Source organism: Danaus plexippus, chromosome 11 (genome assembly GCF_018135715.1).
Source record: "Danaus plexippus chromosome 11, MEX_DaPlex, whole genome shotgun sequence".
NCBI classification, from domain to species: domain Eukaryota; kingdom Metazoa; phylum Arthropoda; class Insecta; order Lepidoptera; family Nymphalidae; genus Danaus; species Danaus plexippus.
In genome coordinates this window covers 7,016,843-7,161,021 of record NC_083544.1, presented here as the reverse complement: position 1 = coordinate 7,161,021, position 144,179 = coordinate 7,016,843, and the positions used below count along the sequence as shown (strand labels likewise).

The 144,179-nt window shown below is 32.2% G+C and overlaps 9 protein-coding genes across 16 annotated transcripts; 3 read left to right on the top strand and 6 right to left on the bottom strand.

Annotated features, from left to right (window-relative positions):
* Nucleotides 1–16,259: 16,259 nt before the first annotated feature.
* Nucleotides 16,260–74,236, bottom strand: LOC116765699 (GATA-binding factor C-like). Of its 5 annotated transcripts, none has more exons than XM_032655281.2 (8): nucleotides 73,958–74,236; nucleotides 69,127–69,541; nucleotides 53,854–54,387; nucleotides 45,947–46,098; nucleotides 30,367–30,501; nucleotides 18,073–18,139; nucleotides 17,567–17,706; nucleotides 16,260–17,471 (listed from the first exon to the last, which is right to left on the bottom strand). In XM_032655281.2, the coding sequence occupies exons 2-8, from the start codon at nucleotides 69,377–69,379 to the stop codon at nucleotides 17,445–17,447; spliced, it is 1,308 nt and encodes a 435-aa protein (XP_032511172.1). In that variant the 5' UTR covers nucleotides 69,380–69,541; nucleotides 73,958–74,236; the 3' UTR covers nucleotides 16,260–17,444. The 5 variants fall into 5 exon arrangements, with proteins under 5 accessions (XP_032511172.1, XP_061378039.1, XP_032511171.1 ...); XM_061522055.1 differs by having other exon boundaries at nucleotides 17,926–18,139; nucleotides 30,367–30,492; nucleotides 45,953–46,098; nucleotides 73,958–74,235; XM_032655280.2 differs by having other exon boundaries at nucleotides 17,926–18,139; nucleotides 73,958–74,234.
* A 20,796-nt stretch (nucleotides 74,237–95,032) lies between these two features.
* LOC116765701 (protein FAM32A) lies at nucleotides 95,033–96,459 on the top strand. The gene is made up of 2 exons (XM_032655282.2): nucleotides 95,033–95,377; nucleotides 96,130–96,459. The coding sequence occupies exons 1-2, from the start codon at nucleotides 95,165–95,167 to the stop codon at nucleotides 96,250–96,252; spliced, it is 336 nt and encodes a 111-aa protein (XP_032511173.2). The 5' UTR covers nucleotides 95,033–95,164; the 3' UTR covers nucleotides 96,253–96,459.
* On the bottom strand, nucleotides 96,456–100,977 carry LOC116765696 (uncharacterized). Its single transcript, XM_032655277.2, is given in 10 exon segments — nucleotides 96,456–97,495; nucleotides 97,742–98,215; nucleotides 98,491–98,595; nucleotides 98,912–99,029; nucleotides 99,032–99,071; nucleotides 99,336–99,529; nucleotides 99,672–99,888; nucleotides 100,300–100,534; nucleotides 100,626–100,740; nucleotides 100,812–100,977. Coding segments are annotated over 10 exon segments (1,872 nt in total). The 5' UTR covers nucleotides 100,870–100,977; the 3' UTR covers nucleotides 96,456–97,179.
* A 492-nt stretch (nucleotides 100,978–101,469) lies between these two features.
* Nucleotides 101,470–110,267, top strand: LOC116765694 (vesicle-fusing ATPase 1-like). The gene is made up of 16 exons (XM_032655275.2): nucleotides 101,470–101,661; nucleotides 101,949–102,037; nucleotides 102,283–102,412; nucleotides 102,727–102,812; nucleotides 103,104–103,249; nucleotides 103,721–103,859; nucleotides 104,303–104,445; nucleotides 104,795–104,994; nucleotides 105,329–105,461; nucleotides 105,712–105,914; nucleotides 106,150–106,338; nucleotides 106,405–106,537; nucleotides 106,813–106,970; nucleotides 107,098–107,282; nucleotides 107,553–107,711; nucleotides 108,073–110,267. The coding sequence occupies exons 1-16, from the start codon at nucleotides 101,650–101,652 to the stop codon at nucleotides 108,206–108,208; spliced, it is 2,241 nt and encodes a 746-aa protein (XP_032511166.2). The 5' UTR covers nucleotides 101,470–101,649; the 3' UTR covers nucleotides 108,209–110,267.
* Nucleotides 110,268–110,570: 303 nt separating this feature from the next.
* On the bottom strand, nucleotides 110,571–111,176 carry LOC116765702 (transcription elongation factor 1 homolog). The gene is made up of 3 exons (XM_032655283.2): nucleotides 111,042–111,176; nucleotides 110,816–110,933; nucleotides 110,571–110,746 (listed from the first exon to the last, which is right to left on the bottom strand). The coding sequence occupies exons 2-3, from the start codon at nucleotides 110,929–110,931 to the stop codon at nucleotides 110,614–110,616; spliced, it is 249 nt and encodes an 82-aa protein (XP_032511174.1). The 5' UTR covers nucleotides 110,932–110,933; nucleotides 111,042–111,176; the 3' UTR covers nucleotides 110,571–110,613.
* Nucleotides 111,177–111,338: 162 nt separating this feature from the next.
* On the top strand, nucleotides 111,339–118,108 carry LOC116765695 (calcium homeostasis endoplasmic reticulum protein). Of its 4 annotated transcripts, none has more exons than XM_061522060.1 (14): nucleotides 111,339–111,564; nucleotides 111,639–111,809; nucleotides 111,898–112,166; nucleotides 112,527–112,689; nucleotides 112,827–112,974; nucleotides 113,338–113,414; nucleotides 113,575–113,773; nucleotides 113,897–114,446; nucleotides 115,401–115,534; nucleotides 115,873–116,040; nucleotides 116,150–116,259; nucleotides 116,657–116,786; nucleotides 117,039–117,205; nucleotides 117,902–118,108. In XM_061522060.1, the coding sequence occupies exons 1-14, from the start codon at nucleotides 111,540–111,542 to the stop codon at nucleotides 118,003–118,005; spliced, it is 2,415 nt and encodes an 804-aa protein (XP_061378044.1). In that variant the 5' UTR covers nucleotides 111,339–111,539; the 3' UTR covers nucleotides 118,006–118,108. The 4 variants fall into 4 exon arrangements, 2 of the variants coding, with proteins under 2 accessions (XP_061378044.1, XP_061378043.1); XM_061522059.1 differs by having other exon boundaries at nucleotides 111,340–111,564; nucleotides 117,036–117,205; XR_009752754.1 differs by lacking the exons at nucleotides 116,150–116,259; nucleotides 117,902–118,108 and having other exon boundaries at nucleotides 117,039–117,181.
* A 23-nt stretch (nucleotides 118,109–118,131) lies between these two features.
* On the bottom strand, nucleotides 118,132–120,188 carry LOC116765698 (protein misato). Its single transcript, XM_032655279.2, has 2 exons — nucleotides 119,575–120,188; nucleotides 118,132–119,363 (listed from the first exon to the last, which is right to left on the bottom strand). The coding sequence occupies exons 1-2, from the start codon at nucleotides 120,043–120,045 to the stop codon at nucleotides 118,203–118,205; spliced, it is 1,632 nt and encodes a 543-aa protein (XP_032511170.2). The 5' UTR covers nucleotides 120,046–120,188; the 3' UTR covers nucleotides 118,132–118,202.
* A 1,589-nt stretch (nucleotides 120,189–121,777) lies between these two features.
* On the bottom strand, nucleotides 121,778–134,322 carry LOC116765697 (uncharacterized). The gene is made up of 9 exons (XM_032655278.2): nucleotides 134,173–134,322; nucleotides 127,728–127,835; nucleotides 126,751–127,646; nucleotides 126,555–126,679; nucleotides 126,331–126,438; nucleotides 125,893–126,053; nucleotides 124,444–124,548; nucleotides 124,220–124,301; nucleotides 121,778–124,095 (listed from the first exon to the last, which is right to left on the bottom strand). The coding sequence occupies exons 1-9, from the start codon at nucleotides 134,230–134,232 to the stop codon at nucleotides 123,986–123,988; spliced, it is 1,755 nt and encodes a 584-aa protein (XP_032511169.1). The 5' UTR covers nucleotides 134,233–134,322; the 3' UTR covers nucleotides 121,778–123,985.
* Nucleotides 134,323–134,692: 370 nt separating this feature from the next.
* On the bottom strand, nucleotides 134,693–143,907 carry LOC116765802 (dentin sialophosphoprotein). Its single transcript, XM_061522052.1, has 22 exons — nucleotides 143,746–143,907; nucleotides 143,012–143,140; nucleotides 142,480–142,674; nucleotides 141,982–142,062; nucleotides 139,016–141,895; nucleotides 138,840–138,929; nucleotides 138,625–138,744; nucleotides 138,385–138,462; nucleotides 138,159–138,248; nucleotides 137,968–138,072; nucleotides 137,745–137,822; nucleotides 137,562–137,648; nucleotides 137,344–137,457; nucleotides 137,138–137,239; nucleotides 136,954–137,055; nucleotides 136,791–136,874; nucleotides 136,623–136,706; nucleotides 136,418–136,495; nucleotides 136,206–136,289; nucleotides 135,991–136,071; nucleotides 135,785–135,924; nucleotides 134,693–135,710 (listed from the first exon to the last, which is right to left on the bottom strand). The coding sequence occupies exons 1-22, from the start codon at nucleotides 143,768–143,770 to the stop codon at nucleotides 135,228–135,230; spliced, it is 5,310 nt and encodes a 1,769-aa protein (XP_061378036.1). The 5' UTR covers nucleotides 143,771–143,907; the 3' UTR covers nucleotides 134,693–135,227.
* Between the last annotated feature and the right edge of the window lie 272 nt (nucleotides 143,908–144,179).

The window sequence follows — 144,179 nt, the reverse complement described above, 5'->3', positions numbered from 1 at the left end:
TAGTTAGAGAGCCGCCTTCACGGGCTTACATTTGTACAAATCGATACAGCACTCGATCGGTACCGAGATTATGCTAAAGCGATGTTAGACGTGTCGAACGATATCTCGGATCGATATAAATCATCTTATTAACTATTGTTTCGGGAGGTGTGGTGTGAACGAGCCGATGTTATCGCCTCTGATGTGTTTTAAATTAACATAATAGGTTTTGTGAATGGATATCGTCTCACTGTTTGTTGATATGAAAGTAAGACGGCATGGGAATGTTGCTAATGTACTCTACTGGCCCACCGGTTAATGTTTGTCATCGCAGCTATTACAAAATTCGTCCAAATATTATTACCGATCCGTCTAAACTGGCGATTAAATAAAATACACACATACAAACTAAATATGTACATACGATTTTGTTACGTTATAGATACAAGGAATATTTTTTGTTAGATAATGAAATATAAAACTTTTATCATTATAATTAAATATTAACATTTGATACGACAAGATAACATAATACCTTAAATTTCTTCTAACAAAATACCGCAGACTATAAAATACACATAAAATGCGTCGTCTCTGAGAGTTTCTGTGATAAAGACCAAATTATAATAAAAATATTAAACTGTGAGATATTTAAAGATCAAATGCTCGCGATAATACCGCGAGCTGACTCATACGATTAATACTCTACAGTTAGTAATGAGATATTTCTGTTTTATGAAATATATTATGCGTAATTGTAATTTCAAAGGTTTTACGGATTAAATGAGGTAGTTATATGTAGGCGTTACTTTTAGATAAATGATAAAAGCACTTAATGTCGTGTTTACAAAAACTCAATTATATCTTAGTTCAATCAATAACTTAGAGAAGTGTAATGACTAAAAATCTAGTTCCCTTTTCTTTCATACTTTCTATAGTTGTATTTTATATCTTTCATCCAATATTGTACGTATCAATAATGTTTCTACGTCCAGAGATCAACAGGCAATGTCGCTGCAACTTAAATTCGACCAGTCCCAGTATTACGAAATTAACACCTCTGATAGATTAAATCAAATAAATATCAAAGTAAAATAAACAGTTCATACAAATTTGAAATCAATGTCTTACATAAAAGTCAAGCACACACTACTCTTTCTAGTTATAATTTGAAGGACCAATTATGTGGAAGGTTAACCTTTTATGTAGCGATAATAATGTAGTATTATTAGTATAAAATATTTAACTAATGCCCTTTCAAGGACATTTAAGTAATACAGAAATGTAACAAAGTTTCCATCCTTTAAGGTCACCTTCAAACGTACCGTCTTTTACGGAACATATACAAGTACTCAGGTAAAAGTTATAAGGATTTATAGAAGAGTATTTACACCGTATTTATGTCTAAAATATTTTTTTTATTTATTTTTTAAAAAAAATTCGAGAGCATTTCTAATAAAACAATGGAAATACGTATTAAAGTACAACTGGTAATTAATAAATATAGAAACAAATGCCTTACTGTTCCTATCCTATGTGAGATTACCTTTATTCATATTTTTTTATCCTCATTGTTAAGTGAGAACTATCGATATAACTAAACTGCTAGGTAATTGATTAAATACAGCTATTTTTCATATACCTGTACTATATTCATATTCATGTAACTTCTAGTTACATTAAAGTGTGTTTTTAAATTAATGAACTGCCAAACGGAAGCGGTTTGTCTGAATAAAGTATAAAACCATTGTGGCGATAAATAGACTCATAATAAAACTAAAAATTTATAAATTTTGTACTTTAGAACAACCTGTTCAATATTGCTTTTTATATTCATAATATAGCGGACGATTTTGTTGTGAATGCAGGGATTTTTTGTCGATTTTCTGTTCATGTAATGATTTGCCAATATAAACAGATAATAATATAATTAATATTTGCTTTCTTTCTAAGAGTAGAATTCAGGTTCTGGATAGTTTGGTAGATAGTGAAGAATAAAGCTATGAAGACAAACCCTACTATTCTTTATTACCCTTAAAATTAATTAAAATTTTAAATAGAAGCTCTGATATGTTCATACATCGTGTAGCGTAAATCCTCATAGGATAGATCGTAGAGTAAAGGGGAAAGCGTGAATCTAATACTGTAGTGTATATGTGTATAACTGTTATATAATCTTGTTAGTTCTCTTTTCTGTTTCATTCGACATATTAGTTCCAATTCATAAATTTAAATTTAATAAAACAACCAAACTATTTAATTTTTTATGGCGTACATTCACTTTGTTCTCGTTTTTGCCATTATTTCATTTCCTGTAACTGTGGAAAAGTAACCAAAACCAAATGTGATTATTATAAATATTACATAAGTAAATAACGTGATGAGTGGAACTAAGTGTATATTTTTTCTCATTTCTTATATGTCATTAAGTAAAGCAAGTTATGTGAAAAAAATACAATTATTTAACTTATTATGTTATCATTAAAATGTCATAAATGATTGCCATGTGCTAAACTTACCTTTATCGGTAACTTTAGTTAAACAACGATTTAAAACATCTTATTACAATCCGTTAAGTCATATAAGGACTATAAGACAATAATTATTTATTAGCTTAAAAAAATTGAATCATTAGGTGTATACAAAACAATGGTAGGTACAATTTTATTAAGTAGACAATCAAGTCGCGATATTGAAGCAGTAATAAGTGATAAAATTAAGTTATGGAGCGAAGTAAAAAGTTATCGTCGCTTATCGCATTAGAACTCATTTGATGATATGTGTCTATCAATGTTCCTCGCGCCGTTGTATTGATAAATATGAAATATAATGTTATAAATTGTACTACACTACTTATAAGTGTTTATATCAATTGCTTGTTGTCCTTCGTTTATTAATTTCTCATCACATTCATGCCACACTTAGGAGTAACTTAGATATAAGCCAATGGTAATGGTACTACCAAATGGTGCCTAATTTTTAAACATAATCGTTATGTTGGCAAGGAAGGAACTTTCCCATAAAAATTAACACACATTGCGGGAACACGTCAATAAATTCATCTTTAATCGAAATATTTTACGCGGAAACACCTCCGAGGCGATCGCGAAACAGGCTATGAATAATCCTGACTCGTGAAATAGACCCGCCATCCGATAACCACTCTCGTTAGCACTATCTGCGATGGGCGTGCGCCTGCGCATACATTTTACACACCGGCTAAGGTGCCAACTAAACTAGATTATGTATAAATTATGAAAACCCCTTTGAGATATGCTATATTGTTTAAATTAAAAATGATCGTAAATATGTAACGTGATAATGTTAACTATCTTAGACTTTATATTGCATTGCTATTGGATAAACAAGTTTTGTAAGGTGTTTAAAGCAAACATGAAAAATAGTGACAGCCTACTTTTTGGTAAGCTCTTGATAGATGTATTGCAATCATGATAATACCCGTATAGATTTAACCTTCTTTTATAAACTTATTATATTATGTATTTAGTTAACAGTTCCTTGTAATAAATATCAAATGCAATCATATTTTTTGCTTGATTTATTGTTAATACGTAACGGTTGTCTGACGTGATTAGTTCGAAGGTTGTTCAATAAATAATATCTCATTACAATAGCGGCTCGCAGCTCGGATCGCCTCTATATACTTCACGCACTCCACGGATTAAAACAGGGACGTAGCCAAAGTAATACATAAAAATAATATGCTTCTTACTAACTATGAGTATTTAATTTTTAATTGAACTTTTTGGTCAAGGAAGTTTTTGTGATAAAGGATTTTTCTCATTATTATAAGACATAAATACGACATCAGGGTAATAGAATTTCTAATACTTAAATCGAATTATTATAAAGTGAAAAACTAGGATACAGTTTCACACCTTGTTAAAAAAATGCTATACAACTAGTATAATTTTTTGGTCCAACATTTTTTTATTTGTTTCCTTAATATAGAAAAATTACGACACAAATAGTAAGAGTATGAGCAGTTACTGATAACCGTATCTCTGAGATCTAACAAGATAATTTTATGAAAGAAAAAAAAACGATTAGTAATGCCGTGCGATGCTTTGAATGTCCGTCTTGTCATGTTTTCGTCCAAAAAAAATATGTTAGCCGGTCTGCTATTTTGATTAGCCGCAATTCCAGCTATATGACTCCTACTTGTCAATAGTTTTGATATAATTGGATAGATAGATTTTATTTGTGAAATAATTGTGCTTGGAAAAAGAAACTCAACGAACTAACATTGCCTTTAGCGTAGTTATGTCAGTTTTGACGACGCTGTATATATTCTAATGATTTCTTATAAGTCATGGTATAATCTTAAAGCTGAACTCATTTTCAGAATCGTATAATAAGTGCTTGTCTGTTAACATAGTCAAAATATAACTTATTTTACGTCACCACCTCAGTATCCCTTCATTGGGTGGAAACGACATTTCTAAATGTCTTTTCTTATATTTGTACAAAGGTTTTTAGGACTTTAAACTTAGATTTTTTTAGATTATATTTTGATCGCTTTCACATCTTTCTGAATGTCATATAAATTATAAACACTTATTTTTGAATTGAAACATAAGTTCTTATGTTTGCACGTGATATCTGACTCCGTATTGATCAGAGCCGCGATATGTGTCGTTATTTTGTGTATTTCATGTTATTTATTTAATTATTCTTTATATTATTTGCAAGCCAGTCCGAGTCTGCCATGGGCGTGGTAGTCGCAGCCGCCGGCGCTCGATCGACTTTACACACCCCATAGCTTTGGAATTTTCACGTCTTAGACATAAATTATATTCCAAACCCAGGGTATATCATTAAAAAATATTTTTAATACACAGATACATACTATTTGCACTTATCTATTTAGTGGCGATAGTGTAATGATAGACTTTTAAAGGAAATTCATGTAAAACAAATTGTCTTACAAGTATTCGTCCCTCATTAGCGAACAAGTGAAACGGCCAGCAGTAAATAAACGAAAAAAAATTAAAATCATTTTAAACAAAGAACCATATATAACTATGTATGTAAAAAATATACGAGGATGGCGTTTCTAGTGTAAAATTACAAAGTAATTCATTTGTTGTTAGTTTTTTAATTCAAGAAATCTTTATAATAAGCTTATTTCAAACAAATTACCAAATAAAAGTTCAATAACAGCTCTCAAAATCGTAAGCGATTTAAAACAACTCGCTATTTCCATCCATGATACAAACCTGTACAAACATCATCGATTCAGTCATCATCTTAATCAGATATAGATTGACGTTTAGTAATCAAATTGACAATCACTCTCCCCATGCAATACAATATATTAATAGGTGTGATGGCTCCTCTGTATCCAGCTATCAATAGAAGTACGTCTGGTTTAATGAAGGGCGATAATTGAATGTTGTACTAGTTGTTCATATGTATAGTGGTAACGCCCCGCGGCGCCTTCCCGTGGATTAATGGCTTACATGACTTCCTTGAACCGTTTTGATTGTTATGACTCGGTTTAGTTTATTTTAAATATGGATTTATAACAACGCAGTTACAATATGACAGTATCAGTGCTAAATCACGACTACACACTCGTAATATGTAAGGTAATCCGTATTTAAAGAAAATAAAAAGCAGGTATTTCCAAAGGAAATTATACCTTAGTCCTTTATGATTAATAAAGTCGTACGCGCCGTTATAAAACTATTTGTAATATTTAAACCGTTTGTACAAGACCGTTTCACGAAAGAAACAATTTTGATATAGTTTACATTACAAAACACACTTAAATTCTTCGTAACTATACAGTTATCAGTGAAGAACTTATTGTTGTTTGAGGGAGGGACGATAAGTATTTGATAATACTAATGGCAAAATATACATTTAGGCAGGTTAAAAAGGCTTAAGCCTAACTCTCGCTCTCAATGGATGTGTAACATATTATTAATTGAAAATTTCAACGGTTTTCTCTGTACATATTGATAATAAATGAAGTAATAAGTTATGTAGCTTGAAGAGCTTAATGATATATTGAAAGTGTACATTAAAATGCTGTTAACGCTAAAATACAAATAAATTCAAATTCTTTCACCTAAAGGATCATATAGCTCAAGCATATTGCTAACAAATCACAAGCGAATGGGTCGTTTAGCCGCCATTTGTTGTCCTGACTGTAGGGGGATACCCCCTCTCTAGGGGGAGGGTAATTGTGTTTACTGTACCCTCTACCCACGGTCGTAGCTGACGCCGGGGTAACGCTTAGCGACTTCACCTCAAAGACGTATATTTGACAACTTCTAACCAATATCTTTTTATGCTTTCCTTAAGATTCTCATTATTAATATATATTTATTTATATCATTCTGATGACAATTTTTTCTTTTTAATTATTCATTATTATTTTAAGCATACTTCATGTATGGTAGTTAAACGTAGACATTTTAAACATAACATAAAAAATATATTAAACTCAAAGTCCTTTAGTCATTCTTAAAAGGTTACCGTAATCTATTTCGTATCAGAAATAAAAATGTAATGATTTTGAGTATATATTTTTACATTGGAATTCCATTAAACTGAAATAGAAAAGTATGTCACAACTGCGTTAACCTTTTAATAATTTTGAACTACAACAATATGTCGTAGTCTTAGAAAAACAATATTCAGCGGAGGATATAATAATTTTTCGAGGTAAAGGAAAGGCTCTAAATGAGCGCTCCGTACCGTTCTTAACGACCGCGCCTCACTCTCATGAAAATCCCATAAAAAATAATAAACAATTTACGTTCGCTGACACGCGCGTCCGCCTCATTACACTTTTGTATTAGCTATCCGAGATTTTTACACGAACTCGTGTAACAAAAATGTGAGGATCTATTCCGTGCCCAGAGCGTTATTAAGTAGGCTATATAATTATAAATATTCGACAACATCATTTGCATTCTATAAGACGAAGTTGTTATAGCATAGCTTAATACCTTCTTTATATCGTTCGAAAGCAGAATATTAATGCAATTAATTAATTTGCCATAAAATAATCAGAGCAATCAGCGACCGCGCCTAATGTGCATGCATTGAAAAAACAAAAGGCTAAGAGTATAATTCTTGGAATACCTAACAAATGTAAAGTTTTTTCCCTTGTCCCAGCTACATGGCCCAATTAAGGCCCTAACACGGCCAACTCCATACTCTCTCTTATAATTTATTCGCTAAGGATTTAGTTTTGTTGTTTTTTTTTTGTGTGATTGGAATCGGTTTCGTAAACACCTTGTTTAGTAGTCTGCGAGCTCTGTTCCTTGATAACGTTGATAACTGATACGATAATTTGAAGAGCCAACCAACCATAAGATTCTATAGATGGTAGTATTAATATACATAGTTTCTTTAAAGGAAGTATGTAATCAATGCTACAAGGTGTAATTAACACCTAGCGAACACTCGTCTTGTCTCAACACGTCGCCAGTCCATTCCATATAGGAGAGACGGCATCGCTGAAATATAAAAAAATATCGCTTTACTATGAAGAAAAATGTTGCAAGAATGAGTCTTTGTAATTCAATCGAATATTTTAACACATTTTATAGTTACGTGATTATTTTTATTGACATTTAAGAACGATTGAATCAGTGAGTTTGAACTTGAAGTAACTTTAGGAGGATTGTATTATATGGAATTGAGTATTCATTCGAAATAAACAAAATGCATATATATTTGAAATATTTCCGAAATTGATGTGAAGTAAAAAAAAAATGTTTTATTCGTTTATAAAAAAAAAAAAAAAACATAATCTTAAAAGACGAAATTCTCAGCCATTTATTTATACGTATTCCAAATGAAATAAGCCCGCAGTTAGCGGGTAAATGTCGTCATGCTAAAGTTATACGGCCACTCGAATAAACGTTTGCTTTAAATCACTTTGTAATGATATAATTATTTATGTTAATTTATGTGTTTAATTAAAAACAGGAACACCACAAATTTATGTGGCGAAATTTTGAAGCGCTACATAAATACGCATCAATGTATAGGTATAATATTTTTTTTTTAATTGAAATGATTTATAGGCTAGAAATGTACATATGTAAATTATATTTGTTATAGGATCATTCGAGACGCAATCGTAATGATAATAACAATGTATGGATCTGATGAGGCGAGGGTTAAATTTGGCTACTTCAAAGTTAAAATAAATAGATGATCTGTATAAGCCTCCATTTGATGCAGCAATAACGTGGTTAGTATATTACACTGAGCATCTCTGAGTTTAGCGCGGGCGCCTCGGTTCCCGGAACTCTTTAATTGCATCTACTGCGAAGATCGTACGCTTAAAATCGATTTTTTTATTCGATTTATCCGATGTGAGCCCGAGTTCGGAATCTTGTTTTTGTTTTGCGATAGTGAACGCTCTGTTTATGCAAATTTTACACGCATCTACTGAAACTTCTCAATTAATTAAAGGTAACGACAAACGCAGTTCAGTTCAAATGTTATCAAGAATTACTATATTGTTAACATAGAGTTCATTATAAAATTGTTACACTTAGATAATAATTACTTGTAAGTTATGAAGTAACATTTCTTGCTCGTTTCAAAAGCAAAAAGAATTTTTTTGTCACTTTGTAGTTAATTGCAAAATGACGAGCGCAGGAAATTGTTTTGATCAAATGTAGCTATTTTTATCAAACAAAAAGTGTAAGTTATAAAATGTCCAACTTAACTAACCCATTCTATATATGTTAGGAATTATTTTAATTGGAGACATAAAGGATAGTGGGCATTAGTCCAGTTCCAGTATTTCAATGAGCGAAATTGTCGCATTCACAACGACTGCCTGCGCGTGTCTTCACACCTTTGTGCAGCTGCTGTTTATACAATTTAATCTTTAAACACACTAGTATAGAATACTTTTTCGTTAGCAGGTTATATTCAAATCACCTCATTTATATAACAATCAATTCCAAACTTTCCTACGATATCCTTTAAGTATAAATTTGCAAATAAATAACGGCCAATGATACGGAAACTATTAAATTTCAGCCAAAGCTTTTTTACTCTTAAGTTATCGTGGATAGGGTTGAATTTCATTTGATGGTTCAGTATTAATATATCAGTTGTAGTTCCAAAGCTATTCGTGCACATAATGAGGTGAAACAACTCAAAATGCGAACGGCTTCAAATATGTAAAGTTTTTATTCATTACTAATGTGCATCTTCAAGCTATCCCGCCCGAAGGTATATAGTACAAAAAATAATATGACGTGATTAAGCAACACTTGATGCCAATGACTATAAATTCAAAAGATTTAACTGACTTCACGGTGCATTCGAAGAGAATAACTACATTTTTTATGCATTACGATCGTGTTTATCGAAATAATATCCACTTGAAAACTGCAAATCAAGAAATTCTCGAGGGGTGAAAGAGATGGGTCGTAAAGCAAAAGTGGATGGACAGAGACAGGTGTAAAGACAAGGTGCAGTAGTAGTTCAGGTGTGTTTGTTTAACAAGACGTTTTATAATAATATAATAAAGCATTGTATTTCGTTTAAAACGCTTTTATGTCTTAATTATGAATATGGATCAATCTAAATATATAATAAGTTAGATTATTCAGTTCTATATCTTGATATGTACTTTAAGACTTACTTTATAACATTTTTATTGTATTGGAGAGGTATTTAATAAAATGTATACACGATACCTATGGAACCTTATAAGTTGGATGCGACAAATATCGTACTGAGTAAATTTTATAAGAGAAATAGGTTCATTATAATTTTAATTTTAAAAAAGGTAGTATATACTTAGGATGTTGACTTTGCAGACAGATTTCTTCTCCTACATTATAAAAAAAGGAATAAAAAATAGCAAAGACTTAATAGAACAAACAATAGTAGTAAGGATATATATAGTAACTATTATATCAGACTCTGGTGTGATTATTTTATTTGTTTTATTAAAAGAATATGCATAAGAAGCTATAGCGAGTAAAAAAAAAATTATAGCCCATATTTAACAGAGCATATACGATGTAATAGTCTTAATTGATTCTGGAGAAAACAAAAAAATTTAATGTAACATAATAGGTATATGACATTAAGAGATAAAAAAATATTTAAAGGCTTTGCTTAACACAATCCATTCAATAATAGATTTTCTGCCAGCCACCCGTCGTTTAATACCTTACAGATACACTAATCAAGCGATTTTGTCAAATTCGTTCCAAAGACTATAAATATGGTACCAAAAAGACTTAACTTTTTAACCAATTCCTATAAGTATGTTATTATTTATAAAAACATATTGCTTTTGTCAAAACTATAACATGTCCTTAATTTGAATTTGAAACTTAAATTCTTGCTTCAATATTCTTTTTGGATTGTCTACTAATTTTTAAATTAGACTTTTTTTTAAAGTCGTTTATCAAATCCAAAAAAACCTACCTGCATTCTTATCTACGTATTTTTATGTCCAATATACAATATTTATACTATAAAATGGTTTTCTTCTGAAATTATTGTCTAATAAGAAAATTTTATCAGAATTTAAAATTATAGCATAACTTTATTATATTTTTTATTAAATAGGACTAGAGAAAAAAAATACGATTCCTAATTTGTGACAGTCAAAGGATGACAATTAGAGGGTAGTTTAAACACATTCTACTATTATTTTTTTTATAACTTGTTTTCAAAAATTGTCACATAATCATTTATTCTAGTGCCAGAATTATTACAGGACTTGTTTAAAGGTACCTATGATAATTCAAAATGATACTTTTCTTAACGTTTCATTACATCCTTATGAACAAATACAACGTAATGGAATTAAAGTATTCAAGTACATACACTTAGTTTACTATGAACTGTATTGAGATGTCGTATAGCGCAGACTAATCCTTAATTTGTAGTGAAGCTTAAAACAAAGAACTTTAATACTGGTTAATGGATAACACTGCTGCTGTAAGACGTTACGATTCCACCCTTCGTCTTATACAATAAGAAGCTCTGAATATACGAATATACAGTAAATGCATTTACGTATTGAAAAAATGAGTGTCTGTTTGTAATTTTAACGTGATATGAGCAGTATGTTAGTACATTTATATATACGGCTTTGTAAAACAAAGAAAAGGGATAGAGAGGAAATATAGTTTTATTGTCTATGGTCTGTCTGTCTTAAAAGACTGAAACGACTTTGACTTTTTTTTTTTTGGTATACTGGTTTTGTCATAATCACAAACTAAGGCCAATTTAATTACAGCCACTATTTTTTTTAAAAACCAACTCGTTGTAACAGCCCTTTGTTATGATTAAACTTTTAAGTCCATATAATGAAATTCCTACACACTTGATACAACTTATAAATGAAATTCAATAATTTCTTAATATTTAAAAACACTATTCTTTTTGAAATGGAGTCAAGAACCCGGTAATTAGTGAACCCGTTGGGCAAAGGTGCGTGTCTATACTTCCGCTCAAATTACTCAGAGTCAATCGGTGGCTATAAAATCATGCAGCTTTAGGCACAGGTGCTTTTCACCTTTGTTTCTATGAGGGGATTCGCGATAGTTTTGTTGTAAATGAGCGCTCTCGAAGGATATCGTTAATAAGTTTAACAGAAGAGTTTGATATCCAAGACACGGTAGGGCTTAAAATTGAAGGTAATATGATACATTCAGAACTATAAAATTTCTATAATCGAATTTTAAAAAGCAACAGTAACCAATAAGGACGTCATAAATTAAAATTTTAGTACTAGATCCCGAGTTTCTTAGTAATATATGGTCAGTATAATTAAATTACAGTGTTGACTTTACTACGGAACACTCTTAATGGGTTTTATATGTGCTGATAATTCTATAATAAAAATATACAATGTTTATAGTTTCACAGGACCATAGTATAAATCGTAGCTATAAATTGTTGATGGATTGTCTCAAATTGCGGTTTGATTAACGTCCTGTTAAGGATACCAGGATTATATTCACGGCTCGGTAAAATTTATGTAATTTCTAGGACCGATCGATGCATAGCAAAATCATTAGAAAATCTAAAAATTTATCAATTAACTGTGATTTAGAGAAATATATTCAATTCTGAAATACCTTATCAGTCAGTTTGGGGAGTATATATACATATATGTATATAGACGGTGTTGATGTTAATTAGCTATTAACTAAAGCTAAATAATAAATATACGTGGCTCAATAATATCAACATTTATTAAGAATTTATTTGTTTATGACGTTAAGAATGCAAGTACTCATAAAGTTAGTTTCATTTAGAAATATTTTATAAGCCATTAAGCTGCCTTTAAGTGATATTGCCATATATATAAATCACTATATATTAAGAGAAAGCAAATGCAGTATCAAGTTAAAATTAATATTAGTATAGATTTATAATTAACGAATTCCTCTGTTAGTAAGTTTATTTGCAGATGTATAGAATGATTTTTCTGAGTATCAACCAGGTATTTCTCTTCAAATATCAGCAAAAAAATAATCTACGATAAAATTATACGTATATCTTTATCACAATTGTTCCGACGGTTATCCAAAGAGAGACAGTAAATAAATAAATCTTGTCTCTGTACGACATTCCCTATCTTTTTATATGTTCACCTGCTTTCTTGTCCGTTACTTATAATTAGCATACAGACAAAAAGATTATTTTCCCCAATATTCGACTTAAAATTCAATACGTTTGCACCAAATAATAATTACATGAGTTCTTTAGAATGCATTAAGGGTCGTTTTCTCTGTATAAATTATAATATTAATGCGAGGGAGGCGGGCAGGTGTATCGAGGGCTATTAGGTTACAGATATCCAAGCCTCACATTCTGACTGTCCTGGATCGTGTATATGTCAGGAATTACAAGTACATGTATTTGATTTTTTGTTATGCGACACACATTTTTAATTATTTTATTGACTCTATCGCACTAATTAAACCGTAATAAATTTAATTTATGAAATTGTCGTTTGTTAGGAGATCGGCCGTTTTGTAAAGGACTTTAAAAAATACTATGAGAAATCTCCGTATCTACTTTTGAAAAATGTTATGAATTTTAACGGCTACAGAGCATGAATTAAAAATATATCTATTTCATAACCAGTCAGTTATTGATATCCGTCTAATAATATCATGCTGTACTGATTAGTCAAATTGCAACACCACTCAACTGATTGCTTGATCGGCTCCGACAGTTTGATCAGATGAAAAAAAAAAGTATTTTTAGTTTATTATTATGTAATATAATTTTTTTAAGAGTCGTGGTGGCCTGGAGGTTAAAGGCCCGCCTCAATACGTGAGAGCGGGGGTTCGAAACCTGGCAAGTACCAATGTGATCTTTTCCGAACCATATGTACTTTCTAAGAGTATTTAGACACCACTGACGGACGGTGAAGGAGAACATCGTGAGGAAACCTGGTCTTATAATTTCAAATTATAAGATTGAAATCGCCAACCCGTCTTGAGCAAGCTAGGTAATTAATGCTCTAACCTTCTCCATGTGTGCCTTTGCTCAGCAGTGGGCTATAGGATGATGAATATAATTTTAAGATCTTCAGCGTCCGAAGATTGTCCATTAAACTGCACATATACTTGCCATGACTGTTATTATCACTTATTTTTTTTTATATTATTTTAATAAAATGTGCATAAATTATGCTGGTAATTCCATAGACATGTGTGATGTTAATTGTTGTGAATAATTTTGCTCCAGATGAACTAAAAAACAAAAGTTGGCTAACTTTCATAAAATGTTGATTCCAAATTAAAATATACGCGATCTCATATAGGGCATACCCTAGAATATAAATTAGTACAATTTAAATCGATTAAATTTTTGTATATAAGTGCATTATATTAAAAACAAGTTACAGCCAATTAAGAATAATGGTCAAAACCCCTTCCAAACCATATATAATAAGGCTTTCCACCACACCGTTGAGATTTTGTCTAATATTAGTTTTATTTAATTTAGAATTATTTGTATAGTCTTGAATTAAAATTTTGAATTCATATTATTACGCTTAAACGAAAAAAAAACACAAATCTGTATAAGTTGACAGCGTAATGTTGTATATTAATAAAATCTACATATAAAATAAGAGTAGACAATATATTTTAAATATTTTTTTTTTTAGGTTATATAGAAATACAATTACTTTTTATGGTATCTTTCATTACAAATACGAGTAATAGAATTTTAATATTTCAAATACTTTTACAGTATTTTTATTATATAAATTTAATTCATTTGCTTGTGAACATAAGAGAATTCTTAGTGAGCACTTTTTATGAGGGACAACCTTCCTGTACACTGAATTTGTTAACCATATTATGTCTAAATGAAAACCTCAACATCTTATCATACTTCTAAGTCTGAGCAGAAGGTCTGTGCTGCAAGTCTTCTTGGTTTCACACTTCACAAAGGTAAAATCTTTCAAATGATCAAATATTTTCATTTATTTATTTATTATAAATTAAAATTGTGTTCGCAAAGTTATTTTTTTTATTTATATATCAACAAACTACATTGTTTTTAGAACTAGAAATTTATGCTAGCTAATCGAATAATCGAAATTTATGTCATTATTACATTCATGTTTTATTCCAGATCACAATCTGTGTGTCAAATTAAAACTTTATTTCATACAAAATCCTGCCTTATTTATGAAAACTATAAAATAGTATGTTCCATTGTAATATAAAATTCCAAGTATCTCAAATACGCCTTGACATTCACAAGGCGCGGGGTCAAAAGATAAGCCGGGGTAAGTCCAAGATTGATTCCCGGATCAAGTGGATAGACGCGGGCATTGGTGTGTAGACGATTCTTTACTTACGAACCGCTGAACTATGACTGACTCTAAAGGGATTTGTCCCGAATTCCCAAACACTTTTGAATCATAGCGGATATTGGCCACCTTGGTTTATAAAGTTGGAACATATTTCGATGGTTTTCGGATACTCGAAAAAGGGAACTGCAATCATAATTTTATCTCCTCATTCGTTTGATATATTTATGTAGTGCGATTATTGCTGTAATAATATAACTTCTGTCATTATTTAATCGTCAACACATTATTCAATGCTCTTATCTTAATTCAATTTAGGCTCGAGTTACACGTTCAAATAAACGAAGAAACCTTTGTTGGAAGGAAATACAAGAGTTTTACAGTCGTAATTTAGCGAAGTGCTAAGTTCCGTCACATCGGGGGGTACATTCTCGGTTAGGTGTAAGAATATGGGACCGTTGAGCTTCGAATATTCCGCGGTGTTGCCGCACGCAATAAATCCTCCGGAGTGATGGCGTGCTTTTTGTTCCACGACATTTTTTCCCGCGCTAGTGCTGCATATATCACCGGCCGGTACGTAGTGACTTATGCGGTTGTCTCGAGTCCCGCTTAAAATAAGCGAGCCATTTTTGAAAGGTATATTATTTGTTTTATTTACTTTTGGTTTGTACTTTATATTTGTATCCACGACCAGCAGCGTTGTATTTATAACGACCGACGCAGCTACGGGAATTACTTTACAATACTTGTAGGCATCATATGAATAAAAATAAATCCGATCCTCGATACAATGTTATTCTTAGGGTCTTAGAAGAAGAAAAAAATGGATAAAATAATTCAGCTGGAAATCGCAAACCACATCTCAATCGAAGCGTAACCGCATAGAAACTAACAAGCAACTAAAAAGATCAACTGCAAACATTAATTGTTGACAACAATAACGCACCCTTGATTCGGAACAGCAAAACCGCAAATAAAACCAGAATTAAGTAAGTCGGGGAGCATTTTATAGGTACTTTATCCGATGTCCTTTCTTCTGAAATGCGATTAAAATTGAATAGGTCCATATGTCGCTAGCAGCGTCCCGGTTGCGGCACAATCATACGGCCGGCTGCATTTTCAATTTGCCACGAGATAAGCGTGAGTTTTGGACGTTTTTCTAGAATGGTGGAATTGAGCCGGTGACTTATGCGAAAGTAAGAACGGTCAATTGAATCAGTTTCTAATTTGATTCTCTCACAGTGAAAATGTATTCGTTGGGATATCAGTTCGCTTGACCGTAAAACTGGCTATTGAATATCAATACATCACAGTACAAGCTTTATCTAAGGGTCCATCTTTTGTTGCACTTTTCATATGAGCTATTTATTAAAATGTTCCTTGGGTTCGGGTGGGTAGAACGATAATTACCTATTATTTATAAACAATGAAAATCTAAAATCAGGTTGTGACAAATAAAAATCCGTTTCGAAATATCAATTAGTATTGATAATTTATTCGCAATTTTATTTAAAATACACAACTTCACAATGTTTTGTTTTTAAAACTAAAAATTTTAGGTACGGGATATCGTTACAGGTTTTTTTTTTCTGCCGTGATCACTAATTTACATATTATTTTGATACTTTATATTTCCTAAGGTCATTTACATTTTTTTTTATATTTACACATAATCTGGAATTGTGAGATAACGTTTCTGAAGATGCCAATTGTTCAGCACATTGTGCTCTAATATCTGTTGGCAACTCCAAAAAAAGGATCTCGTTAAAATTTATGGCCACACGATATCTTAATTTTATAGTTATAGAAATACAAAATATTTATGTGATATCTGATGTCCGATCAACGTTTAGAAAAAATTTCAAATCATTAACCAATCTCGTGACCCGATACAATTTTAATGTATACCGCGTTGATATCCGCTGACAATTAATTTATAGTAAATTTATTTACAACTCGCTTGAATTAACACTACTATATAAATTACTATTGCATTTTAATAAAATCTACATCGAATCGAATTTACAAAAGAAACGTATGGAATAACTTTTTGAACACATCACAATTCCTATAGCGAACTGAAGAGTTCAAATTAAATATAAGAAAAAAAAAAAACAATCTATACAGGAACGGAATATAACTTAATAAATATTTACAAAATAAAAAAAATCCTTTACGAACAGTAGCTACTCATATATTTGTATAAATCATCTAAGCGGACATAGTAACTGACCTTAACTAATATTATAATACTGTACAATTTCTCTAGTTACTTGTAAATGTACCGAGCCACACTCGACTACCGCTCTAAAATATTCTAAACGACATTTTTTATATCTTAGAATAAAAATGTTCAGACGTGCTGGTAGCATAGTGTGACGCAGCTCCAATAATACTCGAGGGGAATAAATCCAAGAATATAAAAGTCTCTGATCTGGAGAAACACTGGGATAGAGTCAGATATGTTCATCAATTCAGGGTGTACATCAATTCTGTTAAACAGTCTTATAAATTAGTGTGACGTGAAGTGATTATGAACTATTTTGTTTATACTACAGGTGAAATCACAGTATCTATTGTGATGTTAGTCGCCCTGACGGACGGCACATTCATCTCCGACATTCAAATTATACTCTCGTTGGTTCACTTATCACGTGTACTCACTCCTCCAGCCAGTCTGTAGACAAAAAATATTCATTATTTTTTTTATATATTTTACTTACCGCTTCCAACTTAAAAGCTACCAGTAGACCCGGCAAATTAAACACCTACCATAGAGTTTAGTTGCGCGAGATGATGGTGGTGGTAGGGGTTATGCGAGGCCGGTGGTGGGGCGAAGCCCTGGTGGGGTGCTCCGTACCAATGGGACATATGCGCCGCCGCTGGGTGTACCAGCCCTACCTGGTGCTGGCCTGGAAACATACCTTTGATGAGCATCAAAAATATCATCGCATTAATTTCATAAACAAACAAAACATAAAAATATTCCATACAATAAGCAGAAATGAAATTTCGAGCAAATAAATGCGAACATAAATATAATTATAATCACTAAAAACCAATGATCAATCACATCAAAAACAAATTTCTGTATAAATTTCGTTGTAAGAAGCAATATCACATTTATTTACCGAAATCCATAGCCGAGGGGAAGGCGGAACCACCGAAGCCCTTAGTGGCGTCTCCGAGTGGTTTGATCATGTCTCCCATGACGCCGCCAAGCGCAAGCGCGCACGCCCCACCACCTCCCATACCCATCCCCCCTTTCTTCTTCTTACTTTTACTACTCAGCTTCCGATTCCGAGTCTGTATTCCTTCCTTCTTCATTGTCAAAGGCCGATTTACCTGTCACAAACAATAAATTATATGATTAAACTATCAAACTATTTAAATTTTATGAGAAGAAACACAGAAATTTAAAAGAAACAGTCGTTTACACAATTAAACTGGCTTAAACATTAAAAATTACTAAAAGTAACAGTAAATTGAGACTCACGACGCCATAAATAAAAGTAATATTCGCAGACACCTTAACAAGAGGTTAACAATCGTAGCAGTTTGGCTCGGTTCTAACGTTTCGACTTTATTGCTGTGACATGACATTAAAGCTTCATAAAAAACGTGTGCAAACTAATTTGGAATGCTAAGTAAGAAGTATAAAGGCGGCCGAGGCCATAAAATGGTATCACAATGGACTGTGCGAATATTTAGCCGTTTGGTTGCCGAAGCCGACATGCGTAAAGTGAACCTTCGACGCATCCTAATTACTGCATCGATGCACTCCGAGACTACATTTGTTCACATTTGGTGGGAACGATGCTTTGCAATGTCTCACATTGAAATCCCAAATACACGAGAAACGTGCTAATGTTTTAATACAAGAACTTTGAAACTAAAATTTTAACTAAGAATCGTCTAAACAATGTGCATAGTTACCGTTTATTTAAAATGAATATGCAACAATCACGCAGTTCACACCTATCCCAACGTTTTCCTCGCGGAAAACCGGACAGTTTTATTGTTTCTCGTGCGAAATGCACTTTCATATCTGTGCATTTCGCGGGTCAACTGTATCTCGGTCACTTTCTGCATTGCATTGCTGTTTCTAAGAAACGTGCGTCACGATTGTCGGACGGATGGACAATGAGTTATTCATCGCCTTCCGTGGAAGTTGGCGGCATGTGGCCTAAACGCACGATATCATTGCCCGCCGGCACCAACTATAAGGCATGACCTGATCTTCTTCATATTTTTGTTTGCATATAAAAGTTTTCAAGATTTTACATTGGGCATAGACCCTAAATTTATATTTTTGTATATAGGTATTTATCTAATTTTCAGACTGAATGACGGAAATTATATTATAAGAGCACACTGATATTCCTCTATAAAAAAGCAAAACACATTTATATGACAAATCCCTAAAACTTTTATGTCTGGTAAAGGAAGGTCATGTCAGCCAAGTGCAGTGTCTGCGTGCTAATTCCCAGTGTCCCTAATAAGTTCTAAGAATCGCCCACACAGCAAACATACCAAGACGGCGCTGCTTACAATTGAACCAATATAAAATGCATTAACTTTAGCCCGCATACCGACAGATTTAGTCCGTAATTAGGTCATTGAGAAGCCTTCATACACTGGTTATTACCTAATGCATGATCTGAGACGTTCATTATTTGAACTAAATATATCATGAATTTGATTACTATATTTTGTGTCTCATTAACATTGTTATTCTAGATTCAATTTAAATTTAAATGATAACATACGCATATCTAACGACCGATCTAATTTGGGCTCAATATGATATCGCATAAAATAAAATTTCGAATGATTCCTCTCACTACATGTGTTGACATTTAAATATAATTTTGCATAAGAAATACCTTAATATTCATAAACATAACATACATATCGACTTATTTCTATTTAAAGCACGTGTTGCACGAGCCGAGGTCAGGTTTCTATAATAAATCTCTTCGCTTTTAGTTAAATGTTAGTCACAAATATTCATATCACCATAGATTTAAACAAAATAGCAGAGCGGGAAAATGTAAACTGACAATCGTCATACGTTGTTTGCATTCAAAACAGACTCCTTGTACGGGTTCCTACCACATATCTAACTATACTCGTATACCTAAAAGGTAGTTATATCAGGCATCTGCCATGTTAGTCTAGAAATTGCTTAATAACTGGCCATTATGCTGGGTTAATTACATTCCCACTGAGAGGTACAGGAAGGTAACACAGCACTAAAACAATAAGATAGGGTTTATGTGTGTATAGCGAATGGGTTTCTAATTATTTTCTACAATAGTGCATATGTTCATATTAAACTTTGCTCGTAATAAAACCAATTACAACCATGAATTACGTTTAATTTTTTATACAGAGACTCATTAAAATTAATACATTATAGCAATTTATATATTTGAAACGATTGTATTATTCATGGTCTGAATGAAAGTCCCAATTTCGTACTTCATTAAAGAAAACAATGAAAATTACTAACAGTAATATCGCGATCATACGCGAATCCGTTTCCTTGCTAACGATACACGCACTTTGCATGCTACATTCCATCTCTTTGTGCATCCGACAACTATAGCAATTTGATCCTTATTGAAACAGTTTAAAGCCCATAAACGTATGTTCCACTCAAATATGATCACCTTAATAGTGCAGCCAATGTACAACAATCAGACAGAGCAATTTGATATCAGTGAGCATGCAATAGAGATTATTTTAGTTCGATCGATATTATGCTAGGGTACACTGTGGCTTGTTGAAAATTTAACTTCAATATGTCGACCTGGGAAACCCGGTATAAGTCGAAACAACTAAATAATATAATTCATGTTAAACACGTATCTTTGAGTCAGAACCGATTCATTAGTATATTATTTTTTTGGCTTTTCAAATGTGGTTGAAATAGAAATTCAATGAATAGTTATAAAACATCAAGCTTGTACCATAAGGGTCGAATCGCGTGTGCAATTCACATTCACCTATATGCTATAGATCCTAGCCTTGCACTACATTCTTAAATAAATCTCGCCGACTGTAACATTTAGAGACGATAAATTAAACTTTATAGATGTTTGTGGTGGCACGATTAAAATTAAAACTGAATTATATTTATGTATCTCATAAACAAGAGCCGTTTTCATAACAAAGTATTTAACTAATCATGAAAACCTAACTAATATTAAGTAATATACTCTTTATAATAAAAATATAACGCTGCCTTTATTTCAATGTATATAACAAAATTGCACAGTGAAAAACAGTATGCATTGAAATGATGAAGGCCTGTTATGTTTCTCAGTGCGTGTGAATAATTACGTCAAGTTTCTAGTTCGGTCCTATCTAGTGCCATCTGGCCAGAGCCGCCATAAAACCACTCAAATGGGAAAATAACAGGCTCACATACAATGCCATGGAAAATGCACGGCCGATGCGCATAATTTTTCCGTCAGCTAGAAAGCCTTGCGCCAGTCTGTGTAATTAAAGCAAAATTATAGTCATTTTAACGCTTTCGGCCCAGTAACAGAATAACTTTTATATTTTTTCCATTTTCAATTACTTTTGTATAGAGTATTATCTTATTAATTGACATTATAAACAATTCTAAAGTGAAAAATATAAAAGATATGGAATCTCATCATTTATACGTATCGCTATTCGTTGCACAACTTAATAATTTCAACGCGGAGAGAGGAGTTATCGAATAATAAAAAAAAAAAATTCGGCACTGTTCGAATTGTCGTAATAAAACAAGAACAAACGGTATGCAACAGAGCGAGAGAAATTGTACAAAGTCCGCTTAGCTGTAAATCAATTGATAGAGATCAGATAAATTAGACAGGCGTACCAGTGCACGACAAACCTAAAGAATTAGCAACCAATTACCTAACAAAAAATATATAGCCATTATCGAGCAAAAACCTAAAATGGCTTTATTGAAACCGATCAGTGTTACGTGTCACTTTTGTTATTGTACAAACAGCCTAACACCGTCAATATTTACGTAAATATCTGCATCAATTTATTAGTGCAAGGAATTTTGCGAGTTCAATTATTATAATTCTTGATATAACATCAGTAAATTGCGTATATGGTCTCATTAAAACCTCTTTAGATACATCGCAGCCGCTCACACGAATCTCATACATGTGAAGTGTTAATACATTTTTATATTTTTTGCGCGTCACCGTATACATTGCCAGAACAAAAAGCAACAATAAATCTTTTCAGCCCAGTTATTTATGTCGCAGTAGTTCAAACTTATCGTACGTTATTCTTGTATTGTTTTTTTTTTTTTTTTAATTTTCCTGTATGTTTCTATTTTGTAAGCGAAACCTTAACGTCGCGTGCGAGTGCTTTTTACTTCCAGATAATTCAAGTTCTATATAAATGAACAAAAAATGAGATCAATTAACAATAGTTATCACACGTGTGAACGGAGTATTGTTTATGAATCAAGAAACAAAATAGTGTCGCACACGCCTTCTGATGCAATTATCTTTTTTATGATACATAACTTAATTGCTATCTCAGATGACTTTAATGACAGTGTATTTAATAAAGAACTAAGAACAAAGTTATTAAGTTCTTCAAGGGACACGATAAGATCCAATCAGTGCTATCGAAAGTTGCAATTAAAGGACGAAATCGTCTCGAGGACAGGAGAAATGTCGCGTGACAGACAAATAAACGTCCGCAATTGGCCGCGACGACAACGGCCACACGCGAGTTATACTCGGAAACAGCACTAAAAACATCATAAAAGAAGTGCAACATAACGGAATGACGTCATTAAACATAAATCAGATATTTATCTGAAATAAAACTCTCCAAACCTAATTAAACTTTGCTTATTCTATACATTATAAACGCTATTATATTTACAATTAGGTAATGACTCTCCAATCAGAGGACACGGTATATTTTTGTTCTGAAGTATTTTTGTTGTGTTTTTTTTTTTTGTTTATTTTTTTTATGAACAATAAAAAGAGTGGCGCCGCATGTATTTCAGTTGGAGTGGCGCGTGAATGAAAACCGACCGACTGTTAAGAGAAAGGGTTCCAGGACTGAGGGTTGCTGTTTTGATTTCTTTTATTTTAAATATATGAAAATTCAACAAAAAAAAAAAATACTTTGGGACTATAAACTACACGATGTACTACTAACTGTAATAGTAAGGACTTTCTAAAAGAAACACACAAAAACACAACTTAATGTTTCTTATCACAACACTTGGATGAAATTCAAGTTCGTTTTATTACTTAGTTGATTATAATTAATGAACAAAATAGAAAAGTGTCCATTTAAAAATCTCTCAAATCAAAATGAATGATAGTAGTTGTGAATATTTTTAGTATTATTTTCTATGACCTATCAACCCTGATATTGTCGTCATGTTATAATATATTTGGCGTGGTTCAATGAAGGGACGGCTTAGTTGTCAGTAATTAGTTCCGCGTTGTTACTAAAGCATTCCTCTCCCCGGCGCCTGCTCATCCACACTGCACAGATGCAATCCGCAGAACACACAATAAACACGCTGTATGGCCATTTTATAATACCTCTTAGCGAAATTCTTCTCTTTATGGATCATTCTTTATGTTTGATTTATTTTATTGAAGGGACATTAAAGACGCTAAATAGTTGCAATGGCCATTGCCCTTCACAGCGAACAAATTAATGGCAAATTAAGTGCTTTTTAATTTAAAATTGTTTATACATTTCATAATGCATTAAATGTATGAGGCATTAAAAAAATTACAACGAAATAAATAAGAATACAAAAGAACGAAACGGGAGGCGATATAATAATTTATTTAAAACCAGTGATGGGAGTTAATTGACAATTGGTTCAATGTTTGCAATAAGCAATATTTCATAATTAAGGATGTGCCCCGAGAGATGTCGAGAACATCGAATGTTTGATGTGAACGGTTGATTAAAATAAATACTTGGTAGCGGTCGACTGTTACTTCGTGGGATAATTGAAAATACGATTTATATAGCGCCGAAATTTATGAATAACATCGATTTATAGCCATCCCTAATGTATTGCGACGAATATTTTGATTCTACATATTGGATGTGGTCATATTTCTGTTCAATACCTCTTTGGTGTTTCACATCACATACATTTTGCAATTACTTATTTATTTGATACCGAATAAGAATAAGTGAATCATTTAATGATTAAGAAACATTAATATAAATCACATATATAACTTCAACAAATGCTTATGGCTTTAGGTACTCGGCTGTAAAAGATCTTTATTATTGAGAAATTATATGAGACGATACTAGTATAGCAAAACTTAAAAATACAACTATTCTTGACATAACAATATCAGAATAAGGACCAGCTAAGGGGAATCTATTAAAAAATCTCTTAACATTCTATGAGAAAACTACTGTTATTTGAACCGAACAGTTAAGTAAAAACTATCGTATCTGTATGTAAAACAAACATATGATTTTGATATTCTCTACATTATTTATAATAACTTTTAAATTGATTAAAGTTTATATAACTCCGAATAATAATTTATAAGAATTTTATATAGTAATGATATCATTTGTCACTTAAATGGCGCAATAAAAGATAGGGCTTATCGATAAAACCGTTACCATTACTATAACTAATTCATTTTAATTACAACAGAACCGCTCAAAATTCCGTAATGACGGAATTTAAATACATATATTCTCTGTTACTACAATCGTAAATCAAGATGATTGGATGCAATTCTTTTAAAACTCTAACATACCTAATTTGATATTTCTATGTGTACGCCGACAGACTATTAAATTTTTTATACGTTGCTTTAAACACAAACTAATAAAAAATATTAAAACGGAAGTAATTCATTTGACTCAAATATGAAATGAAGCTACTTGTTGGATGCTTGTGAAATTATTACCGGCTTTCTTATGCGGAAAGAGATATTTTGCTTGTGATATATAGCGTGGAAACGCCTTTTAAAATTACACGTAAGATAAATTATTATAGTTTGTTTCTTTATTATAATACAAATTGACCGTATTTCTCACTCTTGATATAGCTATAAAAAAGAATTGATACACTATTATATAATATTAAAATTCAGCGATAACTTTAGTTCGTTTTGATATAAAAAAAAAACAGTTATTGAAATCAATAAATCTATCTGTTAGCCGCTGGCTTCGAAGCCAGTCCAATTAGACAGCGACTGCATCCTCAGTAAATCTCACGGGGCTACCACGCTACACTAATTCATACAGGCTGCCAGCGAGCGATCATCGCTGTCAGCATCTACACAAAACTTAACAGCCCTCCGATTAATACAAAACACAGTTTGGCATAACTTGTACATCAGAAGCAACATGACTGATGATTCAAATAAGAATATTTAATATAAGTTACTATTTTATTACTGTAGCACCGAAACAGCTGTTACATTAAAGTATTAGCATATTAAATAGAACAAACGTTATTCGTTACAAAGCAATATTTTATTATAACTTTGGATTTTATTAATATTATTATCACACCGACAGACGTGTTATGAACCGACGGCGCGTGCGCTCTCAAGACGCACCTGCTAAGACCCTAGTAATTATTCCACCACTTATTATATGATTATGAGGCTTTTTTGGTGCTTTCAATCAAATTACACCTTGGACGGTCAACTGAATGAGATGTCATAAAGTTTTTTATTTGTCGTCATTACCTTCACCCACTGCGATGACGGTTTGAGGTTGTAGTGTAGAATAATTTAAATATTACTTCCTCAGCAACGGACACCTTTCGTTGTAATTACAAAAATATTAGTTTTTATAAATGAATTCTACCAACGACTTCTATAGAGATTTTTTATGAGAACCTATCTAGTCATATATAGCTTGGAGCTGGACCGCGACGGTTTATAAAGATCAAAGAAATGAACAGAATAGCACCAATCAAAGTATTGAGGAGATTTTAGAACGGACTGTCACTGAGATCGGCTGAAAGATAACGTTATGGCTCCATTCTAAAATTGTGCTCATGAAAACACGCAGTTTTGCCGCCGAGCGCATCGATGCTATGATAAGGAGGCATAAATAAATAATTAGACGGAGAGCCGTAGAAGAAGGGGGAGAGAGGAGGGTGAGGGGCGAGGGGGGAGGCATTCGGATAGTTCTTAGATAGTATCTCCCGCAACCGCGCTTTGTGTCAAACGTCAGATTGTTATCTATAAGATGTTTACAGATGTACCGGAGGGGGAACGAACCTAAACTCTGGTGGACGCAATCGACCGGTACTCCAGTATGGTTCATATCCGACTTAATTACCTGTGTTGTAAACGTGGGCTCTGAGAATTATTACTTTGGAAACGCATGTCATACATTCGGATTAGGACTGCTTGAGGCATAATTGAAGTTTAGAGATGAAGACATTGTAATATCGAAAAGAAAAATGTATTTTAATAGCAGTATTAGCTTGACTGTACTTCCTAGACACCTGAATGCACGACAATTTGTGAACATCAGTAGATCACGGACGATACAACGTTGCCAGATCTTTGACTACCGAGAATCAGCGCGAACATTTGTAGATGCATTATCTTTATATAAATAGATCTAAATCTCGCTATCGTTTTAAGATGAATTTAAAATTTATATTTTAAATAAATAAAATAAAAAAAATCAGTACTGGCATATAATATTGTTTCCATTCTTAATATGAAAGTTTCTCCGTTTCGTTTTAATATTTTTAAAAAACAAAAGTCCTGACTGATAATATAAAGCCAATCTGTTTGAATGACACGCCACGGTCAATTATACAAGATTGTAATGAATATAATTAGATCTCTCAATGCTATCTTAAATTATGTGATTAATTAAAGAAATTGTATTTAAATACAAATTAACAATTTCGTTAATTATATTCCTTGGTTTTCTTATAAACAAAAACGATCCAGTTTCCCAAAATTTATTTCAAAGACAATAAATCAACTGAGAATCGCTCGCTAAACAGAATGGAGCCTCATGAATTAAAACATGCTATTTAGCGCTACACAACGTGCCCTCCACACGGAAAACGGTTTTATTTCACAATAGCGTTTACGAAAACTAACCTTAAGATAATGTCGAAACGTCGAAATTGCATTTGAATTTTTTCGGTGCCCTACTACATTTATACTTCGCGCGGCAGTTCTACGCAAACGCATTTCCGGCCGAACGCTGCCGGGAAAAAGCCATTTAAAACAAAAAAAGAAAAAAAAATGGTAACGTGCCGCGCGCCGTGCTCGGACACTTCCGGTGGGCGCCATTTTTTCTGTATTGCCAACAGATAAAATCTTTCCGGCCTACTGCACAAACGCCTACTTTTATTATTTTATTTTATAATAACGATTTTATTTTCACAAAATATATACGCCAAATGTTATTTTAAACAAGCAAACAATAGCTGTCGGCATAGGTCGTGTATGTAAAATGTAGCAGTAATTAAACAGCTGGCGACGTAATTAGGAGTGAACGATATTTTGCAAAGCTACAAAATTCAACGGCCGAATCTATGTAAATGCGATCGCCGTTCAATGTTGAATATTCAAATTGATGTCATTATAACATTCGCCCAAAACGTACTGGCCGTTTGGCGGCAAGCCAGTAGCATGTGTAATATAATGTAATGAGTAAATTAAAACATCTTTTTATCTTTTTCCGCTAGTCAAGCTCTGATTTGCTCACCATAATTAACAACACGATTTAAACTACGCGCATATAACAATTAAAATCACATGACAGGGCGTGAATATCAGAAATAATTTTTGAAATAAGAACTCCGTCATCTAATACAACAAAAAATAAAGATTTACTTTATATCTATAACCCTGCATTTAAATCTAATGCAAAAGAAAAACAGGAGAAAAAACGGTGACTGTCAGATTCCCTCGGATGTTGGCTGAACAAAACAGCACTTTAGACGAAGTAAAAAAAGAGAGCGTTCTCAATTCAAAAATTGAATTGATCGCCCCATTGTATTCGAAATGTATCATTTGAGCTGTTATTATGGGCGCTCTCTCTCTAGCTTCAATACAAGTAATCCAATACTTTTGTATGGGAGGCACTTAAGTTAACGTCTAGTTATGAAACGTCTGATGTGTTTAGAACTTCATTTGTTTGGTAGTTTATAGTTAAACGCATAAGGATGGGTTTGATGTTGGCTAACGATACTTGTTACTAACAGAGCAATTTGTACAATGTTGTTAGGTTTATTTTGTTCATTTTGTGTACATTTAACTTGCATTACGGACATTAATATTAAAACAATAACCGATTGCTTGATAAAAAGTATATACGTTTGTGGTGAAGAAGAGAATAGAAATTAATTAAATTGTCCAAACCACAAAAACCTAATAGGCAATAAGTTTGAGGAAGTACCGAATAAACGAGCGCGATAAATTAAATAAACATATTTATAAAAAGCCACCGACGGTTGCCTTTTTATAACAAATGAAAAACCCTAAATATCAATAGTATTTAAACGATATTGGCTCATATTACTAAACCGTTTAGGAATATATTCGTTCGCACACATTATTAACAGCTGACTTTGCGTTTGTATTATGACGAGACTCTAACCCACGCACCTACGTTAATCCTATTATCAGATTATTGTGGTTGCCCAAATAAATAATTTATTTTCCATTGCATTCAATTGAAACCCATTGGTCTTAAATGTATAATTTAAATTGATCCCATACACTATAAGTTGAGCAAAATAATGAACCAGACACAACAAAATCCCACAAATGTACGTAATATTTGTCGTACGAGTTATACGCTATATTTTTATAGATCCTACCTATATCGACTGAGCAGCGAGATTTAAAAGTCATCATTTATTTCATCACAGCAGGTTTCCCATATCAATCAAATCTACAAACAAGCTATGTATCAAAGGGCCAATAAAATGTTTTTATTAAAAACAATAATACGTATGGATTGAATGAGCTTGATCGTTTGAAACTGTATAATGTCGGAACAGCGGTCTCCATTGTACGGCCTTAAGAGGTGTGTTTTGAGTAAACACTCATGCTTTAAGTATTGTACTACGGTTTATTGAATTTGATATTTTATGAATTACTTTTAAGAAAAATATGAACTGAAGTATTAATCATTATTTTGATAAATTCTTATAGTTTTTCATTTTTTACAATCTTCGGAACAATTGTTTGTTTTTCATATCAGTTTCGTGATAGGCGTAGTGCTGTATATTAAAGTATCGAGATTAATCCGTCGCGGTGTAGGCGGGTGACGCGGTCGGCACAGCATCACAATAGACCCGTGCTTTATTGTATGAATTGCGTTTTTTGAGTGAAATCGATCACGAACTTGCCTCCAGCCTAACATTATACTGTATTTATTTACGCATTGTTACTAAATGTCCTTTTATATTATATCGATATTTTTTTTCTAAATGTCGATAGTTTTGATGTGAGCGTCCGAATTTCGGATACGTACGTAATATATCGCATAAAAATAAATATATCTCAATGTTAATGAAAACAAATAAATATTTTATTATATTTAAACTAGACATTATTTAGGAATCAACTGGTTTTATTGAAACTAGATTCCGACGTTTTTGCTTATGATTGATAAATGTCTAACCCAAAGGCCAAGAGGCCAATGTTTACGAGATTTTATAAATATGTATGAGAAGGCGTTCCCAGCATCTTGACGTCGCTACTGGTTCGTTTCTGTATTGTGCAGTCGTCATTATAGCTCCGCTTCTGAAGTAGCTTTGTCGCTCTTTTCGGATAATTAGGCCAAACAATATCCGATACTTTGATGTTATAAAGTATACGTTACAACAAAAAAAAATCTCAAGTATTCAAGGGTCGCATTCACTGTTAATTGTTGTCATTGTAGCTTTATGTTCCGTTAGTTCTCTTATAAATGTTTGTAACTGCTAGGGCTTTCATATCACGGGGTAAAGAGAGTCGTGAGAATTGAGAACATGTATACATTTTATTCCATTCAAATAATTTTAAGAGCGCCTACTGTTTTAGAATTCATTTAAGACTTTCGTCCAAACAAGCGATACTTGGAATGATATTGCCTTTATTTGAAACTCCTAACATTTTTTAAGTGTTATTGAGTGTTTTCGTGTTTTTTAAGGTATTATCTCCACCGTCTAATATTATGATATTCATATGAAGCAATGTCATCAGCCTAAATCGTTTTATCTTGACACAATTGTTGTATTATGACACATTAAACTGCAGGGCGCTTTCTAAACTCGCGACTCATTCAGGGATTTTGTGCCCTTGGGACGTAAAGGGATTGTTCTGGTTGATGTTATTTTTGATCTACCCAAAATTCAGTAATGATTAAGATCTAATTCTCTTATATATCTTGTCATCCTACAGTATTTCTTTTATATGTATGATAAACTTAACGTATAATATGATTACTACATAGTCATGATCAAAAGTTACGTTGGCATTGACATTGACTGTTCTGCCTAAATTCTCTTATGTCTCCTGTAATATACAGTGTAAATATACTATAATACTCACGTTATGTAGTTTGTAATATAGTCCACAAGCGTTGCAGACAGGCTCTCCGTTTTGGTTTCGTCTCCACAACGTCGTGGTTGTGGTTTTGCAGTTAGCGCAGGAGGTTCCAGCGCGTCGCGCAGCACTCTGTAGCGACTGCAAATATGTTGGGATTTAGATTGAAGAAACTTTTCACATAAATAAGTACAACTGACAGTTTTATACATAAATTTTATTTAAAAAAATATATTTTTTATTTTTTGATGTCAATGGTATTAGTTATTTAGAAACGGACTATTCATTTAAAATTTGTAATGTTAATTAGTACGATATCAAACACCTTAATTACAACTTATTTGCATAATCAATTAACACGACCTACACGCCATAAAAGTAGAAAGCATTTGTAATATTGATTAATTACTTATTGGACACATGTTGTCTGTCGCTGGCAAATTTACAGTACCATTAAAATTAAAAAAAAAAAAAACAATAGCCTGCATGCGACGACAGCGGGTCGCACAAACTAACAAAAATGAACATTTGAAACAAGTCAAAAACGATCCAAGTCTTACGCACCTGCCCATTAACAGACGTCAATCAAACAAAAAATATATATATGCACCGTTTTATAGAGTCCACCGGAATGCCTCACTCAATTAAAAATGCATTCGTCCTAAACCAAAACGAATAAAAATAAAAAGCGACGTAAAATCCTACTCATACTGTAACAATTAATTTGTCATGTCATTTATTGAATTTAATGTATTGAGATCGTTTTATGGAGAGTTCTATTCGAAACGACAACTCGGCTCGTTTTTCGGTAACTAGAATCAGTGTAACCGACATTATATTGACCGCAGCTTATTGATTGATTGATAGTTTGTCTTAAACCACCAACAACATACTAAAGCCATCGGAAAATTTTATATTAAGAAATTTCTTAAACATTACATTCTAAAGGGTATGATATTATTAAATTTTATTAAAATCGAAGCAGTCGGTTCATCCTTTCGCGTCATCACAGCTGCGTATTGGAATAGCGAGATTTTAAAATGTTCGCAAATATTTGCTTCGTCATCATATCTTCCTTGTACCGGGATATGATTAGAGTTTACAATATTACCCGAGCTATAAAAAATAAAATTTACATTGACACGTATAATAATTAAATTTATTTCTATGAGTCAATTACGCGAAACGATTTCATAATCTGCCGATAGGATTCCTAATCAGACTATAGCTTGAGCTATAGCTCAGAATCATGGCGGTCTCTGGGGAAAATGTCGATTACGGAGGGGTACCTACTAAGCCGATTACAAAAGTCAAATGATGGCGGGGGTGCTTTTATATTCACTAAGAAAAGGTTTGATTGTTATAACAAAATTATATCACCTTCCCACAAACTTAAAAGATATGGGTAGATATTTTAACCTCGATATTTCTTATGTACATGAGAAAGCGTCATTAAAAATCCCGACATTCCAGTGAAACTAAATAAAATCTCAAGCACGCGGACACTTGTTCCCATCACCAAAGAGTTTTATTAATTGTTAAACCCATTTCACTGTCAACAGCATTCCAACGCGACCAGTATAGCGCTGGCAGCCAGAAATAACGATCAAAACAAAAGATACGCCGACAAAGATAAAAAGCTATACAAATAAATAGACCAAATTCAGTACATATCGTCATGACAGTACTTTAATTTTCAGTCTAGTGTAAACTCAAAGGAGCGCTCGCTATGACAAAATCAGGGCTTCTTTTGTGTCGTGACACAAACAAAAACGATGTCTATTGTTGTCTGTATGGACTGAATTCAACGATTATAATAGGTATAATATTGTCCTTAGAAGTGGACAGTTTAAGCGAATTCTAAATCCTGTATTTATTTTTTTATGCACACAACATCGAAGATACGATGGTCGTCTTTTTTTTACACAATAAAAAATAATTAAACAGATCCATCTCTAGTTAACTATTATTGTAATTATACATAACAATGGAATAGTAACTTTATTATAATCAAACACACCAAACGGATTAGTGACACTTCAACTGCTGCGCGTCGCTAATTCAATAAGCCACCCACATTAAAACATATTCCTATACGCCACCCTCCTCGTTTCTAGCGATCCAATCAGCCTTATCTCCCCGACCCTACTGCAAACACCTCCTAATCAAATCAAATCACAGCCTCCGTCTTCCCTAATCTATCTACCTATCTACACTCAAACATAAAATTATATTACAAAAAGGGATGGTTTAGGCAACCCCTCATATATTTGCAAACACAGGCAAAATTTAACACATCGGAAGCTTTCCTGTAATACACTCATATAACATCGTGGTTGGAAAATACTAACCTACACGTACACACACACAGTCTAACTCCGTTTTGTAAAATGATGCACACATAGGCCCCTATCAGTATATCTACGTCATCTAGATCCCACTATGAGAACCCCCAAGAGGGAGGCAATCCATTTACCGAAGAGCTTTCACCGGTCCAATTTCTCTCTTATGTTAATAAACACAGAGATGACAATAGCCTGGCAAGAATGCTGTTTTTAAAGGTTTACACGGCCCCTCAGTGAAAGCGCGGAATCGATGTAGCCTTTACCCCTCGCCCCGCTCCAGTTTTTCCGGCGTTCCGTCCTTATCAGACTACAGCGATTAGATAAAGAGAGATAGAGCGTGAAAATAAAGATTTTCATCGTGTTCACTCACACAAAGCTAGCCTCGCTATACATTGTTGCCTTAGTTAGTATATTTCTGTGCTTTGTAGGTATCAAGGGTTTTGAATTTAAATAATTGTAAAATAATTCACATTCTATAAACGTAACAGTCAAATTTGTTTCAATAATTGTGTTTGAATAAAGACGTTATATTTATGACAGCAAAAGTCATTTCTAGATGGTGACAAATCTATACATTAGATTCCTATTGTTCCTACAATACCACTGAGTGTGAACTTGGAAATACTGGTATTTAATCGAAAATTCTTTTTCAATATACATTTTAAAGCAGAAACTATTTTAATGATATTTTAGTCTGGACTCGAACTGCAAAGAAACTTCGAAATTTTACTTATAATAATTTATATAGCAATAACAAAGTGTTTAAATTAAAAATCGGTTATGTACTTGTAAACTTTGGTTATCGGTAGTCTTATTTTATATTAATTTCCTAGAGCGCGTCAATAATGACTGGCCAGACGGTTGGTATTCGATAAAAGTATAGATCGAAGTCATAAATCCGTTAGTATAACAAAGCGGTGCGGTTGCCCAATAGGAGCTATCACGATACGGATCGAATTCGGATTGACATATCAAACCCAATGTAAGATTACATCGTGTACCACGTAATAGACGCCCGCTTCAAACTGAAAATACCGCGGCATTATGACAAACGTATATATATTGTATATGTAAAAAATAACTCCCAGTACTCGGTCTTCTTTTATTTCTTTCCATTTTTAAATGTACCCTGTATTATTTCCAGATTTCATTCAAAGTGAGAATGTGTATAGCGTCAAATGCCTTTAATAAAAAATTTCACGGGATTTCTTTATCCCTAGCCATCCCACGCATATGACATTTGAAGCATTCGTTGCTTTACTTTTTATTACACAGAAACTAAATAGCCTAACGACGCTTATTATATAAAAAATATATATGAGGCAGCACCATAATTAGTTCGGTCAGACGTTGATGGATAGTGCCACAGCGCAAAGTAAATACAAATAAAGTGCTCCGCAAAGATACCCATGTGATAGCTGAATGCAAACATGTAATTGTTTTAGATGCTCCAGAGATAAGATATGAAGCATTTGAAGAATTTATAAATTGACTTCTCTGTGAACGAAATACAGGCTCGAATCCACGTCTCTATAACTTTGAACGTTTTTGTACAGGATTTTTTGTTACATTTTTCACAACGTCAGTTGCTGATATTATTTAGCGTTAAAAACGTTTAAATTATTTTAACAAACGGTTATTATATATAATTATTTTTAAATTTAGAACCAGGTTCAATTTTGTAACTTCTAGGTACATTACCAATTCGACATCAAACAAATATTGAGTACCTTAACGATGCAAGCAATATTAGATATTTATGATAAAATCAAGCCCAGAAAGACCAATTATTCATATAAAGATGAATTCCATAAAGTACAAAAAAAAACTAAATAATTTTCCAGAGGCGACTAAACGTTGGTAATTCAGCGTTGAATCGCTTCTCGTTATATGTGAATTTGCATTGAATGGCACAGAACAGGGCAGGCGTTTCAAATTAGATACACAACAAGGCTGCTACGTACTCTGTGTTTATTCTTGCAAGGACTTAAATATGGTTCCATTAATCTGTAAGACACTGTGTTCTCTGTGTCATTAGTTGGAAAACTGTTATCATTTACGAGACCAGTATGAAGGCTATTAATTGTCGAATGACATAATTGTATTAGATTTTATTTATGATACAATATTGTCTCAGTTAATTAATATAAACTTTATATAAATAAAATTTATTGTTAAATTATGATAAATCTGTTCCGCGAATGGAATATTTATTAGTTTATTTGTATACTTATCAGTTATTCTTTTACTAAATGGGTACTTTAAATAAGCTAAAATACAATTTAAGTGACAGCAAAGAAAGAAAATCGAAAGCTACTCGAAACAAAGCGTAAAATATATTAATTTTGTTAAAACAAACTTTCAAAGAAATTGAAAGTAAATAATAATAACTCAATAGTTAATATAAGAAAAGTTACATGACGCAATAATGGTCGATTAATCAAACAAAACAGGTGCAAATATATTGAACTCCCGAAGAAAGTGAGGGAAGTCGTAAATACAAGCAGCTGGCTTTAGTGAACAACTATTTTATTTATTTACATCGAAATTGGTATTTAATGTGGTCTAAATATGAAATGACGTAATTTATGTAATGAGTTTCCCCCCGTTCTACTTTTAAATTAAATTTTTATAATTGAACTTATTCTGCCAAGTAAGTAGGTAAACGTATGAAGTATGTTTTACGTATGTTAACCAACGAACATGAGATTGTAATTATGATGTAGATTTACGACTCATAGTGTGAATGAGATTGGTATAGGTCGTAGGTTAAATTCGCATAGTTTAGAAGCTCGTCATGTTTGTAATAACTGCGCACGCGCTTCAGCCGCTGTAGTTCTCTCCCGCGCCACATCGTTGTCTATAAATCAAAATTTTAAATCACCGATGGGCGTGACGCACTGCTCGCACAGCGCCGAATAAAATGAATTAAAAAATAAAACAAGACAAATGTACGCCCTGAGAAAAATGTTAAGATATTTTGCTTTGGTTTTTTTAATTAATACCTTGTTAAATTTTAATATTGAGAGCGTATGTATTATTACAATGGGTGTGCGCGGGATTGAAACTGGCTTTCGGTAACTTATGATGCCCCTTGCGACCCTTAATTGGATCATTTTTTAACGAGAACTGATAAACTTCGGTGAAGGGTGCGGCCTTTTCATTACGCGGACCTCTCGTTCTTGCAGATTAATTGCCAAAATAATACGTTAACTGCAACTTTTTTAAAGATATTTCGAGGAAATATTGTAGACATGTTAAGTTCTATACCCAAAAAATATTAAATATTTTCATATTATATATCCCTAAAAGTAGGTATAATAAAAATGTCTATTTCCGATTTCAAAATAAGACTATTTTCCTACACGCTCAACAATCATTTTTTACAATTAATTTATCTGCCTGAGTGCTGTACGGTGTAATCTATGAGAAGTTTTGAATGGGAAGTTTACTGAATGAGAGATGTATAAGACTATAAAAAAACTATAAAATTATATTTCGACCCTTAGAACAGCTCGAAGTAAAAAAAGAAACAGTTTAGAGAGTCTGCTACTTAATATATCACGATGTAACTGAACAGCATTTTAAAGTCGGGTTACAAAATATAAAGTAAAAAAATTACGTACCAAGATTTCAAGTGATAATTCTTAATAGCAATAACCGATCAAGTTAAACCGAGTTTAGTGACCTCGAGGTCAAACATTTCCAACATCTGCTACGTCAGTTAGACGGTAGCTGCTCGTCACTATGACAGCTCTTCATCAGACTCAGGAGTCTGTACGCTTAATTATAACAGTGACGTGGAACCGCTTCTAACCAGCTAATACTATTCATATAATAAATTCCTAAACTTTTTACTTTTACAATGAAGAAATCTGTAAGCACATTTATTTAAAACTAGTTTATTTATGATAATATAAAGTTTTTATGCAGGCAACTCGACTGCGGTGCACAGGAATTGCACTTACAATTAATACCCGCCTTCATAAACTTTAAGTGACCGTGAAATGACATTCACGGCGAGCAATAGAAGTTTTTTACCTAAAGACACACATGATGTACGGACAAAACATTTATTAATGTGAAAAATATTAATAACACGCTATACGCTTGTTGTGTTATAAAAAAGAACGATTGGTTGAGATTTAATTTAAACGTAATGATTGCAATCGGAACTATATTCTTTTATATTTTCCGCCAAACGCCATGTTTTATATAGAGGCGTGTATAAAATTCAAAACGAGATGGTGTAAGGGTGGCCTCGCGTTTTACAATACGGATTAATTATCGACAAAAATCGTCCACTCAAATATACCTGTCAGTGCTGTAAAACAGCGAGATCCAATTTATATGGGCACTGAACAATGGTAAACGCGGTAAACACAATGGGTAGCCCCAAAATAAACAAAACTGAATGAAAATGAACGAATATCGCCGGCGTCGCTTACTAAGATACTTGACTTACTAACTATTGTTTTCAAATAAACTGTATTACATGCAAAATTTATCGTATTTATCGATATGTATTAGATAATTGGCAGAAGGATTTGATGTCGTGAATTCCATATTGCAACTTACATATTGTTTTAAATGTCAGTATATTAAAATTAATTATAATAAAATTTATTTTTGTTTTAATGTCGGTATGTGCGTAAAACAACATTTATGGCATAATATAAAATTTCCGCATTAACGTGTGTATAGGTACGTAAGGGTTGTAGAGAGCGGCGCACGCGCTGCTGATGTGAGGACCACCGGCGGCTGTGTCAGCACTGATTCACGGCACTAGATTTAGGGCTGTACCCAAAAAATTTCTGTATAATTTTATTAACATAATCAGTAATATTTTTAACGCTACAATACCAAGTCAAATATTTGTAAGCATTTTAATATCAAATATACACATGGGGTCATACAAAAAATCGAAATTCAGGCTTGATACGTAGAGGATTGGGTGTTACATCGAGAAATATTAGGAGCATTCCCGTTAAACAAAATCAATACGAGAGCACAACATAGCTGATATGAGAATGATCGCCCGATTTTGTGGCTTTATATTGAATATTGTAGTAGCGATACCGTCAGATTGTTATGTACTTGTTGAGCCAGCCCTGCGGCGTGGCAGAGACAAGCGTAGCATTGTTAGGCCGCCCTGACTGTATAAATACATTCATATTGCCACTCCAAATATATCAAATAAATCCCATAAAAACGATCCGACTGGGAGAAAAATTGTTTTCAAAATAACAACATCCCTATCACAGTAAGCGAGTGAAAACTATGAATTAATTAAAGCTGTTCCACAGACATAGCCTCCGAATAGCTAAGAGTGATAAATAAAGTGTTTAAAATCGATCGAAATCTTTAACACTAACAACTCATTCCTATCTCTCAACGGGATTTAATCGTGCAAAATCTACCGCATTGCCTCACATTCAACGCTTCAGAATGCGATGAAAATGGAAAAAACATGGCGCTAAACCGCGAAACTGTATGTATTTAAACGCCGAAACCAAGATTCTATGGTCCAAAAAAACGGCCAGCACTGGGCCATTTAAATTTTTCCAAAACGTGAACACAATGGAACAGATTCGAAAACTTAACTTTTTGTTCTGTTTTTAATTTTAAATTTGAAAACGGAATTCGGTTCGGCAAGGCCTGTCACATCATTCCAGCGCTGCTAAGTGACGCCGGACGCACGTCAGTCCCGTGGATGTGTTTTATTTTCATACGAATCCAACCGACTCGTCTTGTTTTTTGTTATCATAGATGTCTGACTCGCGTATACCATTAATTTTCTATACATTTATTTAGAATTTAATTATGTTCAGCGGTGATTCATGAAGAAATACATAAAATAATTCATATAAAAACTTCGATGATATATTTGCTATGTATTATAATTTTTTTATTAATTACTATAACAGTACGACCGTCCGGTTGAAGGGCAGGTCCGTGATACACCCCGTCAGGCTAGCGATTGACGTCGACGAGATGACACTAAAAGGTCTATTGTATACGAAATGCTCGTTACTGTAACCAACCGGTTAACACGCCTCAACTGTTTGATTATTTTACACTTTTTTATTATCTTCGCACGTCAAATTATCTGGATATCTTTCTAAGTAAAAAAAATCGAAACTTGTATCATTTTTATCAGATAATGCGGCCGTTCTTCGACAAACGTGAGCACTTTTAACTCGGTTAGATAATCTGTAAAGTAATATTTTATTATGTACAAAACATCCAGCCCGTAGCGAATATATAAGCATTTATTGTCTGCTGACAATTCAGTACACCTATTTACAAACAATTTTTATGTATTTATTCTCTAGTAATAATGTCATAACTCAAAACGAGACCGTTTAATGTAAATGTAATTACTCCATTGCGTTCTTTTATAGTGCAATTAATCACAGCCTGTTACAATATGCATGATTGCTTAAATAAATAAAAAGCAATTATGTAAATAAACAGCTCATTAAACATTTCACGTGAATATTGTAAGGCTATCGGATGAACGCGTGATCTTGCTCCGCGGATACTATCGCTCCGCGTCAATTACCGACGACTGATCTCCAGCGATCGAGAGATACATACAAATGTTTGACCCTCATATTTGGCGAAACCAGTTCCTTGAATATGGTACTGACACTTAGAAAATACTTTCTTAATTACAATGACAATGGAATAACAAAATGGCTGGACGTTTATCAAGGAGCTGTGTTCACGGAAGTTGAGACGACTAGAGGCTTGTTCGAAGCCCGCGTGGGACGATACATCGCAGTTGACAAAACGGCTGGCTTCCCTACTTACTAAACCTTTTAGATAGTGTTAAGATTCCCCTACGAGCTATAAATATTAGCCAAAACGAAAACATTTACACTAAAGCTAACCCTAAAATTATGAACATGCTAACATATGTTCTTATGAAATATTAAAATTGATTTTTTATTAATATTTTTATTTCACTAATTCAGCCGGGAGTCGAGTCATTAGTCAGTGAGACACCGTGTTCATACCCGACAATTTAAAGAGCCTCCAACACCCCGTTAAATTGCAGCCTGCCATAACACCGATCTTTATTTATTTGTTGCATTCGATTCCTAATTACAAAGACGAGTGTATGATTCGAGTGCTTTTGGAACAGTTGGCGCTGACGGCCTAATGACAGTAGTGGCTTCCTGCCCCGCTAATTGCCTAGGAAGTAGATAGTGGTGCATCGAATTATTTATTAGACTGACCTTTGGACAGGTGGTCCACAGCACTTACCAGACTGTCAGTTCATAACATTCTTAGGCAGAGATTAAAACGTAACACGGTAGTTCGCTGCCTTTGATGTCATTCAAACGATTGCTTAATGCTTTAAATTACTCAGTTTGGATGCAACAACATTAGTAATATGATGATTGACATTTTACAATGGGACTACTCTCGTGTGAATTAGTATCTTATTCTATTTGGAATAACTTTTATAATGAAGCTATGTTACATGTTTTATAGATAGAGATGTATTAGTTTTTATTTTGAAGTATGTTATCGAAATGATATACTGAGTAAGTCTATCTAACATATTCTTTCTATGCTTTAGTACTAAGTATGGTATTGAGTATGGCATTTTTTAATCCATCGAGTCTTTAGAAAATTTCTTGAAGTTTAAATATCGTCTAATTTATAAAACTCTATAAATTATAAAATTGTATTCAAAAACGCTTTCAAATAAAAGTATCGAAAACAAAAGCATTTGAATTTGGAACATCCTTATTTTAAAGTCAGTCAAAGATATGCATATTATATTGAATACTTCATACATGTTATCCCGTGCTTTGGTTCAACAAACACTACAAGCGTAAGGCAAGAGAAACGGTGTCATAACTCTTAAGCGTGCAATTTAAGGCTCTAAATCAAAGACGTCCGCAGAAGTTCCTTGGCTACCGATAAATAACTTTGTGCGAAACGATTTGTGTAACACAAGGATCTTCCCGATTCGCCATCAAATACTTATTAAGTTATTACTGACGCAGCTTTCTATAGCAATCTGTCGTAATTTATGGTGCAACAGTAATCGTATTATGCCTTAATCTTTTATTATACCAAGAAAACAATCCTTGTTCTGGCGTGTATCAAAATAGCAAACAATAACTTCAATGGTAGTCTAAATTTCCTTGACACTGCGTACAAGTTCCCGATTGAGTTCATATGTGTTGGAATTGATTTTCCAAGTTCACGCATGAAATAGTCCGCGCACTCCAAACCCGATCCGTTTAACCGCTTCACTCGATCAATCACTGCCTCACTGCCTTCTATACGTTCCACAAAACTACCACCTAAAAATCACACGCCTATTAATAAGACGCAAAAAAAAAAACATATTTTGACACAACCGTTTCCTACTCTATATCATCAGAATTTATGTCATCCCAAAACTGTTTTAGGTTATTAATATCGACATAAATACATTCCCAATATCCTGGTCGTAAATGTCACGGCCACTGGCGCCTAGGACAGGTAGAAAGACTGTGACACTACCCATAAAAACATTAAATTCCCAACAATGAGCGGTGACCCTAAAAAAATTTTTCTAAAATTTATAACACCTCCCGCTACCCGGCCACCGGTGTAAAAATCCTGAGAATAGTCATATTCTTACAAAATTTAGTGATATGTCAAACCTGTTCGACGTAGCAAATAAAAATGTACGAGTCGATGGATAAAAAAGAAGGTAAAGACTTCGGGTTATTGCTAAAACAAGGGAAGGTTACCATATCAATCAAGGCGTTGACAAAAGTGGAATTTTTTCCTCATGCTTGAACCATGGGTTGAAAAAAAAGGTCCGTGTTTATGGAAATGCAATAAAAGAGACACGACTGTACGCTGGCGCATCCCTACTGACAAAGCTAACCTTCTGTTATTTATATACTCGCTAGCAAATAAATATAATCGTTTTTATGGGCCAGTGTCAATTTAAATTATTTTAAGTAAACCTTAAATATGTTAGTCGGTTCTTTAATGCCCAAAATTGTTGTTAGCGTAGGTTTTCTCAGAATATTTCTATATCATTGTAAATATAAAATGGTTCAAAAATTTGCATAATGATGCAAAAATTGATCACTTTTGCATTTATCGCTTCAAGGGTAGCCTTACAGACATGAGATGTAGTTATTTTAATAACTTTTAGTGCATTCATAATATGAACCACAATTATGAGACATGATTGGTGTTTAAGGCAGGTGTAACGAACCCACAGGTAGACTAAGATTGATAAAATAGTGCGGCACCCCGTAGAGTTGGCATCATGTCACTCACCGAGCCGAGCCAGTGTCTCGAATAATCTCGTGAGAACGTTACTTGCTAGAGATCATACACCGCATATTTTAAACTTAAGATATATATTAATTATGATTTTATTGATTTTACCCAAGACTGTTTTGTACGCTACTTCCTTAGGAATACAGATCGTCTGACTTTCCACTAACACTAGGATGACGTCATATAAGGAAACTATTACATACACATGCTATTCAACAACCTGTCGAAGGTATTTTATTACACTCAATACAAAAACATTTTAATAAATTAAACACAAAACAAAATACATTTTATCATAACGATATTCTTTTAAAATAAAAGTTTGTTGATTTAAATTCATAATATATCTCAAATGTCATCAAAAAGCCATAGTCATGTGTACCTTCCGAGATACATGGAACACGTATTACGTATAACATCACATTAGTTGTGTGCTAAATGTTTATGCTGAGGGCATTATGAGAATCTTAATCTCAAATCAGTTGACCGCAAGTGACCGACCCAAGAACACATGACTGGCTCAAATGGATCACGATACTCTAATTTACGTTGCATGTTACTCAAAATTCATAATAAGTAGTTTGTTTTAAGTCGTAATTAGTGAAAAGGTTGCTTGATTAAAGGTCGTACCCACTTTGTAAATAAATCACGTCGACATTTCGTTTTTTCACATATACGGTAAAAAAAAAAAGACAAGATTTATAGCTGCGATTTCGGGATTTGTAAAAGTTGCAATTATAACCATTTTTGGTTTACTTAAATGTTACATATTTTTAGTAAGTTTTCATTAAATTCACGTACTCGAAATTATAATTAGTTTTTATGCAAAAGTTAAATTATTATAAATATATATTTACTCTAAAAATCTGTATATCGGTACAGTTTATATAAATTTATTTTTAAATATATATTTCGTCCTCCCTTGTAACTCAGTACAAAGACCGAATCAAGATTTATAGTAGGGACGGTGATCGATGGGCGAGTACTTGGTACGGCCACAGCGCTCACTACTGTATCGAATAAACAATATATTTAATTAGCTGTGACCTCTACTTAATGAGTTAATCGACCTTTTTGACATCAAACTTCACTCCATACATTCGGTTAAAACGAGCTCAATAAATAATCCTAGAAAAAAAGGTATAAAACCACATATATTTGATGGTTTTAATTTCCCAGAATATAAATTTAAATGAAGCCAAACCCCACCAGTTCCACGGAACATTCCTCACTCGTCTTACGTCACCGCATACGTAAGGCAGACAGTGTGGGACCGATACGGGCTTAAGGCTGTTGAATTTGTATTGTAATATTTATTTGGCACTTGCTAGGGCCATGAATGCCAAATAGCCAGTTCTATGACCGTTGTTCAAGAATTGTTCATGTATGAGGATGTGGCGATTTAGATGTATGATAAAACTACGTATTGCCTTATAATTGAGACATTTGCAAGCCACCTGGACTGATTTAATAGCGTGGGAGATTTTATATTTAGAAGCACGGAAATTGAATCTCAACATAGCGAGTTGACAGATCCGAGAAAGTTTCTCTAATTAATTAATTAACATGAATTGATGTATTTAAATTGAAATATTTCTTTTCTCATCTATTTTCTATATATGTATTATACAAAATCTAAATAAAATTTTAATACAAAATTCTAACAATACTGTAATATTTAAAGGTCATACTCTTAACACACGAACGTGTACATTTCAACTAGCGAATAGCGACCTTATGAACTTACTATATTATAATTTTGTATGCATATCAAATAAAATTTTATAACTTCGTGTCTAAAATAGTCATACCATCCATGCGATTTTATTTAGAGGATATCATTAACATAACCTAATAATTTTGGAGTAGCGGTTATAAACGGGCCATTAGGACAAAATCTCGTAAAAATGTAACAAAATCTACTAGTACTATTCGCTAGTTAATTTTAGTTAGTTTTCCTTGTTTATAAATTTTGCAGACAATTACCAATCCCTTCCAATTCCAAGTACTATTATGATATAATACATTATATATTTTATATTTTCACAAGCAGATGTGTGCAACAATGTACAAGGAGTTTTATTTTTATTTATTATAAATAATTGTTGTAGTCTCAACAGGTATCCTAGTTTTCCATTCCTTAAAAACATTTATCGAACTTTTAAGGTAGTTGTGGTAAAAGAAGCCCACGTATTACCATTTGTGGGCTTAATTGTAATGTTATTTTTATAGCCACATTCGTAATTTATAGAACAGTAATAAATAATGTGCAAAACAATTTAATTAAACGGTAAAAACTTCTACAGTACTTATGATGATAGTTGTATGAAAATTACGCTATAATTATTCTATCCCACAAAATTATTATGACAGAAAATAATGTAAATTATATTAAGAATAATAAATTTATAATAATATAGCAAATCTTACTCTTCTAGCGAGAATATAATTTGTACGAAATAAAAATATATATTTTATAAACCTGTATAATAAAAGTTATCGCACCCATCTTTATACAGGCGAGTTATAACCGCGCTTCTGAATGCAAGTCATTACTGTTTTCATTTTACTTTGTTTTATTACAGCTCGTAAAGAAAATTCAAAAAAAAAAACTTACTCCCTTTATTTACATTTAAGTATCTGTGTTATAAACTGAACAATTTCTGAACGGATTTCTTCGTGGCTATAATGTTCCTTTATAAATATCTAATAAAATTAATTAGACGACAAAATTAATTGTTCACTATTGTAATTATTATTGCATGTTCTATGTCGCATTGTCAAAAGATTCCCACTTTAATTTGTGTCAAGTGCATGAGTCCAATTAGCCAATGATTATTGTTTTAATAATTTGTAAAATGCTTTAACTGAAGTTGCCTAATCATAAACATTTCCACAAGGTCTTGTTTTCGTAATCGTTTAATAGCTTAGCTCTTTTTTTTATTTGATTATCAAAACATTAATAACATAGTTGGGAGTGACTTTTTTGTCACTCAGTCTTTACTTTCAATGGTTTAAATTCATGTGATATAGAAATAGATTGTCTGAATTATATATATCAATGTTAAAACATAATTTATATACATATATTTTGTATATGGCAGGGTCTAAACCGACGCGCTCCGCCGCGGACATTGTTATAATTTCCCACAACGAAATTAAAAGTGTAAATTCAATGTTAAGCAAGCCGCATTAACGGTATCAACAGTACACTGACTTTGAATATTAGAATCACGGCTTACACACATCCGGGTTTAAAAAGCATGACAAAACCAGCTACTTGGAAATGTTTACAAATGAAATTAAAATAAAAGTATACACCCACATACAGAGAGCCGGTCGTACCAGCGATTATATCATAATGTTTGGACATTACGTAATTTAGCGAACAAAAGGCAAATATTTCGAGTCGGTCGTCTAGTTTATGTCAGCTGGAAGGGTATTAAGGTAAATTGTACAATTGTGAACACGAGCCACTCGTTAGCCTAGCCGACGTGATGTCTCAGCGGCGATGTCGCATTGTTTCAGTTTTATGCGTGCCCGACCTTAGATTAAACGTTAACTCGAGGATTTATGGCGGTCATAGAGAGACTAGTTCTGGACGGTGTGTCCTCTTTCGTCGAAACGCTCAGGTTTCTTAAGAGCCCAATTTGTGGGAGCACTTAATGTGCTGTCGTGCTCGAATTCATGCCCCGCCTTTTTATTGCTGCCCCTAACTGTAAACAACACCCATTTCGGGTTTCGTTTTATGTTGTTAAAATGACACTAACAGATAAATCTGCTCAATATTAACGTTGAATGCAGCTTGTTATGAAAATGTCCGAACTCTGAAGTTATTCTGCTCTTAATTCTTTTACCGTTGAAGTTTACGAGACAACGTATTTATCGCCTGAACGGTCAAGCCAAATATGATAAATTGGTCGGATTCTTACACTCACCAGTCTTCGCTTGGGCTTGATGAGGGGTCGATTTTGTCCGTTCATCTTGTAGTAGAGTCCACAGGCGTTGCACAAGTAGTGTCCAGTCCCGTCTCTTCTCCACAGAGGAGTACTGGTCGCACCGCAGTTCACGCACTCACGACCCTCTGCGATTTATAATGACTATTATATTTCATACGTATTTACATCGAATTAATAATATGGGGCTATTTTTTTTTTACATAAGCTACATTATTTTTGAAATGAATTAATTTATAGTTAATGTTAATATGCAAATTAATTAAAAATTAAAAAGCAAACCAAAACCAATGAAAACAACACCAAATATATAATATATATTTAACGTAAATGAACTAATGTTTCTTTGAAATTTGTGTTTTACCTGTCTCCTGGCAGGCTGGGAAAGACGAGAGAATATCACATTCAGAAACATTACCAATTAATATTCACTATATACTTAAAAGCATGCAAAATAACGGTTCATAACATCATTCACCTAACACTAAATGGATTCCGTAACTATGATAATACATTTTATTCAATTAACAAGGGAAAGCAGAGTTTCACTCTTGGAAATCAAGATTTTTTTTTACACGCAAGGAAAATTTAGTGAAAGTAAAACATTAGCGCATCACAAAGCAGTCACCCTATAATTTATAAAAAAATGTTAATTCATCAACGTCTAACAAATTAGTGAAATAATACTAAATAAAAATGAACAGCGAACTTTGTACTGCAATATAAAATAGAATATAACCAATATGAATATCAATAAAGTATGTGAAAAAGAAGTGAACTATGGTCATATTTATAATTTCATTCATATGTACAAAAGCGAGTTTCTTTAAAAAAAAATAATGTTGCAAAAAGAGAGCTATTAAACAGAGCGTAAACTACCCATAAAGTATAACCTACATGCTAATTTTCACTATGTGTAATTGTATTTTACATGAGTTATGAGTTATAACAATTTTTAACGCAAGCAACCGGTGTTGTGTTTGCACTGCTGATTGCATATTTTTATTGATTTCTTATATACCAAGCAATCTACATTTATTTTAAAAAAGGAACGAAAATACACATGCTCTATTGTAAAAAAAAAAATCAAAATACATGCAGAATATTAAATATTCAGCCCCATTTAGAGCTGCCCTCCGGGGAAACACCATATTTTTTCTTAATACTATTTTTATTTCGCGAAGGTATAAAAAATATTTTCTATTTTTATAAGTCAAATCAATTTCACGAAGATCGATTTCTCACGAGGCTATTCACATGTTACCCGCGCGAGCCGCCCCTAATCTTATTCTAAACTCGATTACCAGATCGATTATTTATCGAGATCGATTTAAAAATCCATTTAGTTATTCTTATGGTTTTAACAAACCGCATCGATGTTTTTTTTTAGAAATTGAATAACTATTGCAAAGAAGATTATTATATTTACGATACTAAGTTTTAAATACATATTGATCAGATATGTCTTCAAAAATATTTTTAAAGAACACATTTAATGTCATGTATGATGAAAGAAATTAAGTAGAATATGTGTTATAAAATGTATAAACATATGATAATCCAGGTATAATGCAGATACGATCCACGATATAACTAAAGATTCCAGCGCTAAGTCTAACAAGAAAGGTGAAAGTGCTGGGATCCGATAGAAAAAATATGTCGAAAGAACACCAAATGTTACCCCGGCTTGAGGCAGTACAGCCATTTATCTTTTTTATGTAAAACCAGATCACAACCGGCAATTAAATCGCCCGAACTTTATCGAAAACTTATTGCGATCGAACCGACAACTCACTTTTTGGGCTAACCCTTTATTTTTTGTGAGCCGATAAAGCCTGTAATTTGTTCCGAGGTTTCTAATAAATAAACACCAATAACGATAATTACGTTAAAATAACAGGATATTACAAGTATCTTGGAGTTTTATGTGAATGTCTCTAACGTGGACACGGATGATACTTACATCAATACTAATATCTCTATTGATAAAGCTTTTGTGAAAGTGTAAGCCGCGGGCGGCGAGATAAAATATACTTCCACCTGGACCGAAATCACATGTTTTATTTAGATGCCAGTTTATTAATCGACAACATTGAAATCGCTTAATCTCATGCGCTCGTAACTTTAGCATGGACTGGTTCACACCGTGAGAGGTATTGCTTCACTTCTCTGGTTGCTGGGACTATCGAATGATCTTACGTTCGCCGCTGGTTGACTGGACGTGACGCTGACTTCGAATAAAGATACCATTTAGTGCGCACGTAACGGTGCCCGTCCAGCTAGAGATAAACCTATCCTAAACTGCACAACTTGAGCGAAAAATTCCAGTGTTCGTTCAAAATTAGAATGCGGCGCGTTCTTTATAGCCCAGAGTGACGTGCGGTCGTGACACGGCTGTAGTACGTGACCGCGATAAAAGATTTTCATCTGCCATATTTACGTAGCCGAGTGGGCGGTTTTTATATTTCAAGAGTCTCCAGCGAGCACTCGTTCCCGGTCGCGGCCCCGTCCACGATGAGAGCTCGCAAACTTTTCACACGGCCCGCTCACAGGGAAATAATTGAGTTTCCCGGATTGATACTCGCTAGAAGCAGCCACTTGGGAATTAGCGGTGCGTACGAATCAAACGTAGACAGTCCGTTAGTGTTATATAAATCGTTAAGTAAAAACTGAAACATAGCCGACTATGACGCCAATACGGCGCTGGATAATGTAATTTAAATGAAGGACTAATTTGCTCCCGTGTACCGTGACGCGCTCTCTCAGCGCATCGGCCCATCAACACGTAACGGTGCGGCTATTTTGCATACAAACCATTAAATTATTGCTTAAAAATTATTCTTTGTTACGCCACGGAGTATGTTATTATTTCTTAATAATTATATGTCTGAACGTTAATAAGAAATCCTATCGGGGGCAAAAGCTCATTGTCTCATTTCGTGTTAGAAAACAGAAACAAATAAATAATCGTTGATTTTTCTTTCCATTTGCAACGAATGACAGTGTTATTGGTTGGAATGAAGTCATATCTCATATCAGACGCCAGTACGAGGCGGCGATCATATTTGCGTTGCTTATTATCATACTGCCAGATAATTACTTGTGACGCCGCACAATGAGCAGTTGCATCGAACCCCGTATAATTACACATCTTTGATATGACGCTGTAATAAGACGATCGTGGCCGGCGGGGTATTTTTTTTCTACGTACTTAACTTAGTAAATTACTGAAACAAATATACTATGTACACACTTTTATGAATGAAATAAAGTATATAAAACTGACGACTGGCGTGAACACATAACGTTGATTCTCTTGGTTGTTTTATTGTGAATTAATCACTGAATTTCCGTCGAAGTCATATGCAAATTTCGTATGTTGCAATTGTATCCCACAGTTTGAACCAGCGACCGTGACAAGACCACTATATTGTTGGCTGATATATTGTTAGTATATTTAACACAAAATATTCATTAGTTGAGGTTTCCAAACACCTTTATAGCGGACCTCTTTGTACTCTTACGGGCTATCAAAACATTTAATTAAACGTGAAATTTATTATCTACGAGGTTTCGTGACTTAATATGAATGCATGTGGTAAATGAAATGAATCTAAATGTAACATCGGAAATAATCAGACTTAATACAGATCGCACGAAAATGTTTTAATTACAAAATAGAGAACTAGGTCTTGTATCTGAATTACACGACTAAAAACTGAAACGCTTCTTCATCCTATAATTACACATTAAATCATGTCTTAGCAAAGACAAAGAACAAAAAGCGTCTTAAACGATTCAATAATCAATCATACGAACATTGAAATCTCATTATGCAGATTAAAATTACAGCACAATTCTAGCATAAAAGAATTGCATTCAATAAAAATAATAACACACTAAGAGAACCGTCCCGGCTTCATTCCTCTAAGTCGGCGGTCCGTGGCGTACAGTCGCACCACTGAAAAACATGCTCAATTTATTCATACTATTCTCGCATTTAAATCCAGGTCATAGAGACTATAATTATATGCAAAGATTTGGTAATCCAACATTATCTTTTTATGAAATGTATGACTCCACTAATTGGTTGCGCAACTTTCCGCGAAACATCTTCGTTGCAGCAATACTACGTGAGTTGCATAGAAACTATGTTGTAGATGTTATAGTTTGTGAAAAATTCAGACGAATATAATCCATAATTCTGTGCATTAAGAACTAAACTGTCGCACTGCAGCTTATTTTGAGATACGTTGCATTTGAATTATTGTTGAAACACTGGAATTGTAGTTTAAATTAAATGCCATTTAAGTGAACGTACCGTTATTGTTTTAGAAAGTACAAAGAAACAATTTAGAAGTTACCCATTGTTTACTTTGGTGTATCACCGTTCCTGTTATGATATGCATTATAATATTTACATTAATTATATAGAAACAAAAACGTGCTCAGAACGACGTCTTGATTCAGTTCCAAAATGTTGCCAGTTCAATAATTAAATATAATGGACATTTACAATTCGAGCACACAATCGATTACTGGATATGTAGGATCTCAATTAAACTCTCATCAGAACACGTAGAAATTTAATAATAATGTATATGGTATGTAATTTCTTCTTAAAACCGTTTGCTATACCGAGGTCATCCCAACAATGAAACAGCCGACATCCGGGCAAGAAACGTTTGCGCCTTAACAGTTATAGTATTCATTCTGTAGTTGCGATTTATGCGCAATTTTAATGTCCCTTAACTCAGTACTTGCTCTTGTAATGTCAGAATAATTATGTTTATCGACTCTATCAATACATTTATTATTAGTGTTCGATAAAAGATTAAATATATTAATACTCAATATTCAAATATAATTATATCATATTTAAATAAAATAGACGTAATTTATGTTAATGCAATAGTTTGAAAGCGTGTTTGTTTAATAAAAAAATCTACCTCAATATAATACTCGGTTTACACATCAGAACAAACTTTATATGCGTAGGAGGAAAGCTTTACATAATTATAATTACAATGTCATAAAAAAAAAAAAATGTACCTCATCATAATGCGGCCTCCTTTTTTGTATCTGAGATGTCACACGTCACATATCACATTAGAATATTTAATGACCTCATAATATAATTTCACGGTGTATTAAACAAATTCCTGTTTATTAGTAAGTATTGATTGTTAAATGTTAGCTGGCCTTGTTAGCGATCAGACATCCTGCTGAATATCGAACGAGGCTTTCGCATACGTTTTCCTTGAACCCGGTGTTAGAGGTCGGCTTCAACGTATTTTATAATTAATAGAATATATCGAGATTAAACTTATTGTAAATCTGGATATAACTGAACCTCGATCATTTTTTTAAACCCGTTCCAATATTTGAAAATGGAACTTGAAGACGTAAAAAATAGATATTTTTTTTTATTCTTAACCGACTCTTTATTTTATTTCAAAGTTAAAATTTCTCACTACTATTTTATTGCAAATTGCATATAAATATAATATGTTTTTTGTATGAAATATCTTAACGGTTAAAATACAATATAAAAGCAATTGAAACTGAAAATATACATTAAAAATGGCTTGTGCGTAAACAAAAACCCTTTTTTGTTATTATTAAAATTATTCATGACATAATCTTTATTTAAATCCAATTATTCTGATTGCAATGTTTATTTTAATGAAACAAGTTTTCATTAAACCGGTTTAGGTTCATACGGAAATAATTCGAGTGAATTTTGCATAAAAACTTAAAGCATATTATTATAACTATCATCAGAATAACTTTTTAAAAATCATTAAAAGTTTTAGTAAATTCTATTTTAGTTCATAAATAAAATTTTGGGCAAATCATCGAATTAGTTTAACTTGCTGTTATCCGTAAAAAGGAATACTATTTAGAAACAATATTTCATCTAAGTAACGATCAGAAAACTTATCTTCAATAAATAAAAATTATAATTCTCCTAACAAACACTAATTGCTGACAGTTTAAAAATAGAATGAAGTTTTAATTATTCTAAAACCGGCGTTAAAATAGACTGAACAAGATTCAATCTCATTTGAATAACATGAACTGTAATATAATCTCAGCACTTGTCGTTCTTATATAACTGTATGACATTTTCATTAATAAGCAACACTTCCGCCGATAACGCCATTATCAAAGAAGTATTGACAACACATTTCAACTTTTTGCTACAAAATTATCACGCCATCTTGTAATTATCTCTGAGAAAACCATTACTAGATTAGATTCATGCCCGTGAGATCGGAGCGGAGCTTGTTAAGTTTCACAAAATATTGAATAATAGCTGCTCTAAATTGAATCTTAGCATTTGCATGTAATGCTTTAACTTTTAAGTAATGGGAGACAATAAACTTCTTGTTCCCTTCTATTGTCGGTGCTTAGCTGAGAGTTGTAATTATGTATAAAATAAAAAGAAGGTAATACAATTACTGTTGGGTAATTCGGTGATATGATGTATTCGTCATGATGTATGTTGTATTGCGAAGTCCAATTGTTGGGGTAACAATGGTCGCATTAGCTACTAAGGTCACTAGAACAATATTACGCGGATCTAAATTTTAATTTGTTATGTGATTGTTGTTAGAAAACTTTATTGTTTGCTTCAAAACTATTTATATCATAATGTAATCGATGTTTTTAAGCGACATATTAAAACATGTTTAGTATTATGAGGTGCTAAGCTCAACTATGATGATTCTGCTTTCAGCTTAACTGTGATAATTTTTCTTTGTGATTCTATACACTTTACTCTGCAGTCTCCTACGTGGAATTAATTAAGACATGAGCCTGATCCGCTGATAAGTTCTTTTATGTTTTAATTTAAAGTCAACTGTTTCATAACCCCGGTGATTGTCTTTTAAAATTTAATAGAAAGCTGTTGCTCAAGTAAAAACAATAGCTCGGCAATTAGATAATAAACTGCTTGAGCTTAGAGAAATAGTTTTGTATGCTGATATCGGGTAGTAATTAAAAAATATATATACTTCTCTTTATATACGACAAAACCATCTTTTAGAATTATATTTCCAGGTAATATACCGTATATCTTCCGTAATCATACCGAAAATAATAAAAATCTCTGTTAGTTTTATCTCCATAGCTTATTTTAAGCGACACGATATTTAATAAGAACATAATTCACATCAGAAACCATTCAAGTTAGTACGATTTGAATATATTATTTGGAGGATAAAGTATTAGTTAATTTTGTTTGACAATATCCAATAGATTGAAAGCTAGTTTGAATGTTTCTCTGCATATAAATGTTAGTATGATAACTGTTAGTAACCATCACCGTTTGCTGTTAGTAAGCTATACGTATGACGTACAAATTCGTGAACCAACCCCAGTGCAACCGACCTCATCAGATCACATCTCAATATATATAAAAAATTTTACAATTTAATATCAAATCGACATTCGAAAAGAGACGCAACTGTTATTTTAAATTACACAACGATAGTGACCGCCACAATGGTTTTTGATTTCACTGATTACTACGGCGTGTTTTGAAAATTTATATCTGATATCAAATAGTTTGGATGAAAATAATTGCCGATATAATAAGTCCGTTATTGTTCTAATTTATCTGTTGTTTCAACCTTGTGACTAAAACACCTGTACAGTGACCATTCACCAAAGATCTAGTTATAATTGTATCGAAGTTGTTAGATAGAGCAATCTCACTTTTGATAAAATAAAATTCTATTGTAAGCCAACAGTAGGTAATTCCACGCATTTCCTTATAATATTCAAAACCTTCCAGAGATGTGATAGGATAAGCGTCGGTCGTGAGTGTAGTGCGAGCGAGGGCAGTGCAGTACGATGGAGTACCATCCGCGACTCACCGGCGCTAGTTCGAGTCTTGTTAGGCCGGGGCTTACTCTGTTGCTGCCCGCTATAACCCTTCCCTTGATAGTTGTAGTAGTCGCCGGCGGCGGCGTTGTACTGAGCGTTGTATTCCCCAGAGGGCTGACTCTCCTGGGGACACGAGTCCGGCTGCGCACCTTCGCGTTGCTTCGAAGGCGGCGCGCCCATCATGGGCTTCACGTCTCCGCATAGAGGAAGCTCCTGTTGCTGCTGCATGAACGCGACGCTCATCGCCGTGGCGTGCGCTACAGCTGCTTGATAATCTTGTTGCCCTAACGCCGCAGCTGCCACGGAATCTGGGGTGGAGTCTTTTGGGGGTGTGGGAGGGAAGGAAAAGAGGGGATGAGGATGAGGATGCTGTGCAGGGGACAGGGGCTTATCGGCGGGCGCATCCTGTTGGAAGCCCCCGCCCCAAGCACCGCTGCCGAGGGCTTTGGAATCAAGCCATGGATGCAACGGCGTATGGAAGTGCGGCCTGCAGACCTGACTGCTACTCCCGCTTAGCGTTCGACCTGCACATGGTAAAAAAATTAAATCAAAACACAGATTATGACAAATGTAAGAAAAATCAATTATTACATTATTATTTACAGAAAAAGCTAAGCTGACTTTACTGTATAAAATATTGTAATATATTCAAATATAAAAATGAAATATTAAGTATGTTTTTATTTCTCAAACAATATTCCAAAAAGACAATAATGATCCGATTGCACAGTCATTGTCCAAACTAGCGTCATTAGGGTCGGCGGTTCGAAGGCGTCCCGACGAGCCCGTGATACCTAAATTAATATTATTTGGATTCAACAACTCTTTCACACGACATCTCTATTCACTAAATTAACATGACCATGTATATTTCAAGCTTTAATGTATATTTGATAAACAAATAACGGCTATTATTCTATACCAGTCTCGCTGGCTGCGTCCGAGAACAAAAGGCCGGGCTTTTCCAAAATTACAAAAGTCATGTCACAACAACCGCCAATTAAACTAGTGGGCCACTTGGAAATAGAGTTAATTAAATACTGTGTACACAACAATCATTTGTTTTAAATGCATTCGTAATAAGTAAATTTAAAACATTTTTAATTAGTGAATAACTCATTAGATATTTAAGAGCAAGTTTTACGTAGTACACAGCTGGACCTTAATTATTATATAGTATTATATAGTGCCTATAAATCCTCAAAGGTTGAGATCATATATGTGTATATTATTTACTTAATTCAGAGCCACCCGAAAACGCTTAATAGTCGCACCCTATTCCATTAGATATACAATTATAATTTATTTATAAAAGTGAAAGCAAACATATGTACATGATCGCAAGGGCGCCATGATAATTGTAAAGGCTGGTTGAGGATTGGCGGGTATGTTAGGGGAACATCGCGGGGTCAGTAAGCAGGGTAACAATGTTGGGACATCCCCGTCGCGCACTGCGGGTAACAACTAACAATTACCCGCACAACGTTTCACAGACCTATATTTTATTATGTTATATCGACATTCGGTAGTTTTACAATGTTGCTTGCTGTATTGAATTATCAATGTTTGACATCTTAAAATCGTGCTGTTTTAATTGTGGGTTTAAAATTTTATCGGAATATACTTTTCATAAAAGATTTTATTTTAATACATAGACAAATAAATTAATATACCAATCACAAAGGCTGACTAATGCATGCGGTGCTTTACCTCTGAAGAGGATGAGGCAATGTAATCCTTAATGGCATAGATTTAAGATCTAATCCATTGAATGCTGCCCGCATCAGATCCAGGTGGTGATAGTGGAGATATCAGAGATGCTTATCAAAGAGCACCCGTACGAAAAAGTGAACCGTGTAGCTCGTCGAAATATTAATTAGTTTCCGTATTTACATTATGCAATGTCACCTCGCTATTATCCAAACACATTCGCTTTGATATACAAATTGTGTTAAAAACACAAAAGAAAGTATTATTCACAAGAAACCTCTTTGAATAACTCAGTTATATTATCATCCTCACACAATTTATACAAACAGCACCGAAGTTAGTATAAGTTTTTGCATGTGTCATGTGTATGTGATGACATATAAAAGCAAACGTGATAGAAATAATAAACTAATATACATACAGCTGTATTAAGAAGGTCCCTGTTTTTGAGGTCATCAAAAATAATGTAAAACTTAAATAGTGCAATAATAATTAGTGCGTCACATTAGCCGTGAATACATAGTGTTTTGACATTGTCCCCTCGTTTACAATACAGGGACAGACTGACGATGGTGAGCCGATAACGTTTGCATAATTCCAGTTATCTCAACATCTAGCCACAGTACCCTACCACTTCTACTATGATATCAAAAATCAGCAAAACTATATGAAAATGTAATACTAAAAACGAACGACAAAAACATTTCCAAATAACATGGTAGAGATGATTCATATTCATTAAATGTCTGTATTGTTTGTAATTTTTGTAGGCGATTTTAAATGTATTAAAAATGGAATGGTACATAAATAAGTTTTATTTACCAACATAATGTTATATACTTTTTTAATTAATACGTATGTGTGATAAAGCTTTCAAAATATAAGCGTTGAAAATGATTTTAGTATGATGAACGTATCGTTTCATTGTTTAGAAAGCAAACCGCTTTATATAAATAGTTGGATGTAAATAAAGAATCAAATCATAAACCAATCATGGCGGGTTCTCACAGCCGGCAAAACGGAATTGAACCCCAACCCCCCACGGCAGATGCAGCTCTAGATGTTATCACGCCGCAGGGCTGTGGAACTTTTGGAATTGTAAGTTTATACTGTAACGGTTTTTTAAGACACCCCTCCATCATTAACTTAATTTTTGGAATTAATGCTTTACATAAATATGTATAAATAACCTCCGACATATACATATATATATATATTAAGTTTCAAGAACAGTATCACATTTTGTATGTAAACCAGTTATATGGGCTAATTTGTATAATATTTTTATTAAATTTATTTATTTGGTGGTGGCCTCAATAAATCATAAAGCAAATTATTTAAGCTATCTGCATATGAGACTCATTTTATAATGTTTATACACATATGAAATGTATTTCAATTAAAAATATACATAATATTAATAACTTCGGGTGCGGCGGGATAGGGGACTACCTCCCTTTTTACAAAATTAGCTCACTTTTTGCCTTCTCCTAAGCTGTTAACTTGTTTGTACATAGGTTTGATATGCACGATATTATTTTCAGCACGCTATTCTCTTGTCATAATTTCACATACATTTTATATATTATGAAATAAATATATATATTAAAGCGTGATAATCCTAGCGTTGATCCCGAAACATCATAACTTAAATATCTTTAAGTGTTAAACATTTTATTCTTCGTAAATTTACATACGGAGGTGGTACAAACACTGTCGGATGGGACATGTTTGTTACGGACGCGGCTTCCAAAAATAAAACATCTTTATCGGAGAGCAAGTGGAACTGTCACATAAAGACGGAGATGACTTCGTGAGAAACATCCCAGCGAGCGTCAAGGCCATGTGGCTAGCGTCGCTGAGTCTGACCGTTTGCGGGACGCGACCCTTGAATGCGTTATGAGTGCGTGTCGGCGCGTGTGTAACCAGCCTAACTAGCACGCATGCTAAGTTATCCCTTCCATTTGTTGTCTCTAGAATTGTTTATCCTTTGTTCCAGCGGATCATCGAGCACTCTATCATCTTCCACTTGGTCTTTATTTCAATGGTATAAGTGTCACAGTCCCCTGGCACACGTCCCCTGTGAAATGTCCGACGTGTTAGCGAATGATAAATGTAGGCGTCAGTATCTCGTATCGGATCTCGCCGTTCGCACGCCGAATTAATTTTAATTTATTGATCGTTGTATTTCAGTTGCCTACTAAGATGTCCGCGGACTCGCTAGGATCGAATTTATACAAAAAAAATCAATTCGATCAACAATACCGAATACATTTTTAATGTCGGTACAGAAAAATAATTTGACAATTTTCTATACATCAATTTATAAGTTCTTGTAACCTTTAAAATATGTATACGACGAATAATGAATAATTTTTTATATATGAATAAAATAATATACGAATATATTTTCTTCTTTTTATTATAAATTCACATTACCGATCATTCATATTAATTCGGTGTAAATGTAAAATGTAATTGCATAATTTAATTTCAAAACTTTATTTAAGTCGAATTAAAGTTTCCGTTGGATTATAAAGTCAGTTTCAATATGAACAGTGACGAAATATGACACTATCTATACATATTAACATAAATTAATGAATATTGTTATATCTATGTGCTTCATTTTAACACATAATAACCTAGTTTTATTTGCTCAGATATTTCGGAAGGACGTTATTGATAGATGTATTAATACTGAATAAAAGTAAATTACTATTTAAATTAAAATTAAAATTTAATCTACATAGGTAGTATTGCGATCGCTTTAACTTAAATTGTTACTCGTGACTTAAGTCACAAAACAAAGGACATTGTTATCATTTACATTATGTAACAATTATGGGTCCATACAAAACAAAATAACCTTATAATTCTCGTTAGCGTTGTATAAGTATAACCAAAAAATGTTTTACGAGCACTGAAGCCGCGTCCCGAATTGTAAAATATAGTCGCGGGCGGTCACCTCACTTTACATTCTGATTGGATTATAATACATTTATATTAACATTCTTATTATTACGGTTGGCTGCCGTGGCGTGTGACAGGCGACGTCGGGAATAACAACTAGTGACGGAGAGCGGAAGAACGTTCGCTGGAGCCTCGCGCCGATCGATACACAACCCGCTTAATATCCGGGTACAATTTTGCCAACCCAAAATCAGCTTACCGAATTCACTGAGAACTTTTAATTAATACTATCAAAACTAATAACACGTTGCCATTAGTTCGATAATAATTTATATAGAATGAGACAGTTTCTTGTTTTGATAGTATTGTTATTATTATTGGCTCGGGTTATCGCTGTCGTATACTATAACCTGAACGTCAATACCATTCGAAAAGCGTCAGGAGCCGTTAAGCCGTACGGATTATGCCGAATAGTTGAGACGTCGTGGGTGTCTCACAGTGATTTATAGCCCGGTATCGATGCCATAAAGATGGTGTACACCAAACGCGTGGCTGTTAATAAAGACGAATTGTGAAAAGGTTAAAACATCGACCGTCCGACGACCAGCGTCCGGGACGATTGTTTTGTGAATTGGCGGCAAAACTGGTTTCTAATAGACGACGTCGCACTCACTAACATTAGACATATGCTGAGTTTGCTATAGTTAATTTGTATCGAAACGATATTTATATTAGGTATATCATGCATATACTCGTATAACTATAATTTGGTAAAAAGCTTTGTATTTCGACAATACAAAACAGAAAGTAGACCATAAATTTTATAGATTTACGTCTCAAAAGTATAGATTTCTTCTTAATTTCAACAACACAGCAACTTTTCACGCATACAGGTCATGTAATTTTAAGTGCACGCTATCTGCATACAAAATGCGCTTTGGAACCTGGGGTGGGTGCATTGTATTTTTATTTTCTTACGAACCCATCACTTCTCATTAAGTGGCGTTTGGAGAATAATTTAACATTACTAATGTCCGGACACGATTTTTATTGTTATTGCATTTTAATAAATTTCATTGTTCGAAGGCCTATCAATCGTCCTCTTTCGTTTCCGAGTAAGGAAGGAAGCTCTACTGTTTTTTTCAATTGGAATTCGGGGACATTTTACAGTTCAGCCAAACTGCTTTCTTATGGTAAATATTTTTTATACGTTTATAGGTGATCATTTGGAGAGACAATTATAAAATTAATTTATTATTTCAACATAGGTAATTTTTCACAGAATTTTCATGGTGAAACGGTTTTTTTTTTGAGTGATAAACGATATTGTGGTAGCAAGTGTGAACTATTGATAAGTTAAAAATATATATATGATATAGGATTCGTGTCCGAGTTTACAGCTCAATCCACAAGTGGATCCAACTGTGGGTTCGTGACAGAATACTTTTGACAGTACAAATTTCGGCGGCAGAACTTTAGAAGGAGCTCATGGATCCGTAAAAACATCTAATGGGGAGCGCGACCGCAGCCTCAGATATGTCATGGTACAGTTGTGATTCACATGATCAAACACACCGACTCTTTGCTATGCCGGCGGCGTACGCGCAACCTAGGAAGTTTCCAATACACTACACTCTTGATACATACTCGTACTACGGACACGATTATCTTCTATATTAATTTCCTTCGCAAAACTTCAACTTCCGTTACGTGCTAATTTATTTCGCATTCAACATGAATCAGAACGTTATATAATTTTTATTACATCAATTATTGACGTTAATACTCACTGGTTCTATTCATGATTATAACTAACCAGTTATTAAAATATTTGGTTTATAATAAGCATAACTATATTACATAATCTGTTAAGTCCGAATGTTGCCAGCTTTATTTCATTCAGTTATTATGATTGCGTACAAACAAGTCGACGCGGCCGTAACTAGGCAATCCAAGTCATAGCATATGAATTATGACAATAGACATCTGATGTATTCGTACAGCAGCTATAGAATAGGCACGACATGAGCAGAATATGAGTCGCTGTAATCATTGCAATAATTAATAACTGTACGCTCACGATGTGCCATTAAACGTGATCTAAGCTCTTCTGTTCCAACGTTGAATCAGGTAAATTGTTTTACGATGCGATTTATTGGGTTATACGTATAGCGAAATTATGTACGGCCGGTGGTGGTTCACAGACCCAGAGGTCCCTCTGACCCCACAATCTTGACAATGGCCAGCGAGATGGTGTTCCAATAATAATGTCTATAATGACGGCGTCGGCAGCCGCTTACATAACCGCTCGTGACTACAGTATTACGGTATCGAGAGAAAAATACGAGTTAACTCAGGGACGGAATGACAACACGTTTACTATTGCATTAATAAAACAAATGCATTAAAATATATTATGTTTAGCTGGAATGACTATTTGATAACCATTACAAAAGGAGCACACGCCTGCTACATATTTATTGTAGTTTGGTTGGAGTAGCCTGTGAATTAACTTTCGGTTTGCGTGAATTCTTACGTTTACCGTTACGTATATAGTTAAGTAGTTTAACTTGTTACTTTGCGAGTGTTTTTCTCCATAATAACGTATTAATAATGACGTGTTATAATGAGTACGTGTCTGTGTACGGTGTCTTACTTGTCGGTACGTCAACTATAACTTAATCCGGTATCTACTTAAGCCAGTCTAGTGAGCTTCGACTACTCTTGACCTCGGTGACTTAATGTTTGATTTTAATTCTACCTTATTAAAATGCTCCCACTTATTGTAATTTGATATACACTGGTACTGTCCGCGTCGACTTTTATTAACTTTTTTAACGTTTGACAAACATATAAAATAAAATATGTAAATTTAAACTTGTTTGATTTAAAACAAAATATTTTATTTACTTAACTTACCAATCGATATTAATTTTGAACTTCATTACAAAAAACGTCTCGTCACTTAAACCTTGCAAATTTTTAAAACACGCAAAAATTATAATAATTAATAATTATTCTAAAATATCGTGTGTATTATTTATTTCTATATAAACAAAGCAACGACTTTATCAACTTCATCGAATGTTAATTAAGGTTGTATGTGTATCAAATACTGTTAAAATGTAAAGTGTCACTTGAAATCACTAATGGCCGGTCTATAAATTATTTACTATCAGTGTTGCCACATGGTGACAGATCGTGGCGAACGTCACTCGGACGTGATCAATGCTACTAGAAATACAAGTAACTATTCTGGTTGTATTATGTTCAATCATTAGTGTATTTTTAATTTATTAGGTTTATAATTTCATTAAAATATTCATTTAAAAATATTTATTCTAGTGCTCACAGACAAAAAATATTATTGTTATGGATTTTTAATGCCTTTATCTATGTTTATGACGTATAACCTTAGACGGTGTTAATATAAATTAATTGCTCGTAGTGGAGTTTATCATTATAGTTTAAAAGCTGCTTTACTTTCAGAGCTCAGTATTAAAAGATTTATTTTTTACATGTTATATTAAGAAAAAGAAAAAAACAATTTTGTTATGCTTGTTTAAATGATAATATCAAGATTACGATATAATATTAATTTTAATCCAAAAATTTAATGGACTTAATGAAATGAAATTGAAAAAAGAACACTTCGTTAAGATAAAGGAATAGATAAACATACAATGAGTTAGTAAATAGGTGACGCGTTGATTGTGGCGAATAAAAAGTCTAGTGTCACGCTGAGATAATGTTGACATTAAATTAAATTGATACGTTACAAACATAATATATGGAATAGAAATTTATAGATCGCGATGAAGTGTTTAGCCCTGGGCCTGAATAAACCTTTGTATATAGCATTACATCCCGGACACAAAACAAACTTAAAGTTAGCAGCGATGTAAAATGCACCCGAAGTTATTTTGATGATAGCTATTTTGCGAGAACTCGTTTTACGATAATACACTTTTGAATTCCCTGTTGGTTCAAAATGTTATAAAAGATACGTTTATAACATAAGATTTCTGTTAAAGAATATATACTTAATACCGTAGCAATATTAATATATATTTTAACTATTAAAAAATATAAGGTACATCGTTTTATATTTTAACATGATAAACGTCGTTGGATCATATCGAAAAGGACGAATACAGATACTTTTAACATGAAGCTATGAATAGAAGCATTGTCTAGTAACAGCCTGTGACAAACGTACATGGGGTCTGAAAGTCAACAGAAACCAACGCCTTATAAATCTTGGCTCGCAGGAAATCATTCATCCTCGTAATGTGCTGCGAAAATAGCCTTCCAGCGGCACAACCTGCGACGCCCTGCGCCCTAAATGTTTTAACCTAGAAAATATGGCGTTATGAACACATAAATCGCTGAGGTGATTTCGAGGCGTTAGACGTACAGAACATGAGGAATGTTTAAAATTCCACTATTTCGCTACAATTCCAGGTGTTTAAGTTATAAATTTAAAATGTACACGCGGACCCTGTTACAGCAGTTTTTTTATGAATAACAAGACATTAGTATGGAAAATATATGTAAGTAAAACGTTTACTTACAAAGAGACGTCATCGATGTAGTTATTTACCGCTGATACATAATCATCTTTCAATTAATTTAACTGTAATTAATGGATTTGAATGACACGTCTTATTTCCTACACAATGTTATATCGAGTATGTTTACGATGACCTTTCAGTGACTAATACGAAATCGTAACATTACAAAAATGTTTAATCTGTGCTATTATACAGGAACAATCACAAAACCTAATACATTCCAATCGCATTCAGTTGTACCAAAATCAGTGTCTCGCTCTATATGAACTTGAACGGTGTTTATTTTTGTCTGATCGGACTCAGTTTTCGTCGTTGGTATCACATGACTCCGCTACCTTCATCCATCAAGCTCTCGCCGCATCACCTTCATCGTACCAATCGACCGGAAACATGGACCATATCCAAATTGCTTCAAACCCTCAAATGCCAATGTAAACAAAACCATCAATCTTCTTACAAAAACTTAACCGGTTGCCTTAATAAAAATAAACGTAACATATGAAACATTCATATTACATTCGCATTCGTATATAGCAACCCATTATCCCACTTTCTATTCCTACTGCTTTCAGCTTATCTACAATAATAACGTGTCATTTGATTATAATAAATAGAATCAATATTTGGATACAATCAATCATAGCTAATCACGTGGAAGGCATGGAGGCAAAATAAATACATTACCGGCGACTGTTGTGCACTAGAGCGGGACAAGCCGTTTTTATTCCAACTCAATAAAGACCGATTATATAAAAAAAAAATAACTGGGGAGTTCTAACCATTGTATGTAACATTATTGTGATGACGTCAGCAAGTTCGTTAATTAGCTTTTAATAAGATGAGCGGACGTGTACATAAAACGAAATGAAATTTTATATTTGTAAGGGTCAATGTATGTATGCCTTTGAACATTTTTTTAAAGAGATCGTAATAACATTTTAATCATATTTAAAAGCATATCAAGTAATTCAGAGGGAAAATATTTTAAATTTTATATATATGTATTTCTTTAATCTTTCGTTACTTTTTAAAGATATAAGTTTTAACGATAAGAATCTAAAGATTTTACATCACCCATGCGATGATACTATAAAACTTAGTTGAAAATAGTAAAAAGTTTACTAATTAGGTCAACTCGTCCCGTGCTTAGTCGCGATATTGATCTGAGGGCAATAGCATCGACCCGCACAGCGCCGACATTACTAGTCAGATGTAGTTTTTTTTTTCTTTGCAGATCCGTTTAATGAATAGTTTATATTATACAGCCAATGTGTTTATAAAAATTTTAATATAAAAAGAATTAATATAATTACGTTTTATTTAATGTATAATTAATGTCATTGCAGTTTAATTAAAAACATAACATTAGTATCGATAATGTCTATTATTAAGTGTAGTCAGTGTGCACATTTCTTTGGAAGGCTATAAAAATTAACCCAACGTTCAACTACATTGTTGTTCGATCGATTTTTCTAATTTTAACCTACTAAGCCTTTACAATACAGACGAAACTAGTTTAATACCACGTCATCGTCGGTCATGCAACCTACACTACGAATACTACCCGCAACGGCTGTGATATCAATAAAACAACAATATTATATTTATTAATATTTAAGATGCCATTATTACTACTTAAGCTCATCGAAAAAAACAGAAATTGGTTCTTAATTCGTATATTTAAATGTATTACAAGTTACTATGGCTCCGAATTTATCTGCGTAGAATAGTTATTAAATTTTTTATTTTTATAAAAATCAATGGAATTCCATAAATAACTCAAGGTACTAAGCTACGTGCCAGTGAAAGTCAAGACAAACTAGATATTGGATAAAATTAAAAAAATGTTTTTCTGATCGTCTACTGTGAACATAATATCTAAATACATTGAGTAAAACTTACTTAAACACCAAAAACAGAAACTCAAATTTATTCGTATATCTACTATAGAATAGAAAGATTACATTTTTAATTAACATTCTGAAATTAAAAAAAATTATAACCAAGCAAGGAGGTCGGTTAATGCAATAGACAGGTAAGCATTAATATTAATATCGATTGGTTCGTACTTTGTCTAAACTATTTGTTTTTAAGGTCCTTTCAAAGTAAGATGGTTGAATAAGTGACATCCCGACCAAGTGACTCAATATTTACATACATTTAAAGATGCTTTATATATGACAAATCTACCCTTTGCATTATGATGGCAAATGAATAACGAAAATTATATTTCCTATTATTTCATCTTTAATTTTCAGTTTGTTTGTTTTTTAAACAATATCTGAAAGCAAAAAGGTATTGTCATATTAATTATTTTCTTAGATTGTTCAAGATTTTTAATATGATGCTAGTCGAATTTAGTTTTTTTAGTATCGACTGACTGAGAGCGAAAACTACAGAAATTTATAGTACCAGGGCATCATAAACATAGTACAGTCGATGTCAAGCATTGTTACTTGTTAAAAACTCATAAAGACTGACTCCAGTCTGAAAAGATAAATAACATATGCCTGCAAAGCCTCAACTGCGAGAAACTAATCTTCCCATATAAGTAAACATTTAAATAATGATTTAAAGATTGTTTTAAAATATATTACGATTTATTTAGGACTTTTGTCTATTATTTTAAAGTACCAGGATTAGGATAGGATTTTTGTCTGTTATTTTAAAGTACTAGGATATCATAAATATGAGTAGGTTCGATGCACACAGATTGGTTAAAATTCGTAGCGACTCCCGTCTGGAAAGTTACCGGCAATATTCCATTCGTGAGCGACTCCGGGCTCATCGTTGTGGTACACATGGCAGCACACAGATATGTTTATGAACAAATTCTGAGTGTTTCTTGTTATAAATGAACATGTTCATTGAATTTAAATTATGTGAAACTTGACTTTTTAAATATTGTCATAAACATTGTGCTAGGTTATTATTTCAAAAGGCTGAGGCTAAGGCTACATACAAAAATTGTTGAATAATAATGGTGATTGTTGAGTTAAAAATAAGTCATTTAAAATATAAAGTCAAAATCACAGCAGCGTAAGATTATTTATTTAGCGTTTTTGCAAATGTGGTCACCGGTTGATGTGTCGGGAAAGGGGATAAGATTTAATGTTTAATGCCATCATTATTTTCTGGTATAATTACTCGTGTGTTTGTTTGTGTTTGTGTGTGTCTGTGTATATGTGTGCGAGGAGGAGATGTCGTTGCGCAGGCGCAGGCCACGCCCCGCGCTACTAATTGCGCCAATCTGTTGGTCGCGTCTCACGCACACACGCACTTTTACAAAGACACACATAAACACCGACACACACACACACACATACATACACACATGACATGACATATAGCGCATTAGGCAAATGCACGCACAGATTTTTTTGCGCCACCCATTGTTAAATTACAAAATAAAATGACGACCGGTTAATGAATAGTTAAATCCTGTCATTATAATAATAATTCCTGCAAACGTACTATAGGAACGGGTTGAGTAAAGAATGGTACTATAAATACAATATGTAGTGTCTGTAGATCTCTGAGCGAAAGAAACGCCCGGTCAATTTAATTGGTGTAGTGATGAGGGCGACACTTTCATATTCATTTACTTGTCCAGACGGGGTAATTGAAAAAATCTAGCCTGTTAAGGGACTGAGAGTAAAAAGACAAAGATGTCCGACCAGTTGGCAGATGGACGGACATTGAATGTGAACTCATCAAATTCATGGCTTTTTATTTTATGAGGCTAGAGCTTAAGCCCAGCTTCGTCCGCATCTTTAACTATGAGCTAATTGCATTCTCTGATGAAAAATTTGAGTTCGTTTTTTACATTGTGACTAACAAAATCCTGAATTTCGTCGGGTCCTGAGATTGAAAAACAGACACGAACACACTCGCAGTTTTATAATACATAAACGTATATTATTGCTAAGTGTCTAATGTATTCATTATACCTTAAAAAAATATTTGAAAATTAATCTATAAAGTCACTTAAGATTTTAGTTACCATTATCTATATTTGAAAGCAGTATATTAAAATTTTAGTATTGTAAATATTGTATTGTCCTATTGTGAGAGAATATTTTTTATATTAAGTACCTAAATGTTGCCATTACCTATATAATTACTTGCCATTATTGCCATATGCTGATAACTTTACACGAGATATCTCATACCAAAAACATAATGTAACGGTGTGAATATTATTTCAATATACAGATCTTGAGCTGTATGTTATACTTCATTCTTGATACAAATCAAATAATAATTTCGAAGCTGTTTAATTGAAACGATTATATTCCAAATATTTCTTATCAATTAACTATTTAAGATATTATCACATATATTCTCAGTATCCCAAACCCTATCCTAATCTATGCGCTGGGAGATATATTTCCATGTTACAAAATGTATATCTCAAATTTCCGTGAACACCCTGTATCACGTGCATCTCGTGACGTCACCAGCGTCGTCGTGAATCAATCCTCACAACAAACTATAAATTATCGAACGAACGTCAAAACTGACCTGTATCGTGTTACTTAAGAGAAACACTTCACAATCAGAAAGACATTTTATGTCACGAAGACTCGCAAGCTTATATATTAAAAATATCCTTTACTAATCATATTATACTTAAACTTTATAATAGTAAAAGCTTTATCAACAAAAAAAGCTGAATTTTAATTAAACATGTATAATAAAATGGTACTGATAAATCATCATTAAAAAATATAATTGAATGTAATACATTTACACAGGTTTTATCAAAGGTCGTCTAATCACGTACGAGCTTCTTATCTTAATAGATATATGTATGTCGTGCGTTGAGTTCGAACATCATTATGTTAAGTGACAAAATGTTACTTAACATATAAATCCACGTGAGACATATCGAATGAGGGAGAAAGAAAATATCTCAGGCGATTAAACGCGATATTAAGGAGCCGGTGAGATGAGAAATAAAAATAAAACACGGCAGTTTATTAAACAAATAAACTTAATACAATTATGCGGTGGCCGATTGAGGGTGAAATGCGCCCGGTCGTAAAACGTAAAGTAAAAACGATCTGTGTTGTCATCGTAGCGGGTTTATTCACACCTGAGCCAACTTAAAAATATGTTTTATAACCAAGCAAAGAACGACAGGACAAAGGGGTTATAAATAAACAAAGTAAGCGCGAAATGATATTATGAAATGATTTTCATATGTACGATTTAACGAAGCAATAAAATGAGAGCATCAATCGAGTAACACGCCCGACGACAAATGAATTCACCAAATTTAGATATAGCCGAAATATCGAGCGGCATCGCTTGGAACAAAACACGATAAGACTTAGTTTACAAACAGGCTGAAAATTATACGAGTACACATCGTGGTACATAAACTATGTGACATTACTGCTTTGAACGCAACAAAATCGATGTCCAGTTCCGATTCCGAGAAATGACACAGTTTCTTAAATGTCACATCACTACCGACACAGCGCTTAATAAATTTAAATTATAAGGACGCACGCGAATGCAACCCTTAAAGACGACCTTATGGACTAGCTCCGGTACACCTTTGGGTGTGTAGTTGAATTATAAAGAAGAGCCACCTGTCTCCACGGAAAACTTTATAGCGACCATAAAATTTAAACCTCAAAAGACAAAAACGATAAGTATGAAACGATGTTGTATTTTTTTCTTTTAGGGTCGAAGACCATTTTAGATCGTGTTTACCTAAGCTGTCACCTCACAGAATTGTGATTTTGACTGCTCGGACCCGTTGAATTAATTGTGGAGTTTTGGAGAGATATCGTCTGATGTGCGATAAGGTTCGCCGGACGGCTGGCTACCATCCTGCCGGCAATTTGCTTTAAATACTGACAGTTTGGTTTTGTGAAATACTATTTTAAAACATTTATATTCGGCAATCGGATCTTTAGTAACTTTAAACGTTTTTGTATATCGTTGGAACAGAGTCATCAGCTTATCTTAATTTCTTTATACTATGTAACAGTGAGTTTTTCGATGTAGCAACATAAAAAAGGAAGTTACATCGTCTTAATTTCTTCAACTTACCATGTGAGCCGACAGCCGACGAATAAGGGGCATGCATTTGTTGATGGTAGTAGCGGGCGCGGCTGTGATGGCCGCCCTCCAGCGGCGAGTGGAAGAACCCGTCGCCGTTGGTCTCGGAGCTGACGTCTCCAGCGGCAGGGCTGCCGTTCACGCGGCTATCGTACCACCGCTGCTGTAACGCGCCCGCGCTTGCGCCCGCTCCGCCACCCTCTCCGCTCATGTCCATGACCGCTGACCCGATCTCACAAACCATGCATCGCTTTTAACACACGCACTTTAAGTCCGCACTCCTATCCGCATTTCCAGTCAATCGCCCCAAAATACTATATCAGCTCAGTATCCCGATGACCCTCGTATCACAGCGTTGTCATCATAGACAGATCTGTTCACGCGGCCTCCGAATTCACACCCGTATCTGTGAACAAACAAAAGATTAAGCATTCGCAACATCAAAGGAAGGAAATAATAAGTCGGTATTATGTGGATATAAAAAAAAAAAAAAAAAACAATCAATTAAGATAAAAATTGTCCGCTATCAAGACGTCCGTGATATCGATACGCTCCCAATTTGATTAACTGATATACCGCAAACACTTGATACGGCCGCGATAACGTAACCGCGCATTAAGCGTTGTTGGCCAGCCGGGCCGTGATTTTTATTAATACTAAACCCACCGAAGATATCAATTTGTTGCCAGAATACGATTGGAATTATCTCAGTATTGTCACAGGACAAATGATTACAGCGACTCGAATCGCGTTTTGTTATTTAAATAACCAGATATTCCTGTGAGGCGCGTGATATGTATAATTGTGGATGTACGTACATATGTGTCGCATTCTATGAAATAACTCGCGACAGGAGGCGTCTACACAAACGCCTCGCGAATAAATAACATATTTATTCAACTGTACGGACACCGTCCAAGAATTTGTTTCGTATAATGAATTCAGTTTTTACCTCCACGATATAAATTAATGACTTAAAATATATATATCTATTTATACGAAACAAACGAACTAATAGTTTATAGATGCACTTTATCATATAATAAATATATATACTTATATAAAATTTATTGGCGCAATAACGAAACGCTACTCCCATCTATTAATTCGTATTAAGATAAGATACGAAGAAAAAAAAATGAAATAAAACGCCGATTACACTTATCGGATTCAATGTCCAATTCAATAACGCCATTAAATATAAATCAAAGTTAATTATATTTTATAAATAATTTAACGGGACATTTAAATATACTATATATTTTACAAAAATAGCAACGAAATGTAAAAAAAATTCTAGGTACCTAAACATGTGCACGTTGACTTTGCAATATTAATTGATATCAGTTAGGAATAAATTTGAACAAATAGTTTTTGTTTCTAAACGGAGTCCGGGTAATGACATCAACGCTCAAGGGAATGTGCGAATTTTATCCTATAAATTTTTGAACACATGCAAAGATTACGCGTGCTTCTTATGTGCATATGTAGTTAACCGCCATTTTTTATAAACTCAAAAAAATATACACACATTGTGTTATAATTTTCTTTATTATGTTGGCATCATTAAGTCGTTCTTTTTATGAAAAATCTCATGATTCTATACACAGTAACTAAATGTTATATAATTGATTTCAATGTTACTTTTATTTATTAATATATAATATTAGTAAAAATTATATTATTTCTATAAAATTGCATTCAATTAGGTACACTGATATATACACTCATTATATCACTCTCACAAACAATTTAAAAGAAATAAATTATTTATACCTATGTGTTTATTTCTATATATAATTATTAATAGATACATCGTTTGATAAAAAATACTTTATTTGTGACTTATATCAGTCATTATAATTGATATTTATATACTTTTAATATTACTATATATTTTCTAGCAGATAACTATAAAAAAAAGTCCTTTATAGTATAAATTATATGATATTCTCACCAGAACTATGGGATGTTGATATATAAACGGTAGTCAAAGTTAAAATTTTATCACAACCACCAAACCCACTATCTGAGAATAGACTGAAAATAAAATCATTTGTCTGATAATAAAAAAAAAAGAAATCATATTATCGCAATTTGCGTCCATTTCATACGATTTCCTAGTAATGTATTGATAAGATAAATATAAAGAAAAAAAAACCAAATAAATAATTAATAAATTTAATATTTTAAATACGTATACATTATTTTTACTTTATATGTATGTTAGTTCTGCATATGCAACATCCATTCAGTCGTAAATCAAAACATGCATAAATACATTTAGATTGTAGATTATAATATGTAATAAACTATAGAATATTTACTTTACTGTACGTTTGGACATTATAACTGAATGTACTTTCATATAAAAATATTTGTTAAATGCAAAAAAATATATATATAAAAACCTCAATAGATAATAATTAAGTGGAAAATTGGGAGGATCATGTTCATGAAAACTCACCAATTCCGATCGAACGTGTATATATAAAAATAAACACACACATGCTTACATACAAATATATATGTGTATACACCTATATCTGTGGATGTGTGTGTGTATGAATGTTACGTAACAATTTTATATAAATCACTGCTGAACGCCGTATCAACGGATATCAGATAAGATGTAGGTTATTATTACAACAATTCCATTATAACATATCAATTTAATATGATTTATTACTTCACTTGCTAATAACGGGACGATATTCTGTAATAATTAAAATTATATAAAAAAAAAAAACATTTGCTTGACTTCAAAAATGTCATCAATAAAAGCAATTCTTATATTTATGAGTATTTTATATGAAACTTATTTGAGCCTCAATATAAGGTATTTGATATCTGCAAGTCAAAACTAACTTAAAATGTTAATATCATATTAATAATTAATAAGTTACACTCCAATTAAGAATTTGTTTCCAAATAATATTCAGAAATATCAACTGTCATTTATTTAAAAAAAAAACAATTTTTTTTTGTTCTGTATACTCTTTGAACGTCGAACGTTTAAATTATTCATCCGAACTAATTTCGATGAACTGTTGATGGATCAGATTAATATTTTAAGTCTCAGTAAACAAAAGATTATAGCTTTAATAGAATGCATTTTAATACTGAAACGTCGAGACAAAGGCGATTAAACAAAATCCCTTCAATATTATACTGACTGAACAATCTTGTCAGTCAATTTGAGGTCCTAGGTTGAGTACAATCAGAAATAATTTGAAGGAATATTTATATTTTAAAGTTTAACTCTGTAATTATTGTTATTCTATTAAATTCAATAAATCTCTGAATGCAATTTTAAATTAAAAATATGATAAGATATACCTACATATATAAATAGTTAATATAACCTTATATTTCTCTAATGTCAAATAGTCTTACAGCCGAAGTAACCGAACTTTCCATAAATTTGTTTGATGACCAGCTTAGATATAGAAAAAGTAAAATCACAGGATATCATCCACATATATATGTACCTCCGGCGGAAGCAGCCGTACACATACAGGAGGCTTATCGGCTAATCGATGCTAGCGTTTGCGCATCTCAGGCGGCATTCAAATTTCGAACGCGGACTGTCATGGCGGCCAATCGTGGCGTCCGAAAAAAAACAAGTAAACTGACATTGACATTGATTTGTTGTTACCATTGTATTTATCCATACAGCCGCATTGGATATCGAAAATTAAATACATACATTAATATATATCAATAAATATTAAAGCAAATAAACATATAAACAAGATGTATCTCGATACCTCCTAAAGTTATGATACATCTAAAGAATGAATAAGAATGGCATTATACTGAACAAATTAATAAAAATAATTTTAATATATATAAATAAATAAATAAATATAAATAATAAATTTAAGATATAATTATAATTTTATTAATAACAATTATATTATTCTATTAAAGACATTTATTTCATTTGAAAATATCCTCAATAAAGCATTTAAATTGAAAACAATTTAATAAAAGAATTTATCAATAATAACATAGAGACAACACATATTAGAGATTAATTTTTATGTAACTGAATTTAATAGATATAAACATCTCTTAACTTTGTTTGAATACAGAGTAAAAATTAAAAAAAAAAAACAAACAAAATATATCTGAATGTTTCAACAGAATTTATATACAAATAATATTCGAAAATTAAAAAAAAAATAAACTGAAAATATTCACAAACAAACTATTTATGATAATAAGAACAAATTTTTGTGATTTGAATATCCGTATAAATTTTTTATATGTATACATTTGTAATAAATAAAATGTATGAATATTTCATGTATATAACAAATTAAAGAATTCAATATTAATTCTATTTATTGGTAAAATTCTTTTTATATATATATAATTTTTAATACGGTGAAAGTTCTAATTAATTGGTCTCTACATTGCGCTACCGTCGGCTACTATGTACCATACTCTACATTCATTCTATTCTCTAATAGTATTATTTCTCTTATATTTAGGTTCTATGATCAATATTTTTCATATATGTTAATTATTTTGTGTGATTCTCATAATTTTTTATTTCTTTTTATATACAACATAGTGTAAGTTAGTAAGTTATAGAGGATAACTATTTGTGATAAGAAAAATATAACGGCTGTTTTATTTACAATTAATTATTATGAATTATAATAAAGGTAAGGAGAGATAAATTTATTTAATTTTATCATATTGCAACAATAGACACTATATATGTTGTAATTATATGAAAGATATTTAAATTTTTCCATAAGGTTATATGTATGTAATGTATGTAAAGTGAAATATATATAATATAATATACCTGAATTGTCCTGATAAAGTTATTATCACAAAAATATCGTTCACTTTCACTAACAATCACATATAATATTGTATAAATAAAAAAACACACTGTAATCATACGCTCCATTCCGTCTGTGAGTCCATTTTTATTTTTATATTATTATTACATGTAACACTAATATAACAAATACTGTTTGAATGTTTGTTGGTTGTGTTTAGTGCGCAGGCGCAGCAAAGCCTCGCCCGCACGTGATGCGGCGTCGTTGGGACGCGACCCGACACTAAACCAGTCCTATGACTTTTTGTTGTGAACACCGAGTCGGACGGCTTCGGCACACTTCGGATATCGTCGGCCAAGTTCGGCGGTGATATAGAGTCGATGATAGAGTCTAAACTCCGAATCCGATTGGCTGGGCTCGTGCACAGGCAGCCCAGAGGGCGTCAGATGGGAGTGTTCCATTTTTAAAATTTTCCTTTTCTCTTTTTGGGCGGGTGTGTGCGTCAGTCGCGCGCCGCTCTTGATGGATGGCGGTAGTACAATGGTTATAAATATAATGCGTTATGAATGTCACCGGCCGCCTGACGATATACCTACTTGTTGAGATTAATATAACTTTATTTAAAATAACCATCATATTAACTTCGTTATAAATTAATAAACGGTTTTATACAAGTAACGTACAATAGTTCCGGTTAGGTTTTAATATATAAAATTTTTTTTAAACTGTAATAGATACACAGTTATGCAATTTGCTTTCAAATAGATTTTTCTTATTATGTTCCTACAAATGATTAAAAATAAAATCTCTATTGAATTAAAAAAACTACTATGATTATATGTTTTTCAATATCTACTATTCGTTTCAATTAATAAATTAATTGTTATTATTTAGTTAACTTATAAACAATTATCAAAAAACCGACAGAAAATTATTTAAATGGTGTTTCATTTTAATTTCTTTACATTTTAAAATTATTTGATATTAATGATTACAGATTTGTTTAATACTGTAAATTAAATTATACAAGTCTTTGTCCGCGGATTGTCTCGCTTTATTTTATAAGGCACATATAATTTAATTTCCTTGGAACTTAACAACTGTACCTACTTATAAGGTATTCTAAATAGTTAAGGCACGTTTGTTGGTGAGGGTAACACATTTCAAACAGACATCTCAAGTAAATGAGTTCATTGAAAAAAAAGGTTTTATATTGAAATATTTTTTCAGACTTATATACATATTTTATTTAACTTCGAATTTTTTTATATTAAAAATCTAATATGTATTTGTTGTCTAAATAACAACAACAATTATTTAGACACCACTGACGGACGGTGAAGGAAAACATCGTGAGGAAACCTGGACTTATAATTTCAAATTATAAGTTTGAAATCGCCAAACCGTCTTGAGCAAGCGTGGCGATTAATGCTCAAACCTTCTCCATGCGAGAAGAGGCTTATGCTCAGCAGTGGGCTTCCGATGATGATGATGATGATGATGATGTATTTGTTCTATACGATAATAGTTTTTATATAACTTTATGTTTAAGTATATCAATATTTAAAGTGTTATGAATTAGATGCTTATTAATTTCTTTATAAGAAAAACAATTATAATAACAAAATGTCAGTGAAGTGAATGTATTTTTTATATCATTATTGATTTCTATAATGATGATAATTATTATGTTATGATAATATAAATATTTGTTAATTTCGTTACAATAATTACATTTTATATACTTGTTTTTTGTATTTTACACGTTCATGCATAGAACACATTCAAGAATCTGAATTTAATGTCCAATATTTAAAGTCTTATCATGTTTTATGTCATTAAATATATATTAAAATATACCTTTAGCAAAACTTCTTCTATTTCATATATATATATATATATATATATATATATATATAAATTTCTTCTATGACACTCTACAAATTTATAAAATCCCTCATATATATCTTAGTATTATTCTAACGCGAGGTACAATTCACAAAATCCATTAAGCCATTCGTTATATCAAAATCTCATTAAGAACAAGACACGCCGTAAATAGTATAATACATAACACAAACGAAAACAAGCCGATATTTCCTGCCACGACACCCACACTCAGACAGTCTGAATAACATTTAACCCCTTTGAAATGTAAAAGCATTACGGAATGAAAAAACAGCACTTATGTACCCCGCGACGGAGATAAACCATCTAGTGTACAAAGAGCACAAAGATACAATACCTCTGAAAGGGTTCAAGAACGCACTTTTAAATTAACATCACTCGATACCACAATGACGCAAGCCACTTAACTGACACACGTAATTGTAAACCTTAACACGATGTGTTAGAGATCATATTATATAAAGATGTAACTCATTTGAAAAGCAGCATAAAATATTAGTCGTAGCAATGGCTCTGCTTAAAATAGGGACGTTTATATTTTTCCTTTTCACGTCATTGTCTCTGGCTGGCAGCGCTCGCAACCGTCACGTTCCAATTTTGAAAAGTGTCGGAACAAAATGGTCGCCGCTTTGTGCTGTACCCTCGGCTGCGTTGTGTTTGCTAATTTAGCAGATGCTCTTTGAAGTTCCGACTTTAGGATACAAACATTTTATGTGCCTCACATACGAGCATGATTCGTGTTTATTCATATACCGACGATGTTACTGACGGTATGACAGTCACAGACACTACCTTCAGACGAAACTAACCAAATTGGAACATCACTCATGTTTACGACTAAACATAAAAAATATATATAACAAAGGAGCCGAATTTAAATTCCAATCGAACTTTGACACATGTCTGCCACCATAAACAATGAAAATTCAAATCATCGTTCAATAGAACAGTCTAATACGATCTCGACCGCGCCGTCTATGGTTCATCTATAAATGGGAGCCTTTTCTTTAGCTTTTTCTTCACAAAATCTGAGTCAAGATCTTGTGATACGTTATCTGGCGTGAGATGGTCTCAATATCCACAGATGGCCTTGCTCTCTAGTAATCTCTGCGTAGATTTTGTCATTTTTTTTGTGCTGTGGTTCCTTTGTGACTCCTCGTAGTCTAATAAGGACATTATTTTGACGTGGATCAAGTCGTTGTAATATTGTAAACACTGATCTAGTCCCGATAAATATGACAATAGGTACCATGTGAATGTAAGGCTTTTGTGGAATTTGTCACACATTTTGGTAAACTCAGCGTTTCTAATGTGTTGGTTCATTATTGATTCTTTTTACAGCTGCTAATGTTTTCATGATGAAAAATTATTATAGATTCATATAATTAATATTTATTACAATTTTAACAAATTGACGAAATTGTGAAAATTCTATATTTGCGAATAAAAGGAAGATATTTGATATGACCTCTTTATATTTATAGAGAGTTATTAATTTTTCTATATATTATAGACCGTACATATATATTATCTTTATGTACCTACGCCTCCTGTTCTCATATGGTACTTTAAAAATTACTTGGTGGTTTTTAAAAAAAAAATTATATTGAATTCATAGAAAACCGTTTTTGTTTATTTAGTTAAAAGTAAACAAATTCTAAGCAATTTTTATATAAATTCATGATTATATCAATAATTGTTGTTAAATTATAACGTTAAAGTTTACTTAACTAGGTTCGTGACCTTTACCACCATAGCTGTAGTTTCTAATACAGAATTTAATAAAGTCATGGCACCACAATTACTCTCTATTATTTCAGGGTTGTTTATGGTATCGTGCCTTCATTTAAGACCGCTTAAATTATCGAACTGTACGTCAACAATATACATATATATCTAGGCACAAAGTTCCTATATCTCATTACCAAAAACAAAAAAGCCAACAACATATTCCTAAACAACAAAAAAATGTGATTACAACAAACTTTTCCCGTCCAGCTTAGAAGACAATCTTAGTACCTATCCCTTATCTGTTTAACTTAGCAAACAAAACATCGGAGCCGGCAATAAGCATAAAACAGAATCGCTCGGTCCCCACACATGCCGTCGCCGGAACACTTGGAAAAATCCATAGGGATTTTTCGCGGGAGTGAGGACCGGGGGAAAAGGAGGGACGTAAAAGAGAAAAGCTGCGAGTTTTTATCTCGGCGCCATAAATTTTATTCGTAGCGTGATTTAGTGCGCAGATTGCCCCCCGCGCCGCGCCGCCCCGCGCCTACGCCTCGCCCGGGTAAGGCTGCTAGTCATTGTCAAAATTATTGCACCCCTATCTACTGGAGCTTTAAATATATGTCCCCAACACGTAACAGCCTACAACCCGTTCTGTACACGTATACGGCGTTTTGATGTAAATTTTATAAGTTGTAGACCGCCGCGAACCGAACACTCAAACGCGTCAACGATAAAATCTCTTTATAACAAACTCTTGTGTGACAAACAAGTGTCGCTGCTGAAGTTTTAATTAGTCCACTAAGACATTCCAGCGGTCGTTCATTCATGTTACAGTTTGTTTATACTTGCAGTTAGGCAAACTACTTCTCTTAGTTGTTAACATAGAAACTTCGCCCTGATCTAATTCCAATACTCGACTAACACAGCTATGCTCGAACCGGCTGAACGGGGATTAACGCAATGAACAGCCAGTGGCGCCATCCAGCAGAAAGTTTCCAGCAAAAAGTTTAACTCAGCCGCACTAATCCTTAATTATTATTATTGCACCAAATCATTCGGATTTATTTGTCAAAACCGAGCCACAAAGGCGACCAAATACCCTTACTATAGATGAAAAACATAATACACGCCTCATAATAGTAGAACAATTCAGAAACTTGTTAAAATCATAATGCGCTTTTGTGAGACTCTTGACAGTTCACTTTGTGATTTTTTTTAACCGAATAGGCTTCGGATTCGCATTGCAGGGCCAGCGCTTGCAAATGACGTGTTTTTTTTTATTTCTGGCGAATCCCAGATCGCTATCACCAGCGCGTATTTTATGTAAACACGACAAATTTTGAAGTATGCATGTAAAATGCTATCCGCAGATGCGCCAGTGTTATTTTTATTGTCTATGCTGATTCGAAGGCCTGCATTTGAGCCGGGACTCTCCACACTGTGTCTTATCTCAGATCTGGTTTTATGAAACCCTAAATTTACGACTGCGGTCGAGGGGTGGGAGCCGGTGTAAGCCCACTCTCGACGCTTCGCTGCCAGGAACACTTTTGTCGTCGACAATTCATTTCGAGGCACGTTCTAAAAATTCTGCGTGTCAAATTGCTGTGATGCGTCGATCATAGATAGATCACCTATGTGCTCAAGTTATTGACGAGTGATTTAAAAGAAAATGTTATACAGAGAGTTTTAAGTATCGTACTTTGATATAACAATTAAGTAGAACCTGCGGTCGTCGATCAGATTAAGAATAAAAATCATAATTCGCAGTACAGAGGAACTATTATATTATATACCTATAAAAATTCAAGTAACTGTCAAAATACTCTTACATTACGGCATGTATAAACATCATATCACGTCTTTAATTACATAGACCCAAGTTAGTCCAGATACAGGCAGATCCTCTATAAATTACAGGAATAAATCCCGGGAAAGAAAAATTGCCCTCTAGAGCACATAATTCTTTCCTTGTCACAATCCCTCCTTATCTACGGCCAATACCGGATTACAACGCGATTTTTATTTCATTCTATATTTACCATTTACTCTTATGTATTGTCACATTCACACCTATATGTACAACCTATCCTTATAAACAAACTTAATACATATATAAAAATTAATTACCTGTATCGTATTATATAATATATGTATATAATAAAAAATAATTGTAAATACGTCTTTCTCGCTATTTTTTTTTTTTTTTTTGAATACTTAAACCACAACAAAACCTATAAATGAACACAAATTTGTTACACACAACCGACAAATGTATTTCAATGTACACAATATCATCTAATGGAAAATGACAAATGTATTCTATTGTTGCAAAATATTGAGATGTCATTCTGAAGTAAGAATCTGACAAATTCACGAAATATGCGCCAAAGTATGGCACGAAATATTTTGACAGTATAATGAATAGCCAGGTACGAAGTGACAAGCTAATGATGATTTAATAGTTGACGTCTGCTTTTTTTTTTAATTTAAGTGCTTTTTACCCAAGGGTTTTCTTATGAAGTCTTAATTTTTTTTAATTCAAACCCATATGCAATATATTTTTGATTGTATGTTTAATAGTTCGTATTTTTTTACTTTTATTGCTATGTTAATATGTTTTTATAATAATAGATAATACAACATGCATATGATATTTTATAGGTATTTCAAACCTGTCATGAAGTTTTTCCATTAATTGCGTAACAAATGCGGTGACAAAGCATTGTATTTGAATCTATCGGTTTCTTTTGTTGACATTGAGTTAAAAGTTTTATTGTATAGTGCAAGTATTTATTTATTTTGTTAGGGTGATTATTTATTTATGGTCGAAGTATTGTTGACCATTCTTCAACTTGAGTGCCCAGTAGCTTTACAATATACATAATAACAAAGTAAATATTTTGAGATAACAGCATTAAAGGGATGATGTTTGCTATTTGTTCCTTTTTTTAAGTTAATACTAACAATTTATAATCGAAAAATCAATGTCAAAATTTAAAAAATATAGCACAATAAATGTTATACTCTAGAATAATTTATACATCCTCAAACAACATTAACTTATGCGAAGTTAAAATTCTTAAAAAAAAATTTACATAATCTGGGCATAAATATTTCGCCTCAATAGCTCTAGAAATGAAAGTATTGCAATTCTCACAAAAAAACGAACAAATTCCTTTTATCTGGCGCTAAGTTTGATGTCTTTGTCTTCAACAGCACAAAGACACGCTCCGTTTGCCACAGATTATAGAGAAAGAAAGGCTACTAGACTTTTTTCCTATTGTTATTGGTTTACAGCAAAATATTTAAGCTTATTGCCGAAAAAAATATTTATATTTACACGAAGAAGATAGAACTTACAAAAAAATAAACAATTTAGAAGTGTGCCTCAATATAAGAAAAATTTTGTTCTACATTAATGCTTTCGTCACTTCAAAAGGTGTAACTTCTGGTACAGGTAACTAATAATTAATATCTGGAATCAGACTTAGACAACTCCAAATTTGTACAAATATTTACATTGTTATCCATGTTTTCCATCCATTCCATCCATCCATCCATTAAGTTTTATCTTGTTAAATAACTGGCAAGATTATAATGAAATAAAAATATGAAAATAAAAAAAATTAATATTCATAAAAATACTTACCTTAGGATATATTTGTTAGTTATTCTGATTTTGACAATATAACTAATAGGTATATCGAAATAAAAGTAATTAAAAAAATCTTTTTTTTTAATCTTTTTTTATTAAAATTAGAAATCCAAAATGTGTAACGGTTTTTGTTCTATTTTCATCTCTGCAAATGTGTCTGATACAAATTTATTACATATATCACATATATATATGAAGGTGAATAATAATAATTAATTAGCCAAGAACTCATAAGTAATAATTCCAATAATAATACATCCCAAGCAAAATAGCGGCATATCCCTCCATTAGCATTGGACGCGGTCGCCATGTTACCAAACACACTAAGTGATGTACACCGACATATTTATTGCAATGCGAGATAATTTTATGATGTGAACGCAATTCAGAAGATGATAATTCGGTCAAAGTTTAATACGTACACAAAGATAGCTACACATTCTAATCGTTTGGGCGTGAGGTTGAAATCATAATTTCAATTTTATTATCTGTGGGAGCTTACCGAATTACGCTCAAAGAATATAAGTATTGACATTGATTATTTTTTTACTTATACTTTACTGCTTATTAATTAAAATAATTACTTATTGTATTATGATTTTTAAAAATTGGTGGACATTTATATTTAAGGATAGTAATTTATTAGACCTATAAAGGATAAATATATAGAAATGAATATCAACTAAGAATAAATATTTAATCTATTACATATATGTACGTATAAAAAATAATATAAAATCTTTTATTGTTCAAGAATAATATTTACATGATTATGCCAAGCATAATATTTCCCATATTATATAATAATAAAACGTACATCAATAAAGATGTGGGGTGATTAGGTACGGACAATTAAAAATTTGTTATGGCGATACATAAATAAAGCTGAACTATAACACCCCAATAGCTCATATCTAACATTTCATTAAAACGATAAGATAGAATTAAAGCTAGTTGAAATAAAAAAATATACATACATTAAATATGGATAAAGTTTTTTTTTAGAGATGTGAAATTTTACTTTTTTTATTATTATGCTTTTATCGTTAGTGTTATAATTGTGTTGGAAATTTATATTCTTTTTACTACACATTGTAAATAATTATATAAATAACATACGGTTAGGTTTTTTATGTTATCATAGAAAACATAGTTTAAAATATTAATAATTTCACCGTTCGACATAAAAGAATTTTCATTTATTGAAATACGAGTACTATAACGTATAAAATAAATGTACCTATAATGTTATTAATTCCAAGACAATGCTCTTTTTAGTAAACAAAAAAATAAATAGTTATAAAAACATAACCCTTTCTAAACATAACACTACCTACTTATGAATAGTAAAATCAAAAATGGAAGCCTAAACAAAACGCTACCAGAATGACAGGAACGTCATAGATCAGAATAATTCCCACACAGGATTGTACGGAATATAAATATGTTAATGGCATGTGACACGGTACAATTAACTATCGGTTTTCAGGTAAATATCTCGATATTAATTAAGGGGGGCGCAGACCGCCCGCGCGCTACCGTCTCGGCGGGGCGTCGTTGTGACGACTTCATGCGGCTTCCTAGAACCAGGACTGCTGCTACGTGTCCCCTGTACGTGATTCTTCATGTCAGGGTCACTTTGTTATAAAACTATCAGAATTCTATCTGTATATAACATACCAACCTTAACGAACTCATTTGTTTCTAAATTATAACCTCAATAAAATAATACGAGTTATACACAAACTGTTACGTTTTTTTATTGTTCTAGTGTTTAATGATTATACTTACTATATTTCATTAAAAGTCTGTTTTTTTGACAGTATAGTAAGTTTTATTTTTAATTTAAAATATAGAAAAAAAAACCGTTTCCCAATATACTATAAAAGAAATTACATATATGTAATATCTATTATTAATAACCAGCATTCAATGTATCCCATTTATTTATATAATAACTAATGTCTTAAATTAGAACAACATTAAACCACTTTTAAAATCGTTATACATAATTTAATTAATTTATACGAGCTAAGCCTCAACCGCAATATATCACAGAACCAAAATATTTTTATTGACCATAAAAATTTCACTGGAACAAAACAACAAATCATTGTTGTAATTGTCCAAAAAAATGGCACTTTAGCGCCGCGGCCAATACGAAGCTTACCTGTGCAAACTAGTCAATATAGTGTATGGCCCCTATGAGTTATTGTAACAGCCCCTTGAGATATTTCATCGATTTTATTGTGGCTCCGATGTCAACTTTGTCTCGACGATGGCTATAAAGGAGACGGTTTTTTGCACAGTTGTATAGAATACTTTATTTACAGTAATAGTTTCTAAGATGCATTTCTCTATGTAACCGACGTCAAAAATTAATAATAATTTGCAATAATCAAAGTTTGTTAGTAGATAATCATATATTTATGAGCATATACTACAGTAGCTCAATATATACGCGAAACGAGAACTTTATATCTCTTTCTAAAAGAATTGCGCGGGCGGATAAACATGTAGTTTAATACACTCCAAGATTGTACGGTGAAGAGCACAAAGGACATTTTTTACATAATATGTTAAATAAAATACATTATTTAATTAAAATAAACATCACCAACACTGTCACTGTGAAACATACGTTTAGTACGTCAATATGTGGAAGTTCCTCAACATGTGTATTGACAGTTGACACTAAGGGTCAAACGTATTACATAATGACATTTCTATTCTACTATTGAACTTGAAATTATCAAATAACGTGTTGTGATCATGACACAGTGATAGTAGTAAAAATATTGCTTCACTTTTAAAATACTTGTATACTTATTTTATCACTACAACTAATCATATATTAAAAAAAAACATTTTTGTATATAAATACTAAAATTTAAAACAAGCCATTCATATCAACTTTAAACTACTTACATTTAAAAGGTCATTCTATTAAACCTACAAAGGTTCTATAGTTTTCAATAAAATCACTTAACCCGTGCTCACCTGGCTTTTACGCTCCCACAGAGAAAAAAAAATCAAGATATAAATTATTGCATTATGGCTTTTTGAAAGAGTCCACTGCTGCTGAGAAATGACAATATTATTAAAAAGTACGGGTCTTTGTCACACTATCTTTTTGTGTTCGATATATTGTCGCTATAATAAATGCTGCTCCTTTATGTCTGTAGCATTGTGCTCTCTACCTTTGTGGACATTATTAAATATATTTTAAAGAGTTATTGATGGTGGGCGTCATTAAGAGTAAGCATTTGATTTATTTTTTCGACGCGTGTTTTGGATGTTCGCGTGATGTGTTTCAGCCATATCAAATAATTGATTTACGATTGAATCGAGTAGGTAATCCGTTTAAATTAATAAACATATGGTCATTTATCATTAAAGATGAATAAATTATTATATTTTTTTATTAGAATGATGAAATAAAATATATTCAACGACTTTAATTTATAATTTTAACCACAAATAAAATTGTTCATAAAGGCTTTGACCCAACCACAACAATAAACTACAAACAAAAAAAACATAATCAAACCCTAGTATTCAATATAAAACCTTTTTTGACATGATTAAATAATAAAAATATCATCATAGACAAGCCTTCAACCTGTTACAAATGTGTTTAGTATAAGAGAAGAATCATCGTATCAAATTCCTTGTTTTGAAACACGACTCCCTCATTTCTTGCCGGGTCTGCGATTATTACGTAAATTTTATTGTACCTATAGAAGTTATTCAACACCTCGGAATCTTTTTATGAGTTTCAATGAATTCAATGTTCTTTAGTTTGGTCATTACTTAAGTTACAGTTATAATTTCATTTGTAATATCTGTTTAAATTTCGAATCACATGATAAATACTCAATAATATATTATAATGTAACAGTACCAAACTTATTTAGACCAGTAGACTATGATATCAATAAATATATTTTATACACAGCTCATGCTCTGTCGGAAGTATTGAATAATAATATATTAAATTACCCGCAATACTATTGAATAGAATTGTAGCGAGTTTCAATAAATAATAATATAATAGTAGTTGGCGTTTAACAAATGAATGCTACGTGCTCGCAACAGCGGGTTCGATCGGATTGATTACAGGACGTTATCGTTACGAGACTCGGGCTGGTAGCCGCTTACTTTTATTGTTGTTTTATATTTCTTATAAGACCCATAACGACACTTATAAGTGTTTTAGTTAGAAATCTAATAATATTGATGGGATTTCCAAGTAGTAACTCCTTGGTGAAAATATTTGAAACTAAAAATTAATTAGAAGTGCTTTGCTAAATCACCTTGCTCAGACTATTTGATTTGTTATATAGGAATAGGATATATGAAAAATATTAGGATATATACTATTCCACTAAAAACTATTATATTGTGTATTTCAACTATATATTGTATAATTCTAATGATAGGTATCTATAATTTTTTTTTAATTGCTTCAGTGTTGATGTTGATATTAGAAATAAAATAAAATAAAAACGATTTGGACATCCTTTCAATGTTTCTTACAAAACTGCATTATTAGAAATCTTTGAATATAATTTGTGTGTACTTAATTATATATGAATATTAGAGTTAGGTATAGTTCAAATACCGACTTAACTGAGGCTTGATGGCTTAATTAGCAAATCTACTCGAACGCAATATCCCGAAAGACAGGTTTAAATTCAGCTCGCGTCTATAAATCTATCATTCCGTAATATTAATTTGAATTTTGATTATACCTTGACGACCAGACCAAGACAGAAATAATTATTAATCAGAAGAATGTCTCGCTACGGTTGAGAGGACGAACACTGTTACGGTAGACGGTCGCCGTAAATAACTCTGGTTGAATACCTTGAAGAAATAAGCTTCAATAACCTTAAGAAAAAGCCTTACTACCACCACAATATCCTAATAAGAATCTAAAAAGAATCTTTTATCTTTATCCTTAATCTTTATCTTTACTTTTATGTTATAGTGTATTCCCCTAAGACTCACGGCATCGTTTCAACATAGACCAAAATCTTCCCATCTCGAACTCATTTTTATTATGACGACCGAGTATTTTAATAATACTAAGAAATGTTATTTTTATATATAAATACATTATAAATTTAAAATATTTAACGTCCGTTGTCGTTATTAACTAAAATGTTTAAAATACTGATCTCAATAAAATTATTTCGTTTAGGTATTACTACTAGCTAATCAAATAAAATCTGTAAACGTGAAAGACCACACAGTGTTAGGGACGTAAATGAATAAGTGGACGTACAAGTGACCTGTAGACAATAATAATATATGAGGAGTGTAAAACAGGAACATTATCAAGTGGCTATCGACGGTTTAATGGCGGGCCACCGTGCAAACACTTACAAACAATGATTCGTCTCATTAAGAGCGCGTGCAGCTGTGTCACCTCAACATGGTTAAAGGTGATCGAGGATGTCATCGAGTGTTTGTAGTAACGGCACGTGCTGCCCGCCACCAGCAATGTATTTCATCTAATAAATTTGTTAATAAATATGTAATAAGAATAGAATATTCTTCATTCTAAAACACCCGAGTAAAATGAATATGGGTTTTCATATAAGACTATGTACCTATACGATTCAGAAATCATATTTTATTTGATTTAAGTCTCTACCTATTTTATATTAATTATATATGACTTGTTTAAAAAAAATTAGAAAAATTCAAGCTTTATTTTTCATTTGATTCAATTATTTAACTATTTTGTATGAACTCCACTTCCCTTGTAGGCATAGAGAGCGACGTTTCGTTAATTTTATCTTGCGATATGTAAAATTTGTTTATTGATTACACAGTTTTCAGTCAGGCGTCGTGATAATGTCGTAGAACTTTTTTTTTGCCTGAACAATAATTTGTAATAATGTATAATCAATTATTGTATCGTGATTGTGTGGCAAATAAATGTGTATATCACGTTTACTTAACTATGGCTGAACTAATTTAAAGTAATTATATTCATTTTCTTGATATTCTAGCGTCATATTGGTTTTGAATCCAAGAATACTATTATAAGATACTAACAAGAAAAATACTAATTGCAACATATGTAATTCTTTATTACTTCACGTATCTTCGTCTTCATACACGAGGTCATTGCTTTAGGTATTTTTAGGACTGAAAATATCATTATTAAATTATAAATACAATGTCAAATACTTAACCGCTTTTAAGTATGTAGATATCGCAGTGATGTTTGATAAGAATTATATGTGAAGATTATAAGTCTCTTATATTGATACGAACTGAAACTCAGTTACACAGAAACAGATAAAATTTTTAAATATAGAAAATATAATAATTTCATTAAAATGTATTCTCATTCGCTTTTGCATCTTCGATAACAAAATATTCCGTACATAAAACGCAAATGTTGACGTGACGAATCAATTTTTTTATACGAAGACAAGCAAGCGGAGAACAGCTCAATAAAATTATATACAATATCATTACCGCCTTAGCAAGGAAAATAAGAATAGAAGCAAAACTACAATTGATTCGAGTGTCTTTGGGTGCCAAATTTGGAGGTTTTCATGAAAAATGTGCACGGCCAACGCGGTCGATACAGACTCCCCCCGCCCCGCAGGTGCGACGAGATAATCCAAGATGGCCGCCGAGATAGGACGTGACGTCACGGACCACCCCTCCCCCCCATCCCAGGCGCATCCTCGAGCCTTTACCACCCTCCTAAGATCCTTTCAGAAATCTGCTAAGTACGGATAGCAGAAAAAAATACTCGGACTATTTAAATAATAAAATTCAATAGGCTTGAAATATTTATAGTAGGTATAACTCTACTTAAAAATATAAATAAAATAGATTACATCAAATCATTTTATTCTCGGTATACGTGCAGCAATTACTTGTTTGGGTAAATGATTAGCTTTAGCCCGGAGACCGTCGACTTCGGCTATGTATTCAGTTACATACAGCCTTCCATCATCATCGATGTAACTGTATTTACGTTATATCTCTAAAACATAACCGTGATGGTGGCTTGGTACTTATCGTCCGCGTTCAGATACTACTGTGTATAAGTATATAAAATACAAAAATAATTGTTTTTAAACTGCATATTAATCAAATATATAGGTAATGTTTGTTACCGTTTATAATATCTCTAAATAAAAAAAATAACACAGATTTTTTTTTAATCAAACACTGTTACTTGATTAATAGAACCAGCAACAATTGAAAATCTAATCCTATATATGATTTAATTTATGCTATGTAAAATGTTAATATTGATAAGACGACAAGAGATATTGTAGGAAATCATTTCAATAATAAAAATAATAGTTATTGATATAAATTAATATTAAATATAGAACATTAAATATGCTTACTCTCAGCTGTGATAAACCTCACAGAATATTGACCGAGCTCATCTTCGACTTGTTCATAGCTGATCGCTGGGAAGTCTCAAGGACACAACGGCCGCGTCATACCTTGGTTGATTGACGATCTGGTGAACTTAGAACTTATACGACGCAGGAGACGAACAGGAGAAGTATTAGCTATAGAAAAACAATATTATAGATCTCACTGATATAAAAAAAAAATATTGTCTTCGGTTTTCACATGAAAATACTTTTTGCATTACGTAGCTACAAATAATAGTTTAATTCATATAATGTATACAGTGAAAACAAAGTCCTGTTGCCGTTTTCTTAGAAAACAATTATAGTTATTTTTCTTTGTCTAATTATATGATAATATCTTACCGATCTCATTGTTCTTTCTTACGACCGTGTTGAATTAATGTACCTTTTTATACCAGTTCCAGTTTTAAATACCAAAACAAATATGCATATAATTAGTATTTTAATTATTTTAAATTTGCGAACAAGTTAAAGTAGTCCAAATATTTTGTATCGATAAAAATATAATATTAATTAAAAAAGCATCTTTTTGGTTATTAATTGAATAATTTCTTTGTTTTTATATATTTTTTGCGCTGGCAACTGTACCGGGTGTTGCTATATGCTGTGAGCTATGTAAGAGGTTATCTTCGTAGTCGGGTGCTATCTAAATCTGTATAATCGTCCCGCAAAATAATTATTATTACATACAAACATGTTACACAGACATTCAAATGAATTTCAATAAGAAACGATGATGTTACTGTGATAAGTGATTTGCAAAACACACTACTAGCAAATACTAAGTATAATGTAAAAATAAATTATCAATCAAATCAAATTTTTATGTATTTTATTTAATACACGTGAGTGATACAAAAATCATTAACAATAAACTGTAACAAAAATCGCTTAAAGCGCTTTGAAGGGCTTAATCCAAAAGATCCTGAACAAAGGACCCTTCAAGTACTGTAACGGAGCTCTCTAGAGGTGATGACTTCACAGCCTGCTCTATCTGTCATCAGTAAACTTCTAAGCTTTGAACGTTCTAGGTGAGTGTTCTAGACTATAGAGGTGACGTTTTAAAATTACATCAATGAATGAAAATGCTTTTATTTCGTTTCACTCGTCTTGGATTTTTTGAATAACGAATGCGATTCAATTACATATTATAAATGTACAAAGTTATTTGTAAATAGTTAAGTTATCACTTTCAATCGAGATAAATTTAAGCTTCCTTATCTAATTTAATATAACGTACAACAAATTAAAAAAACGTTTTTGCAATATAAATATTTGCAAATTTTAAATAAAGCTGCATTCGGATTTTACTCGGTCATGGAAAATATTATTTAGCCTCGTTCTGCCCTAAATACACTTTACATATAATACTGTAAAAGTAGGTAAGGTGGTATCAGGTTAATAAAAAAATTTAAATTAAAATATTAGAAAATAGAATCCGAAGATAAAGTTTTACATCAAAATTTATTTTTCCTTTTAAATATAGGTTTCGTTTCATATATCACATACTTTAGCTGATTAGGTATATACCTGTACTATAGTGAATTCACTCTTTAATTTTTCGATTAACATGGATTAAAACTTTTAGAAACAAAACCTTTAAAAAACATATTATACATTTTATTTATACAATGTGATCAAACTTTAACTTGATATATTAGATCGGCTGTATGGCTGTATACTAGCAAGTAATTAGGCGACGCACGAGGGAGGAAGAGGAAGCGCGCCGGAGATGAAGCCGCGATACAATATCCGGTTAGACGCCATTTCCGCCAGCAGACGATGTGTGAGCCTTTAAATGTAGTTTTATTTTTTATATTAGTCCTTGAAATATTAATTACAATTTCTAACTTGTATTGTATAGAAACGATAAAAAAAATTATTTCATCCTTAAATATTCAGTGAGTGCTACACAATACACATCGTATTTGATATTCATTAACGTTGTTAACAGTCAGAGCACAGCGCGAACATCGAAACCAAATGTAGTTTTTCACCCCAACCCCATATAAACCACAAACAAATAAAAGTCAACTTCTGTAATGCTTGTTGTTGATTTTCTTGTTATAGCGCAATATTCGTCCCATGCATCTGTTACGATATGTTAATTGTAGGTTATAAAATAATTTGAAAATTAATTTAATTGTTAATGAACATATAAGATTAATATATAATGTATATATATGTTAAATAAAAAATATGAAATCTGTCTTACTATTCCAAAAAATTATGTATTTATTTAGGTATTAAAAGAAGTGTTTTTTTTTATGTCATCTTTTAATGTCATGTCAGCCATATTTAAAACGTCACTCCCCTGTCACCGTAGCCTCGTGAGTGCGGAAATGTGAATTAGCGCGGTTTGTTCTGTCAGTACGGCGCGTGCGCCTTTTCTATGAGATGACGCCTCACTTATCACTTATTTGTGTATTAAACACTATTCTATTATTATGAGGAATATACTGTTACATTGAATTAAAGTGACATTTAATCCTTATTGATGTAACATAAAATACTCGATATATACTCGATACCTTAAATCCAATTTCTACATGTATATAGTACATTATTTTGCATTTTTTTAATATTTTAACAAAACCTATGAAAACACATCACGAAATAGTTGGGTTTAAAACAAGTTTTATTAATGATTGAAACATATTAAGTAATTTTAATATATTATTTAGAAATTTTTAGAAGCAAAGAATATAACACAATTCTCTGTAAATATCTTTAGGACTATTTTTAACCAATCGAACAGATAAAGTTTACCCCTCAAATAAATCTGATTTACTGTTCAGATTCCATCTCTGGTTTCATTACATCACCCCCGATTACACAATAGAGACCAAGCGAATTTCAATACTATAGACTCTCATAGCTATAACATTATAATTACAAATAATTCAATATTTAAAGAACGTCTCAAAAGAGTATTTGATCGTCCCAAATATAGGCAGAAAAATTGTATTAAAAAATGTTAATTAGAAAATTATTTAATTAATTGCCCAGAGAGTTATTCAAACTCACGGTAAAATTCTAGGTTAAACATAAAAATTTTATTGTATAATTAAATTTTAAAATGCTCTAATCATTGAAAGTAATAAGCCGCGTTGAAAGATAATCAAGTGAAGTTTTTACTTTGTTAGATTCGCGTTAATCATACAAACACAATTACATCTGTTATTTAAAGCTAAACTATTGGGCTCATGACACCCTCGGAGTCCCAGGCCCATTTAACCCCCCTGATCATAAAACGAACAATAACATCCTTCTCCGAGGGTGGCCGAAATCTGATTGCAACCGTTTAACAGCCCCACTTTAGACCAAAATTAAAGGGATTCTGCATTGATTTTTGACGGAATCTCTATGGTATTCACATTGATAATTTCATTTAATTAGCATGATTTTTGTGTTGGAGATTAGCCACACAAGTAACATAGACATATGGATGTATAAAAATGTTCAATTTTGACTATCCTCATACAAAAATTCTCAGCATAAATGTAGACTTTTCGAGCCGAGTTGAACCCTTAATCGGCCCAACAGTCAGCCGAAAATCCATAAATCAATCAAACTTTGAAAACAAAGATCATAATTTTAACACAACGACTCTTCTGGAAAACTTAAATTACTCTTTTTCCGCATAACGAGCGCAAAGAATCTTCTTGACGGGCTGAGAAATTGATGATGTGAAAAAACTGGCGAGCCGAAATCCGGAGAACTTTTTACGTCAGTGGAGTTTCACTTAAACGAGTTTTTACATCCATTTGGAAGTTGCTCGTATACGACAGCCTGACAAATTTTAATGAACGTAAGCGGGCCGCTAATGTCTGCGACTCGGGTAATGGGAAAACTTCGAAGCCTCCGCCCCGAACTCTGAATTCCCTCGGGATTTTTGCTTTAACACACCAACTTATGGTTGTTTTAAAAGACATTAGGAAAAGTCAGTGAGACAATTATTTCAAGCATATTAATATGTATCAAATTTATATCCAAACGCTCGCAGCACTTTGTTCCCAAGGCGCAATAAGTTTGTAACATTACACCGGCCATTGAACAATAAAATGCGCAATCATTTTGACGTGTGCCATTTCAACTCTTTTCATTATTAAATGACGATATCCATTACATTATAAATTTTGACGTGGTCCTCGTATGACCAGCACAAAAAATTGGGGACCACATGATTGTAATTTAAACGTCTAACCCCAGTGAAGGCGTCGGTGCCATCCATCATACGCTTTACATATGTTTGAATAAAGCTCGTGGGAAAAGGATTTCCTCTCAGAAGTCAAAGCGGCATTCTGCAACTATGGAGGGTGACTAACATTTTTCACCATTTCTAGACCGTCATATATATGAGTTTCGGACAGAAACTTACTCAAGATTATATTCGCATTCATGATATTTAATTTGTTATCACCATTATGTAAGAAGAATAAGACCTACGGCTTAACTTTTCTAATACTACACTATATATATTGTCATATAAATATTTTATATATAATTAATTATACTCACACAAAATAAATGTTTAAATTAGTGTGCTATTTAATACAAAGAATTTGAAGTTCAATATCAGAAAAGTGTGGGTAACCTACACACAAATAGCGGATTAGGGCAGTTTAGCAAACAAGGCGTCACTGGCGTGTGGCACCCTACATAATGCTGTATTAATGTCTATTAGTAGCCACGCATTGTTCTCTAAGACTCGACGATATATTTAGATTTATTTTCCTAATACGACGTGTTAATCTCAAGCTTTTCACGAAAGGCAATATAAACAGTGTCAAGTAGCCATCAAGTAACAACACTATTGTACTTGATCGACTTATTATTTATTAGGACATTAATGCTTATTAAGACAAGAATTTTAACATTTGTTCTTTTTCCGTCATGCTTTTTTTAAAATACTGATAGTTAGATATTACTATAAAGTATATCTGTACTATAGAATACTTCTTGAAAATAAGATAATTGATGATTAATTAATTGAATCTTTACAGTTAATAACGAAATAACTTAATCCTGAAGACAAAAAATGCTTTGACTGGTATGGTGTAAAAATCAACGCTTCTTTAATGACATAATCAGATAGCATTCAAATATTCAACTTATGTCTTCAATAAATATCTCTGTCATACCACATATTCTAGAACTATCTTAAAATTAATTGTTATATTTCACAACTTGATGAAGTTAAAGGCTTATTTATCGATTCTGATTTAAAAATAATTGTAATGATTTGCTCCTTAGATTTCTCATAATCTTCGACTTATGCACACAAGACTGGAAAAGTTAATGAAAATTATATCATTATAGGATTCCACAAGAATCCCATTACCGGCGTTTCACTTTACACTTCCTGTTCATTCGTGTGCAATCTGTAGTGTGCAAATCCGTTAATCTTATTTGGCGGGTAGTCAGGGCGCACGTGGCGCCACGTGGCTGCAAATCGAACTAATCTCGACGCCGTACGCGCCAACGGGCGGAGCGCGTGCGCCGACCCGATAAGGCCAAGAAATGCCATTCATTCCCATTCTTTTGTTGCGAACAATCACATATTTATTTATGATATTTGCTGACTTGTAACCTGCCAACCCTATGTGACGCACGGCTTAAGTGAAGCAATGAAATGATACTATGTACCGCTAAGTTCTATTAGAAACTTTGTTAGAACATACTTAAATATTGTCTTTTTGAAATTATTACGTATTCGCAAATATGCAAAATGAACACATTTCCAAAAATTTTTGAAGACTGTAATGCATTTTTGGTAAATTTATATATTTTGAAATATTAAATATATATATATGTTTACCTCAGTTTTAATGCAAACCAACGATATATTTTTTTCCTAAGTAGCTACAACTAGTAATAACTTACTTCATTACGACAAATAGAATAAATTTGCTATTTACATTAAATCATTGCCTTACACCTTTACAACCTTATCATTTTAATATACAAGATTAAAATTGCAATGTCTTTCAAATTATTGGTTTTATTATTTTGTTCTATATTTTTCTTAACACTTTATTTTTAAACATTTCATCTTGTTTGAATTTATTATTAAGTAGGTATATAAACAAGTACGCTCTCTTTTTAAATTTCAATTAATATATAAATTCCCATTAAACGTTATTCTGTCAATTTAGATCTTTTATTTGTGTGATACAAAGATATACATAATTTTCTAGAGTGTATTTTAATTGTTATGAATATTACCTGTTATGCATTCCTTTCCACATATTTCTAGTTTATAATTTAAAATGGCTCAAACACCTAGAATCCACAAATGTGAAATAGAGAAAAAAGACACGTCAGTGTCAAATTGACATTTAGATTTTGACAGAGGTCTTAATATTATTAATGACTCATAATATTGTTGTTTCCTTAAAAGTTAACTACGTATTGTATAAATAAGAAATAACGGTTAATTAAGTTTATTCATAATATTACTTCTTCATTCATACTTTCAAATCTAATTCTTGCTTAAGACAAGTATGGTGGAAGAAGACGAATATGCTTGTGTAAATCGAGCTCAACTGAAGATCAAAGATAATTCTGGAATAAAGAAGAAGAAGAAAAAGAAAGCTAACAAAGAATCCCAAAAAGCTATTGAAAACGAAGTCAAAGAACAAATAAAATTACAAAAAGTTAATGTACCAACAAAAACTAAAGCAGAATTAGCATTTCAGAAAATGCAAGAAAAAATGGTATGAATGTGTCCGTCTCAAAAGATATTATTGAAACTAGGTTGATGGGTTAAATATCATACAAAATTATACTAATTAAACAATATTAAAAAAAACACTAATAAATTAACATATATAAGATGTGAATGTGGTCCAAGGTTACCAATTCTTAATTTTAAAGAACTTCATTGATTGGTTTAATAGAAAATTGCAATTTCTAATATATAAATGTATGTTTGTTTCTTGATACTTAAATTGTGTTTAAACATGCATGGTTGCATAAAAAGCAGTTTTTTTAAAGTACTGCCCCTTTAACATCTTTTCAATAATTACATTATTTATTTAGCTTGTGTTGTTTAAAAATCTTTTTCTGATGCTGTTCAATGTATCAGTTTATATTGAGTATTATCAAACCAATGTTATGATTAATTGATTTTATAAATATTGTCTTACAAGTTTTTGCCTCCGACTCCATCTGCATTAGTTTCAATATTAAAATTTATAGCTGAGCGAGCAAACTCTATTCCTCCTTAAAGACAGTAAATAAGATTTTGGATTTTTATCAACTTATTTTTTTTTATTTTTCATTTCGATGATGTCCTTTTCCTGGTTCTTAACTATCCACAAATTTTCAACCAAACCCGTACAGCCGTTCTTGAGTTATAAAAAGTGTAACTTCCACAACTTTCATATATAAAGTTTACTTAAAATATCACAAATTGTAAAAAAAAATTGCATAACACTAATATATATCCATATTTTTTATTTTGCAGCAAAAACAAAGGATCCTTCAAAAGGCTGAGATGACACACAAACAGCGGGTTGAAAAGTTCAATCAACATCTGGACAGCCTTACAGAACACTTTGATATACCCAAAGTATCTTGGACCAAATAAATATAACCTGTATGAAGGAATTTCAATAGGACTAATTTCAAATCTTATTTAGTAATTTCAATTTTAAATTAAGTTCATCACTGTGCAAGCATAAAGTGTATTCATTAATATAAATTTTTTCTATCATTTTGCACCTGTTACATCATTCAGAAAAGCTTATCATAAAGATCTTATGTTCATTTGGTTTGTAATAAATAAAAAAACAAATTTATTTAGTTTAATTTCTTTTACTAAACAAAGTAAACAATAGTATTGGACGGAATTGGATATGTCAAAAACAATATTGGACGGAATTATATACATATAAATCTATTTTAAATAAATTTAAAATACTACCAGTACATTATTTCCTACCAAACTATATAAAATAACTATTACATACAGTTACGTAAGGCACAAAATTACAGATATCTTTTTGAGATTACTTATATATAGACTATTCTTTGTATTACACTACACCTGGTTATTAAGAAAACTTTTATGATATAGAAGAAGTAATGGTTTTATTTATGTAATTTGAATTAAAAATAATAAACTTAAAAAAAAGAAATGTCTTGAAAATATTTCTATTAAATGTTAATTTGCTTTTAGTAATGGCAGGTACTTTAGTAGACATTGAGGTTAAATTTTATATATATTTTTTATGTTAAATTATAATAAATTATTTCAATAGTGATATATATTTTTTATAATTTGTTTACCAAGTTAAAAAGTTAACAAAATGCTACACCTTTACCTGTTACAATAGAAAAAATTAGTTTTGCTCATCTCCCATTGTTATTTTCTTAATTGGTTAAGAGTTCATAAATTCCAAAAAATCCACAAATTAAAAAAATCCACAGATTTCGTAATTCATTATGAAAATTCTTTCTACACTTGTCTTAATAAGGCAGCCATTACTGAACACATCACTTATAAAATAAAATTCTACATTAACCTACAGAAAATATTAAGATTCTTCCAAATATTTATACCAAATACTAAAGCTGTGAGAGGTAAAAACATTCTTATGGTGGCTGCACCATTGCTTCTCCAAAATGAGTAAGCAAAGTTAAACACCTTAATATAATTTTCTTTGGTTGACCAGGGGTCACTACCATCATCGAAATGCATAGGACATTGATCCCTCTCCCTCTCATATTCTTCCATTTCAATAGCCACAGCGGCACCCTCAGTGTAATTCCATGATGTTACATCTTGCTTCAAATCGCAGTACGGACCCAGAGCTTGAGACATAAGAACTCTGAAAAATATTTTTTTCATGCAAATACATCCAAATGAAGAGATAAAAAGCTCCCATAAGTCTTAATACATTATAGTGTTGGAAATGATTTAATAATGTTGCCGTTGAGATCGAATTTACAATTTAAAATCTTACCAACAACAAATATATATTAATTTCATAAGCATTTAATTATTGAGAAAAAATTATAAATATACATATAATATACCATATGTATAGCCGTCAGTTACATAATAAAAGATATACCTGTTGAGATCAGCTCTTTGGTAAACCCAACATCTATATTTTGAGAAGGGATCCAATTCATCATATGTGATCAAATAAGACTTCAAATTCTCCTTCCAATATCCGATACATTTCATTTTATAATCTGGGTCACTGTAAATATCCACTGGTCGACCCAAATGGTCCACGGTTAAGCAATAATTCTCTTTTATTTGTATGGTCTTCTGATCTACATCGCATACAGAAAAGTCACTTATGTTCAGTTTGCAGTACAAGTTCGGACGTGGACTCAAAGTTACTCCACCGAGTATCCTAGTCTCAAATTTGACATCTCCTCTTTGTGTAAAGTTAAATTTACCGGCAACAGGACATCTTATTGGTGAGGGATCTCTCTTCAAGAATAAATCGTAACGCCATTTCTGTTTGTTCGGAAATTGTACCCATGAGCAGACTGTGTGGAAATTACTTTGTATCATGGCTAGGCCTTTACGATATCTGAAATAAAAAGTATGGTTTTCCAAAACATACAGTCTGTTTATATGAATTTTCCCCGCTCTTTTTTTTTGCCCAATTGAGGATCTAAATCAAGAACTGTTACCAAAGACTACACTTAACTGGTTAAGAAATGTTCAGTATATACTTTAAAATATCCAGTGAGCAATAATACATCAAGCTTTCAATGTATTTCTTAAGGTTTTGTATATAAATAATAAAACATCAATACCTAATTTAGCTTTGGTAGATAGGATTTTTTTATTGGACATAATTACCTTATGATATTATGATGTTGAGGTACAAAGTCAAAACAGACGTAATCTTTTTGACAACCATCAACTGTAAGCCGGGCCATCATAACACGACTGTCACGTTGCTCTCTGAAATTATTGACAATTTGCGCTTCCTAAGTAATAACTTTATAGATACAACAAATTTACTAACATATAATAAGCAGTATTCTCAAATAAAATAATTTTTAAATAGCTTATATTTTAGAAAGATTAATTAAATTTATAGAGAATATGTTTAGGAAATACTTTATTGTTATCTAATAATCTAGCATATGCACATAACCAAAACGGCAGCGGTGGGATAAACATTAATTATAGAAGTAGTCTTTAGTTCTGAGTTCATATAATTACTACATTATTATATCCATTAATACATACTATTTAATTAAGCTATCAAACATACTTGCACACATATATTGTCCTTCTGTATCTCCCCTCATCTGGATAATAAGTTTCAATGATGTGAGTCTCGTTGATGAACACATCAGCATCAATATTTGCTGTATTGATCCAGTCTCCGAAAAGTTTTGAGGCAAACGGCAACCTGGTTCCACTACTTCTGCCTAGAAATAGTTGTGAAAAACATACACACAAGTTATTACACTGACCCATGAAAAAATTATAGCTTTGTCACAAAAGACATTTAACTATTAAAGTGTTTTTAATTTAAATGTCATTACAATTGCTATATTCTGGAGGTGGTAATTAAAAGCCTGTTTGTGTGCAGGAATATATAATTCTATATTTTGTTACAGAATTTCAATTCAAGTATTTACTCAACACCGCTTTAATGGCTGAAAAGAATTATACATTTTTATATAATCTACCTTCACTGGTGTTATTCTGTATCTCTCCGGCGACTTTTCGACTGTTTTCAAAGTGTTACATTGAGGTGTTATGGACGCACCAATATACAGGTCATCGTCCCGATTCTTAAGGAAGCAACGGTATCTTTCATCCTTACGTGACTCCTTTGTATTCGCCACAGCAAAGAAGTGGTTCTTATCGACAAACCAATGTCCTAAAGCATTTAAAATATAAAGATTACAAATATTTTTAATACTGTATAATGATATATATGTCTGAACATAGCAAATTACATTGAAGCATTCGAGAAATAAAGGTTAATAAATTTAGTAGAAATTACAGAAATCAGTACTTACCTAGACAGCTGAATTCAACGACACCTTCAAAAGTACCAGACATACCGGGACATTCCTTATAAGTTATATTGAACTTCTGGTTAGTTATAAGAAACTGAGTCCCAGCTGTTTGACACGATTTAATCTGAGCACCTGGGTGGTTACATTCACCAGTGAATCGGAAACGATTCTGATAAGCAAATTGCCACACACCTTCAAGTGAAGACCTGCAGTTAACCTGTAATCAGTTGAAGAAAATTGTTGGTTATTATTCCACTAATTAATGATTTCCTATAAGAAAACAGATTGACAAAAATCATTGCTTGACGGCTTTTCCCAAAACGAAATCTGTTTTTTGTTTCAAGTAAAAAAATAATTATTATAATTAAAATAAGAGTTTGGAAATAGTAGGTTTAAACCAAAAAAAAGACAAATTCTGATAAGATTTATATATATATATATATATATATATATAATGGAGTACAATTTTCAATAGTGATGGTAGCAAAACACAAAACACAGAAAAACTAATTGTAGGTTACACAGGGTAACAAAGTAATCAGAAATATAAATACTAAAAAGATATTGATTTTATTAACAAATTACAAGGAAAATTTATATTTGTTGCTTAGAAAATCTTATTACTTACTGGAACTGAATTCTCCGAGAACAATGTTATCAGAGATTGATCAGGTTTAAACCCTTTGCACACTCTTTCTACTGTAGGCTCTTGATCAGGTGGCAAATCAACACAAGGTGTTTCAATTTTCTCCAAAACATTCACAGTTCGAACTATTAACTTAACACAGTAATAGCACTTGGAGTGTTGAAAAACCATTGTGTAGTTTACATGATAATCTGCTTTAATATTAATACATATTCCCCTGAAATAAAATCACACATTTAAAATTAATGAATGCTATTCTTCATGTTTATAGCTAAATTAATCATTAGTGTAGTAAGGTTTCATTTTACCTTCCAGTCATTTCATTGGCATTTATATCAGTGATCGTTTGCTTTCCATTTTCAAAAGAAAACCAAGTATTTCGAAGAACCACTGGAATGGTGCATTCCGCCGAAACCGAAGTAACTGCAAATAACAACAAAGTTTTTGGGCGTATCCTTAACCATAACTATAATTTCTTATTACAAAGCACTTACGTCCATGTAAAATAAATATCACACAAGTAACTAAAACTAAAATTGATTTAAGAACCATTTTAATTTATCATTTAGTTAGATATTCTGTAAAAAGTTATGAAATTTATACGAAAGGGTAACTTAGCCAGTTTGGCGTGTGAGTAATAAATTGCTGTTAAACAACTTTAAAATTTTAGTAGTAACTGTCATTGTCAAAGATTTTATTGAAACAATTTTAATTTTTTAAGAGTGTTATTATAAAATTCTTTCCATAATTTTTTTTGTCATATAAGAACATTTAAACAATCAATTACTTGTAATACTTAATATATAAATGGCATACTAGAAAACAGATACATATTTAGTAACATTTAATCCAATTTTTAAAATTGCTATTAAATTCCTCTATATTAATACTAACAAGAATAAATTTTAATATTATCAATTCAAAAAGTACAAAAAATTAATTATGATTTTAACCATCGTCTAAAAAATTTACATTGGTCATAAAATGGAGTAATCAAAAACTTAACTATTTTTATATAATTTATTTCGGTATTTATAATATTTACAACTGTGAGTCAGTTGTAAAAATATATAAATACTTAGAATTCATTTTCACTTAAAATATTCTCAAATTTTATTAAGATCCTAGCAACATCTTTCGTGTTGTATTGATCGAGCCAATAGATTTTCGGCAAAATATTTTACTGCAGTCAGTTGCGTAGTTATTCGGTAGTTCAATGGGTGGAACTAAATCCAAAGCTACCCATTGATTACTGGTTGACGTCACGTCAATCAACGTGAATCATTATTGTCAAAACATAATCTCAAAGCAAAATACAGTATTTCTTTAAAAATGTCTTCAATGGTAAGTATTATAACACCTAATATATTTTGCATCATAAGATCAAGATACCATAACGTAACCCTATGATCAATAATGTTACTTACATTTTTTTTACTATCTCAGTAAATAAATAAAATTTATATACAACTCAGATAGAATTTATTATTTAAATTTAATTATAATGGAAAGTATACATCATCGTTTTAAACGTAACAAAAAAAACGGTTCAGTCATTACTGTTAATTTTAATTACCGACAAACTTGAGGTTATTATAATAAGGATATTAAATAACGTAATTTTTTTACAGCGCATGAAGGCAGCCAAATGTCCATCAGACGAACTGGCTATCACCAACTGTGCTCTAGTCAACCCGGACGATTTCCACAGTGATGTTAAGTGAGTAGATAATTAGAATTCATTAGTAAACATAAATCACTATTTTTCTATGCCATGCTATGTCCAGTATTTTTAAGGAAACATTGTATATTAAATTGATACTTTGAGTTATCAATTAAATATATGTGTGTGAAAATATTTCCTCATATACCAATATTATATTAACTACATTTAAATGCTACTTTTGTATAATAGTTGATAAGTAATTCTTTTTTCATCAAAATGTATCTTTTATATTATTTCAGGCATATCGAGATATCAACAGCTCCATCTCAACACTTTGTATTCAGTATAAGATTTTACAGTGGAGTTGATAGAGGCACCGTGGGATTTTCTGCTCCACAAAGAAAATGGGCTACTCTGTCTATTGGACAGGTGAATTGTTAATTATAATTACTATTTTGGCAATAATTAAAATGCCTTAAACATTGTAGGTAGGGTAGATTATTTGTATTATATTATAACAAAGACAATATCGGATTTTGTATGTTTAATAATTTCAAAGGTAGTCTTTAATGAAGAGACAGACAATAAATTGTCATTCTCATTGTTTGTAACACTAATTCTTTCACATCACCAATTTTTGTTTTATGGCTGTTTATTAAATGTTGCCCCTTAATATTCGATTCATAGAGGTTCTACTGTATATATGAATGTGGTTTGATTATGAAAATCTAAATTTTTCACAGACTATCGAAGTCAAACCATTCAAGCCACAGAGTGCGGAATGTTTGTGCAGTGTCACTCTGGAGGCTGATTTTATGCTAAAGAAAACGTAAGTTGTAATATATTCATAATTCTTCTAAAATCAAATAAATACAATTCATAGATAAAATTGTTGTTCTATACTTATTCTGAAATCTAAAGGAAGTATAGGGATACATCCAATCCAATACATTAAAAACTTATTTTAATTCAAGAATTAAAAAGAGGTTTTAATACACAAATAATAAAAATTAACAATGACACTTCAAATTATAATGACTCCACATTTTATTTGTGGAGTTGAAAGTATTATAAGATTTCATTATATATCATATATTATATTGGTTTTGTATGTGATTAGAACCTCCATGGATCCCTATGATTCAGAGCAGATGGCCAGAGACTTCCTCATCCAGTTCTCAAACCAAGTGTTCACCGTTGGACAGCAACTTGCTTTCTCATTCCAAGAGAAAAAAGTACTCTCTTTGATTGTCAAGAACTTGGAAGGTAGTTACCATATGTATGAGTATAAATTTGGAAAAAATATCATAGTAACTAAATGTTACGATCCTTCATGTAAAATACATGTGCATTCTGACAGATAGGAATGGTTGAGTCTATGTAAAAAACAAAATTTTCATAACTTTAGCAGTAGAAAGTGATCAACGTTATGCCAGCCATAAACTTTACAGTATACTAGCACAACTCCTGACTTGCACAAATATACTGTAACGTGTGTGGCCGGTATCACAGGCGTAAAAAACCTTAAACACTTGACATGAAAGCCTTCGAGCCTATTGGTTAAAGTCAATTCTTTAGCAAAAAAAAAAAAAAAATGTAATACTGGCATTTAAAAAGTTTAAATTGAGATTGCCTTCTAGTTAAAAAAAATGAAACTGGCACTCAAACGCGAAATCCTAATTGACCATTAAAAAAAAAATTTTGAACATGTTACCTTCTTGTTCTGTAACCTTGTAGCGGTGGACGTGCAAGCGCTGGCCGCTGGTTCGAACGCTGTACCTCGTCGGGTCCGTATGGGCCGTCTGCTACCAGACGCCTGTATACAGTTCGACAAGGCCGAGAACTCCTCGCTCAACCTCGTGGGAAAAGCTAAGGGGTGAGTTGCTTATAACATTATATAATATACTGAGTTCTTAACAAATTTAGCTAATTTATGATATAATTTTTGCATCTGATGAAAGCACGTGAGTTGGAGTTTTTTATATTACCATAAATAACAAGTTAAGTCAGAAATCACGATAGGTTAAAACTTCGTTTCTAGCGGCGGATTTCATATGAATATAATTTTAGTGCATGAGCTATACAAGTAGGTACCAATTAAATAAAAGTTGTTTCTTATACCTTTTTCACATCCTAAGTATGAACGTATAATTCTTTACTTTAGCGACCAATGAAGAAGTTTTTATATTTATTTAACTACAGTTCTACAAACGCTATAATCTAAATCATTCCCTTTAACTGTATTGTAATTGCAAAAGAATGAATTGTACTCTATTACAATATGTAATTATATTAGAAAATGTTAATGAATAATTTCAGGAAGCAGCCTCGTCAGTCGATCATAAATCCTGATTGGGACTTCGGTAAGATGGGCATCGGCGGTCTGGACAAGGAGTTCAACGCTATCTTCAGGCGAGCGTTCGCGTCACGAGTGTTCCCACCGGAAGTGGTCGAACAATTAGGTAATTACAAATAGAAATTATAAATATATACTCATAAACTAGGAGCGGTTTCATGGAATATTATTTACTGTCTAAAAAATAAGAATTAGTAGGTAAAATTTCACGTCCCAAAAATTATTTAATATGTACTTGTAATATTATACTTTCAAACATAATATTTTACATCCAACGTCTATATATTACTAAGGTTCTTTCTTTTTATAGCTATTTCAATGTAAATGACTTTTGCAATTTTAATTTATCAGTAAATTTTTTTTTTTTTATTAGTAACGAATTATACGAAATACAGCTAAAATGGCTAAAATATGTATAAATAAATTTTATAAATGAATATTTTGTTTCACATTAGGCTGCAAACACGTGAAAGGCATCCTGCTATACGGCCCGCCCGGTACCGGTAAAACTTTGATGGCCCGACAGATCGGTAAGATGTTGAACGCGAGGGAGCCTAAGATCGTTAATGGTCCCCAAATATTGGACAAATACGTCGGCGAGAGTGAGGCCAACATTCGCAGGCTGTTTGCTGACGCCGAGGAAGAAGAGAAGAGGGTGAGATAGTTAGCACTTCTTTATTCACCAACTAACTAATGGCTTTGCCCTTTGACCTTTATACCTGATGAAGATGACACATTAAGTGTCTGCAGATTTTAGACAAAAATGACTGAATTTTATATTCCGTAATTACCTTCGTATGTCAATTTTTTATGTTACTTAAGCTATAAAAATATTTTGCGACCGATGTCGGAATTTATGTATTTATTCTATATAATAAATAATATGAAAAACATATCACTGGAATAAGTTGAAAAAGTGCTTTATAGAATTTCTTCAAGTTTAAATAACTGTGTTCAGGAAAATAATATATATTGTATATATGTTCCAGTGTGGTCCGAACAGCGGCCTGCACATTATCATCTTCGACGAAATCGACGCTATTTGTAAGGCGAGAGGCTCAGTGGGCGGCAACACGGGCGTCCATGACACCGTCGTCAACCAGCTGCTCTCCAAAATAGATGGTAATATATACATAGAAGGACTTAATCGATTTTTTATTCATCAGCCGGTTTACCTCTCACTTGGAAAAGAAGAAAGGAGTTTGAGTTTGACATACAAAATAATTTAAAAATCCTTATATTCAAATCACAGGAATCTAGACTTTTTTATTGCTCAATATTCACTATATTAATTGCTCGTCTAAAGTATTTACATATTTACAAGTGCCCAAAGATAAAATCATTGCTCAATCAATCAATATTATAATCACAGGTGTGGACCAATTGAACAATATTTTGGTCATTGGTATGACTAACAGGAGGGACATGATAGATGAAGCGCTCATGAGACCCGGGCGACTTGAAGTACAGATGGAGATAGGTTTGCCAGACGAGAAAGGAAGGGTGCAGATATTGAACATCCACACCAAGCGGATGAAAGAGTACAAGAAGATCTCCGAGGACGTCGATAATAAGGTGCATTATATAACTTGTGATAAACTATACAGTGGACCCTAAAAAAAAAAAAACATTTATCCAATCGCTCTGTTAATTTCTAATACAAAAGATATACTTCAATATAACGTAATATATATTTATATATGTATTTTTGGACATTTTATTCTGCCATGTAACAAAAATAAATGTCATAAAAACCTCTTTAATGCTTTATCAAATGTTTGTTTATTTTACATATATATTCTATTTCCAGGAGTTGGCAGCCCTGACGAAGAACTTCTCCGGAGCTGAACTTGAAGGTTTGGTTAGGGCTGCGCAATCCACGGCCATGAACAGACTCATAAAGGCATCCAGTAAAGTGGAAGTAGATCCTGAAGCCATGGAAAAACTCATGGTGGAGAGAGGAGATTTCCTACATGCCTTGGAAAATGATATTAAGCCGGTTAGTTTGTATATTATAATGAAATATTGCTTGAAACAAATAGATATTTAAAGTAAATTTTCCTAGGCATTTGGTACAGCTGCCGAAGCCCTGGAACACTTCCTGGCTCGAGGCGTCATCAACTGGGGTCTCCCTGTGTCTTCGTTGTTGGAGGACGGACAACTTTATATACAGCAGTCTAGAGCCACTGAAGCCAGCGGTTTGTTTAACAAAATATTCTTATATATTAGCGTCTTCCCAGTAAACTAACATGGTTATTTTTGCTTATTTGAATATAAAGCGCTTAACTCTTTGCCTATTCTAATTTTTATGTGTAGAACATAATTCGATGAAGCCTTACGTCCTACAAATAATGTGCTTACTATTAAGTATTAAGGCTATAAAAATTGACCGTATAAAAACAATGTTTCTATAGTATATGAGGATTGAAACCATAAAAAATCATTCTAATTTTAAAACTAATACAATCTACAGGCCTAGTATCCGTGCTGTTAGAAGGTCCTCCAAACAGCGGTAAGACGGCCCTAGCAGCTCAGTTGGCCAAGATGTCTGACTTCCCGTTCGTGAAGGTTTGCTCTCCGGAAGACATGGTCGGTTTCACTGAGACAGCCAAGTGCTTGCAGATAAGAAAGGTACTTCTACTATTACTATGTATTGTTTGTGTTAACTCCATTTTATGTTTCTAATAGGTCTAAAGGTAAATGTAAGACAAACAAATGAATTATTGATTTTATTACAAGTTAACTTGTATATTGCCAGTACTTCGACGACGCATACCGCTCCAGCCTGTCCTGTATATTGGTGGACAATATCGAGAGGCTGTTGGACTACGGTCCTATAGGGCCGCGGTATTCCAACCTCACGCTGCAAGCCCTGTTGGTGCTTCTCAAGAAACAACCTCCCAAAGGACGTAAACTGCTCATACTGTGTACCAGCAGTCGCAGGTACTTTCAATTGCATACATTATAACAATTTGAATTTAGAACTAATTTGATGTAATTAATGAAATATGACTGTGTGTTGGAATGTCAAAAAAACCCTTATTTACTAAATGTGTATGATAGGTATATAACAGGTATGATTTAGGCTTGTTTTATTTAAAAAAAAAAAAATACTTTTCCTCTAGGACGTAGTTTGGGACAAACAGATAGCATTTTATAAAAAGCAATGTTAACAAAATATATATTTTTGTATTTTTTTAAATAATTTCACAGACAAGTCCTCGAAGACATGGAAGTTCTATCAGCGTTCACTGGTGTACTCCACGTACCTAACCTGTCTCAACCTGAGCACGTGATGACAGTGCTTGAAGAAAGCGACGCCTTCACTAAACGCGATCTGGCCAAAATACAGCACGACCTGAGAGGGGCCAAGTATGGAGACTTTTTAGTTTGCTCTTACATATTATTACGTGCTTCTGGTGAGATATTTCAGCAGGAACACCAATGATACAAATAAATATTATCGGTAATAAAAAAAATGTATATCGTTGGTTGCAGTTCAGGTACAATATTACTGTTTTATTTTTTATTGTAGGGCTTTCAGCTATAGAGCAATCAACATTTCAAAATACTAGAAATGTGAATAAGATACGATAAAGGTGCGAATTTTGATTTCAGAAAAAAGTGGCATCGCTTGGGTAGCCATCATACTCAAATATGTACAAGGTTCTATCGAACCAATTTGAGACATTTATGCATTGAAACATAAACTTATCATTGTATTCTGTTGCAGAATTTTCATCGGGATCAAAAAGCTGTTGGCGTTGATTGACATGGTCAAGCAAATGGACGAAGAGTCCAGGGTGTTCAAGTTCCTGACGAAGATGCAGGAGGAGGGCGGCCTAGACCTGGGCACTACCATACAATAAGACATACACCAACCTTAGGGATCACACACGCATACCACACTAACGCCCTCACCCACACACAGAAACAGAGCCACTGAAAGCTCCCCCTGCATACACGACCTTAGGAGCTACGAGATAGACTACGATGACGTCAGCGAATGTACGGAACCGCTAGTGGATAGACTAAGAACTGCTAAAGGCGACGAGATATCACCGGCCAAGATGCCCCTGATGAGAATCAGGAGTGTGGAAATAGTCTTCGAAGATGAAATGTCCACTTGCACCGACACCGGCCTCCTGGACCGGAGCATCGAACTCATAGAATCTGATAGTGATGATTCCACTAAATGTGTCGATGACCTTCATCTACACGCCGAGAGAGAGGATTCGGTGACTCTAAACGCTGATGTGGACCTGTCTGATGATTCATTCTCTCAGGATGCGCCAGTCTATATCCCTAATATACCCACCATACAGATATCGAACGACGCACACGATCAGACGGATTCCTTGACCGTAGTCAAGGATGATGTCACATTGTCATTGAACGTCTCAGAATTAGGCGATTCGGGTCGATTCACAGAGGAGCCGTCTTCCTCGCATGTAGATAAGCCGCTTGCTACATACGACGCCTTACTATCGAGGTCCTTCGATTCAGTTAACACTGAGAGAATGTTGAGTATGTGTGAGATATCTGATGTGAGCGATGATAAAAGCAAGCTGTACGAATACATTGATAGCAACAGCGATAGCTCCGACACCGCCGTCTGTGACGAGGAACATCTGGCGCCCAAACATGTATCGCTCGACACTAATTCTGAGGACACGAGTCTGTGTGAGAGTTATGATCTGCAGTACGACTCGTTCGTTGACATTGGAAAGTTTTAAATACAATAATCCTAAAAGCTTATTGTTTTATGATAATTACTTACACCTTCACTGTAAAATTTAATGTTTAAAATGTAATCCGGCTTGGTGTTTACATTCCATTTAGTAAGCTGAGCACGCTAACCGCCTTTATATTATCAAGATCTATTTGCGCCCTATGTTATCTTTACACAGCTTTTGCTCGAAGGGCAGAGTGGTATGCGACTCTAGTGACCATGTCATCGTTACTTCATTGCTTCTGTTAGTGTTTTATTTATGTAAATATAGTCAGTTTATTAGATCCTTTATATTCCTTATCCAACTGTGACATGGTTACTGATATCCTGGGGTTGTAGGTCTAGCCAATAGCTCAATTTTGTATAATGTTATAAACAAAAGCAATATTGTTTAATTTAATTTTTTTGTTATGTTTATAAAACGCAGCTTTATGCTGTTTAGTTTATAGGCATTATAAATCATTCATTTTATAAATACGTAGCTATTTAAGGATAACAATTAACATGTCAATATGAAGTGTTTGATATATACTAGTGTTAAAGATCTTTGACACTCGCGTGTAGAGTTAGAACCTTTGCAGTGTTATGGCTTATAGAGCTATCAATTACTACGTGAAGAGTACAATTATTGATAAAATATTAAGCTTTTGATGTTGTACTTACTTTTCAATATTTATGACTTGTAATATTTAGGACTTTGAAAGATTTTTAGAATACCGTTATATTAGTTGCTAAAAATAATGTCTACATATAATATATTACGCAAATTGCCTAAGTAATCAAATCCAAGGGAAAACTATTTAAAGCTGTTATAAAAAAAAAAATTATAATAAAAAATGTTACAGTAGAGTTAATATTATTCAATGCATTGCTAGTTAGTTTTGCATAGAACATTCCATACACCATTTACTCATTCAATATATTTTATTATAAAAAATGTTGAAATTTTTTCTCTATTGCTAAATATGCTTATAGACACAGTAGTGTGCGTTGTAACTGTTTTGTCTGAGTGTATAATATAAGTGTTAACCATATCAGCAGATAATCTACAATAAAAAAAAATGGTTTATGGAATTGTGTACAGTACATTGTTTTAGTTGTATTTATATCCTCTATTTATGAACCTTATATATTTAATATGGGATTTTTGCTGATATGTCCTGTTACAAAAGAAATTAAAGAAATTGACAAATCAACCATTTTTTTTATTTACCTTTCAATTGCTATTGAAAACTTTCCTTTTGCAAGGAATTAAACACCACCTCTTAAAGCAGGGTATGAATGAGTTATAATAGTATATTGAAAACTAAACATACAGAATACATTCATAATAAATTAAAGCATATTGATTTGTTAAATATGTTGGCTAAACAAGACGGGAAACTCATATTGTGCTGCCACTTTGTTTCCCTTACCATAGACATGTTAGAATGAGTAAAAAGAACATTTATGAAGTTATTAAATTAACATTGGCATTTAATTAAAATCAAAGCACATGATTAAAATTTATAATTATATTGAAACTTAAATATAATCCTAATATTAATTTGCAGTTTCACAGGCATCCACCCAATCATTATAAACATCTATGGGTTCTGATAAAACATTAGTTGTTGTTTGAAAGTCTTCTAAGCATACTCGACATTGTATTCGTGCTGTATTTCTCGCTCGATCCCTGTTAATAGAAGACAGATTAATTATTGACACCATATTAACCGTAACAATTAATTAAGAATGTACGAACATTTTAACTTCACATGATTTTTCGTGGTTACAGAAAGGACAATTAAATTGTTGGTCGAGAGGTTCTATAGCTTTTCGTTTCGGTGGAGGCTTTCTTTTCGATTTGCGGCGTCCCATGTCTTAAAGCACAAAGTTATAATAGATATTTAAGGATAGGGTATTAAGAAAAACAATTATTGAAAGTTAACACATAAAAACATATTATGCCTAAACAATATCATCATTACCGACACTATATACGCTTCTTTTTATTAAAAATACAGATTTTTTTTGAAAAGCAACGCAGCACAATAGGACACTTCACAACCTTTTTACAAAACGTCAGTGTCACTAACAGATGTCGAAATTCCAATATTAATATTGTCATCAAGTAAAGACGGCCTTGCCAGAGCTATGTATCAAATTATAATATTTGTTTTTAATTTTGAACAAAACTCACACTATTAGATATTTACAATAAAAAGTCTTAAAATTGTGTATCTTTGATTAATTGAATTACCAAGGCACAAAAATATATTTATAGCAGTCTATGGTGAGCATTTACAAATGGCCGATAATACGTCTACTTCATATCGTTGTATTACAGTAAAAACAGAAGTTACTGTGTATTTGTGTTATACTTTTCACTTCTTTGCAATTAATAAAATAAACTAATGTAGAACTGACATTGAGTTACTATAATTAGTTAAGGATACTTAACACTAACCTCTAAAGCTCTAAACAAAATGGAGCTTCCTCAACCACCTCAGGGTATGTATAGGATCAATCATTACTATAAAAGATGAATTTGACTAACAATATTAATTATATATAAAACTTTTTAGATCAAGATCTACGCAACATAATTGACAAACTTGCTCAATTTGTCGCAAGAAATGGCCCAGAATTCGAAAAGATGACCAAGACAAAACAAAAAAACAATCCCAAATTCAGCTTCCTCTATGGTGGAGAATACTTCAACTACTATCAATATAAAGTCACCACCGAGCAAGCAAGTAAGCATATTGACGGTGGAAATAGATAACGGCGCCCGATCGCCGCGTGTTGTTGTAACAGTTTGAAGTGACCCTCCGCTGTTTATAGTTCTAAAGCAATCTGCCGGTGGCCAGGCGGCCGCTCCCGCTGGGGCTTATATGGCACAGAGCAGGCAATATGTAATGCCCCAACAGGCCAGTACACCAGCGCAGCTCGGGCTGGCGGCGACGATAGCGGCGGCGCCGGCGCTGCAGCAGTGGCTCGCAGCCAACTCCGCGCCCTCGCAGCGACCCGACATCGACAGCGTGAATACTCAGATCAACATACTTAAGGAACAAATTACTCAGTCGGAAAACAATCTCAACGCCCAACATACGGTGAGTGCTATGAATTTTAGCTCTAAGGTAATGTTTTAGGTCATGTACAAAAAAATGTAACTCTAATTTATACTACCATGACACACAATTTTTAATCCACTTGTTACAATTGCCTTACTCAAATGTTTTATTAATAGATTTCAGTACATATATGTGTAACGAGAATGAGAACAGGTAGTCTACTGAGTGCATGTTTTAAAACAGACTTCTGTAATACTATCTGCATGAAAATTATATTAAACAAGAGCATTAAATTTTTTAACTCTCATAAGTTTAGTTTATTAGGCACTTTCAGAGCACTAGAAACATTTTTTTATTTTGTTTATAAGTACTTCCTATTAGAGAATGTTTACTTTTTAGGTGTTGATACAGCAACAGCAAGCTAAGATTAATGAGCTGGTCAACAAGGCACAGATGGAAACAATTCAGATTATGGCAGAAGAAAACAACATCAGCTTATCGGAACTGGATAGCGTCTTGCAGCCCATCATTGACACATGCACTAAAGACAGTATATCTGCAGGTACAATAGACATTTTGTTTATAAAAAAAAGTTTAGTTCAATATGAGAATATAACTACATAGTTAAGAGTAAATTAGTCATAAATTTTTGCATTTTAAATTGCATGAAAATCAATGTCCATAATCTCGTTTTTGTAGGCAAGGGGTGGATTTTACAACATGCAACTTCAAATGATGCCGGGAAAGTTATCTCACTCCATCTCCTGAGAAAGGTCACACAGTCTGGAGCGCTGTTCACACAGAAGCTGCACATCATATACCTTGTCAATGATGTTTTACATCATTGGTTAGTAAATGAGACTACTTGTTTAGTATAAGCTTGTGGGGACGGGTGTAATGAGTGTCGCACAAAATGTTTGTTTGATGTCACTGTTGATTGTACGTGTTAACCTCACTGTTTCATGGCATCCGTGCAAAATAAGAAACCCCTTTGTTACAGTAAACATTTTCTTAAATTTTTCGTTTCTATATTTATTTTCGTTTTTTCTATATTTATAGTTATATATATATTTTTTTAGTTTCTTGATGAGGTATCTTTTGATTAATTGTACTTGAATAACATTAACCTATAGTTGTTTACTGTATTTTATTTATGAACGTGCAAACTCTACCAATTTGGTGTCTATGATACAATTATTCCTAATTACAGTGCACGCAAAAACGCGGAAGATCTCAAGAAAAATTTGGAAAATGTGGTGGTTCCAATGTTTTGCAATGCCAGTATAGGTAACATATTTATAATAATGCCCTCAATGATTTAGGTCTCTTGTCGTTTGTGCATCTACACTTAAATCACCTAGTTCAACAAACGTGGTTTACCCGTCAGGTAACTTGCTTGATTCATATAGGATTATATGACAACAATTTAATTATTTTGCTGTTTCAGCCGTCACAGAGGAACAGGAGGCTAAGTTGAATAAACTGCTGCGTCTTTGGGAATCTAAGTCTAACTACTTCGACAGCGCTGTCATTGAAAAAATGAAGAGTCCTACGAGTTCGTACCAGGAGTATCAGAACAACCTCATCGCCCAGCACTCTAACGCTATAGCGCATCTGGCGCAACAGACGAAGGCAACATTTGAGAAGTATGTCCCCAAACGTGCCATTCTCATACCAAGCTAACTACTATAAACAAAACCGTGCCAACAGTATAATATACAAGACTGTACTAGAAATATAAATTGATTGAATATTAATTATCTTTACAGCTACCAATCTCAACATCAAGCGTTCGTCAGTCACACAATGCAGCAGATACAACAGATGGAGATGCAGAAACACGCGTTGGAACTACAGAGCGGACACAACGATCACAAAGACGCTCAGCCCCAGAACAACATACCGCATCCATTCCAGAGCAACTTCAACGATCAATACAACAACCAGCAACACAACTACGACCAGAACTTCAATTCATCTCATCAGTACGGCAGCGAGAGCGGCGACAACTATCCATCAAACAACAGCGTCAGCGGCAACGAGAATAGTTACGACAGTCAGACGTTCGACCAATTGACGAATAAGCCGGATATAGAAGAGCCGGATTTATCAAATCTGCCGAAAATCAATTTCTCTCAACCCCCGCCTGGATTCAAGCCTCAAGAGAACAGTACAATAATACCGTTTCAGAACGGTCTGCCAGATCTAAGCAAACCCCCGCCCGGCTTCCCGCCGTTCCCAGAAATAAACAATGAAGACCTGATGCCCTCCGTACCTTACTTTGAGTTACCAGCGGGGCTGATGGTACCACTTATTATGGTGAGTAACAATTGTCTACATAGAATTACTCCTATTATATTTAATATATTAAAAATACAATAAATATGAGAATGATATTAAAAGTAAAATAGTCCTACTCTCTAACTTAAATATTTACAACAAATTCTTGTAACAAAAATTATTTAAAAACAAAGATATTTTGCAAACGTTTAAACTAATTAAATATACTGAACTTTATTTAAATAAACATTACATGTTTCTTAGTAATTTTTTACATTGCATTTGAAACATTCTGTCTTTGATATAAATATAATGTTATTTTTTACTTAATAAATATATAAGATAATGTGCTGACGGAACAAAGTAATCCATTTACCTCAATCTCAATAACCCTTTCTCATAATCATTTAAATAAACTAAAGTATATGAAAACATATTTTTTTGTACAATGTCTCTTAATGAGAGAAATTATACCTATAAAATATTGTGTTTTACAACTTATATGAAAGTTTTTTATCTCAAATATTATTATTTTTGAAATAATTTTATTTTATGTATAAGCAAACATTCAAAAAGAATAGCCATAGAAACACATGATCTCATAAAACAGAACGGCATTAAGATTACTAGGAAATTTATACAATTATAAAAACAGGAGATTATTGGTAAACATTAAATGGTAAATTATATAAGGTGGCAACCGGAGGTTCCAGGAAAAGTACGAAACATACTAATATGTATATTATAATACATGATTGCCCCCATGTTAGGATAGCAATACCATTCCATAGCTTGTGTGGTATCAGGAATCTTCTGGTTCACACGGCTTGGTGTTCGTTCCGCGGAGTCAGCGGCGTTACTTGTTATATGATATCTTATCTATACAACGATGTTGCCCCGGCGATGTTCATTTATTTTATAATATGTAGAACGCACGTAACAAGTAATAAATTAATTTACTTACTAAGTGTTTATTTTAATAATAATTTCCAGTTAGAAGACGACAGATACCGCCCCCTGGACCCGGCCGCCATCCGTCTACCGCCGCCCGCGCCGCCCAACGAGCGACTGCTGGCCGCCGTAGACGCTTTCTACGCTTCACCAAACCACGAACGACCTAGAGATAAGTAGGTTCATAAGTTGATTAACCGACATAGAAGACGGAGGTTCTGTATTCAAGCATTCATATAAATTTCAAAATGTATACGTATGTTTTTGTTACTCGAGTACTAAAAACTACAGACTACCTATTTAAATGATATTTTGTATTTAAATCTCTTGATTTGTGTTACATAGCTGTAAAATGAGAAATCTCTGTAAAACTGTTCGAACACGTTTGTATGACTGTATTTTTTTAAATACCCAATTTAAATGTTCTGTATGTGTATTATAGTACTATTAAAATGTAAAAAATAATATCACAATGTCGAATTTAAGTCAAAATATGTTTTTGTTACACCGACAGTGAAGGCTGGGAGAAATTAGGTTTATATGAATACTACAAAGCCAAAAACTCAAGTAGAAAGAAAAAAGAAGATGAAATCGCTCAAGGTTTACGGGAAAAGTCAAAATCACCAAGTCCCATACCTAAAGACCTACAGAAGCAGCCCACGCCACCCGGGAGGAGATATAGGTAAGTGAATAACATATTAATAATAATAAAAAACAGCTAATATAAGCCTTTAAAGTATTCAAACTATCTAATACTGTATATATCTATAACATTATATATATAAATATAGGTCATTAAGTAGAACACCAGAAAAAACCCAGTCACCGCAGAGAAAGTCACGATCAAGGACGCCCTCGCCCAGAAGAAAGTCGTCATGGAGGCGGGAACGGGAACGGGAAAGTATGAAATAAAACATAAAGGGATATTTGTCGTTCACTCGTTCATTCGTTCAACGATATGTTACCAGTTACACGATCCAAAAGGCGCAGATTATACACACAATTTGAAGAGTGCATTCACTGATTCATTATAATGTATTATACAACATTAAATTATAAAAACATGATCCAATGTTGTCGTGTGTTAAGTTCGATAACCTTTTACCCATTGGAGAAGACGATGGATATTGTGAAAAACGCAATTTTATTTGTAGTCCTATTTATCTTCTAATTTATTGATCGGCTATCATCACTGCGTATAACAGTAGCGAAAGTTTTTTTGATCTCCTAGTATCTTTCTAGTTTCTGTTCTCTATAATAATAGTATTCATAGTTAATATTAATTGAATGTGTTCCAGGTCGACGCCGTTCCCGGTCCCGGTCTCGTTCCCGGTCCCGAAGTCGATCACGAGAACGTGAAAGACATCGCGAGTCACCTCGCAATAGACGAGTAGAACGATCTAGATCACCCACACCGCCTAGCTTCCTGTAAGGCTTCAAGATTTTATATACATAACATATAACGTGCTTCCTTGGAAATATTACCTAATATTATTAGATCTTTATAACAAACTGTGTAGACTTTATTAGCTCCAAATTAAGTATAACTCTTATTACATCAGTGAAAATCCAGTACTAAAGGGTCCAAGCGTTTCCACAGTTCAAATTTAATTTATTTGTATAAATAAATTTTATATAGATTATGTGATATCTTAATACATTAAAAATTAATAACAGCAGTGGAGGTTCTTATCCGAGTTCATCGAGCGGTTTGGACCCTAGCAACAAAGGTCACCAGCTGCTACAGAAGATGGGCTGGAGTGCGGGCGGGCTGGGAGCTGCTGGGCAGGGCATCGCTGAACCCATCAGTGGAGGAACAGTACGAGACAAACAGGATCAGTATAAGGGTCAGTATGAACTTGACACTAAGGAATAATATAGTCAACTGTTCTGTCCATAGAATAGATATAAGAGGACATTTCTATCAATGTCTTCTACTTAAAATGTCTGAGTTTCCATAAGTTTGAGTTATAGTTAATTTAACAAGTATGTAATATTAAATTTCTACGTTGCAGTTTAAAATATATGTCTATAGTGTTTATTCCTAAATAATTACTGAGTTGTTAGTTATTAATGGATAGTTCAAGTGAACATTTTCATTGACAGCTGTAGCTAATGAGCACTAAAAGTACTACCATATCGAGTGAAATTTTCTTAATTGTCTAAATCTAATGCGACATTTCTAAGTTGTTGTGACTATTATTGTGAGGATTTATTTTACTATAGGTCAAATATGTACGTAAGAACTACAATACAAATTGTTCAGATTCTTTATTTTTCGTCACGTCAGAGGTCGCTCTGCATACAACTTTGTCAATTAACGTCATTAAATGAAAATGATTCACAAATTTTTTCAATGTAGGAAACAATTCAATTAGATATTAGATAATATTAGCTTTAGTTTCTTACAAAATAAGTACTGTATTTAGCCTTCTTCGAATAGAATGGGGGAAGTATAGTGCTTTGGGTAGCCCAACATAATAGAGGAGAGACTTGTTACATAGTGTTTTATTGCTATTTAATGTTAATCTTTTCTCTTGCAGGCGTAGGAGTAAATCTGAATGACCCATATGAAAACTTCAGAAAGAACAAGGGAGCAGCTTTTATAACGCGAATGAAAGAAAGAGCTTTGGAGCGATCGTCGTGATTGCGGTGGAACTAACTTGATGTAAATGTGTAAAGTGCGTCTGTGTGGATGAGATATGATTTATTTTATCTAAATCATCATGAATAAAGTTATATGAATTTAATATTATTTTATTAAATACCGAAACATTGTTAGTGTACTTTATTTATTCAATGTATAATTTACGATATTATGTACAAAGTTGTATTTAAAGAATTTTAAAGCTCGAAATTGTCTTCATAATTGTCTTTGAATTCAGCTATCCTGTCCAAACTCTCTTTATAATCGCCATATTCGAGACCTTCGTTACCAAATTTGTGCAATTTAGAGAATTTAATTCTGCTTACATCTCTATGTAATTTTTCAATCATATCCGCCATGAAGTTGCCATTGTGGAGTCCTGCTATGACAGGACAAGATTCAACCTTGTCTGGTTCTGGTCCACTTTTAATAAAACCATATTTATTAAGACTATCTGAGAAGAAGCGCGGATACGGGGTTTTTAATTGGAGCGGTTTTTCACATACAGTAACATTAGTTGCAGATAGGAAATTATTTGCTTGGAAATACAATTCAAACATTTCCTTTACACTGTTACATCTATATGCAGGAATATTCAACTGTTCTTTAGCTTCTTTCATTGGCGCTTTCAAGTATGTTTCTGGAATACCCCTCACAGTGATTAACTGGAAAAGTTTGTCAGTAGCAATCTTACAGCTTGGTGTGATGGATTGATAAATAGGTCTGGTGGTGCTGTTTAAATATTCTATGAGATATTGAGATTCACTGAAAGTTAATGGTATTCCAAGTGACGCAGCTGCCATCTTTCTTCCATAACCTGTCATGTCGGCACAAACATCAGACATTGTGTAGACATTGCTTTTATGTCTGTATTTCTGGCCTAAACTGTCCATAGCCGAAGCTAACAATGCTGAGGAATGATAATAGCATTCCGGTTTATAATTAATATTGTCAAATAGCCGAGGATTTCCTGGCTTTCTCCATCCTTTTTCACCAGTACATAAAGGAACAAATAGTTTAACATGCTGGGATAGTGCTTCAATAGATAATGCAATATTAACTAATCTAAATGAATCTTTAAGTGTTGCCTTCTCTCTTTCTTCTTCTGTTGATGGACTATTGTCTGAGAAATGTGATGCTATGATCGGATATGACAATATAGTCTTAGAGTATTCATCAGATATATGTTCTATGCAGCCAAGAGCAAGTCCCGAAAATCCATCAGTACAATCAAAGTTGACTTGGAACCCTTGCAAGCTATCACATTCTTCAACATATTTCCTGATATTATCTGCAAATGTTTCTCCATAATCTGATTTCCATAGAGTACAGCCGGATGTGAAGATATCAAAACTTTCCTGTAATATATTATTTTTTTATTAATTACATGAAAGTTTAGTTAAAATATATATATATATATATATATATATATATATTAACTAAACTATTTAGAATGTAATATATATATATATATTTATATATTTAGAATATAAATATATATATATTTATATATTTAGAATGTCAGAAGTAGCCATACATCAAATTACAAATATTAAAAACCATATTTACATTTTCTGAATTATGTTGATATTCCTTTATAATATTTACTGTGCGAGAATGGAATCGAGGATATAAATAATCGGTCCATGTATTTATGTCCTGCTCTAATTTATATTCTTTATCATGTAAATTTGTTGTGTCGGCATTTATATCTTTTAGGAACTCATTCTTGTCAGGTTCTGGTTCCTTAATTGTTTCAACTTCATCCCATGAAAAATCACCTTCTAAATTTGTCTCCTCTAAACCTCCAGTAGCTGGTAAAGTTTTTAGAGATCCTTTCAAGTCAGCCAATAACAAACGGGGAGTATAAGTAACTTCACCAGAAGATGACTGTCCTTCGCGATACAATATATCGTGATTACATTCAGTCTTAACAGTACCCGTGTAATCAAAACTTAATTCCTGGACATTCCAAAAATGACTGCCTACATAATTTGTATAATGACCGAACTGTAAAGTCAGAATCTCTCGAGTAGACATGGTAAATAAAAGAAAAAGATTTCAATGACAAATTTATCCTTTTACTTGGGTACAATAAAAAACTATTAAAATAAACGCTTATATATTACGAGCATGAATAGAAATACTAAGCTTTCAACTTCAAAAAAGTACAATTTGAAAAGTAAACTTGACAGAAATGACAGAGGACGAAAACAGACTAAATTTATTTACTTGCAACATTTTTTTTTTTTTATATAAATGTTTTAACGGCTCTGGATTTGCAACATTCAAGTCTTACCATTTTAATTTTCTGTTTATAAAATTCTAACCCGCATCAAATTATTAAAATTGAAAAGGGACATAATCATAATTTAGGTAACTGACTTTTGCCCAGGGTTGGGAAGTATACAATTACAAGTATCCTTTTTAACGAATATAAACAACTCTACTGAAATGCCAAGAAAAAGAAAGTGTTAGTCTGATTTGGAAAAGTATTCCAGCCTCTTTGGTGATAATTCTTGTTGCTAAAACAGAAACGGAAATGACTCAAATTGCTATTTTTTGTAATAGGATTAAGTGTATCTTACACTTAAACTTATTAGCATATTCTGTGAGCTTGTTAGAACTTCCTTATAATTAGTTATATATATCAAATAAAAAAGGGTTAACTAATTTGAAATTATTAGAACCAAAATATTACCTTAAAATAAAATGCAATATTATATAAAAAGTATTATTACACGACGATATTATATCGCAAAAAAAGTAACGGTGCATACAACCATTCAGAAGGCATAGACCATTCAGAAGGGAGCCATCAACCGAACGCGCGTCGAAGCTGCGCGGCATTGTACCTACCTCCTAGAGCTACACCCCCCCCCCCCTCGCGTCGCCCGCAAACAACGCCCTCCTCGCCCGCCGGCCAGGCGCAACGTCATACAACATCATATTTTGCACATCATACGGCGCGTGTGAATTTTATATCGGAGTTATTTTAAAATTACTATATCTTCCAAGATGTTCATTGAAATTTAGTGATGTCAAAGACATTTTTGTTCGCAATTAAATACTCTTAATCAACGACACATTTATCTCGATAAAGATTAATTTTATTATGTTGATAAAACTCTAACAAATACTTGGTAATAAAGTATTAATTTCTACCAAATTTGATTACCATAAAAACGGTTCTAGTGAGTAAATCTTAAAAGATAGACATATACTGTCGCAGACAATTTTTTAGATCATTTTAAGAGGAATAATTATTTCATACATATTTTTTTGGTATCTTAAATCGTTTTCTCTGCTGAAGCCCTCAGATGAATAATTTTTCTCGCTTTTTCCACATTTTCCATTTTTTCTTCGCTCCTATTAATTACCGCGTGATATTGTATTGCCTAAAGCCTTCCTCGATAACTGGTTTATTCAACACAATAAGAATTTTTCAATTCAAACAGTAGTTCCTGAGATTAGCGTTTTAAACAAACACTCTTCAGCTTTATATTATTAGTAAGTCGAAAAAGTGACTTTTAAACAAGTTTCTTAGTGCAATTAGTAATTAAATTTGAAATTATTATTTTAAAGAAGATCCAGAAATTTGAATTGTAATATAACAATCAAATGTAATTGGCAATGGATTAGTTTTATTTGTTACGTTCGATTCAACACTCAATATATATTTTTTTTACCAAAAAGTATTAGAATTTTCTATACAAGCACTCACACTGACTCCCAAAGTTCATAAGTATTTTAATAAAATAAAACTACAAGACATATTAATTTCATTTTATTACCAAAAAAATATTAAAAATCATTCAACTTAGCTCACTTAATCTACTACTACAGAACTAAACTATCCTCTACCCTTAGGACTAAACTTAAATAACATGGATGTTGAAATACTGGCAGTGGAAAAATACATTCTTATGTATACACATACTAGGCTATTGTGGGGAACAATAATAATTAATAATCTATAGTCATATAAATGTATTGTTGAAAAATGTTTTAAAAAAAGTTTTTTTTTTATTGTTACAAAAGACAATATTATATTAAACCTTAATTTTGTATTAAAGCGTTAGTAAATTATAAGCAAGGTACTATACTAACATCATATGTCCGTATTTACAAAATTGCACACTATCAATATCAAACATATTTTATATTATTTATTGAAGTATATGTAAAAACGTCTAAATTCTGTAATCCCAATATGAATATAGTAAATTATTTAATTAATTTCCCATAATAAATTGGTTCTACTGACAGTTATCAACATACCATTCAAAACTATCGGTCACCTCACAAAACACCATCACTGGACGAGAAAATTGACCAAATTTATTAAGATACAGTTATATCTCGATACAAACTACTTTAATACCATTCAATCTAATGTTACCTTTTTTCCTAGTGTCATTTAAGAGACCACATACATTAACCCTCAAACTTTATGTAATTCGGTTCAATTGTAACCGTGTGCTGTCAGACTCCAGTAACTTTTAACTCGACTGCATATTTGTTATTAACATAATATGAATAGAGTTAAAATATACAATGGGTCCAAAGCATGCTTTTCTTGTTTCATGACAACCAATACATTCCATATCACAGTTTTATCTAATCTAAATTTTCTATAGAAGACGTAGCTAGATTAAATTTCGAGTCTATGGCTTCTGTAAAACTGTTCCGACAAAACGCATATTAATACAAATTTATAAGCACAGTTATATCTTGATTTGTAACTAATCAATTGTCGTGACTGAGATGCTACTGTGCATTTAATTCGTAAATTATATGAGTTAAGTTGATAAGTAATGTTAATTAAGCTAATGTTAGTAAATAGTTATGTTCTAACTGTTTCAGAAATTGTGTACAGCAAACCATTGATTTATTTGTTATTTGACAAACAATTTCTTTTTTTTTTTGTAGCAAATCAAAACGTAAATTTTAGAAAATTAAGTCACAACCAAACATTTAAGATCCGAAACATGACAGAATCTCGAATTCAATCATTAATTTAATATTGTTATTAAGTTAGAACTGAACATTCTTCCACAATTCTGTTAAAACTATATGTTAAGGATACGATTTACAATACTCTAACGCTACGTTTTATGCTAGCTCAGTAACATAATTTAGTTAGGTATTTTTGGTTTTTCTCATTTAATAAAAATGTAATGAATAGTTGATTGTATGGTACATACAACAATGTTTACTTAAAACTACAAAAAAAAATATCAGATTGATACATCATATCAACATTATTTAAACAATATAGTGTAATTCAAATTATTTCTTCATCCCAATACTGTAGTCACTTCAATATCTTTACATATATATAAATTGTATAGTTAACATATTATTGAAACGAATTCTAGCTTCAACTACATCGATAACGTATTACCAAAAATAACAAATTAGATCTGAGCCTTTGAGCAATGCATATAAGTAGATTTTATACATCAAGGTACATACGGGAACAGAATTAAATGATTTCAAATTCACTTAAACATAAATAAATCTTTATGTATAAGTGAATTCAAATGTATACGGATGTATGGACTCAGACGTAAAATGTACATCAGATCTAAGCTATCAGTGTCAACAAATAAAATGTATTACAATAAATATGAATAAGCGGTGGGATTTTTTTTATTATATACCCGCTATAGTTTTTGCTGTTATAGTCATACTTTTGTGACTCAGTAATGTACAAATTACGTATGAGTAGAACAGCAAAATCAGGTTTGTACTGAACGGCTACTAACGATAACGAATCGAGACGATGTTACAAAAAATATATCTACCGGAATATCTTAAATGTTACGAAAAATAATAATAATATTAATTTACAGTGTACGATATGTAACGAGTGTTGCATCTTCGTAAAACGTAAATACACTTATCTGGTACCGACTATCACGTAGAACACAGCTAAGATTACACTTCAGTTTATAACACTGGATGGAATTAGCCATTAAACTAACGCTATTCTGTTGACGAGCGGCGTCTTTCTTCGACTCGTGTGCGTCTGTGACGTCACCGGCTGGTATATGAAGCTCGTCTTTGCCCGTTTAGCGGAATGGACTGGAATTAGATAAAAATTAGTTCGTACATTTGTATCAATATTTCAATTTAATAATTTATCAATGAAATGTAAATGTGACTTCGTTATCTATGTATAATTTTATGTAAGTAAGATGAAACTCACTCGTATAATTTTCGGTAACAGATAGGTCTAATTTTACTGGTTTAGTATCGATGTCGATCTCTTCGTACGACTGATCCAATACCTGGAAAGATTTAATTTTATTATAATTATTGCATTACCTCTTAGGGAATTTGAAAATTTATTGTACAATGTATTTGTATTTAAAATCTGTATTTTTGATGTTTTTATATTATATTCTGTTATATATTAAACTCACAAATTACCTCAACATCACTCAGGTCTCCATATAGCCCTGGAGCCAGTACGCGGTAAGCCCCAACCATGCCCGTTCCTTCCACTTCTTCTACTTCCAATTCTTGATCTGATTCCTGGTAAATAATCGTATATTTATTAATTAATACTTTTAATCGACTCCAAAACATGAGGTGTCCTAGTTGAATACTTAAATATGAGTATGAAAGGTAATATGCTGTAACACAAATTAAGAGGAGCTGTTTTGACTAAGGGATGAGTAGGCGAGGTGTGGAGGGGTGTGATGTTCCGTGGAGGGGAGAGAAAAATAAGGAATGTAGGGGAGGGGTCATATATTAAGAACATGTTGGGATGTAATTACATAGTTACTATTCTGTGAAGATTTTAAATAAACAAGTGACTTAGGAACAAGTTATACTGTTTTAATTATTCTCTCTATAAAGTCTGTTGTGTTTTATAATTAAATTATTTTATAATATGGTTAACTCGAAATCATTGGTCCAACTGTGATGAGTTTTTTTTAAAAATCAATAGAAGTAAATACTTTGAGATGAATATAAAGATTTAAAATCTTTTAACTTCTTATAAGACTTTAAAAGATTTCAAATAATAGTTTTTTTGTACCTGACTTAAAATTTTCTTATAATAAGGCAAGGACATGTTTACATGACAGCTTTAACAATGTACGGTCTATATCTGAGAAAGCCGCAGCAAGTTTTACAGTTTGCATTGAAACTTTTTAATATTTAAGATAATCGTGTGTATTTAAAAAGATTTTGTCAAAAATATAGAGCAATCTTATATATATTTTGAATAGAACACTATTGTGTTAATGAAACATCTGTAGTTTTTTTCCTTGACATTGTACATCACCTATAGTATTGCATTCTCAAGAGGTCACTCACAGATATATGAACGCATATTTTTTGTTCAATGTCAACTGCTTGTCCCATACGATGCGGACGAAAACAACTATTATTATTTGTTTTACTTCATATTATTGTTTCGGGCGATTTTTAGTACAATTATTGAGTCTTCAATAAAGTTAGATATGTATACAGGTTGAGTACTAGTCGTAATATTTTTCTTGTGATATAAGTTATTACTAGCTTGTGTTTTTTGTCTATACTATTTTATGTATTAAGTATTCATTTGCTAGGTTACCGATAAATTTATGTTAGTCACATCACTATTTTCTTCCAGTACGCATAATAAAAGTTTGCTTCGTCACATTACATACGAATCGTTTCCCGTTTCTCATTAAATAACCTACGTTATTAGTATAATGTGCAAAGATTTATGAATGAAAAACTTTTAACGTTCTGTTTGTAGTATGGCTATGCAATTTTACACTTAGCATCTAGGATATTTTATTGAATCTAATTGATAAACTGTCATGACCCCCTGTGTGTGCGCGTGCGTGCGTGTGTGAATGCGGGCACGCGTGTGTGTGTGTATACCTCATGCACATGTTCCTCCTGCTCTTCATCTTTGACCTCAGGGTCTATCTCCAAGTCCAAGTCCTCTGTGTCATTATCGTTATCATTATCTTCGTCCGCGTCATTGTCGCTGCCGAACCCGCTGTACTTCATCTCTCCGCGTTCCAACGCTTCCAAGGTCTCTGAAATTTACAGTTTGGTTGTTTGAATTATGCCACTAAATTATTATCTAAAGTTAAGCAGAGTGTTCAGTTATAGACTTGTAGTATCAGCCTGATACAAAAATCGGCTTGAATTTGCTGGTCTGATTAATAGGAAAGATTATTTTCATTCAAAGACACGCAACACGCTTTAATACCTAAGTATGGTTGAAAGTGCAATTTTTTATAAGAATGACGAATAGATTCTTTCATAACTAAATATTAACAAATCTTAATATAATGGATAAGTCATAAATACCTGGATAAATCATAGCTTTCTTGATTGCCTGAGGATCCTTCCTGGACCATTTCTGGACTTCTTCATCCATTTTGCCGACTTTCGATGGATTCATAGCCCATAGACAGCCTGGAAAATGACGATTAAAAGTTATATATATATATATATATATATATATATATATATATATATATATATAACTATAACATTTTTTACATTGAATAATTCTTAGTTTAGAATACTACCTTTCCGTTGACTTCCATTTGTCGATGGTTTTTCAATCTTTTCGAAACATTTGTTTAAGCTTAGATTATGCCTTACGGAATTCTTCCAGCCGTTTGGTGCGGTTTTGAAATAGGGGAAATGTTGACTGGAAATAATGGCGTTCATTATTTACACGGGCCTTAGTTATTATAATGTGTTAAACGCTAACCAACTTACCACATAAAATTATAAATCTCTGACACTGGTAAGCTTCCCGTCCTCGAGTTTTTTAGCGCCATTGCTATTAAACATGAATACGAATAGGCCGGCTTTGGAAACTCTCCCGCGACTGTTTTACTTGAATTATTTACGTACTTAGCTTGGCTAGTGTCTACTGTAAATGCACCAGTTACTGAGGTCTTAATTATTTGCCTGCTATTGTTTAGTGATGAATTATCAATTAATATCGTAGCTTGTTTGTTACCATTAGCTAAAATTGTCCTAGATTGCTGTGCGTCCAATATGTGTATATTACCGGATATAATAGTTTTCGTGCCTAAAGACTGTGATAGTTTTTGGTTCGTGTTTAAAACTGAACAGTTCTTATTATTTATTTTTAATACTTCCTGTTGACTCGACTTTATTCTCACGGTGGGCGTTAAAGTTGAACTCTTAGTTTTATTCGTGTCTAAATCCTTTAATAAATCTTTGACTACAGTCTTGTCTTGTTTACGCACATAAATGACCATCTGCGTCGCCTCCTCCATCGGCTTCTTGTTTTTTGTGTCTTCCGATTCCTGTACTTTAGCCACCTTGATGGCGTTCGGTGAGAATGTTAAATGACTTTTTTCCTCTTTAGGACTCGATAGCGACGTGTTATTGGTGAGATCGTTATTCGCAGCTGAAGTGAGCAGCAAATGTGAAGCCTCTTCTTTTACAATACTTTTGACTGGAGTTTCAGCGAACGTCGACGGCATTACGGAGTTCGGATTGACCATGACAGCGTTCGCTTCCGATCCATACAGATCGAGATTGTGTACGAAACTCGAAGAGTTATTCAGCCACGTCACAGAATTATCTGTTTCCATGTCTAATAACGGTGGCATTTCTGAGAAATTTAATCCTAATGAATCCTAGAACAAATAATTTATAATTTAATATACGCGTTTGTGTATTAATATTATATGGTACTGTATTTATATTAATATACTGACAGAAAAATCTGTTATACTGCTCAAGTCTGTCGCTATTTCGTTTTTGATGTCCATATCCAGCATGTCCTGGAGTGAGTCAGTGATGTACAGATCCATGTCTAAGCACACCTAAGGAATAAAATTGTTCTTAATTAATTAACATTAGAAAAATTTTTATGTATCATTTCCGATACTTTTCGCGCCATTTTTGTTTCATAAATAGGATGTTTTTTTTTATTAACGAAGCGAAGACGGGAATAAATTCCATTACCGTAGTGGAACCTGTTTTTGTGCCGTGGTATGCTATACCCTAGCAGTGAAAGAGATAGATAATATTTATGGTGCTTTCTCGCTTACGCTGTTTAAAGACATAATAACTTTTACGAAGTTATAAAAATAGCTAACATTGTTTAACAGGAAAGCCATACAGATTTTGTAAGTTATTATGTCAATTAAAACTAATGATTCAGTATTTCCTACAAAAATATGTAACAATATTATTTTTATTTAAGACCTACATCAACAAGGAAATTCTTGGAAGCGACGGACCCCGATACACTACGGGCCGTTTCTACCTACAACACGAACAAAAAACCTTCACGAGTACAAGATCGGAAGGCTTCCAAGTTTCGGGACGTTATTTTTTGTCCACACAAGTTATAAATAGTTCGCTTCGTGACCGCGACTTCTCATTAAGTTACAAATATAGAAATAATTTTCTCTTTCCTACCGGAAGATGTTACTTCATTGATAACGTCTTGTTAAATTACGTTACTTGTATTTAACTTTTATCAAACATGCTATGAGTCTGTTCAAGACGTTTAAAGACATTTGTAATAATTTACTTCTATACAATATGAGAACAAAACGGGTATATCTGTAGCGTCACATAGTTGTAGCCTTATCTTTTGTGTAGTTTCGAAGAAATGAACAATAAATTTAAAAAAGCCAAGGGAATGACTAGTCAAGTAATAAAGCTGGTAAAGCATGGAATTCAATTCATGGGAAGGTATTGAACTGATATGAAATATTACAGCTTTGATCTATTTTATACATCTAAATCTATACTACTATAATTAAAAGTTTTATTACGTAAGTTTTTTTTATTATTGCTGCATAATTAACACTGACTTATAACCCTTATAAATTTAATTTATTCTATAAATTAAATAAGTTGAATTACAATATAGTTTTTTTTTATTCTCTTTTTTAATATTAAATAACGTAATTAAAACAATTTCACTAAAATGCTTTTCTTTAAAGACAGAGTTCTTTATTTCATATAAAAATACTATGATTTATTTATGATGAGAAATTCTCACTAAGCGTTACGTCAATGACGTTCGCGAGGTCAAATACCTATTTGTGGGAATACTATTGAGTTAAAAAGGTTAATATTTCCGCTTCCGAACTACTGATAAAATTTCATAGAAATAAGACAGACAGTTTATCATTAGAGACAGCCGAACTACATTTCAAAGATATTTGTTTGACCCTTAAATTGCTATTTATATTTTTACATAGAAAATAAAAAACAATCCAATTATTTTATGTTTTTACGCTATGTAAATATACAATAATACTCAATGCGAATCGAGTGCAGTGACAGATAACAGTAAACGTACGTAAGATATCTTCAACCAATCGAGACTTAATGTTTATTTTTTTAAATCATTCACTAATCTCTGCCAAAGAATTTTTATAACGAAAGTTATCAAAAATTCTACCTGCTCTAAATCAGCGCTAGGGCAGAACATCTATATAGAAATGTATATGCATTTAATAAAATATATTATGCGACAGAAAGAGAGGTTCAAAATGGGGTGGCAGAATGAGATAGCTGTAAGGATATAAAGAGGGTGGATCGACCCCTGACGACATCGCAGCCACCACGCCGCGCCCTTTCAGAGAGTGGAAGCTGACTGCTAAAGTAAACTGGCTAACAAAATTCTATATAATATTATCAAATGTTAAATTTAAAATACCGATCTCGATCGCAATGATAAATTAAAGAAATGTTCATAGTTAAATACAATAAAATGATGCTTATATAGATTAATATGATATCTTTATAAGCTGTATCATTACGAAGACTTTAAAAAAATTGTATAGACGAGAACGTCATGAGCGCTATTATTCAGCGATCTAAGTTAAATATTTCAAGAGTCAAAAACGTCTGTATATCCGTCTCGCGAGCGGCTGAGAGTCATGCCGCAGAGGGCCATGAACTCATTCTTTATTACAAAGAGTTCATCTCGTACGTGCGATATGATATAGGAACTATTAGAATGTATTCTCAAAAACGATTTCATTCTTAATGAAACCAAGAAAATATATGATATCAAATAAAGAATCGTTGGATTCGGAATTAAAATACTATATTTTTTTAGTGTATCGATTTCAATTTGGTGATTTGATATTGAATGAAATCCTATAAGTTTGCTCGAAGCAAAAAAAAGTCAGGAAATGGTTTTGCAATACTAGTAAAACAAACTAGTTTTAGTAATTTATTAAACTACATGTGCTCTGTTTCAGATAAAAATAAAACTATACGTTCCTTATATAAGTCGTATTAAAAAAAAATTGACATTGAGAGCAACTTTTATGTTTAATTTTCAACAATATCCTAAGAAATACTCAGGTAAAGAGACGAAGTCGGTTCAGAGTAGCGGCCGTTTTTTTTGAAGACCAGTCTATAGCGCAGACGCCAGACCAACATTATATACATACATGAATATATCAAAATATATTGATTGGACATATATAATTAAAATATCATTTTTATCTTAATAATTTCAGTGTTATATTAAAAATGGTCGCGGGTTACAACAGACGCGCCGTGAAACGCGAGGGGCCGCTTGTCCTCGAACCTGACCGGGCTGTGTCGCCTTGAACTCATATTCTGCTACAAATGCCTCAAGTCTACGATACTCTTAATTATCACCTAAATCGAGTCAATACCACGTGGATAGATGATAGATAAGATATATTACTTTACCGACAATTAATTATACATACCTATTTAATATATATTAGTGAGGAAGTAATTTTATATTTAATTTTTTTTCTTGAATGCACGTTATTACTTATAAATTATATTTTTTGGTAGATCGTTATGTTCCATTCAAATCATACAGTGAAATATAGGTACGTTTAAAATTTAACCCCTCTGTATAAGACCCGGAAGAGTTTAAGATACGAAGCTAATTTTACATTCAGATACCTACCTTTATCAATAATTTATGGTATGTTCCATTTAAATATACATTAAGTAGCATATTTTATAGAATTATATATGTACTATAGAATATAAAATTATAAACGTAATTATAGATTATGTATACTTTTAATAGTATATTTACGAATTCATTAAAAGTTTTTATCGGTGTAAAAGATATAGAATGTTATAGTCAAGTTTGTATACAAATAACAACGTTCAACGAAACATAATCTCAAGTTTTGTATTATTAATAATAATTAATTTTTATTTAAATAAAACTAATATGTTTCGTATATACTACGCGGATTTTATTAGTTTCATTTAAATGAATAAAACTCGCGAAAGTCTTAGATCTAATTAATTTTTATATTGATTATATAAAATTGTTAGTATATTGAACGTTTCTTGTTTTTTATTCTGAATGGTAACATGGAATATGTTGCATCGCTTGAAAAATAATTGGAAAAAGTTGCTTGGCGCGAAAATAATTCAGATTAGTTTCCACGATGCGCGCGCATGAGGGGTTCTTTATCGATTGGTCGCTAGACACACTCTCCCCTCTGTCTGCTTTCCTGCTCTAAAGGGAGGGAAACTAAAATATTCCCGAAGTGAACTTTCATATATTTAATATTTCCGCGCTAAGTATACAATGTCGTATAATAATAAATATTTTTTCATTAACTGCTTCATTTATTATAACTAGATGAATTGTTCTTATGATAACGAAATTTAATGTTGTCAAACAAGTCAGTTTTTAAATTCTGTTTGTTCAGTCTTTATGGAATGATAACACCTGCCGTTTCGGCCAATGCCCCGTTGTAATGAGTATTATTACCTTAAATTTGTCATAAGCAATCATTGTCAAAATATTATTATATAAAAAAAAATCTTTAGAAGTATGTTTGCAATATACTTTATAGTGAACTTATAAATGCTTTACTACAATTCTTAATGAAACTATGAATGGCAGCGTATAAACAAAGTCAGTTCAAAACATATAACTTCTAGGTTCATTTACCTAGGCTCAGACTAGTTAGATAAGTACATTGTTGAACCCAGAACCACGTTGGGTGAGTTCAACTCACACTTGACCCATTTTAAGCTCGACATAAGTGCATTTCTTTACATACTGCAAAATTTATTTGTTTTATATTAAGAAAAAAAAATAAAAGAATACATAATAAAGGTTCCAATAAAATTATATTTTACTTAATATTACCGTACTTATATGGCGAAACATTTACAAAAGGTTAAATAGAAATTTCGAATGGTTATAAGTTGGATTGTCAGTGTATAGATCTATTAAGGTAATTATTGAAAGCTAATCCAAATGTGAGGAAACTTTGTTTTCGTTTACATCGTACGCCAACCGTTAATATTAGGGGAGAGTGTAACGGCTGACGGAGTATACGACAGGTGTGTGCGTGCGTCTGTGTGTGTGTGTATCCAACGTATACACACAGTAACATTCACACATACAACGGCAGGTTGCAGCCAGTCCCTTTTCGTCGAGTATACTTCACAGAGTAATTATCAGTATTCATATTTTAAATTCTTAATCGTAACCAAACTAACAGTATATATGAAATGATTAAATATCTTAGCATTTATTGCGCATATTACTTAATTTTGATGTTACAGATGTTTATTTTTTATATTAACAAATTAAAACGCAGACTAAATTTATATTATTGAATGTAGGACTCGATTATGTTTGTAGAAATTTTTTACTTTTTAATAATAATTAATATATCAATCAAATGACAGCTGCATTTTGTTACTCTGTGATAGTCTACAGCACGGCACACAACTACATTGACAAGGTGCACTCATTGTTAAACGTTTTGAAATTCTCGTTCGGAACCGGCCGTGGGAACCGCATTACTGCTCCGTAGACAAGAAACTAATCTGATAGAAAATATTTAATGATAACTTAATGTAAAACGAACTTAGACAACTGACTTATTTTATCTATGAACTTTAAAATTACTTTAGTTACGATGTCTTATTAAAATAAGATATATAAATACTAAACTATATGTATAATGAAGATAACGATATTAATTAATCTGTTTCCGGATAAAAAATCCAGTATGCGTTCAATAGTCCTTACGGGTACTTGAATATTTTCGGATGACATAATTATACGATGCTCCAAAGCGAAGTGTTCATTCGAATTAATAATATAAAATAATTCTTGTTAATAACTAAATATCAGGATACAGGCAACATGACCAGCAGAGCTTCTTCGCTTTTTAATTCTATGCGTACGCTTCTTGCAGATAATTTCCGTGTTCCAAACCATCGGGTTCAAGCTGATAAGAAGAGACTTGATAATATTTCTTAGTTGGCAATAAAAGATTCATCCAAAACTCAAGGGGTTTCCAAGACGGATTTTGAATATAAAAAATTGTTATTTTAGAATTTTTCTAACTTGTAAATTTATGTATTTACTCAAATATAAACGTATTAATTTGTTTGCCTTTTTTCATATAGAGATTTAAAAATTTTGCGATATATTTCAAGTCATATAATCACGAAATGTAAAATAAGAATTCATAATTTACTATACAAACCACATATTTCATTAGAGGCAAAGTGGCGCCGTTTAGTACACACAAATTTCATTTACTGTAGTTCAATATAAAAAACCATATGTAAGTCATTAGTTTAGGTATCGGAAGAATTGTCTATACCGTACATCGGGTCTAAACAAATATTTATCTTCGAAACAGCATTAAAAATAATAATAATAAAAATTATCCTTCACCCCACTCTAACAAACAGTGAATGAATGTGAGAGAAAGAGAAGGCATATGAAACATTTTGTCCGTTACGAATAATACTTAACCGCGTGTTTACATTTGTGTTATTAGTATTTATGCAAAAAATTCAGTCAAAATATAGCATACTTGTTGCTTTATTCTCTGGTAATAGGTAATAATAAGGTTATCTCAACAATCCTCATAATGGTTCCAAGGAAACCGACTACGTAATACAGGAGAAAAATTTCCCGCCATTTTCGACACTGATTATTTTGTAACATACAAAATATTACAATATACCTGTATTGACAATAACAATCCTAATCGTAATTTAGTTTTTCGTAAGATATTCAACATATATAAAACGTTTAATGAATGAATGACATTAAAAAGAGCGGGACACAACTCTGTTACTTTCTCATGGTGCATATTAAACTGAAAACATGTCATATTATAGGTTTACGCTTTAAAATGTACTCACCGAATATTTATTCAAATAAATATCCTTATGCTCAATAGAATAATCCTGAATTTCACACATTTACGTTTTTAGCGTCATGAAATTGACAAATATAACACCACTCACTCCATAGACTACACTGTTTTGCTATGTGAAAAAGTACACAAAGAATGATTTGTTTTGCTATTGGAGAATTCAAACCACGTGACTTACAATCCGGTCGCGCTATTGGCTGCCAGTACAATGTATATTGACGTCACCCTAGTTGACCTACTTTTTTCGTGTAAAATAAATTATTTAAGGACTTTAACAGTTTTTTACTATTCGTTTGAGCGATTTTAAAATATTATATTATTTTTAAACATAAAATTTCAATATTTCAATGTTGTATATACATAAAAAGTCTAACTTACCATTTGCCGTGACTTACCTACTTTCGACAACATGGCGGTTTGTTTACACCGGCATCATAAGGCGGGAAGTAGTTTGGTAGTTCTTGTGTAGATATTTATTAATATGGTATCTTAGAAATAATTTGGGGTTATGAAAGAACATATTTATTAAGATAAACAATATAATAATAAAGAGGGAATGCTTAATATTCAAAAACATGTCACATAGTCTAAAGTTATAACATTTACACCAGCGCCCCCTAGAAGTTCGCGGCGATTTCAAATATAACATGTCACAATGTAACAAAATGAGTAATCCAAACCTTAACTATTAAAAACAAACAAATCAAGTAAACACAAAACTTATAACAACCTTAATTATTTAACATTTTTGTGTAGGCACAGTCGATCTTACTAATAAAAGGCAGCTCGCTAAAGTTATTGAAATATTTTATGATATTTATTAATAATTTTGCTTGAATATCAAATACGAATAGAATTTTGTTCCTTTCAAGCTGTAGAATTGCCTTGAAGAAACATTCACATCATTATAAGGCTTGACAAACGTAAAGCGTGGTATAGTTATTGCAATAAAATAATTTACAAAAGAACATACCAGCTTCTGACAAAAATTATTAACACAAATATTAAGGCGGATTAATTTTATGTCACGAAAGTATTTATTTAAAATTTTGACAATTTTAGATTTCTATTTCTTTTATACAATTCATAGGTTCCCTGCCTCTTAATTTTCTTATTGTATAAATAATCATTTTTAAAATTGTCTACTGTGCTAGACTGGGCAACAAATTTAGTCTCTTTAGGAATTATATTGACTTTAAACGTAGTAGTATACCCTTGATTGGAAATGGAAGCAGTAGGCACGAATGGTAACACTTTTGGTTTCATAATTTTTCCTTTTGACTTCTTTTTTTTCAATTCATCAGTATCATCATCGTCGAGATAAACACTTTCTTCTAAATAATTCGATGGCTTAGCCTTCCGTTTTTTAGTTTCTTCAACAATAAACTCTGTTGTTGATATAACTTTCAACTTCTTAGATTTTGGCTGTACGGCTTTGGGTTGTGGTTTGTCATCCAATTGCTCTAATACACTTGTCGGCAGACGCGATACGGGAGCCTTTTCAAATGAATTTTGTTTCGATATCTGTAATATTTTATTTTATATTTTTAAATTATTCAAGATGTTTAAATTCAAAATATAATAATTGTAAAGTTTACCTTTGTAATATTATTTCCTTCGTCGTCTTCTCTTTGCTTTCGTTTCTTGCTTTTTTGTTTCTTTGGCACATCAACTTTCACCACAAGGTCACTTGTTTCAACTTCTTGCCTTTCAATCTCATTTGCCTGTATTGTGACTTCTGTAAATAAAGCGTGATGTAGTAACACATTTAAAAATAATTTTGTTTATATATTTCTAAAATTACCGTTTGTTTCTTGTTGGGATATTTTACGCTTTTTCTTTTTGTTGCGGACTAGTGATTCATTAAGCAAAGGTGCTTGAACATCTGTAAATAATTTACTGTATTGTTATTATGCCTCAATTAGTAATAACAAATTTTTGTCCCAGCAGATTGATATTTTTGATTCATAAAATTGATTGATTACTTTTATTTCTTTAATTAATCAATGTAAAATTTACCCTCAACTGTCACCGAAGATTCTTCAACTTGAGGAGTCAGCGACAACTTTCTTTTACGCTTTTTGGATTCTATTTCAGCGTTTTCTAGAAATTTTAATAAAATAATAACATCACTTTCATATTATGATATCATGTTGTGTATGACAAATGTAAATAACAAGCAAAATGAATATATGTATGTTGTTTTTATTATATTCTAGTTAAGAACAAACCTTTTGTATCAGACTCATTCTTCTTTTGACTGCCCGGTGTCTTGATCGTAGAAATATTAAGTGCTATTTCACTAGTGTCTGGTGGAAAAATTTTAAAATATTTAGTGTGTTTTATATGTACCTTTATAAACATATACCGAACTGTGTATTGCTAATTCGGTTGAGATAATTTTCTTTATTACAAATGTATAATAATCACAATTACCTTCTGAGACAGATTTGTTTTTCTTTCTTTCGCTTCCTGGAGTTTTTGTCATAGATTTTTGTAACATATTGTCACTTTCTAACTCTGAAAGAACAAAGAGCATACTGTGGATGTGCTATTTGGATAAAAAAATGTACAGTATTGGAGAAATTAATTAATACCAATTACCTTCTGACACTGATTTGTTTTTCTTTCTTTCACTTCCTGGAGTTTTTGTTACAGATCTATTGACTAATGTTTCGCTTTGTGAGTCTGTAACAAAAAGTGCAATAAATTATTTTGTAGGAAGATATGAACTTGTTAAAAATCTATTAAAAAGTTAAGCATTTACCATTGTTAGCTAGTTTTGGTGATTTGGTGTTCAATGATATTGTTTTTTTGCTACTACCTGGAGTTTTGATTAAACTTAAGTTATCATATTGATTGTCTTGACCTGAAATATAAGTAAAAATATAGAAATAAAAAGGTATCAGATAAAATTATAAATATTGTGGATTTTACAAAAGATGCAATACCTTCATGTACTGAATTATTCTCTGGTAGTTCACTAATTGACTTTTTCTTTTTCTTTGCCCCCACAGAAGTATTTAAATTTGGTGTAGTGGGTTCAACATTTTCTAAAATTAATAACAAATTAGTGTATAGCCATATTATTAGGTAATATTATTAGTATTTTATATAGTTTTATACAAATCAAAATTAATTTAAATAAATTGTGTACCTTCATCTTCAACATTGTTTTTCAATGAATTTTTCTTCTTTTTTTCACTTATTGGAGTTTTAGCAACAGACTTGTTGAATGATTTCTCTATGAAGGTATTTTCGTTTGAATGATCTAAACAAAATTGTTAAAGCATTATTTTTACATAAATTCTTCATTTAGAAGTGTTTTATAGTAAATTCTGCAATTATATTTATATGTATATTGTAATCTATTACCTATTGCCTCGACGTCTTGACCCAGCGACTTTTTTCCATCCTTTGGTGTCTTAGTAATTGATTTGTTCAATGATTCATTAATTTTTTCTGTAAATAAAAGGTTAATAATAATAATAAACGAAAAAAGGGTGTTAACTTAAAATAAATGTTATTTATATATATATTAATGAAATTTAATGTTACCTGCTGTAGATTGTGTCTTTACTTTGTTTTTCTTTTCACTGGCTGGTGTTTTGACAAGAGATTTATTTAATTTTGATTCTGAAAAAAATATAAATATATAATGTTGCTAACTGTAAAAACTCATATTAAATTATTTGTCACTTTGCCAAGCTTTCTTTTTTATACCACATAATAAAGGATTTGAAGTATTCAGAAGATACTTATATCTGTTATAGGTACATACCATTTTTATCTTGTGATACTTCAATTGTTTCTTGTACTTTGGATTCTTCTTTGTCTTTCTTGAAAGATACCTCCATTGGTGCATCGGAATCAGAACTGTCACTAGCTATGGCACAATAATAATAGGTTTAATAAAACAATTAATTTACATTTATGTAATAAAGCAAATCTAATTATATATATATAAAATACCATGTTGTTCCATTTTCTTTGGTGTTGTTTTCTTTGTACTCCCAGGGGTTTTAGTCACTGATTTGTTAAGTGACTTATTTAAAGTAGAATCTGTAATAGAAATATATTTAATTAGCTATTTAGCTAATTTTATTACTTCATAAGTTGTAATATATATATCTCTAAATATTTTGTAACCTAATGTATTTTGATTAATTTTGTATGGTTAAACATGTTATATAGGTACCTTTGATTTCTTTTTTAGGACTTTCATTAAATTCAGCTGGCTCTTCTTGAGATGAGATTTCCTCAGAATCTGAGTCCACTGTAAACGAAATTATATAGGAAATATTATTTCCTTATCCTAATGTGTTGTGTTAATAAAGTTTAATTAGTGTAAGTTATTGCTGATAATTTATACAAACCAGTTTCATATTTAGAACAACATTAATATCAATATTTTACACGTAAACAGAAAATACCTCACCATTTTTGATAGTTGAATCCTTATTGTCTTTCAAATTCTTGTTATGTGACTTATTAAGTGTATCATTATGTGTACCCTCAGTGTCAATGAAGAAACCAAAATTATTATCGTCTTCTGTATCTGTAAATGTAAGTCAAAGTTTATAATTTTGTATATATAGTAGTATATTGTAAGTATAGTAATACTTTATCATGGGTATGAAGACAGACACGTACCAGTAGTGACCTTTTCTAATTGAGATTTACGTTTCTTATTCTTCTTTGCACTTTGCTTAAGAGAAATATTTCCAGATTGATCGTTTATATCTGTAATTAAAATATTTAAATGGTAAATATGTAAATACTTATCTTATTGTACATATATATATTTTTTTGTTGTATATATAACCAACCTTCTTCAACTATACTTTTAGATTCTGATTTCTTTATAGGTGTGGACTTATCTTCATTATCCGCCATTTTCTTTTTCTTGCTTTCACTGTCATTACTGTCTTCAGAGAATAGTAAATGTATATCAATAGAGTCAGAAGAATCATGATCATTCTTTGAATTATCTTCCTCCCTGCCTATCTCCTTATCCAACACTTTTTTCTTAATAACCTTTTTGTTAGATTTCACTTGTGTTAAATTCAATTCATCAACTAAACTATTCTTATCTTTTTTCTTCAATTTCTTATCAATATTAAGTGAAATATCACATGTTTTTGTTTTGATTTTATTGGATTTGTTTAAATCATTTAATATGGAATCGTAATTCTGCATAATTTCTTGGTTTTCACTGCATAAAGAGTCGTCGTCGTCATCATCATCATCATCATCCATAGCTTCTAGAGGATCTTGAAGCTCTGTTTGAGTTTTTGTGGATTCATTCTTATCATTATTTGTGTCTTCGGAATCTATGAAAGCAATTGTTTCATTAGCATTTTTGAGCGGCGTTTTTGGTTCTTCTTTAATTTGAGACAGTGGGTCATTTTCTTTCAAACTCTCTTCAGCTATGGTGATTTCCTTTTCATTATCAGCCTCCTCACAAATAGACTCGGATAACACTGGAGTTTTTTTCTGAGATGCGCTTTCATTTCCGTCCTCGCTATCGTTACTTGAATCTAAGCGCATTCTATTATTCTTCTTAGGCTTCTCCGATTCGACTTCCGATTCAGACAATTCCTCGGAAGAGCTAAGCCGTTGTTGGGATTTCTTTTTGGTTTTATTAATTATTTTGTGACGCGACTCATACATTTCTCTGGATGCTCTCTTTTGTTCTTTCAGTTTTCTTTCATCGTACTTTTTCTTTGATTTAGCTGTCATTTTGAGTTCATTGTCGCTCATGGAAAGATCATCATCCGTTCCTTCTAATAGTTCGTTGTCTTCTTCATCCGAACTGACAACAAATGAATCTTTTTCATAATCGGAATCATTGGACAGGTCTTCATTTTCGGATGTCAAAGTTTCACCTTTTTCTATGATCTCGTTTTCTTCTGCGTATTGTCTTTCGCTTTCATTTTGGCTGTCTCCAGATTCATAATCATCTCCAGCATCTTCAGCTTCATCATCTAACATATTACTCTCTCTTGATTCATTGTCTGATTCACCTGAATTGGAATCATTAGAGGTTATAGATGTTATTTTGTTCTGCTTTGAATTTTTTGATTTTAAATTCTTGGATATTTTTATTGGGGTTTCTTCATCTGGTACATCAATTTCATCATTTTTATTTTTGGACAAATTCAATTTGTTCAGCTTATTGCTTGATAAATCATTTGAAGTTTCCTTGTTAATAGATATATCCATTTTTTCTTCATATTCAGTATTAATAATATTTTTATTTTCCTTGTTAGATAAGTCATTTTCATTTACAGGATCAGCATCAGTAGCTTTCTCTGAATTCTTATCCGTGTTTCCTATAACATGCGCACTATCGTTGTTAGATGCAATTATTGAAGTGTTGACTTGCATGGCTAATTTTTGAATTGACTTATGTTGGAGTGGAGTGCTTGTTAAGTAATTAAGAGAAATATTTTTATTGTTTGTTTCCTCTTGGGTTACATCTAAATCAAAGGCTGACTTTGATAATAATTTATTTGAAAGTTTAGGCGATTTCCCATCAGAAGTATTCTTCAGTTGAGTTGATATAAGAACACTTTTATTTTCATTATTTTGAGATTTATTTCCTTTATCATTCTCAGATATATTTGCCTCCATGTCATTGGGGAAGGATTTCCTGGATTTATCATTTGCTTTTGTTTCAGTATCAGAAATGACCATACTATCAGGTATTGTCTCATCTACATCCATTGGTTCACAGCTATTGTCGGTGATAGTCCTATTTTTGGATTTATTTAACCTTATGCTATGATCATGGGTAACTGAAAATTGATTAACCTCTTGAATATTTTGTTCAGTGTGTTCTATAACTGGGACACATTGATCTCCACTATCATTTATATCTTGAACATTTGTTTTCCCCGAGTTGGAATCAGAATCTTCAATCACCACCACAGTCTTAATATCCCCAGTTGGATTTTTATATAACAAACTTGTGCTGTCATTGATTTGGAGCTGTTTGTTCCTTGATTGATTTTGAATGTCTTCAACTGCTTCAATGTCTTTAGTATCAACTGATCTATTTGCATCCTTCACAATAGAATCATTAATTTCATTGCTGTTCTTGGATTTATTTAAGCTTTTATCTTGCTCGTCTTTTGACTCAGAAACATTCAAAATAGAAGTAGATTTTAGTTTACCCTTGATTTTCTTCTTCATACTTTCATTGTCACTGAAAAAGTTGCTTTCGTTTGAATCTTTTTCTGCTGTCCATGATTTTGTACGATTTCTCTTTGTTTTTTCAACATTATGAAGTACAACAACTGGATTGCTTTTATTTAGATTGATTTTATTTTTTTTTAAGTTCCCCTTTGTATCTAATTCTTTTATCAAGTTTGAACTTGATATCGAGAGCCTGTCTTTTGTAATGTCTTGTTTTACTTCTTTGGTGTCTAAGGATTCAGATGGAGTTGAATTATCTTCCGGAATTTCATTCTTTTCTTCTATAGGTGTCTCTTCATTAGAGTTACATTGATCAGTAACATCTTCAGTCTTATTTATACTCTGATTTTGTTTGTTTACTAGACGCGGGCTTCGTCTGAAGCTATTCGGTGATAAACTTGTCTTATCTTCTACTTCAGAATTCGTAGATTTCCTTGAATTAGGTTCTGGTTCTTCAACAATGACTTCTGTGATTTGAATTGGAGGTTTAGAAGGTGGTGCCACTTCAACTGAAATGGTGATCAAATTTTATGTATTAATGTAACTGTAAGTCTTACAAAGTAATATTTTTATTTAACAATTATTCAAGTAATACCTTTTTCTAGACTGGATGTAGAATCCTTTCGTGTCCTCCTAGTTGTTCTTATAGGTGTCGGTGGAGCTTCATTGTCACTTCCTGTTCAAATTAAATGTATAAGAATATAAGACCATTTCCTTTTCTATATGGTTTTTTTTTATAACAAAAATTCAAATGAATTAAATGTAAATAAACAAGTAAGAATTTTTTTTGCATTACTTTAATGGCAATATTTATTGTATGAGAAAATAATATTATAGAACAAAAAAAAAAAGTTTTTTTTCTATTTAGCTCTGACATAAATATATTTGTAATATCTTGACTTACCATGAACATTTAGAATGAAAATCTGTGCAACACCTAATTATTTTGCTTACAAATGTGTACCTATTACAAATAAATATCCTTGGAAATGAGTTTTTATTATTTTGGGGTTATTGTTTTTTTTTTATGTATCAAGTTTTTTCTAGAGCGTAAGTTAACTGTATTGAATATTGTGTATTATTATATATTAACCAATTTGCGAGGTCCTTCTGGTTGCTCTCTTAGCTCTCGGAGAATTAACGGCCACTGTGGTCTCAGATGCGATACTGGTGTTAGACTTTATTCTAGTGCTACGGCGTGCAGGAGTCACTGGTTTTTCTTCTACACTCTCAATTGCGTCTTTAACAGTAGCCTTTCTTGTTCTCTGAGGTTTCGTGTTTTCTGGTGCTAAATAAACAAATAGATATTTTCAATAATTGTCAATTTAATCATTAATATATATATTGATTTCAAATAAAATTAAGGAGATGTTTATTTTGTGGAAATAAAGTAATATCATGAATGACATCTAACTGCTTGAGTGAGGTAATCATTTTAAATGGAACACATTAACAAATAGATGGTATTAGTTTAATAAAAGTTATAATTTTTATTGCAAAGCTATTGGTTTCATTAAAAAAATATATTAATTTTTATCGTTCTAAATTACGATGTCATAATGAATGTGTCTAAACTACTGGTGCCAAAATATTTATATATTGCAAAAATGGTTTATAAAACCCACTATTTTCATCAATTAGTTCAAGTTCAGGTTTCTTCCGGCCCCTTCTTTTGGTAGGTGTGTTCATAGCTGGGGATTTGCTTTCTTCTGACTGCTCTACTGATAGCCTTCGTCTTAACCGTGTTACTGGTGCTACAATTAAAAAAGTAAAAATATTGTTGCAACTTTTTCTTTAGACATATATTAAGAATTTTAAATAAATATAAAAGAATTCCACTCAGATTCAAACTATTTATAAACCTTAAAGTTAATGTGTATATACACATACAGTAACTTAATTATTTTATTATAAATTACTAACTTGTTAAGCGCAGGCAAATTATTAATACATAGATATAGTAAGAAAAAATAAGATTATATTTAAGTCCAGTACTTGTTCAAAAACAATATAATATATAGTACACTCCAGTATCCACATAATTGTTTAAAATTATAGAAATCTAGTAATATCCTACGCTAAATTAAATTGTTTTGTAACAAAATACAAATAATTTATTGTTCTTTAGTCTTAGCATTTAACACAAATACGTTTAAAAACGTGTTTTATGTTCTATTATTAAACTATTAACAACGTCTCATTGATAATTAAAACCAAAATTACATTCAGGTACTTAAAGGTCCTTTATTAGATATTTAAAAGGGCATTTAAAGATGCTTTGTACAGGATACCGATAATGCGTAATTCGAATAAAGTATGTCTCTTATTACATTTTACTTATATAAGCAATTACACAAACCTTTAACTCCTGTGTCTTCCTCCATGGTTTAAAAAGTAAGATATAAGGAAAATAATATTTAAAATGTTGGACAAACACGTGTGAAAAACCGAACCGATTCAAAATTGTGCTTTGAGGTTGAGATAATGGTCCAACAGCTGTTGAGACGCCGCGAACTGTCAATTCAAAACCGACGCGGCGTGTTGAACGTTCGAATCGGAAAAACTGGCAACATTTTATAGTATTTATTATTTATGTTTTAAAAGTATATTGAAATATAATAAATACATAAAATCTTTAATCATCCCTGCCACCCCAGATCTACAGATATTTTTTATAGATGGAGTTAATTCAACGATGAGAATTTAATTATGCTCTCTATTTTCAGCCCTTCTAATCTATTCAGTATCTTAAACTACAAGCTGTAACAACATTAGTGGATCTGAAACTATTTC

Excerpts from the sequence above, each read along its gene's own strand:
- LOC116765699 (XM_032655280.2), bottom strand. The coding sequence starts at position 69,379 with ATGGTTTGTGAGATCGGGTCAGCGGTCATGGACATGAGCGGAGAGGGT. Across the intron at positions 46,099-53,853 it reads CAAGACTCGAACTAGCGCCG|AGGGTCGTGAGTGCGTGAAC; the intron begins GTGAGTCGCGGA and ends TATAAATCGCAG. Across the intron at positions 17,707-17,925 it reads CCCCTCGGCTATGGATTTCG|GCCAGCACCAGGTAGGGCTG; the intron begins GTAAATAAATGT and ends GTATGTTTCCAG.
- LOC116765701 (XM_032655282.2), top strand. The coding sequence starts at position 95,165 with ATGGTGGAAGAAGACGAATATGCTTGTGTAAATCGAGCTCAACTGAAG. Across the intron at positions 95,378-96,129 it reads AGAAAATGCAAGAAAAAATG|CAAAAACAAAGGATCCTTCA; the intron begins GTATGAATGTGT and ends TTTATTTTGCAG.
- LOC116765694 (XM_032655275.2), top strand. Across the intron at positions 102,413-102,726 it reads CTACTCTGTCTATTGGACAG|ACTATCGAAGTCAAACCATT; the intron begins GTGAATTGTTAA and ends AATTTTTCACAG. Across the intron at positions 103,250-103,720 it reads GATTGTCAAGAACTTGGAAG|CGGTGGACGTGCAAGCGCTG; the intron begins GTAGTTACCATA and ends GTAACCTTGTAG.
- LOC116765702 (XM_032655283.2), bottom strand. The coding sequence starts at position 110,931 with ATGGGACGCCGCAAATCGAAAAGAAAGCCTCCACCGAAACGAAAAGCT. Across the intron at positions 110,747-110,815 it reads AAATCATGTGAAGTTAAAAT|GGATCGAGCGAGAAATACAG; the intron begins GTTCGTACATTC and ends TTCTATTAACAG.
- LOC116765695 (XM_061522059.1), top strand. The coding sequence starts at position 111,540 with ATGGAGCTTCCTCAACCACCTCAGG. Across the intron at positions 112,975-113,337 it reads AATGATGTTTTACATCATTG|TGCACGCAAAAACGCGGAAG; the intron begins GTTAGTAAATGA and ends TCCTAATTACAG. Across the intron at positions 114,447-115,400 it reads TGATGGTACCACTTATTATG|TTAGAAGACGACAGATACCG; the intron begins GTGAGTAACAAT and ends AATAATTTCCAG.
- LOC116765698 (XM_032655279.2), bottom strand. The coding sequence starts at position 120,045 with ATGTCTACTCGAGAGATTCTGACTTTACAGTTCGGTCATTATACAAAT. Across the intron at positions 119,364-119,574 it reads ATCAACATAATTCAGAAAAT|GAAAGTTTTGATATCTTCAC; the intron begins GTAAATATGGTT and ends AATATATTACAG.
- LOC116765697 (XM_032655278.2), bottom strand. The coding sequence starts at position 134,232 with ATGTGTGAAATTCAGGATTATTCTATTGAGCATAAGGATATTTATTTG. Across the intron at positions 126,054-126,330 it reads GAAAGCTATGATTTATCCAG|AGACCTTGGAAGCGTTGGAA; the intron begins GTATTTATGACT and ends TGTAAATTTCAG. Across the intron at positions 124,096-124,219 it reads TGTTACCGAAAATTATACGA|TCCATTCCGCTAAACGGGCA; the intron begins GTGAGTTTCATC and ends ATCTAATTCCAG.
- LOC116765802 (XM_061522052.1), bottom strand. The coding sequence starts at position 143,770 with ATGGAGGAAGACACAGGAGTTAAAG. Across the intron at positions 137,649-137,744 it reads AAAGACACAATCTACAGCAG|AAAAAATTAATGAATCATTG; the intron begins GTAACATTAAAT and ends TTTTATTTACAG. Across the intron at positions 137,240-137,343 it reads AAACAATGTTGAAGATGAAG|AAAATGTTGAACCCACTACA; the intron begins GTACACAATTTA and ends TATTAATTTTAG.